Below are 140401 nucleotides of genomic sequence, written 5' to 3'. Positions count from 1 at the left end.
ACATATATATGTCAAATATATAACACAAAGTGATTTCAATGGGCTATCGGTTCTGTACTGTAGTTTAGGAACACACTAGCCATTAAGCAAGCAAGGTATATGAAAAGTAACAAATTCATGATAAACGAAAATGTGAGTCCACTGTATGCGAATCAATTTGTATATTATCTGAAAGCAGTTGGACAACTAGATCGAATGGAATAAGCAATTTTAATTAAAACAGAAAAGTCTAAAAAGAGTAACAACCGATCAGTTTCAAAAAAAATGTGAACAGTCAAAAGACTAAATATTTACTTCATCGCATAGTATAACCAGGAAATAATTAAATCCAAATCTGAATAAAAACACAAATTTAATCCGAGATTCATCAAAGGAATAAGAAAACAACGAAAATTAACAACCCTACACTATCCACATGATTACACAACCCTAATGGTGAATAGAGACTCTCCCTTACAAACTCATCCTAAAGCATGTTAGATGCAATCTAATGATTCACATACCTAATATTAGTGAAAGATAGTCTCACCCTTACCTTAGATTGTTTTTCTGAAATCAAAAGCAGCGTTCTTCGTTCCTAGGATTCTCTCTCTCTGAGTTCTCCTCTTTCTTCTCTTTCTCCAAAAAGCGGTTTAAGGTAAAAACTCTTTCTAACCTAAGCTTCCTTATTTATAATACTAATCACTCTTCCTAAATCTATTTAGGCCCAATAACTTATTCTTATTTCTATTCTAACCTCCAATTCTACTTACACTAATAATTCTCATATTCTAATAAATAATAGAATAAAGCCACATAATAAAATACTAACACCTCATATATATAAATAAATCACATAAATAAATTCTAACTTAATAAAAATAATTAAATAAAAGGAGGGCGTTACAGGCGGCATAAGATGAAGGTATCTGTCATTCAGACCCATCTTGATACCTCACATATCTAAAAACAAAAGGTACTCAACAATCATGTTCTTTTCTTTCTTAAAAACCATGTTCTTAAAAGAAAGAAAAGAACATTTCAAAAAAATCATGTTCTTTTCTTTCTTTTTTCACTTTCTTTTCTTTTCCCCATCAACCAAACAAAGTATAAAAAAATATAGAGGTTATGTTGTCTCAATTTATTTTGATTAAAGACTAAATAATATATAATTGGGTAAAACAAATGTATAAAGTTGCACCATAATGGAGAATGATATGGTAGGCAGGGACTCACACTTTGATTTAAATTAATATTTTTCCACTTATTTATAAAAAAAAATTGTAAATTTAGATAGAATTTTTTTAATAGAGTATTGTTTGTTTTGTTCTTTTCAGAAAGTAGATCTAAGAGCATGATTATCGGTGCATAAGCACCGTGGTATAACTGCAACAAATGAAAATGTGTCAGGAAACCTCTGATATTTGGCAACAAAGCAAGTAGTAAAACCAACCATAGTGGCAATGCATTACCACCGTTCCATTCCAGAATTTGTCAGAACTTTTGTGTTGCTTTTGAGTTCTTTTTCTTTTAATTAATATTTTATATTATTAAAGTATATTGTAGTTGTAAGATAAGTGGGACCCATTTTAGAGTTTTAGAGGAGTGGTATGGATATTGAGAAGTGTAAAGTAATATAATATATTATGTGGGTCTTGGGTGGCATGGATGTGGGTGCTCTAAGGCATCGTTTTCGTTTCCTCTTGTACGTTACGTTGCCTTTAATGTTCACTTTAGATTCCATTTCTGGTTTGCTCTAGATCTTGCTCTAATCATGAACAAAACACTGAATCTCATTGTTCGTGTTGTCTTCTCACTTTCAGTCACTTCATCTACTTCTGTTTGTTGTGTCTTATTTAGTTTACGGTGAATAAAAAATCGGATGTTGATTTTGTCGTTTCTTCCACCAATCAGTGTAGTCCCAATATGTTTAAAGACAATGCATAATATATGCAAAGTCCGGGGTTTTAATCCCGGACACCACAAAAAAAAAAAACTTGAATAAACTTCTATTGTAAGTTTTTTTATTTTTTATTTTAAATATATTACACAAGGTTTAATGAAAATAAAAGAGTGAATTACATTCATCTTCTTTCAAAGATGCTTGAATTACACTTCACTCCCTTCTTATGTTAAAATATACACTCTCCTCCCCTCTTATTTACAACATATTAGAAAACTTTTCACTTCCCTCCCCTAAGAGAAACTTGAATTACATTCTCATCCCCTCTTATGTTAAAATCTACACTTTACTCTTCAATATATATTTTTTTATTTTTAATAATCTAGCAAAAAATAATAATTTAACACACTTCAAACAAAATAGTATTGCAGGTCTATTTTAATATAATAAAAAATTGAATATATATTTTTCGCTATTTTTTATTCACAATTTCATTAACGTGTAGTTTTAAACTCTATTATAAAATATGAAACAACCTAAAATAAAATTAAAATATGTGAAAAATTACTAAAGATAATAAATCATGGTTATTTAAAAGTTAATTTTATACTCTAAATTATAAAATCAATAGCAAAATATTTAAATTTAATTATCATTGACATTTAAATTATAAAGAAATGAATTAATTTTTCTTAAATGGTTGTTCAAAATTAATATATATCATAAAAATATTTATTTATGTTAAAATAAATTAAAGTGTAGTGCATATTTAATTATTAAGGGAGGGAGTTGTAATTCAAGCATTTTATAAGGGAGGGGAGTATAAATTTTACTTTTCAAAGGAGAGGGGTGTATATTTTAACATAAAAAGAGAAAGGAGTGTAATTCAAGCATCTTTAAAGGGAGAGAGTGTAATTTACTCAAATAAAAATCTACATTTTGCAAAGGCCATGAGCTCTTCACTTTTACCAATTTAACCAGCAAAACATAGGTAATTAAGTTGTCATGTTATATATTTATAATCAAATACAAAATAAGAAAAGTTAAGGTGAAAACAAATTTGCTCAAAAAAAGGTGAAAACAAATAAAAAGTATAAACCAATTCAAACCTCAAATTTTACGAGGAAGTCTTGGGTTATCACAACCATTTGATGCTTTTTTTTAATATCGTATATATACACGAATAAAATACTTATAACTCAAGCGATTGCGTTTAAGTGGTTAATTAGCTCCTCTAAGAAGTAATGGTTTGAGTCGATACAAGTTTAATTAATTCTTGAATGGAACTTTTTTTAGTAACAAAAAATAAATGGAACAATTTTTAGTCAGACTTTATTAATCTCTCGACCAAACTCCTAATTATTAGAACTCTTTCCTGAAAAACAGAGGGTTAAAAAAATATAACTGCATTAGTTATAACTACGAATCAGAAACACTATATCATATCATGTTACAATAGTGAAACTATATATAGGAATTAGGAATATATTTTCCAAAGAGAAACAAAATGACGAGCCATGGGTAGTGTATGTGATTTTAATTTGTTTTCATTGTAGATAAAGTCACAAACACTATTTAAAACTTTCTCGCACTTTTACGCACAACTGTTAGATTTTGGATTTGAACTCATGCGAAAGTGGCTGACCTAGCAATGTCGGCATTGTAGATTGAACTAAGCAACACAAACTGTCAAAAATTGTGAGAACGAAAATACTCTTTCCGTCCCAAAATAATTGATCTTGTTTGATCATGTACTATTCACATAACATATTTTGATCAATTTTTTTGTACTATTAAAGAAATAGAAATGATAGCATACATGATTGTCGATTTGTCTCAATAAATATTTTTAACAATAATTTTTTTTTATTTTATAATTTTTGTTATCAGATAATTAAAGGCATTAAATGTCAAAAGTTTCTTAGTTGTTTAACATGTGTAAAAGTAAAATAGTCAATGAGTAAAATAGTCAATTATGTCAATTATATGAGTACATGGGAGTAGACTTTTTGACCAAGAGTTATCTTTTCTTCCTATATACAAATAGTATTCAATTATTAGTAAATAATCTAATTTATTATTCCAGTAAAAAATGTTAAATGCATTAACTAGCCTTGATTTTAATTGATTGAGATCTACTAGTATATAAAAAAACGGTAATTGACGTAACCTAATATCATTGTAGGAGAAGAAGTTTGAGAAAGATGAATAAGATGAGTCAATTCTCTTACATTGTGGTGATGGTGTTGTTTTTATGTGTTACATCCCTCTATGCAGCCAAAGTTGTGGACGTGGGTACCATTTGTAAGAAGGTGAAAAATCCTTCATTTTGTGTTACACTTCTCAACAAAATGCCTGGTCCAAATCGAGATCTCCTTAGCCTTGCACAATACACCATTGATGTGGCTCGTGTCAATGTTACCAACACAATCAATCTAATAAACACACTAATTTCAAATAGTGGTAGTAATGCTGATGCAAGAAATCATTACAAAACTTGTTTAGGTCATTTCAAAGAATACAGTGGCAGTGCCATTGTAATGGTTGATGAAATTCAACAATACTTAAAGGTGGGTGATTACATATCTGCAGGTCAACGTGCATATGCTGTTGGAGTAGATGTTGATTCATGCATTTTGGGTGAGTCGCCAAGTGACCCTCCTTATCACGATACCTCATTGCTCCCTAAATATGCCGATATTGTTGATCAAGTGGCTGAGGTTATATTCAATATATTAAACTTTTTGAAATAGGTCTAATTAGTTTTTATCACATGCCTTGTAGTTTTTTGGTTTTACCGTTTGTGATTCTCAAATAATGAATGTATTGCAATCGCTACCAATGGCATAATCTGAAAAATATAAATCTATAACATTAGCAAATAAGACATTTTGTGATTTTAATCTTGTCCATGATATTCTGTCAATGTTCCTTCTTTATGGTCGATTTTAATGCAAGTATTCCTGCAACAAAGATAGTGAATGTTATTTTTCTCATGCAATCACATGTGCCATGCTTCCATGGATGCCTCTTTTCAAATTTATATCTAAATCTAAATCTAAACTATAAACAAACTATATAAACAATTGAGAGTTTTTTTTTGAGGGAAAACAATTGAGAGTTTTCTAAAGTTAAATAATAATTAATACATTTTCTCTCAACTTTCAATCTCATTCACACCTATCCCATGTGACACACTCTCCTTAATCCTTTATTTACAAATCAGCAACGCTATGTAGTACGGGTAAAAAAACCACGAAAATCCACGATAGAGATAAGCTATCAGTTATAGTTTTTTATTTTATAAATTAAAATTACATAATTTTAGTTTTTTGGTGGAAATCATGGGTGGTGGTAGTGTAATTCGTTGCTTTTCGTTGACCCCTCTGGTACTAAACAATATTTTCCTTAACAAATTATGATTTTTTTTTTTTTTGAAATTATGATTTTTTTATCAACTAATCTAATGACTATAGATGAATAAGTTGGATTTCCAAGGTTTGACCTTCGACTGCTGCATAATATATTATTCAATGTTCCTACCTACCAACTGAGATACTATTTTCTAAAATTTGAATATTCAAATTCAAATGACATACTTCACTCATGTAATGTATTGATGTAATATAATATAATAATTGACCTATTTATTTTCTTTCCATTACTGTTTTGCATCAATTAAGCCATCAATAAATAATCATAATTAACAAATACGTTACGCGTTATGTTGAAAAAATTGATCGCAGGAAAAAAAACCTGTTGTTCTCCCGAAATGTACTACAAAAAATATGCTGAAAAACTTAATCCATATATGGGATTTGGTCATTTAAAGTGCCTCCTATTACTAATACAGAACCGGTTCTAATGCTGAACATGTCATCCCTATTGTAGATCTTGATGTTTCACTCATCACGCCTACATAACCATCAATGCAACAAGGTACACAAGGTCATACTGTATGAATGAAGACTCTCGGACAGCTCGTATTGAGCAGCCTCCAAAGTCAAGCACATCTTTTCATTTTCCATTATCAAATGTCACCGATGAAATTGTCGATACTTCTGGCTTGGTTCCATAGAATGGTAATGAGCAACATCATTTTATTTTGAAATTGGTGGCGAACATTGAAATGGTTAAGTCTCTGGTACAAATGCAATTGCACCTTTGGATTCAATGCTTTTATCCTCTAGTTCTCCCAAACATGCAAAGGCAGCTGCACAAATAGATTCAAATGTACATGTGCCTCCAAATTCAGTTCCAACAGACGTTGGCGGTTCAAGAAATAGGTACGATTGAAAATGTCCCAAATGCTAGCGCAGAAGCCAGTGTTGAATCTCTTTTTGGTTGTTCTTCATCATTTGCAAGTATACCTCCTTATTTTGCGCAACTTCAGAATACAATTGATCTTGTTAACGAATATCTTATTCAAGTTAAAGATGCTGACATCCCTTTTAAGCCTTATCTGACGAAGAAACAAAAGAAACAACTAAGTAAACTCATTTCCTACAACATTCGATCCAATGGTGGTTGAGCAACACCTTTTCTTCAAGTGCCGTTCTTTTATGTCTTTCTTATTATTATTTTTTCATTTTTTTGGTGCTTTTTGCTGGTTTTGGTTTGCCCCTGTTGTATATATATTTATTTTCCTTTTTTAATAACACAATATAAATAGGTGGAATAAGATGAGGATATCGGTCATTCAGACCCACCTTAATGCCTCACATATCTAAAAAAAAGTACTCAACAATCATATTCTTTTCTTTTCCCCATCAACCAAACAAAGAATAAAGAATATAGAGGTTATGTTGTCTCAATTTATTTTGATTAAAGACTAAAATGTGCTTTAAATATTCTTAGAGACTAATTTGGGTCTTATGGTTTATTTTATTTTATTTACTCTTGAAAAATAATATATAATTGGTAAAACAAATGTATAAAGTTGCACCTCCTTCAAAAAAAAAAAAATGTATAAAGTTACACCATAATGGAGAGAATGATATGGTATGGTAGGCAGGCATCACTCACACTTTATATTTAAATTAATATTTTTACACTTATTTTTATAAAAAAATGTAAATTTAGATAGAATTTTTTAATTGATATAAAATAAATTATTAATAGAATATTGTTTGTTGGTTTTTTCTAATCACACCCCAAGTATTTTTTGTTACACCCCAAATTGACAAAAACACCCTAACATATTTTTTATTTTTTTTATTTTCATTACCTTTTGTCTTCCTCTTCCACCATCTCCTTCCTCTCATATTTAATTCAAAATACAATCTTTTCTATCCAATTTTCACATTTCATGTTCTTTTACAATCATTTGCTACACTTTTCTCGACCATGAGATTTGCTACACATTTTTTCCGATAGAGATATTAATTTATGTGATTTTTAAAATAATAAAGAAAAAGAAAGTAGTTTAGGGTTGCAGTTTTTTTTCATCCCAAAATCGTAGAACCCCACATATTGAACAATAGAGAAGAAAGGAGGAGGAGAATTGTGATTGTCAAGTAGACAACAATTGGCTTAATTGATTCCGGTCATTTTACCCATATATTTACAATTTTTTTTAAAGCTTCCCCCCAAAGTTTTATGTTGCTCTAAAATTGAATTTAGGTTTAATTTTGCCTAAGTAACCTACGTTAATTAAATTTACATGTATAGACACAAATTGATTTCACTTTTACATACGTGAATTAAGTTCAGTTACAAACTACAAAAATATTAATACGTGAATTGATTTTACTTGAGAGGCTAAGGGCTGTTTGTTTAATATCATAAAATATTAATAGAATTTTAGGTGTAACATAATTTCAGGGTGTAAACTAGAAAAAGTCTTGTTTGTTTTGTCTTTTTCAGAAAGTAGATCTAAGGCATCGTTTTCGTTTCCTCTTGTATCCGTTACGTTGCCTTTAATGTTCACTTTAGATTCCATTTCTGGTTTGCTCTAGATTTTGCATTATCATTGCAGCTTCAATCCATTTCCATTTCTAATTCTAATTCTAACTACCAGGTTCAAGTGAGAAAATTGAAATTTAGATTTATAAGGTCAACTGTAGAAGCATATAATTTTTGAGATTGAGATTGAGATTGTTGTTTTGTTTGCTTTTTTAATTTTTGTTGACCACTTGCTCTGTTTTTTTTTTTTTTTTTTTGCAGGAAAGAAAGATTTCACGAATGAATTGATACAATTAGTTGGAGACAAGTTGCTGATTTTAGAGAGCCAAGGTACAACTAATTTCTGGCATTTATTCTTTGTTTATAATGGTTCGAAGTTCATTCTTGAGGAATTTTATATGCCTCCAAAGGGATTTTTCCATCAAAGGAGTTGTGTTGAGATGACACAGCAGAACAGACATGTTGAGCATCATCAATACTGTCAAATCAAAACGGGCTAGCCCATGATAGACTCCGGCTTTTTCGGCCCGGATGATGAACGGGCTAAAATATATTTGTCTAAGCCCGGCCCTTTGCAGGCCACAGGTTTTCGTTTACAAAAATTTATATTTTTAAAAATAAAAAATGAATCTTAAAATTATTCACACCATATAGAGTTATTAAAATTATGACATTATGACACTTGAAAATATTCATACCTTAAACTATTTAGACTAAATAGTAAATTCAATCCAAATCGCAAACCCAGTGTTCCATTAGCGTACGAAGTATCTAGATATTGATTGTCACATACATTGTGCGTGAGAAGTTATAAGAAGGTCTCATGCATCTTCTTCTAATCCCTTCTCATGGCCAGTTAGCTGATGTATTCACCAAGAGTTCTCTCCCTGTTCTGTTTCACAATCATCTTTCCAAGTTGGGTTTGATCAACATTTTTCAACCTCCAACTTGAGGGGGAGGGGGTAAAAGTCTCCAATAGCTCTCCATAAGCTGAGTCACTACTATTGTCATGTAGGACAATTCTGTTATAACTGTTATAATTGTAACTGCATTAGGGAGCTATATAAACTGTGAGTACTCACTTTATTCATTCATACAATTGAATCGGTATTTCATTTCTTCAATATGTATCATTCTTCTTTCGATACTCTGAAAATCCAAGTGAATAAAATTATAAAAGTCTTGTGTTATTTTGTCAAAACAAAAAGGCATGCATTCTACCGTCTAAACTAACAAACCATTTTATATTACTCTGTACCTTCTTTTAGCAATAACATACACATATTTTAGTGGAAGGCCTTTTTTATGTTGAGTAGAATAAAATAGGTTTTACAAAGTCACGTGACATAAATCTTTACATATAACATTATTTGGTTCAGGATGATAAAATAGATGATTAGGAAGGAAATTTAATAACAGAAATTGGAAGAAAGTGGAGATGAAGATTTTAAAACACTTGTATTTAAAGTGGAAATTTTGGTCTAAAACCAATATTGTACAGATTTTAAAACACTTGTATTTAAAGCGGAAATTTTGGTCTAAAACCAACATTGTGCATTAGTGAGCAACTCCATAGCTATACAATTTAAATCAGATTTAAGTTGTCATGCATAGTTAACATCAAATTAATCTTTATGTATCTACATTATAATAATAGTAATTATTATCTTCAAGTATGATCCCCAAGTCCAGGAGTGAACGGTACATGTGTTGAAAGTAGCCATAGGTTCCCCATAATGAATTCGGCCACTGTAAACTTAACTGCCTGGCTAGAATCATTCAGGACATGGTAGTTTTGCCATTTTACTCTGTTTTGTGTCCCTGCTCCTGGCCCATAGTTTTTATACTCAGCATAGTATAATGTGTCCAAGTTTTGGGATCCGCTCCACTCTAACCATCCTTTTGAGTTTACCACATCGCCTATGTAAGATTCCATGAAAACCGTTGTTGAATATGGCTTCCATGGTCTTCCTAGGAACGTTGAGGTAGATTTTAAAGAAGGTAACAAGTCAAAATCTGCAGATATGTTGCAAAACTGAAAGGAGAAGCCAGTTGAAGCTCCGTTGAATTTTCCTCCTTGAGCTGTGATGGTGTTGCTTTGTTCTGGCAACCCTTTCTTCACCAATATTGTGCAGTTTTGGAATACAGCAGTGGCAGATCCGAAGATAAAGTCCACCGTGCCACTGATTTGGCATTCCCTATAGAATTGGCGGAATGCATAGGCATACAAGCTGTCCTGATAGCCAAAAATCCCACACCGGTAGAATACAGACCGGTCAGATTGGGATCTCAGAGCGACTGCTTGGTGACCTATAGGCCCAGCAGTGTTCCTAAAGGAAATGTCACGCGCGATGAATCCTGGGCCTTTGACACCTAACATAAGAGGTAAAAATTATTAAAAAATGGGTCGAAGGTTTTACTATGAAATAAGCTTAGAAGTCCAGGCATTGAAAGATTCTATAAACAAAAAGTACAGCAGATATTGATCTTCTTTTTACTATCTTGCATACGTGAATCCTAAGACTTGATTGCTTACCATAAATAATCTATTCATGGGATTTCTTCCATTCCTTCAATGTATACATCTAAGATAATGCTCTTGGTTAAAGTTTCCTAAGATCACTGCACTGATTTTTTTTTTTTTTTAATGAGCTTCATTGGTTTAAATGATAATTTAGTAACCTTTAGGGTCTTCAACTACCAAACATCTTTTCTTCATCTACCAAAATTTAGTACTTTATATAATGTAATTAAATGAGAAAATATCTAAAAAAGTTATATGCAAAAACTTCAGTAATTGTGTTTGGTTATTGTTGCATCTTCGGAAACCTACATGATATTTTTATTTTGCTATTTGTGTTGTTTGTTTTGTGGTTTTTTTTCTTTCTTGAATTAGTTGGATTCACCCATATGCTTTGATTTTGGTTAATCGAAGTGAAATTGTGATTTGCTTTTCCGATTGCATCATATCATGCATCATTGCATCACAAATTCATGTCTACGATTGCATGTACCTTGAAGTTCTGAATTATGAAATTCTGATACTGGACTGTGTCATCTGTCTTTATTATTATGAAATAAATTCTGTTACAGGAATTTCATTCAGCTGACAGTTTCTAGGGATGATACTGGCAAGGTTTTGAAATGCAACCATGTCACTATGGAAACCATTGTTCTTGTGAGGAACATTCAATTCCCAAATGGCATTTCCCAGGGATGGTTCTATCGGTCTTTTTGTGAAGGTGCTATTGGCAGGTCAGTAAACCTTACCTTTTTATCTAATCTTAATTTTTTTTTTTTTGAAAGATCTAAGCTTAATGTTAGAAAGTCCTATATTACGTTCCTATGTCTGAACTGATGTTAATATAAGTGTCACCTCTTTTATCAAAGCATTGTCAAAAAAGTGCTGATAGTTTTGAAGGTTTCTTTCTGCATAATAGGGAGTAAAGAGGATGAAACTGTGATTCATAATTGGACGTGTGTGGAGGAGGAGGAAGTAAATTGTCCACCACAATGTGGTGGTTTAGGTTGAGTGTGAACTCGGAAAGGGACCAGAACTGTGGGAATTAGTCGTATACCATAGAGTCATTTTATCTTACATTGGACAGTGTCGTACATTTTATCATTCTCTTATTTTATAGTGTTGCAATATGCAGTATCTGATTCGAGTCTTTTTTACTAACTGAACAGTTGTGACTTTGCCCTCATATTCTTTCCATATTCTGCTATGTTTTTTCTTTCCTTTTTTCTTGTTTTCCTCTTCTCTGTTAAAGAAATTATAGTGTGCTTTGTAATTTCACTAACTTGTCTTTAGGGATTATTTATGTTCATAATGTCCTTCAATGCTAAATTCACGGTTTCTGGGGTTTCTAATACAATAATAGATATTTTTACACTGGAATGCATGCATTCTACTGAGTATGAATGCATGTGCCATCTTTGTTCATGTTTTCCTGGCGAATGATTATCACATGTATGTATATAGCTGTTGTTGGTTTTATATATCTTACATTGGACAGTGTCGTACATTTTATCATTCTCTTATTTTATAGTGTTGCAATATGCAGTATCTGATTCGAGTCTTTTTTACTAACTGAACAGTTGTGACTTTGCCCTCATATTCTTTCCATATTCTGCTATGTTTTTTCTTTCCTTTTTTCTTGTTTTCCTCTTCTCTGTTAAAGAAATTATAGTGTGCTTTGTAATTTCACTAACTTGTCTTTAGGGATTATTTATGTTCATAATGTCCTTCAATGCTAAATTCACGGTTTCTGGGGTTTCTAATACAATAATAGATATTTTTACACTGGAATGCATGCATTCTACTGAGTATGAATGCATGTGCCATCTTTGTTCATGTTTTCCTGGCGAATGATTATCACATGTATGTATATAGCTGTTGTTGGTTTTATAAATCTATAGTTGTTCTAGTTTGATAGAGCACCTTCGATTTTTATTTATTTTCTATTGGTGTTTTGTTATCATAGTTTATAGGCTATGTACAGAGTAACAATTAATATAAAATATCTACATACAGTGACTGAAGCTTGTTACAACTTACAGAGCACGTTCTATTTATTTTATTTTTTTGCTGTTCCTTTTTGGTTGGTTTCCGTATTTGATCACTATTTGAGTAGTTTGTTTGTTCTCTTGTGTGGTTCAATACTTAATTTGTGTTTAAGTGATTTAATATCATTTGTGAAAGCCTTATATATGAGAAGATCCTTGTGAAAAGTGAAAACACTTCCATATTGGTACTCTATGATCTCTGATTTGGTGGAAGACCACCATAGGCATTCTCTCTTTTTCTCTTGATTAAAAGAAACAATCAATTTGTTATCATCTTTTGTTCTAGTTTCACATAATCTTTGTAAAAATTGGTAAGTTTTAGTAGCGATTCAATACTCAATAACTTTAAATCTTTGAACTATATAGCGAAAGATAGGAAAAAAGTGTAAATTAAGCCATAACTCTTGTCTGATACAATGACTGTTATAGTTCAAAAGAGATGTTTTTGTTATATTGCTTTCAGGAAGACGAGGAACATGGATGTTGCTATGAGATTAAGTATAGTTCCCTTCTGTAACTGATATGCATATGTAATTGAATGATTGTAAGCGCTTTTTTTATTAATATAACATCCAAAGTCAAGATTGTTGTAAAGGTGGGCTGTGTGTGTGTGTTTGGTGCTGATATGAAGGTGAATCCTTCTCTGGTGTATATACGTGGCTGATCTGTATAGGGTACTGTTTCTATATTAATATAACACCAAAGTAAAGATTGTCGTAAACACGGGCTGTGAGTGTTTGGGGAAGGTATGAAGGTGAATCCTTCTCTGGGGTATACATGTGGCTGGTACTATGGTTTTTTCTGGTATAGGGTACTGTTTTTCATGAGGTTGCAATTTTGGTGGGTACTCTTTTCATTATTTCATTCACTACATCATCTTGATTCATTATAATATATAGTTTCATGGAGTAAAACACTATAAGCTAAAGGTAGACCTATTATATTAGCCTTATAGGTTCAATTGTTCACTCATCTTCTGACTAATTATATGTTTGTTATGATGTTAATTTTTGATGTTATCTTTTGTTCTAGTTTCACATAATCTCTGTAAAAATAGGTCAGTTTTAGTAGTGATGTTCATTAAATGTACCTATCTGATTCAAGATTGCTGGGGGAAGGTTTATAAGTTGAAGAAGTTAATTTTGTTTTGGCTAAAGTGCACTTCTCACCCCTTAAGTTTTAAAAAGTTGCTATTTTGGCCCCCTATTAAAAAAAAAATGACAAAAGTGACCCCTTATGTTTAGGGAAATATGCTCTTTTGACCCCATAACATAAGGGAAATCTGATCTTTTGACCACTTATCTTCTCAAAAAGTTGCGATTATGGCCCCTTTTTTGGGACACGTGGCGTCTTCTCAGCAATTTTAGGACGAAAGGGGCCAAAATTGCAACTTTTTGAAACTTAGGGGTCGAAAAGTGCAGTTTAGCCTTTTGTTTTTCATACCAATCTGATTTAGTTTATAATGCTATAACTGATCCTAGAATATGGCTCCTTAGGAAGGTTGAAGGTAATGTTTTAGTAAATTGTAACCTTTTATTAAATTGGATTGGCTGGTTGTTTGCTCTTGATCTATAGTTTCTGCAAGAAAAAAAATAGGCCCATGCTGTTTTAATAATTTCTTTACCACACATCAAACTTATTGTTTGTGCTATTTTATGCATGCAAATTAGTATTTCATTCGAGTTGTATGGAGAAATTCAGAATGCCAGTGGCTCGTGTCTATTTTAGGGATTATTTATGTTCATAATGTCCTTCAATGCTAAATTCACGGTTTCTGGGGTTTCTAATACAATAATAGATATTTTTACACTGGAATGCATGCATTCTACTGAGTATGAATGCATGTGCCATCTTCGTTCATGTTTTCCTGGTGAATGCTTATCACATGTATGTATATAGCTGTTGTTGGTTTCATAAATCTATAGTTGTTCTAGTTTGATAGAGCACCGTCTATTTTTATTTTTTTTTTCTATCGGTGTTTTGTTATCATAGTTTATAGGCTATGTACAGAGTAACATTTAATATAAAATATCTACATACAGTGACTGAAGCTTGTTATAACTTACAGAGCATGTTCTTTTTTTTTTTTTTTTTTTTTTTTTTGCTGTTCCTTTTTGGTTGGTTTCCATATTTGATCACTATTTGAGTAGTTTGTTTGTTCTCTTGTGTGGTTTAATACTTAATTTGTGTTTAAGTGATTTAATATCATTTGTGAAAGCCTTATATATGAGAAGATCCTTGTGAAAAGTGAAAACACTTCCATATTGGTACTCTATGATCTCTGATTTGGTGGAAGGCCACCATAGGCATGCTCTCTTTTTCTCATGATTAAATGAAACAATCAATTTGTTATCATCTTTTGTTCTAGTTTCACATAATCTCTGTAAAAATTGGTAAGTTTTAGTAGCGATTCAATACTCAATAACTTTTAATCTTTGAACTATATAGCAAAAGATAGGAAAAAAGTGTAAATTAAGCCATAACTCTTGTCTGATACAATGACTGTTATAGTTCAAAAGAGATGTTTTTGTTATATTGCTTTCTGGAAGATGAGGAACATGGATGTTGCTATGAGATTAAGTATAGTTCCCTTCTGTAACTGATATGCATATGTAATTTAATGATTGTAAGCGCTTTTTTTATTAATACAACATCCAAAGTCAAGATTGTTGTAAAGGCTGGCTGTGTGAGTGTTTGGTGCCGATGTGAAGGTGAATCCTTCTCTGGTGTATACACGTGGCTGATCTGTATAGGGTACTGTTTCTATATTAATATAACACCAAAGTAAAGATTGTCGTAAACACGGGCTGTGAGTGTTTGGGGAAGGTATGAAGGTGAATCCTTCTCTGGGGTATACATGTGGCTGGTACTATGGTTTTCTCTGGTATAGGGTACTGTTTTTCATGAGGTTGTAATTTTGGTGGGTACTCTTTTCATTATTTCATTCACCACATCATCTTGATTCATTATAATATAGTTTCATGGAGTAAAACCCTATAAGCTAAAGGTAGACCTATTATATTAGCCTTATAGGTTCAATTGTTCACTCATCTTCTGACTAATTATATGTTTGTTATGATGTTAATTTTTGATGTTATCTTTTGTTCTAGTTTCACATAATCTCTGTAAAAATAGGTCAGTTTTAGTAGTGATGTTCATTAAATGTACCTATCTGATTCAAGATTGCTGGGGGAAGGTTTATAAGTTGAAGAAGTTAATTTTGTTTTTCATACCAATCTGATTTAGTTTATAATGCTATAACTGATCCTAGAATATGGCTCCTTAGGAAGGTTGAAGGTAATGTTTTAGTAAATTGTAACCTTCTATTAAATTGGATTGGCTGGTTGTTTGCTCTTGATCTATAGTTTCTGCAAGAAAAAAAAATAGGCCCATGCTGTTTTAATAATTTCTTTACCACACATCAAACTTATTGTTTGTGCTATTTTATGCATGCAAATTAGTATTTCATTCGAGTTGTATGGAGAAATGCAGAATGCCAGTGGCTCGTGGATGATGTATGGTTTCAAGCTGAATTTTCAGCATCTCATTTAATATATGCTTGATGTTTTTCTTTATTTTGTTATGTCTCTGAATTCACATCTTCATGGAGCCCTTGTTCATAGGAAATTAGGAATTTCAGGCAGTAACTTGGAGACAGCATTTGGGATGGAGTATATTGGTTCAAATGATGAAAGTAAAGAAGAGGGACATTTTTTTCGTTCATGTTCATTCTGTTTTTCCTTTTTGTTTTCAAGTTTGTTTTGCTTTGAATGTATTTCAGTCCTTACTCGTGATTTCAAGCCGGCTCTTGAATTTTGAAAGTTTGGGAGTGAAAAAGCATAGCTAATTTAGCTCAGAATTCAAGCACATTTATCCCTATGCACTACCTCAAAGGTTCTAGACACAATGTGTATAAGTTAATTTTTATCTGAAGTTTGTTTATGGAAGTTTCCATTAGGTAGCTAGTTTTTTGTCTTAGGAAACCAAGTAAAATGAATAGAAATGAATTGTTATTGATGAATGAGTGATTACAACTGATATATATACTAATATCGATTCAAATCATCATCATCAGGCATAGGAATAGTACCATTGATGAATCCAAGCTTGTTCTTTGTTCCCAAAGAACGTTCAACGGTGCGACTCCAAGAAATGTAATTGGAACCGTTGAGTTTGGGAGTGATAGAAAGCGAATTGGGACTCTCACTGGGATGAACGAAATACACTGATTCAGTGTCTGGTGAAGAACTTCTTGGCGCCATGAAAAAGACTCAAGATGAACAAGAGCAATGCGCAATGATTTCACAAGATTGAAGATGAAGAAAATAAGCCAAAAACAATGATTGAACAAGAAATTCAATCAAACAGAGGTAGAAATGAACAAGAATTAAGAATCAAGATGTGAAATCAAGAAGATTGCACAAGAAAACAGAGAAGAATGATCAATGATGATCAATGAAGAAAGCACAGCGGAAGAAAAACGGTTACAACCGTTATGGATCGTAACAAACTCTCCCTCTTTGGAAAGAGCTTGTGATACCATATTTTAGGAAACCAAGTAAAATGAATAGAAATGAATTGTTATTGATGAATGAGTGATTACAACTGATATATATACTAATATCTAAGTGTAGGATAAGCTATCATGTACAAACATTAGAGAATAAGAACCCTAATCTCAGTTACTTGCGCAGCAAGTAATAGCTATCCAAGTGATTTGATTATCAACAATATCACTGTGTAATATTTTGCTTGTATAGTACTTCTGTATCATGTTGCATTCTGCTCTTGTAGAGTTTTATTTGTAGTTAGTTATAAATTCTGTTCTCTATACTTTATAATTACATAGTATAATGTACTTGTTCTCAAATTTATCTATATGAGATACCATTGCTATGTAGCTAGGGGAACTAAAAGTTCTTAAATGTTACAAAATCCAATTTCTCATCATGGGCATTCATACTACTGTCATTAATCCCCAGAAGACATGAAAATAAATGCATACATATATTTGCAAAGAAAAAGGGGGAAAATAAAGAGAATTTGGAGGGTCTGTGTGCTCTTACCAAAAGTTGCTGTTTGGAATGTGGCCAAGTGATTAGTTCCATTACTCAAATTACCAGTGATAATTGTTGCATACATACCCTCCCCAATCATCATGATATTCATCTTATTGACCTCAACAATTTCCTTGTAAACTCCCTTTTTTATGAGTATGACATATTGCTTCATGCCGGAATCAGGCGCCGCATTCACCGCATCCATAACCTTGGTGAAATTCCCTGTACCATCAGCTGCAACAACCACATCAAAACTTTGTTCTGCATTTTTCAATAGAAGCTTTTGGACACTTGGTTTAACCCAAGATGGGAATGAGCCCTTGTTGGCAGAGCGACCTGAAATGGTCTGCACCTTAACATTGGTGAGGAGATCATTAACCAATGAGTCAACTTCATCAATTTTCATGAACACTTTATCTTTGATTTGGTCATTGGTTTCTTCAAGTCCATTCACACATGTACCCGTATTGACATGAATGGCACTTAACCACGTCCTTAAATCAGAACTTAGGTTACCCGTGCCATAGTATTTTCCTACCACAAACAAAAACAATTTTCATTAATAATGTGTGCTACCAAACAGATTATAAAAAGGTTTGTTCCAATTTTTAAGCAACATTGTGAACCATATAACTGTGAATACCCAAACATATGCTAGAACTCAAAAGAAAGAAATACACATGTTAAAATAACAAAAAACGTTTTTTACAAGAAAGTGAACATGCATGCATATTCTTTCTAGAAGAAAATAAAATTAGTGCAAACTTTTAAATATTGATACCTTTGGGATTCTTCAAGGCAGATGCACACCAGTGAAGCTCTTCAATGGACACTTCTAGAAGCTCCAAACATGTATTGATGGTGTTTGAGAGGCCAATGTCATCATCAGTCTTCAGCTCAAATTGGAGAATTGAAGTAAGGTCATGCACCTTGTCTTTGATCATTTTTAGTGAATGAAGAAATTGTGATGGTGGTATATTTAGTGTATTGAGACTTGAACATGATGTTAAATGAAGGAAAACTAAAAAAATTAGAAGGCATGTTCTTATGGTTCCTCGTATGTTTGGCATTTTGATCTTCATTTTGTAAAAATGCTTGTTCTTGTTTTTGTTCTTTCACATGACTACCTAAGTAGATATAAACTAGAAAGTATTAATGACATTGAAAATAGAAAGTTCTCATCTCATAGTATCAACACCAAATCACACCATATTAAGTATAAATACAAAGTAAAATCACACCAAATATTGAAGTATAACCCCTCTTTCTCTTTCTCTTTCTCTTTCACTTAATTCTTAACAATTTATTTTATGTCTCTTTCCTCAATTCCATTTTAGAAGAAAAATAATCGAAAAAAGTTATGAAATGATCCAAAATAAAATAAATACTTGGGCATCTTCAATGTTTTGAAATGGTTGATTTTTTATCCTAAAATTGTAAACTTTTCAACTTAATATGTATTAATATGTAGGTCTGTCAAAAAAAAAAAAGTATTAATATGTAGGTTATATTTTAAGTGCACACATATACTGTTATGAATAAAAGTAGTTTCTTTAAAAAATAAAATAAATAATACCAATTTAACTAGTTCTTACGAATCCAAAGTAGTTTTAATTGTAGATAATTAGACATAATATATTTTTTTGAACCACGATACTAAAAGGCTTCATTTAATACACATGGTTCAAATATAAAAGGAAAAAGAAAAATACTACGTGAACAAATTTCAATTTTCAAATGACCATATTACATGCATAATAACAAGCTTATCAAAAAGCTATTTCCAAGCCTACTTCATACATCCCCCTAAACATTCTCCCCCTTTTATCATTAGGAACAAGTGCAGGGATGAGAATCACGTGGTTAGAGAATAGACAATTAATTGTTGTAGAATGATCATGACATCAAAAATCCTTTTCAGGTCCTTCCTTTATTTCTGAGTTCTGACGAGTGACGATCCCTTCTTCCTTTGTTTGTCTTAGTACGAGATATACTCACTTTCTTAGGTTGGTCCATTTCTAAATATATCTCCTTTAACTTAGGTAGATCAGTCTGTTGCTGTTTTTGTCTTTTCTCTTCATAATCATGAACACGATGGATTAGCCAACTAGACGTCTAGATCAGTCGGTACCAATATTCCATCTCTAAATAATACTTATTTTGTGACAGACTAAATGGTTTAGTTAGCCTTTTATTATCCATATTTCTATTATATTTTGAGATATATATTATCATTTAATTTAATTTATTTAATTTATTTTTATTGTATAATATCTTCCTTATCTAAATTTGAAAAAAAATAATAACAAAAAAAAAGTTCAACTAAAATAGATAATTATAAGAGTTAGTTTTATTACAAAGCTACAAAATCTTTTTTTTCTCGCTAAATTACAAAATTAAGTCTTGTTAATTTATTAATTTATTGTGTAAAGCTCACTTATCTCTTAAAATTTATCACGTTAATTAAGTCTACGGTTCATACTTTAAGAATCTATAACCACAAAAAAGGCACAAACTAGGTCAATTCAATGGCATAAGAGATAGGATCGTCACAATGCCAAAAACTATCAATCCATCGTAATCACTAGCTGCCAATATTATTAGTGTCTTAAATTGTACCTTTATACCCAATAATGTATAGTTCAATACTCAATAATGTATAGTTCAACGTTTACCATATTTTTGGTTGTGGGAGGGTGTGGTAATATTTCAACCAATTTGTGCTTATTGTTGAAATTTGGGGCCTAACTCATCCTTACAAAACCGGCTTGTAAGTGTTGAAATTTGGGGCCTAACTCATCCTTACAAAACCGGCTTGTAAGGTGAGGATTGCCTCCTCTTTATATACTCTTCTCTACTCAATCAAGAGTCTTATTCTCTACTCAAGACTCTTATGGTGCCGTGCCCAGTGTATACTCTTCTCTACTCAAGAGTCTTATGGTGCCGTGCCCAGTGAATAGGCAGCCCTGTGCCGTGCCCAGTGAATAGGCAGCCCTTGAATTCGACAATCGACAAGGAAGGAATTCGACAAGCTTTGATATTCGACAAGCTTTGATACCATGTTGAAATTTGGGGCCTAACTCATCCTTACAAAACTGGCTTGTAAGGTGAGGATTGCCTCCTCTTTATATACTCTTCTCAAGAGTCTTATCTATCCGATGTGGGACTTGGGTTTTTTCCAATACTTATCTTAACGATTAAACTGGATAACTAGATAAGAATAGATAGATGGAAAAAGAAATGCTACCGTTGCAAATTTCAAATATAAACATAAACTTCAAAACTATAGAGAAAACACATACATTTATAGTTTTGTTACTTTCATCATGATCAATTTTATCACCCAAAATCGATTTGGCCTCTAGCATATACTAGTATCATATTATGAAATATACAAATTTCTTAACGGCTCAAGTTCTCAAAGCTAAAAAAATTTCATATGGTGATTTTCTTGGAGATAGAATTGATAATAATCCAAGAGAAGTATTTGCACTTCCAGAATGCTCTTAAAGGAGAGGCTGATGTGGAATATAGCAATGGTTCTCACATAAGGGTGTGGAATGATTGTTGGGGCAGCCCATCCAATGATAATTATAAGTCGATCTCCACCTACCTTTTCAATTCATGACGGAATATTATGGTTAATGAATTAGCGCTATTGTGCCTCCATGTTCAATTCATGACGGAATATTATGGTTAATGAATTAGCGCTATTGTGCCTCCATGAAATGAGAATGGGAAAGACTTGAGATTGTGGCCAGGATCTAGAAGTGGTAAATATACGGTGGCAGCTACTTATGATTTATTGTGTGATTTTGACAGTTTAGATGTGGATAGTGATTGGAGGAAAGTTTGGTCTTTGGAGGTTCAGGAAAGAATTAGACATTTTATGTGGATAGTTAAGCATAATCGTCTATTAACTAATTACATGAAACATAAAATGCATCTTGGTAATGCTTATTGTAGACATTGTGGAGATACTATTGAGACTACCATGCATGTTCTTCGTGATTGCCCTATGGCGATGATGGTTTTGGTTCGTATTGTTGATGTGGATATTAGAAATCAATTTTTTAATGTTAATCTTGATAATTGGCTGCACCTAAATCTGAATTTTGCAGGAAGTGTGAACACAGGGAAGTGGTCGGAGCTTTGGTCTATAACGTGTCACTCTCTTTGGATGTGGAGGAATAAAGAGGAGCATTGTACGAGCTTTGACAGACCCCAACAACCGTGGAAGCAAGTTATAAATTATGCTATGAGATATGTTATGGAAATGTGAAAAACTGAAATTCATTTCTCTTGAATGTAATAACAGAGTACAAGAAGTATTTATAGGAGTACAAAGCTTCTATGTACATGCTAAAGTAACTTGCTTATCAAGTTATTATTAACTTCACTATTATTACTTGCAATGCAAGCTATGTCTCTAGCTATATTACTATCATCTTCCTTATTCTCTAACAGTCCCCCACAAGCTGGGACATGGTATATGTCAAGCATTCCCAGCTTGGACATTAATGTATGAAATGGTTGAGGAAGTAGAGGCTTTGTGAAGAAATCTGCAAGTTGTTCCTTAGAAGATACTGGCAGAAGCTTCATGATACCAGCTTGCATCTTCTCTCTAACCAAATGACAGTCAATCTCTAAATGTTTTGTCCGTTCTTGGAAGACAGGGTTGGCAGCTATGTGAATGGCGCTTTGATTGTCACAATAGAGGACAAGAGGCTTGATAAGAGTCACATGCAAATCTTTGAGCAAGTAAAGGATCCATTGAAGCTCACAAGTAGCAGCTCCCAATGCTCTGTACTCTGCTTCAGAAGAAGACCTGGAAACAGTCAATTGTTTCTTGGTTCTCCATGAGATGAGAGATTTTCCAAGATAAAAGCATTGGCCAGAGATTGATCTCCTAGAGTCTAGGCACCCTGCCCAATCAGCATCTGAGAAGCCTGAAAGCATCAGAGAAGAATCTCTAGGAAAGAAAAGGCCTTGACCAGGGCATTTCTTCAAGTATCTTAACACTCTAGTAGCTGCTTGAAAGTGCTTCTCAGTTGGTGAAGAAAGAAACTGGCTGAGCTGCTGAGTGGAAAAAGTGATATTTGGCCTGGTATTGGTGAGATAGATCAATCTCCCTATTAATCTTCTGAATGAGGGAACATCATGACAGGGAGGACTGGAATCCTGATGAACTTTGCATGATGGGTCAGAAGGAGTTGAAACAGGTTTGGATCCCAAATAACCAGTATCAGAAAGAAGATCCAAACAATATTTCCTCTGACATAAGGAAATTCCTTGAGAGGAATGAGCAACTTATAAACCAAGAAAATATTTAAGCTGGCCTAGATCTTTGATTTTGAATGCTACATGTAAAATATTCTTGATGGATTGAAACTCATACAGAGAAGTACCAGCTATAATCACATCATCAACATACACTAAGAGGACAGTGAAGGAACTGGCATTTTGTTTGATAAACAATGAATGATCAGAGTTTGATTGAGTGTATTGATGTTGAACAAGAAGAGAGGTGAGTTTTTCATACCACTTTCTGCTTGCCTGTTTAAGTCCATAGAGTGACTTCATGAGCTTGCACACCTGGTTTGGTTTAGAAGTTGTGACACCTGGAGGTACAATCATGTAGACATCTTCCTGTAAATCACCATGAAGGAAAGCATTGTTTACATCTAATTGATGAATGTACCAATTATTGATGGATGCTAGGGCAATAACAGTTCTCACTGTGGTAAGCTTTGCAACTGGTGAATAGGTGTCAAAGTAGTCAAGTCCTTCAATTTGATTATATCCCTTAGCAACCAATCTTGCTTTGTACCTTTCAATAGTGCCATCTGCATGATGCTTAATTTTGTATATCCACCTGCACCCTATAGGTTTAACATCAGGTGGTAAATCCACCAGTTTCCAAGTACCAGTATTTTCAATAGCTTTCAGTTCAGCTTGCATGGCCTGCTGCCAACAAATGTGCTTGCTTGCTTCATCATATGTAGTTGGTTCAGATTGAGAGTCAATTGACAAAGTAAAGACACGTTGAGATGGAGACAAACTGTTATAAGAAACTGACTCAGAAATGGGATACTTGACAGACAAATCAGAAGAGACATTAATGCAGACATAGTCTTGCAAATGGGATTGAGGATTTGATATTCTAGAGGAGTGTCTGAGAATGGGAGGTGGTGTAGGAGATGATGGTTCATCATGGGAAGGTGCAGAGTCAATGAAGGTGGCAGGAAGGGAAGGTGAAGTATGAACATGTGGGTTACTTGTGGTGCAAGAATCTGAGGCAAAATAGTCCCAAGAGGTGGTAATGGAAGAGGAATTTGAAGGATATGGTAAAATGTGTTCATGATAAACAACATTTCTGGAAACATAAATTTCTCTAGAGTTGAGATCTAAAAGGGTTGATCCTTTGAATCCAACAGATTAACCTAAAAATATGGATTTTCTGGCTCTTGGAGACAGTTTAGTTCTATGTGCTTGAAGAGTGGTAGAGTAACAAAGAGATCCAAAAACTTTGAAGGATTCAAGATCAGGTAACTTGTTATGAAGTAATTGGTATGATGATTTATTGTGTAGGTTAGGAGAAGGAACTCTATTAATGATGAAAGTTGCATGCAGGAGAGCATAAGACCAGTAACATGAAGGAAGTTTGGATTGGTAAAGTAAGGCTCTGCCTACATTAAGAATGTGTTGGTGTTTCCTCTCAACCCTACCATTTTGTTGTGGTGTTTCAACACATGACCTATGATGAACAATTCCTTTGGAAGCATAAAAGGAAGAGAGCAAAAATTCAGGTCCATTGTCAGTTCTGATGGTTTTAGGAGTGATTTGAAACTGGTTTTCAATGAGACAAATGAAATTTTTGACATGTTGAGAGACTTCAGACTTGGATTTTAAAAGGACAATCCAAACAAATCTACTATAATCATCTAAAATGGTGAGAAAGTATCTATGGTTATTAACAGAAGTGATGGACAAAGGTCCCCAAATATCAAAGTGTAAAAGTTGAAATTTGCTAGTTGCAGCAGATAAACTTGAGGAAAAAGGCAGTTTTATTTGTTTGGCAAATTGACATATATCACAAGTTGCATGAGAATCAAAGGTAAGACCAGGATAAAGGTGAGACATAGATGAAAGCCTCTTATTTGAAACATGACCTAATTTGAAGTGCCATAAGGCAGAAGTAGGAATAGTATGATTGACATCAACATTATTGACATTGACTTTATTGGTTAAAAATGAATCAAAAAATCCTAAGTCTAATCTATAGAGACCTTCAAATTGATTACCCAAACCAATCATCCTCTGGGATTGAAGATCCTGTAAGAAACATTTCTTGTCATGAAAGTTGACATAACAATTCAGGGACTCACAAACTTTAGAGATGGAAATCAAGTTCAAATTGAACAAAGGAGAAAACAAGACATTACCAAGATAAAATTGATGTGAAAAATGAATGGTACCAGCATGTTCAACTAACACTGATGTGCCATTAGGTAAATTCACAGGTTAATTTAGGCAAGATTTTGTGATATGAAGTGAACCAGTGTGTGGAAGAAACAATGTGTTCATTGGCTCCTGAATCTAAGAGCCATATATCAGACTTTGAAGTTATGGAACATGAGAATATAGAGGATATACCTGAAACAGAGGTGGAAATGACATTATTAGCACTAGAAGGAGAAACAGATGATGAAGGAAGCAAGTTCACTTGTTGAAGCAGGCTAAGAAGCTGATCATATTTCTCTTGAGAAATACTAGCATTGGATGAAGTAGCACCATTACTATTTCCTGGTGGTGCTTCAACATTTTCATTGCTACATGAAGCATTAACAGAAGGTGCTGGCTTCTGAAAATCGGGAGGATATCCATGCTTGGCATAGCAGTAATCAACTGTGTGATTACTTCTTCCACAGAAATTGCAATGTCTGGGAGGTTTTGAACTATTAGAGATACCTTTACCCCTCCCTTGAGACTTGTTGCGTGAATCAAAAGCATTAACCAAGGAGAGTGATTCAGTTGCAGAAGAAGCTATATAGTGATTGTTGCTTTCTTCCTGAACCACCAAAGAATACACCTTGTTAATTGATGGAAGAGGATCCATCATCAAGACTTGAGTCTTAACAACAGCAAACTGATCATTAAGTCCAGTAAGAAACTGAATGACTTGATCTTCAAGTCTGAAATTACGAGCTTCTCTCATAGCAGCACAACGGCAAGGATGTGGACAAGTGCAATGTGGCATAGGTCTGTGAGAATTCAATTCTTCCCACAAAGCACGCATTTCAGTGAAATACTCCAATATAGACTTAAATCCTTGCTTCAAGTTGTTGATTGTTGTGCGAAGAGTAGCTATGCGTATTCTATCAGCTTTAGAGAAACGTTCTTTGAGGTCAAGCCAAGCATCAATGGCGGTTTCATGAAAAACCAAGGTTTGCGCAATTTGAGGCAAAACAGAGTTGATAATCCATGATTGAATAAGATGATTGCATCATTCCCAGGCACTACGATTCAAATCATCCTCATCAGGAACTTCCATAGAACCATCAACAAACTTCAATTTGTTCTTCGCGCCAAAAGCTCGAATCATGGAACGGCTCCATGCGAGGTAGTTGGATCCATCCAAGAGCGGTGTAACGATAACGGAATTCGGTCCTTCACTTGGATGTACATAGAAAACGGATTCAGTATCAGTTTGATTATTGTTACGGGGCATGGCGAAGAACAGAGCAACAAGACGAGACGAGATGAAGAGGAAACGAGTCGATTCAAGTACGAATCAGTAAGAATTCAAGAAGAAAAACGAAGAATCTGAAGAAAATCAAGGAAGATTCATGAAGAATCCATGGCGGATCGAAGAAGATGATGAAGAAAGTTGTTGTAACTAACTTTGTAACAAACTTTCTTCATGGATATGAGAGAGAATGAAAGGCTATAGATACCATGTTATGGAAATGTGAAAAACTGAAATTCATTTCTCTTGAATGTAATAACAGAGTACAAGAAGTATTTATAGGAGTACAAAGCTTCTATGTACATGCTAAAGTAACTTGCTTATCAAGTTATTATTAACTTCACTATTATTACTTGCAATGCAAGCTATGTCTCTAGCTATATTACTATCATCTTCCTTATTCTCTAACAAGATACAAGGCAGCGAGTTATGTTAATCATGATGATGTGAATCCAAAGCAACAAATTAAGGTTAGTTGGACTTTACGGCTCTCAGGTTGGGTTAAAATCAACTTAGATGGAGCGTGTCAAGGTGGCTTGCGAGCGGGGGTGTGGTGGTTTGATTAGAGGAGATGCAGGAGAGTGGCTATACGGTTTTTCTAAATTTTTGGGCAAATGTAGTGCATATGTTGCAGAGTTGTGGGGTGTTTTGGAGACTTTGAGGTTGACTCGGAGATATGGATTTAGCAAGGTAGAGGTGCATGTGGATTGCAAAGTGGTTGTAAAGAACTTAACTAGTAATGGTGATGTTGGAGCTATAGGGTTTCGGTTAGTTCAAAAAGTTCGTCAATTGTTGGATTTAGATTGTGAGGTTAAGGTGTGTCACACATACCGCGAAGCTAACTTTTGTGCGGATGCCTTAGCAGTGATGGGTTGTAGAAGTGGTTCCAAGATAATTATTTATGAGCAACCTCCAGCTCATATTAGTTCGCTACTTTTTGCTGATTCTATTGGGATATTACATTCTCATAGTGTTGACTTTTAGTTGTTTCTTTTGTGCCTAGGCCCTTTTTGTTTCCAAAATAAAAAAATTGAATGTGGTTGCGGCTAACTTAACTTATACCTCCCACTTACAAGATAATGCTGATCGGTCCTTAGCGTGGAATTTGGAAGTCCCTTCAACTGTTAAAACTTTTATTTGACGATTAGTAAGAGATTAGTTGTCAACCCCGAATGAAGCTTGATACTAAAAATTTACTTTTCTAACCAAACTATTCGTTGTGAAATGTATGTGGAAAATGTTTGGCACCTTTTGTCACTTTTCCGGTTACTATAAAACATGGAAATCTATTGGGTTATGGGAGTTGCTAGAATCGCATGTTTTAACTATGAAGTGTATGGAAAAGTAGAAACTAAAACTTTGGGATGATGAGGACGAGAACAACACAACAATATATCAACGTGTGGCCACTTTTCTCAACTAATGGCAATGTGTGAACTTGAATAAAGAGCCGATTATGTGACGGCAGCCGTGTCCATCCCATGTACATTAGAAGCCACTTTTCGATTGAAATGCAATATTGATGCGGCTTTTATGGACAATAAGGTTGGTGCGGCTTTTATGGACAATAAGGTTGGTATGTATGTGCATTAGGGATCATGAAGGTCAATTCATTAAGACCAAAATTATCATGTATTCATCACTATAAAGTGTTATAGAATTTTTTTTTTTTTTTTTTTGAGTAAGTGTTATAGAATTGTTTGTTTCAAGCCATTAAATGGATTGATGAATTGTGGGTCTCCAAACGAAATTGTTATATTTGAGGTAGATGCAAAAGTGGTAGTGGACAACTTCAACAAACCATAGCCTAATATATCTCCTTTTGGTTTTATTATGTTTCATTATTAGAGATTGTATTTTTCATTTTAACCAGTTATGTCATAACTCGTTGTTGAGTTTTCTAAGAGGCAATCTAATATGGCATCCCATAAATTAGCTAGGGCGGTTATATACAATTATACATGACTAATCCTCAAGTTTTTGATTTGATACCAAATTGTATTGCATCTCATTTGGGAGATCAACTAAACATGACACTGACATGGAAGAAGATGATCTCCATTGAATTTGTGGGGTGGCTAGACGAAAAGTTCATTGGTAGCTCGAAAATGCAAATAATCAAGCACATCATTGAGATGTTTTGCAATCACTTCAACCACATCTAGAGGAAGTGCAAATTCATCATGAGATTTACCCCGTGCATCCTTTTGTTGTTCTTTATGGTGATATAGATACGGCCTTCTTCAGTTTCTGGTTTGATTGATTGACAAGCAAAGGCTGAGTCAATACTTGATATAAAAAAACTCTCTATCCTTGATGCTTTCTACTTTTTCCCACACCCTTTGAGAACAATCAAATTTGTAAACATAAACTGCAGTAACCCTATCTTGTAAATGGAAAATCTCTATCCCTTCGTCAAAAAAAAAATCCTCTCTATCCTTTGTGTTCTCTTATTTATTTATTATACACATATTCTCTGTAATAAACTCTCAAGTAATTAAATAACTCTCCGATAACAACTAACTCAACTGGTTTAAACTAGGGATAAGAAATTGAAGGTCTTGGGTTAAAATCCGGATAAGGAGAAAAAACTAATAATAACAAATACCCTCTAACGTGTATAAATTATAAGAAATATTTTTTTATAAAATTTTGTTTTTGATTAAAATTATAGGAATAAAATGTTCGTGATTTTTAAATTGTAACAAATCATGTTTATTTTTTACCAACCATTTTACAAATATAATATAAATTTTTATATTTTTAAATACAATCAACAATACAACACTCTTATAGGCAACTTTGTTTAAGGGTATTTGAAATTATAAAAATTTCAGCGAAAATCCTCTATTTCCCTTCTATTTTGTTAAATATATATGAAAAATTCTCAATAAAAAATTATATTTCAATCATGTTTTGCTAAAAAATATATCTTTTTTTTGAGAAAATTTTATAATATTCTCTCTACAACCATGAAAATTTAAAAAACATGAATGCTACATAAGAGTTGACATAAATTAGATACCAATAGCGGTGCTTGAAATTTCCAGGGACTAAAAATCGAAGAATTTTTTCTAAGGGATTAAAACGAAAAGTTGGTATATTTATAGGGACCAAAAACATATTTAACCCAAAAATATAATACTCTCTTCGTACATCTTTAAGTATTGTTTAAGTACGTATTTTGTGTTTCTATTTAATTGTCGTTTTGATATTTTGAGGGTACAATTTGTAAAAATATTATAGCATTTCTCAATTACTCACACTCACTCATTTTATTAAAACTAATTAATGCTATATATTTGAAATTTCAAGGTTTTCTTTTTTAAACAAAGTTTTGTTCTTCGAAGGAAATTTTTTGTTACATTGTTAAGTTTTTTTTTTTCGAAGTTCAATGTAATAATGTTACATTGTAAGTTAAAATTGATTAACGGATCTGGTGTAAGATTATTCCTACACGTCATATAACTATGTACACGTGAGTATATATAGGATCGTTTCCACAGGGAGTTACGTTAATCATAAGCATTTACACAATCGTTCATATTAAGGGTTTGGATATAATTTGTTTGTTTGTAACACTATATCCATAAATTACACTAAAGTAAAAACGAGAGGGGATCGAACTATTTCGCTTGCGGTATAAGATAACGAGCAAGCATAACAGCAGCAATCTCTCGATCGATTAACAGACTCTAGCTTTATAACCAATATTATTACAATCATTTCTACAATATCCTTCGTGTCCAAAGCGACATCGTTATTTCCAAGTTAGCGTTTAAACATTCGTGTCCAAATTCCTTAAACGATAACAAAGTCGATCGGATAACTTAATCGACCGTGTCCAGCCTGATTAAGTATCCGAAAGCATTAAAATCTTGATTAAAAGTAATTATCAAAGGTTTACAAGCTTGTCAAGAGTGATATAACATAAGATAGATTGTTATTCTAGTTCTAGATTCAAGAGTTTGTGTCCAAATCATCTTGAATCTCTTTGAAAGCATTAAAACCAAGAATAACAACAATATTGAATCATTAAGCTAGAACCTTATATATTAAAAGATCAAAAGATTACATAATAGCTTGTTTGTTACCTCAATACTACATAGAAGGTGATAGTTACATATAGACATGTAAACTAATGCAAGGAATGAAGGAAAGATGAAGATTCCATGCCAAGATCCTTGATGTCTCAATGAATCTAGGGTTGAATCTACTCCTTAATCACTTGCTTTGTGTTTCTCTCTTTGAAATAGCTCTAACCTCTCTCTAGAAATGTGTAAAATGTTTTCAATGGAATAGTCAATACCTAAAAGAGAGGTAAAAATGCTATTTAAATGGCCTGTGTTTTTGCACCTGCGCTAATAGCGCAACTCACGCTAATAGCGTGGTAAGGCGGCCTATAATTTGGCCAATGGGAGCCTGCCACGTTGTTCTTGCCCTGCTGCTACGCTCCAGCCACGCTAATAGCGTGGCTCTCTGGAGCATTTACGCTAATAGCGTGAAATACGCTAATAGCGTAGCTCTTCAAACCCAGCTTCTGCTTCCACGCTCCAGGTACGCATATAGCGTAGCTCTCTGGACATTGTACGCTAATAGCTCAGAATACGCTATTAGCGTACTCTTCAAGAGTGCTCCAGATCCACGCCCCAGGTGCGCTAATGGCGTATCCCTCTGACCTTTGGCATTTTTTTCATCACGCCAATAGCGTAGGACACGCTAATGGCGTAGCTTCTTTGAACTTTGACATTTCTTGCTCCTTGCTTGTAATTTCCTGCACAAAAAGGGTAGACTAAGGCTCAAAAGCATAAATGACATATTAACACAATATTTGGAGTTTTCCATAGAGAATCTTGCAAAACAAGTCACTAAAACGCCTAAACTCCTATGCGAAATATATCACTTTTAAACACTTATCAAACTCTCCCCAACTTGGCTTTTTGTTTGTCCTCAAACAAATCAATTGAAAAGGAAACTAACAAGGCTTTGGACAAGGTTTTCAACATGATGTCAAACAATTCAAAACAAAAATAAACAAATGGTGATTCAAAAATGATCGCGTGGACAAGCATGAAGTCCTCCGCTACTCTAGGTTCAAACTAAGAATGCGAAAAATGTCCTAAGCACAAACTATACATCACAAACTTCAAAACATAAACATATCTATCTATGAACCACACCTAACACACTTCTTTGAAAGTAAATGCAATATAATGTTAACAATGAATGAGGTAATGAACACACATCCAACAATCATGCTAACATCCTATTTAAGTTAGGTGTCCATCCAAATATCGTCTCAAAAAGCATAAAAGCATGGATCAAAAGGTCTAGCAAGGGTTATAACTTGGCCGGGCTACAAAAGAAATGTCATATGTGGGGCAATTGATCAGAAAGCCTATCAAAGAGGAACATTTTTTTGTATCACAACTTGAAATCCATATACTTCCCTACCAAGAATTAAAACCTTTGGTGATTAACAATCAAACTTATAACCTTGACAACTTATTCTATTTTTGATTTTTCTCTTTCTTTTTCTTTTCTTTTCTATTCTTTTTCAAATGTACAATTTTTTTCTTTGATTCAATGTTGTCAGGTTATTTTACAACTTCACCAGAACTTAACATATAATGCCTCCTTTTTCTCCCCAACTTGAATACAACAAAAACTCTAATTGAATGTTCCCCTATCCTAAGGCAAGGGACAAAGTACAAAAAGGTTAAGGGTTCAACAAAGTAAAAATATCAAAGTCCTATAAGATTCAACCATGAACTGGATTTTTGAAAAATTTCAGGCAAATTCAACAAGCATTGTGCTTATGAATATTGACAGTTCATGTTTGAGGACTTGATTCATTAGGCTCGGATTGGGGTATCAGATACTCGCTCTTCTCACAGGTAGGCTTTATGTGGTCAAGTAGGTTACTCTCAATTCAAAAAGTGCCTTGATCCTTTCCATGCTTTCAAACAATTCAAAATAATTATCAGATTTAACATAACTAAAACAAGTTAGACGGTGATTATTGGTCTCCAGCATATATACAACAGATTAAAGCTACCTCACATTTATGTTAAGTACTAAGTGGTTCAAAAATATTTATGTCTATGAAAAGAATTAAATGATATATATTTTGTGCAAAGTACAAGTTTCAAATTCTTATTAAAAACCTAGAATAAAAGAAAACCAATACCTTGGCCTTACGCTTTATCACAAGTAATATCACTATCACTCACCTGCTTTTGCTCAAACATGGCTCCATGGAGCACTTTAAGATTTATTGTTCATGAGCAATTTTCTTTTGAGAGACACAAGCAAGATGTAACAAAAATTTCATCCAAAGCATAAGTTATTAAACTAAAAAGCTAAGTTATTAAACCAAATATAAAGTAACAAAGTAACAAAGTAACAAATCAAGCACTAAAAACCACAGTGCTTGAAGAGTACAAAATACAACCAAAATAAACAGATGTTCCAACATGAAATAAAAACGAAGAGTTATAAAGCAAAAAGAAAAACATCACTAAAAACTCAAGTTCACTGATCATCCTCTCCAGCATCATCCATATCAAGATCCTGGTACACATCATCATCATCACCCACGACTCCAGCATCATCAGGTGTCGCCTCATCATCAACAGCATCAGCCACCCCCACATAAGGATTTGGCCTGCCCTCAGGCCAATGAACATAAGCCTGGTACTGCTCAGGAGTCATAACCGGGTACTCAGCATTTCCCGGATGCATGTGAGCATTGTAGAGGTCCTGGTGTATGCCCATGTTGCTCCTCCAAATTGCCTCATTCTGGTCCATTAAGAAGCTGTTCTGGTCCCTCACGTACTGGTTATGCATCTGCTGCTCCAGCATAAAGGTCTGCAAACCTGAAAAGTCAAAAGAACCAGCAGCCTCAGATGGGCCACCTTCATCATCAGAGAAATGGTATTGGGCTGCCCTTTGCTCTGTTTTCTCCCAGGTGCGAATATGAGTGTCAGTAATGACCCCTTCAATATCTTCATCATAGGGTCCAGAAATAGGCACTCCATAAGCCTTCAGCAATCCCATAATCAAACCCGGGTAGAACAAAGCCACCTTCTTAGCACCAGTGGCTACTTTCAAAGCCACAGCCTTCATCTCATTAGCAATGATGCGAGCAATATCAACAGGCACTTCTTTCATAATGCACCAGATGAGTGGTAGAACGGCTTTTGGGGCATCGGAAGTATGGGCTCTTGGAAGGGCATTGTGGACAAGGAATTGGAAAATTAAGCGGGCAGTAGCTGTCATCTCCTTGGTAAGTGCATGCCTAATCTCTCCCTTGTCATTTTTGACAAATAGCCTACCCTTGTTCATTATATCACGCTCAATTTGCTGATATTTCCAATTTCCTTGAGCGTTTCTCTTAGCATAGGTACACAAGGTGGGCATTGTGGGGTCCTCAGATGGCTCAAGGTTTAAAGCATTTTCAAGGAAATCATTGATTGCATCCCTATCAAAAGGGATTTGCTTTCCTCGGACGTAAGAAGTCCAAGAGAAAGTCTCAGCAAAGGTAGCGGGTGAGGCATCAGGGACAGCATTACAATAGAACTCCCTGATTAGGTCGGTGTTAATCTCGGTTGCGGGCACGAGGAGTTTGGTCCATTTGCGACCAGTGAAAATGTGGAGCATATCAGAATGCTCACCACTAGGATGAATGTCAAAAGTTTTCTCGTGCCAGGTTTTGTACTGTGCCATCTTCTTAAACCTGGCAGAGTGGGCAGGGGTGGGGAAACGGTTTGGGATTGCAGGTGCAGCAGAGGAAGAGGCACCTTTGCCTCTAGGACGCTTAGTCCCGGTAGTTTTTTCAACATTTTTCGGTGCCATCTGCAACAAAACCAGGAAACACCAACATATTGCATAGAAAATATTAGCACAAACTACAATTGGTCATTTAAAAATATCAAAAATTTTGAAAATCTGGACAAGTACGAAGAACTACGCTAATAGCGCCAGTCACGCTAATAGCGAAATTTTTCTGGGAAACTTTCGCTATTAGCGTAGGATACGCTATTAGCGAAATTTTTCTGGAAAAGTTTCGCTATTAGCGTATATTTCGCTAATAGCGTACTTCTTCGTTCCTGCAATTTTCAAATTTTCAAAATCTTTGTTCCTGCAATTTCTCAGCACAACCCAGCATATTTCAACCCTAGGTTTCATCCTATGTCTCTAAAACACAATAAAATCATGAAAAGGAATCAGAATCACAACATTGACACCAAAACATTCAAAACCCTTGTTTTTCAAATTTACAAAATGGGTCAAAATCAAAAGATGAATGTTTGTTGCATGTGGGTTATGATTATTGTTCCTTTTCCAACTATTATCATTAAAGAACAATCTCTATTCACAAATCAAAACTCTAACCCTAACCTAACCATCTCTAATCATGTCAAAAACATGGTTTTTTTTTTCAAATTTAAGAACAAAGATAGGAAGAGAATCAAACCTGTTAGTGCAGTGATTGGATGCAAGCAATAGAATGAATGATGCAAAGATGAATGCTTGGAACCAATTGACCCAAAAGAAAAGGGTTTTGATTTTTAGGGTTAGTGTGTGAGTGAGAGAAGTTTTTGTGTGTGAGAGTGAGAAAGGGAAGAATGAAACCGTAAAAGGAATAAGAGGAGTGGGTTGTGGGAAGTTATGGGGAGTTAATCCCCTGGGCCCACAAAAAAATTTTCTCCCACGCCAAACTCACGCTAATAGCGTGGCTCTCTGGAGCTCTCACGCTATTAGCGCAAATTTCGCTATTGGCGTGAGGCTTCAGGATCAGTTTTTCAAAGTCTTTCATTTCTGCTGTAAATGTATATGTACTACTACTATATGCAATAACCATAAAAATACTTACAAAACTGGGTGTGCCTCCCAGCAAGAGCTTGTTTTACGTCCTTAGCTTGACGCATTTTGAAGAAATCATGGCTCGATTAGTGAAATCGTCGTCAAACACCGATCAATTTCACCACCGAAGTAGGGCTTAAGCCTTTGCCCATTAACAGTCCAGTTGGCTTTGGTGACTGGGTCCTCAAGTTCCACAGCTCCGTACGGTTTGACCTCTTTAACCATGAAAGGTCCGGACCACTTAGACTTCAATTTGCCCGGAAACAACCTCAGTCTTGAATTGAAAAGTAATACCATTTGTCCCGGCATGAATTGTCTCAGAGTGATCTTCTTGTCATGATACTTCTTGGTCCTTTCTTTGTAGAGCTTTGAAGATTCATAAGCTTGATTTCTCAATTCTTCAAGCTCATGCATTTGAACTTTTCTTCTTTCACCGGCTTTCTCTTGATCGAAGTTTAGGAACTTCAATGCCCAAAAGGCTTTATGTTCGAGCTCGACCGGTAAATGACAAGATTTGCCATAAACCATTTGGAAAGGGGTGAGGCCTATAGGAGACTTGTATGCAGTCCTATATGCCCACAAAGCTTCATCAAGTTTAGCCGACCAATCCTTCCGAGATGTAGAGACCGTCTTCTCAAGTATGCGTTTGACCTCCCGGTTAGAAACTTCGGCTTGTCCATTCGTTTGCGGATGATACGGTGATGCTACTTTGTGCTTGACTCCATAATGATCTAGGGCCTTGGCAAGTTGTGCGTTGCAAAAGTGTGATCCTCCATCACTAATAAGCACTCTTGGTGTACCAAACCGGGTGAAAATATTCTTCTTTAAGAACTTCACCACCGTCTTGCTATCGGCTTTAGGCGATGCTACGGCTTCCACCCACTTTGACACATAATCAACAGCGACCAAGATGTACTCATTTGAATATGATGAAGGGAAAGGGCCAACAAAATCTATACCCCAACAATCGAACACTTCCACTTCAAGGATGAGTTGTAGAGGCATCTCATTTCTTTTTGACATTGATCCGGTTCTTTGGCATTCATCACAATGCTTGCAATGTAAGTTGGCATCTTTGAATAGAGTTGGCCAATAGAACCCGGATTGAAGTACCTTTGCGGCTGTTCTCTCCCCGTTGAAGTGACCTCCATAGGGCGAATTATGACATTGCCATAGGATCTTCTTTGCCTCTTCATCATCCACACACCTACGCAAGAGATTGTCCGCTCCAATTTTGAACAAATAAGGCTCATCCCACACAAAGTGGTTAGCATCATGAAGGAACTTCTTGCGTTGTTGCCATTCAAAATCTTCCGGAATGAACCCGGTTGCTTTGTAGTTCACCATGTTGGCAAACCACGGTCTCACATTGATTGCTAGCAACCGTTCATCTGGAAATTCTTCACGAACCTCCGGTTCATTCTTGGTTACCTCATTGTTTGTCAACCTTGAAAGGTGATCAGCTACAAGATTCTCCGTGCCTTTCTTATCCTTGATCTCTAAGTCAAACTCTTGAAGCAACAACATCCACCGGATGAGTCTAGGCTTTGAGTCAGACTTAGTAAGGAGATACTTGATAGCTGCATGGTCAGTATAAACAACAATTTTGGAACCTACAAAGTAAGAACGAAATTTCTCCATTGCATAAACTATTGCAAGTAACTCTTTTTCAGTTGTGGCATAATTGATTTGTGCCTCATTTAAAACCTTACTTGCATAGTGAATAGCATGAAAAATTTTGTCCTTACGTTGACCCAAGACCGCACCAACAGCATAATCACTTGCATCACACATTAATTCAAAATTTAAATCCCAATTAGGAGCAATGATTATTGGTGCGGTGGTCAACTTTTCTTTTAAAGATTCAAATGCATCAAGACATTCATTATCAAAAACAAAAGACTTATCTTTGTTGAGCAAGTTGCTCATAGGCTTTGCAATCTTTGAGAAGTCTTTGATGAACCTCCGGTAGAAACCGGCATGACCAAGAAAACTCCGCACACCTTTGACATTTACCGGTGGAGGAAGCTTTCCTATGACATCGACCTTTGCTTGGTCTACCTCGATACCCTTAGCAGAAATCTTATGACCAAGGACAATACCCTCGGTAACCATGAAGTGACATTTCTCCCAATTGAGCACCAAGCTAGTTTCAATACACCGCTTCAGCACGGTATCCAAGCTATTCAAACACGTATCAAATGACGAACCGAAAACTGAGAAATCATCCATGAACACCTCCATGCATTTTCCAATAAGTTTGGAGAAGATTGCTTGAACACACCGTTGAAAAGTTGCGGGTGCATTACACAAGCCAAATGGCATTCTTCGATAAGCAAAAATACCAAAGGGGCAAGTGAAAGCCGTCTTCTCGTGATCATCTGGGTTCATGGCGATTTGATTGTAACCGGAGTAACCATCTAGGAAGCAATAAAAGGATTGACCGGAGAGTCTTTCAAGCATTTGGTCCATAAAGGGCAAGGGAAAGTGATCCTTCCTTGTTGCTTGATTGAGTCTTCTATAATCTATACACATCCTCCATCCGGTGACGGTTCTAGTTGGGATCAACTCATCTTTATCATTAGTGATCACCGTCATTCCTCCTTTCTTGGGAACTACTTGAACCGGGCTTACCCAAGCACTATCCGAGATAGGATAGATCATGCCGGCTTCAAGCAACTTCACTACTTCCTTTCGCACCACCTCTTTCATGTTTGGATTCAAGCGGCGTTGCGGTTGTGCTACCGGTTTAAAGTTTTCTTCCATCATGATCTTGTGCATACAATAAGATGGACTTATCCCTTTCAAGTCGGATAGCTTCCACCCTATTGCTTCCTTGTTGGCCTTGAGAACCTCTACCAACTTTGTTTCTTCATCGATGGACAAGGAGCTACTAATGATCACCGGTTTTGTACCATCTTTCTCAAGAAAAACATATTTCAAATTAGATGGTAAAACTTTTAATTCTACCTTGGTGTCATCAACTTTGGCTTCTTCCTTGGATTCTTCTTTCAAATCTTCAAGTATGGCTTGATTAGGAAGAACCTCCTTCAAGGAATCTAGCTCCTTTAAACACTCTTCAATGGCACTTGCTTCGTCTTCATCAATAGCATTGAGTGCGTCCACCAAAGCACTCTCAAGGGGTGTTCTATTGTGCATTTGCTTCCGAGTAGTCAAGATGACTTCTTCGGTTGCATCCATTTTGAAACATGCACCCTTGTCTTTCGAGTACTTCAAAGCTTCTCGGATGTTGAAGGTAACCTCTTCATCATTTACCTTGACCTTCATGATATTATCATCAAGATCAATCATCATCCGAGCCGTTTGCATGAAATTCCTTCCCATTAAGATAGGCACATCCTCATCTTCTTCGACATCCATAACCACAAAATCAGCCGGAAAAATAAATTTGTCCACTTTTACAAGAACATCTTCGGCCATACCTAGTGGTTTTGCAAAGGATTTGTCGGCCAATTGCAACATCATCCTAGTCCGCTTTATACAAAGGTCACCAACTCTTTTGGCAACGGACAGAGGCATGAGATTGATGCTTGATCCAAGATCAAGTAGTGCTTTACCTACATGTGTTGTGCCAATAGCTACCGGTAGAGTGACTCTTCCCGGATCTTGCTCTTTCTTTGGCATTGTTCTTTGAATAATAGATCTACAATTGGCATCGATTTGGATCGTCTCTTCATCGTTGATTCTTCTTTTCTTGGAAAGGATATCTTTCATGAACTTTGCATAGACCGGCATTTGCTCCAAGGCTTCCGAGAATGGTATATCAATTTGCAACTTCTTGAAGAGTTCAAGAAACCTTGCGTATTGCCGCTCTTTGTCTTTCTTCGATGGAGCATGTGGGTATGGTAAGCGTTGAGCCACCACTTGCTTCTCAACTACTTGTTTCTTCCCTTTATCTCTCCCCACATCTTTATTCTTCCTCTCCATCTCCTCTTGTAACTCTAGATCTCTTTTTTGATTTTTTTCTTTTTCAACTAATGCTTCTTTATTCTTTATATACACTTCCTCCTCTATCTCTACACTATCCTCCTCGAACTCCTCTTTGTCCTCTTCATTGACAACTTCATCATCCTTTTCTTCAACAACAATATCATCACCTACCCCTATACCTACTACTCTCCCACTCCTTGTAGCTATAGCTTTTGACTGCTATGCCTTGTTGTGCTCCTTAGGATTTGGTTGAGTGTTAGCGGTGAAAGCTCCACCTTGAGGAGGACCTTGAGCCATTTGTTGAGCTAACTGACCAACTTGCGTTTCAAGGCCTTTGATGGACGCGTCGGTGTTTTTCTGGTTAGCCATGGACACTTGCATGAATTGTTTCAATACCTCCTCGGTGCTTTGGGAATTATTCGGTTGTTGGGGGTTATTTGGTGGTGGATTTTGGTATTGATTATTGAATGGTTGTTGGTAAGGTTGTTGGTAGTAGTTTGATGGTGGATATTGATAGTTATTGTTGTACGGTGTTCTCCAAGGTCTTTGTTGGTTTTGGTTGGCCGGATACCTTCCTTGGAAGTTGGAAGTACCCAGATTTTGTTGTGAGGTTCCGGCTTGTTGTGGTTGGTTAGGCCTTTGTTGGTTTCCCACATAGTTGACCTCTTCCCCTTCAAAAGAACCGGGCTCGGGACAATAGCCGGTGGGATGATCCCCCGTACAAAGTCCACAAGTATAGACTTGAGCGGTTCCTCCTTCTTGCTTGAGAGATTCAAGAATTTGTTTAGGCATAGCTTTCATCTCCTTTTGCATAGCTTCTAATTGTTGAGTGAGAAGCTTATTTTGAGCTAAGACCGCATCATTTGATTCAAGCTCAAGAATACCGGCTTTCCTTTGATTAGGATTCCGATTGTGAGAAGATTTTCTTGTGTTGAGCGCCATTTGGTTAATGATTTTGACAGCTTCAGCTGGGTTTTTCAAAGCAATAGAACCTCCAGCACTTGCATCTAGCATCGTCTTGGACATGTCTTGAAGCCCTTGACGAAAAAGATATAGTTGCATTTGGCTATCAAAACCATGCTTTGGACAATTCCTTAGCAATGATTTATAGCGCTCCCAAGCTTCACAAAGAGTCTCACTTTGGCCTTGAGCAAAAGTTGTAATTGAAGTTTTAGCCTCAAGATGCCTATCCTCCGGAAAGAACCTTTCTTGAAATGCTTTCTCTAGCTCACCCCAATTTTCCATCAAAGAAGTTGGTTGATCAAGATACCACTCCTTAGCCTTCCCGATCAAAGAATGAGGAAACAATTGCACAAACACACCCTCTTCCTCATCTTCCTTCATACCAAGTGTACCGGCGGTAACATAGAAGTTGGTAAGATGTCTATATGGATCCTCATGATCCATACCGGTAAACTGGTTATGAGTAATCAAGTTAATCAACCCCGACTTCAGCTCAAAAGATTTGGCATTACGGTTGCCAAGATTAGCTAGCCTCCTCGGACTAACCCACATAGGTAGAGCATTCTCATCTTCATTAGCCATGACTACTTCTGGATCACTCCTCGGAGATGAATGTGCAGAAGAATGTGATGAAGAATCACCTAGTGATATAGTATGCACCGAACCTGACGGAGAAGGAATAAAAAGTAAAGATTCCGGCTGAGCCAGCCTGGCTAATCTCCTAGCTTCCTTTGCTTGCTTTCTAAGTAACCTAGCAGTTTTCTCAATTTCAGGATCAAATTGTAGGTCTTCTTTATCAACGGTACCTCGCATAAACAAAGTTCACCAAGACTATACCAGGTGGTTAGCATAAAAAATAATGAATGACATAAGTGTATAGGTATATGCATGAAAGAATTTTGTGCAAAATTGACTTAACATGACAAAATTGTTTCGATACTTATGATAAAAATTTCCGTTACTCCCCGGCAACGGCGCCATTTTGGTGTAAGATTATTCCTACACGTCATATAACTATGTACACGTGAGTATATATAGGATCGTTTCCACAGGGAGTTACGTTAATCATAAGCATTTACACAATCGTTCATATTAAGGGTTTGGATATAATTTGTTTGTTTGTAACACTATATCCATAAATTACACTAAAGTAAAAACGAGAGGGGATCGAACTATTTCGCTTGCGGTATAAGATAACGAGCAAGCATAACAGCAGCAATCTCTCGATCGATTAACAGACTCTAGCTTTATAACCAATATTATTACAATCATTTCTACAATATCCTTCGTGTCCAAAGCGACATCGTTATTTCCAAGTTAGCGTTTAAACATTCGTGTCCAAATTCCTTAAACGATAACAAAGTCGATCGGATAACTTAATCGACCGTGTCCAGCCTGATTAAGTATCCGAAAGCATTAAAATCTTGATTAAAAGTAATTATCAAAGGTTTACAAGCTTGTCAAGAGTGATATAACATAAGATAGATTGTTATTCTAGTTCTAGATTCAAGAGTTTGTGTCCAAATCATCTTGAATCTCTTTGAAAGCATTAAAACCAAGAATAACAACAATATTGAATCATTAAGCTAGAACCTTATATATTAAAAGATCAAAAGATTACATAATAGCTTGTTTGTTACCTCAATACTACATAGAAGGTGATAGTTACATATAGACATGTAAACTAATGCAAGGAATGAAGGAAAGATGAAGATTCCATGCCAAGATCCTTGATGTCTCAATGAATCTAGGGTTGAATCTACTCCTTAATCACTTGCTTTGTGTTTCTCTCTTTGAAATAGCTCTAACCTCTCTCTAGAAATGTGTAAAATGTTTTCAATGGAATAGTCAATACCTAAAAGAGAGGTAAAAATGCTATTTAAATGGCCTGTGTTTTTGCACCTGCGCTAATAGCGCAACTCACGCTAATAGCGTGGTAAGGCGGCCTATAATTTGGCCAATGGGAGCCTGCCACGTTGTTCTTGCCCTGCTGCTACGCTCCAGCCACGCTAATAGCGTGGCTCTCTGGAGCATTTACGCTAATAGCGTGAAATACGCTAATAGCGTAGCTCTTCAAACCCAGCTTCTGCTTCCACGCTCCAGGTACGCATATAGCGTAGCTCTCTGGACATTGTACGCTAATAGCTCAGAATACGCTATTAGCGTACTCTTCAAGAGTGCTCCAGATCCACGCCCCAGGTGCGCTAATGGCGTATCCCTCTGACCTTTGGCATTTTTTTCATCACGCCAATAGCGTAGGACACGCTAATGGCGTAGCTTCTTTGAACTTTGACATTTCTTGCTCCTTGCTTGTAATTTCCTGCACAAAAAGGGTAGACTAAGGCTCAAAAGCATAAATGACATATTAACACAATATTTGGAGTTTTCCATAGAGAATCTTGCAAAACAAGTCACTAAAACGCCTAAACTCCTATGCGAAATATATCACTTTTAAACACTTATCAGGATCCATATCATAACAATATTAACAAAATTTTGAAGTCATGGTGGAAGTATAAATTTTATCTTTTTTAATATTAACAATGTTAAAGAAGTTAGAGGGAAGTTAAATTTTGCTTAAATGAAGAAGGGAGTTAAATTTTGATTAACGTGAAGTTGGAATAAGTTTTACTTTTCTCTACAATTATTAAAAAATAACCGCGTACAACATTTAGACTATTGACCATTGTTTGTTGTGGGAGAGAGATAGAATGTGTAAGAAAAAAAATAGGAATTTGTTGGAGAGATGGTGTGTATAGCTTATTTGTTATGGGAGAAAGATAGAACATCAAACTTATTGGAAATAGAGAGCGTGTGTAAAAAGAATGAATTTCTTGATGGATTAAAATGAAGGTATAATTAAAAAAAGCCTAACATCTTCGTGAGTTTAGCTCAGTTGGTAACATTGCATAATATTTGCACATGGAACGAGGTTTGAACCCCGGACATCCTACTTATTTGCATAATATAGCCACTAGGTTTACTTGACCAAATTGACAAAAACAAAAATGCTCAAAAAATATGCTTGCTTAATTTGAGCATATTGTTCAAAAACGACACTTAAAAAGGAACATATAGAGTATATATAACATTGTATTCATGTGAATTGTTATTAATTTAATACCGGAATATCATACCGAGTGATCCTTGAATTACAACAATTCTTCTTCAAAAATTAAATATTTATTATACTTTTTTTCATAAAAAAAATATGTATTGCACTTTTTCTCGGACTTTGTAGACAAAGTGACAGACGCTACTAAAACTCACACATAACTATAAGGTTTGAGAGTCGAACCCGAGTAAATGTGTCTAACCTAACAATATTGACATTTGTTAGATGAGCTATATTTATGCACATGTATTGAACTTTAATCCATGCTTTTTTTTAGAGATAGATTTTAAGTTGAACCCGAATCAATGTGTCTGTCTAGTCTAACAATATCAACATTTGTTAGTTGAACTATGTTTTGTGGAAATGTATTGGTCTTATGTTTTTTTTAGAGATAAACTTTAATATATGTTAACATAAATAAATTTTGCAACACCTCAAAATAAAATTCTAAAAGACATAAATACATGTATTACACTTTTCTTTCGTATTTACATATTGATAATTGATATATCTATCTAACTTGTTTTCCAAGAAAAATATATATATCTACTATGCCAAAAGAAAGAAAAAAAAATCCTTGATTCTCTTGGAACCGCTTGAAAAAACAAAATATATTCATATCTGATTCTTTTCCCTAAAAAAAATAATCATATCTGATTCTTTGAACTGAATTCACGCTATAAATATATCTATCTGATTCTCAACTTATTTGCTGAAAATAGGGTTTTGTTCTTTTTTGATAGAAAATAGGGCTTTGCTATGTTCACTAAGCTAGCGTAGAGTGAAAAAATGCACAAAGGAATTGATCGATCAGTTTCTTTGTTACAAGAGCAGAGGGATTCAACGTTTTAAAGGTATTGCCAACACTCACTCTCTTGTAAATTTCTTAGTTTTTTTTTGTTGCTAAACCATATTTCTTAGCTCGTACTAACCATGGAGTATATATTGTAAATTTTTTGCTTATAAATTAAATTACATATATTAATTTACACTTTATTTTTCTATATTTGGCCCCCTTATACACAATTTGCAAGCTTTGTCGTTGCATAATCAGTTATCAATTTTTGTCTCCGCATAACCAAACAAATCCTCATTCTCTTTTAGCTTGTTGTATGATGCAGGAAGAGAGAGTTGCCCACATGGAAGGAGAAAGAAAACCTCGGCTTCTGTATTTCACTGGTGAAAACTTAGATACTCAAACCTTTTGCAGCATATCAGATCCAACCAAATGCGACTCTACAGAGATTCCAGAATGGGGGACATCAAGGATACGTACCGTACAACATGGTTGGTATCTTTGGGAAAAAAAGTTATCAAAATATGTTAGTAGCTTTATTCTTTGGGATCCTCATAACCTTAAGAAAATCATGCTTCCACCCCTTAAACACAATGACACTTCTTTTGGTAAATGCATTTTGTCCCCTCCAACTACAAATGATGAAATATGTTCTGTATATGTATTTTGGTATCATAGACCTTCAATATTCTACTACCAACTTGGAGATAAGCAATGGACCAAAGTGTGCTTTAATGACGAGATCGTTAGGGTTGCAGCCATGGAGGGTGAACACATTCCACAGGAATATATGATCGGTTGTTTTAAAGACCCTGATTACTGTAATGGTTGCTTGTATGCAAGAATGATGACTTGGTTTCACGTTTATATAGTAGTAATTGAAAAACTTCAACCTAATGGCTTTACACTAAACGTCGCACCTAATCTCGTGGGTAGACTTCCAGCTACAAGTGGTTTTGAGCAACATATAAGTCACTTGATTGGATTCAACAACACACTATTTCCAATAGAAATTTTGCATTCGCTGGATAGGGTTACTGCAGTTTTTGTTTACAAATTTTATTGTACTCAAAGAGTGTGGGAAAAGGTTGAAAGCATAAAGGATAAAATGTTCTTTATATCTAGTAGTGACTCAGCCTTTGCTTGCCACGCAACCAATTCAGAAACCGAAGGAGGCCGCGTCTATATTGCCTTAAAGAACTATGATTTTTTCTATATTTACAACATCGAAGACAAAAGTCTTGTAACTTCTCAACATTTCTCCAATTTATCAAAAAGACGGTCTTGTTCAAGATGGTTCATGCCAGATACAGGGTACTTTAACTTTTTAGTCACATTTGTTACAAATATACGTTAGTCTTATTAATTTGATTATGTTTATATAGTAAAATGATGTATTATATATATGTTTTGTAGGATAATTGGTACACTCAAAGAAGAAATAGGAAAATCTCATCAAATTACAGAAAAAGAAAGTACATGTGATGAAGAAATAGGAAAATCTTGTGAAATTGGAGAAAAAGAAAGTACATGTAATGTAGTCTATTTAAAGGATGCAGAGGATAAAGCTCATAATCAATTTTCCCTTCCTCTAGATATGTTTGAAGTAATTGCAAAACATATTAATGATGTTCTTGCTTATTTGCATTTTCGAGCTAGCAATAAACTCCTTCGTCTGGCCGCACCACCGATTCAATGGAGATCATCGTCTTCCATGTCAATGTCAAGGTTTGACGATCTTTCAATGTGTCCTTTATTTGTGTTCTCAGTGAATGACAATGTTTTCACTTTTTTGCATCCGAAGCATGGTCTCGAGTACAAATACATCATAAACTATCCACAAGTTAAACGTTCGTACATGAATTATGAAATTTGTTGTTCAAAAGATGGTTGGCTATTACTAGTGGGAGTTAATAAAAGTTTTCAATTTTTCTTCAACCCCTTTACAGAAGAAGATCTACCACTTCCATTTGAGCATAAACGAATCAAGAATATCAGGTGTTTTGGCATGTCACATTCTCCAACATCTTCTGACTCTGTGACTGTTGAGTTGGATTATGGATCATCTGCCATTACAACAGCAGCACATGTACATTTCCTTTCGGAAGGAGTTGGTGACCGTATCAGTTTTAAAGACTGAACATTTCCTCGCTACTACACAACTCCTGCTTTTCATAATGGATTATTTTATTTTCTCATCGTAACAGGAAAGTTAGCAGTTATAAATCCAACAAGAGGAGCCTCAAGCTCCATGTTGCAGCTGCTTCAACAACTTTCTAGTTGAATGTGATGGCAATCTATTGGCAGTACTAGAGAGTTCTCTTGGAAAGGGGGTTAGAGTTTTCAAGTTGGATGAGTCTACAATGACATGGATGAAAGTTGAAAGCCTGAAAAATCATATGCTTTTTGTTGGCAACACATCTTTTTCTGCTGTGGCAAACATTCCAGGAATGGAAAACAAAATCTATTTTCCTAGATTTTATAGGCAAAGGGTTGTGTTTTATTCATTAGAAACAAACAACTACCACACATTCGAAAATGATGAAGCCGTGAATTTTCATCATGTGAGAGAACACTTGAATGGTACCTGGATTCAGCCAAGATGGCACTGAGTTTAGGATGTTATCAAGCTATGAAAGATTAAATTAGTTACAGTTTTTCTTCTATATTTTAGATTTCGTTGTTTGGAGAAACTTCAGTCTTCTATTTTAATTTATTACTCATTAAAATCTTTTGCTGTTAGCGTTTTTCTGATAAACTATTTTAAGTAACCTTGCTTATAGGGATGGGAATAGGTTAGGCCGAGCTAGGCTTTGCAAGGCCAAGTCTGGCTTGCCATATTTTTTTAAAGCCTAAGTCTGGTCTGCGGCCTGTCATAGGCCTGCTTTTTAGGCCTGAGTCTAGCCTTCTGAAAGTCTGGTACGGCCTACTAGCCTGTTTAGAAGTCTATATCTTATGTACATATTTAAATAAGCAATGTGATCTAAGTTTAAATGGACTAGCGAACTAATAGTTTAATTATATTAAACTCTCTTTTGATAATCAACACGAGGTTTTAGAGAATTCGACTATATATTGTATCATATTTCTATTCTCGTTTATAATAATACAATTATATATGCAAAAAATTAACGTATACTAACAAAGCTTAAATTATTGAAAAAGTTTACAAATTTATATTTTAATTCAAAGTACAAAATATAATATAATAATAAATAATATTATTCATATTACTTAAATAGGTCGGCCTAATAGACTTAAGAGGCTTTTTGAGAGGCCTATGGCCTGACCTTTTAAGCTAAATAGACTTTAAAAAAAGCCTAGGCCTTCTCTATTTAAGAAAAAAGCTTATTCATATTACTTAAATAGGTCGGCCTAATAGACTTAAGAGGCTTTTTGAGAGGCCTATAGCCTGACCTTTTAAGCTAAATAGACTTTAAAAAAAGCCTAGGCCTTCTCTATTTAAGAAAAAAGCTTATTCATATTACTTAAATAGGTCGGCCTAATAGACTTAAGAGGCTTTTTGAGAGGCCTATGGCCTGACCTTTTAAGCTAAATAGACTTTAAAAAAAGTCTAGGCCTTCTCTATTTAAGAAAAAAAGCCTGGCCTAGCCTGACCTGTCGTAGGCTAGGCCATAGGCCCCTGTAGGCCGGCCTGACCTATTCCCATCCCTACTTGCTTATCACTTTTTATCTGAATTTTACCCCTAGACTCAAACACTAATTTTATCAAACACTATTAAATTCAATCAACTAGATTATCCGCTATCAGGTATAAGTTAGCTTATAAGTCATCTATTTTTTTTTTTTATAAGTTAGCTTATAAGTCATCTATTTTTTATTTTTTTTTTGAAGAAGCTAAACTAACCCCCTCAAATTGGCACCAGAGAGAATCAAACCTGAGACCTTGAGGAGGAGCACACTCCCAGGTTTCAAGCTAATACCACTAGGCCAACCTAAGTGGGTTCCTTATAAGTCATCTATTATAAGTTCAACTGCTAATATAAGCTATAAGTTACCTTATCAGTTATCTGCCATTTTTTACCAAACCAAGCCTAAGTCTCGCCGTTGGATCAAATGAGATATGATGTGACTTGTTGATAAAAGTTCATCCGCTAATATAAGTTATAAGTTAGCTTGTCAGTTACTCACTAGTTTTTACCAAACAAAGCCTAAGTCTCATCGTTGGATTAAATGAGATATGATGCGACTTGTTGATCCAATGTTGGAAAATCAAATTTGTGTATGATACAAAATTAATTTACTTGTGCACATTAGTCAAAGCTTCAAATTTAATTGTGATATCCATTTTTATAATGACTGGTTTCACAATGTAAAAGTTATAAATGCACATTTTACATCATCTTGCTTAATTATAGCTCTAAATCTCTTATCTTTTCTCACCACCAATAACAGAAGATTACTTTGGTTTGCTATTAGTTGTTTGAAGTAATGGAGGCTCAGAGTACTAAAGACTTGAAGGAAATTGAGCAATAAACAAAAACAGATCACTGAAGTTTCAATAAACAACAAAAGCTAAAATATAACGATAACAAAAATGATATTAACTAAATCTTTTCACAACTTCGTAACAGCTTAAACTTACTGCCACCTTGGCTGAATCCAGCAACCATTCAAGTGTTCTTTCACATGACGAAAATTAACCACGTCATTTTTGAATGTGTGGTAGTTGTTTGTGCCCACAGAATAAAACACAACACTTTGCCTATAAAATCTAGGAAAATAGATTTTGTTTTCCATTCCAGGAATGTTTGCCACAACTGAAAAGGATGTTTTGCCAACAAAAAGCATATGATTTTTCAGGCTTTCAACTTTCATCCATGTCGTTGTAGACTCATCCAACTTGAAAACTCTAACCCCCTTTCCAAGAGAACTCTCTAGTACAGCCAATAGATTGCCATCACATTCAACTAGAAAGTTGTTGAAGTACTTGTTGTATGGAGCTTGAGGCCCCTCAATCTCTTTCCAATTTATTTTTTCTCGTGTTGCTCCTATAACTCCTACCTTTCCGTTTATGCCAAGACAATAAAATAATCCATTATGAAAGACAAGACTTATGTTGTAGACAGGAAATTCCCTACAATCATACAAGATATTTGCACCATTCAACGGCCAATGGACTTTTATTATCGCCATATGTTGAAATCTTTCATCGGTAACCAACGCAATGACCATATATTCAGAAGAGGTTGGGGAATGTGAGATGCCAAAACACCGATTATTCATGATTTCTTTACTTGCAAATGGATATGTTAGCAGTTCTTTTGTAAAAGGGTTGAAGAAAACTTGAAAACGTTTGTTAGGAGCCACGAGGAACGACCAACCATCTTTTGAACAACAAATTTCTGAATTCAAGTTCCAAGGTTTACTTTGAGGAAAATTTATGATGTATTTGTACTCGAGGCCGTGCTAGGGGTTGCCTTCAAAAATGTTTCAAACATACACAAACTCTCTTTTATATGTACATGAATATATTCAAACACAACTTATTTCAACTAAAATTAATTTTACAACATCAAAACATTTGAAAACAGTGTTTATCACCGCAAACCAAACACACACATGATTAAGATTTAACTGCTCTTCAAAATAACTGAAGATAATATTTATATGAAAGTAGTTAATAATTCAGCAAAAAACTAAGAAATTTACAAAATAGTGAATATTGGCAATCGAATCCCTATGATCTGGCAAATCTGTATATCTGTTTAAGAAAATAGAGAACTTAATCAGTCACAAAAAAACACTAAGTTACACAATAATTCATCGGCATGTGGTGAGAATACAAAAGTTATGCAAACATACATACCAAGAATATTGTCACGTAACAACAAAGGTTATGCTGGTTTGAGAACAGAACCCTATTTTGTTCTACCCATCAAGAATAAGTTGTTATGTGATGAGCATGAATTCAGTTTAGAGAATCAGAGAAACTCGGTCTAAATTGCATGATGATAAATAAGCGGATTTTTTTAACAACCTAACAGATTAATGAGGGAAACAATATTTTATTTTATTTTTTCGAAGGAAAAGAGGGATAAAGCTCCCGGCGAAAAAAACTACTTAATTACAAGAATATCCCTTGCATAAAATCCCTGGAAATATCATGAAAAGGAGATTCGAAACCTCACTAGTAATAACAAACGAAGTAGTTGAATTAGCTAGTCAATCGGCCCTTTCATTTTCCTCCCGCCATGTACGGTTGAATTGCACCTACCAATTTAACTTTAAAAGATCATGAATACGGCGCACTAAGGTGGGCGTGCCATTAATTTTAATGTTCCTTTCGATCATGTCAACCAAAGTTTTTGAGTCATTTTCCACTGGAAGATGGTGAAACCTTGTCTCCAAACTGCATTCTCAAGTACATTCCCTACATTTAAGTGGTGAGAGCATCACAAGTTCCAATTTTGCATGAGTACCCTTTAAGCTATCTGTTATCTGAATTCCTCAAGAGATAGTTGCAACTTGCTAGACCCCAAGTATCTTTGTAGGCTCCGTCGCAGTTAAGTTTAACCCACCCCTCCCTAGGCCCTTTCCAGCCAATGAAAATAGTGTCGCATTGGTGAAGGTTCAAGCCGGTGTGTGTAGTTGTTTATGTCTTTCGCGCGCCATCTTGAGAATATTATAGTTTGGATCCTTCGAACACTGAAAATGAACTTCAAAAATAGATTTTTGCTCCTCCACATCCACATGTGCAAGCACGCAGCCATAAAAATTGGTGTCCATTTCTTATTATGAGCGTCAAACATTGATGATTGATACTTTTGAAGATCCACTCCCTGCAATTAAAAAAAGTTAGGATTTTGATTTGAAGGGACTAACCTTATCCATGTTTAAGTTGCAATGAAGCAATCCTTTTTTTTTATATATAGCAATGAAGCAATCCTGTAAAACATGAATAGTTTCTTTTTCTTCTTCGATAATTAGTGAGCACACGCGCATGGTCTGCCATCCACGTAAAACTTTGAATTCTACGAGGACCTTTTCAGCTCCACAAGGCCTTTCAATCACCCTTGATGAGTTGAGCTTTAATACTTTATTCCATGTAGGCACTTTGAATCGTGAAGTCCCCCTTATTTATTCTCCCTATTGCTATAGAGCCAACAATATATTTGGCATAAACACTACAAACTTTAATCCAACCCACATGCCTATTAACTTTTCAGATGCGGCACCACCAGCTGTCTGCATGTTTCTTGTTCTGAAGTTGTTATCCCCAAATATAAGAGCAATGTTATATCTCTAGAAAAAAAAAACATCAAGAATTCTTCAAGAATAAAAAGCAACCAATCATAATGCACTATTTGCCACAATTCAAGGAGGTGTGGCTGAAAAATAGGAAGTGGACAAATAAATCATGCAATTTCCTTCAAAAAAAAATAAATAAATCATGCAATTAAAACTTGCCACATGTGTCTTGAAAAATTCTTGATGCTATTTTTCTAGATAAATAGCATTTTCCCAAATATAATGCACATAATCATGCTAAACAATTTATCTTAACTCAAATTACGGATCAACGTACTCTCGAAATAACTCAATCCATCCATCGTTAATTTTCTTAATAACTTGTTATAAATATTAGTTTTTATTAATCCAATCATTGATTACTGATATATTATATAAATGATTAAGCACTCAATTTTAAATAAATCCAAAAAATTTAGCTATTGATCCGATAGTCAACATTCACTAATATTTTTTGAAAAAAAAAAACTTATTATAAATATGAAATTATTTGGAGAGGCATCAAATTGTTTAAACATTTTATGAAAATTTGTAAAGTTAATCTGCTTACTATTGCATAGCAAGAATTGAACTTTGAGGGAGCATATTGAAAAGGTGTGAGCAGACACAAAAGAGTTTGAGTTCCCTATACGCTAAGTTATATGGTTTGGACTAATTAATACTCCCTCCGTTTCAAAATACATGTCCAATTTTTGCAATGTGCATTATTCACTTGACTTACTTGTATAAATAGAAATATTAGCATGTAAGATCTTGTTTGATTTGTCTCGATAAATATTTTCAAAAATTAAATTTTTATAATTTTTTACTGTAGATTATTAAAGATATTAACGGTCAAAATTGTGCATTGACACATGTAAGTTTGTGATAATAACATGCATTGTAGGTTTGAAGAATGGTCCTAACTAACATTCTACTCTCTCACACACTTTTGAACACACTTTTTTATTGGTAGAAATTTATATGGGTTTCACTAATTTTTGTGAGGCATACATGATTCAGTGGGACTGTATGAATTTGAACATTGAGATGAGTCTGTTAGGAAGTGTGTTTCTAATTAATTTTGAATATTACTATAAAATTTAGCTCAAAGTATCTCGAGTTGTCAGCCAAATAAATTCATCTTAATTATTGGATTATCATTTGTTTGATTGATAGTGGATTATGATAGCAATTTGGCAAATATACCATATCACACCGAGTAATAATAGTATGTAAGATTTTTGTCAAAAAAAATAATAGTATGTAAGATTTGTACAAAAAAATAATAGTATGCACTTGATAAAAACAAAATATAATAGTATGTAACGTCTTTTTTTTTTTTTTTTGAGGAATAATAGTATGGAACGTCGTCATCGCATGAATTGTTATTAATTTAATAGCGGAATAAAGTTTGGCGTACTAAGTGATGCTTGAATTATCATATTTTTCTTCAACAATTAAATATGTAATATACTTTTTTTAATAGAAAAGATGTATTTACATAACTGACAATTTGACTCCAAGTGGTTAACGAGCACCATCAAGAACGGATTGTTTAGCCGAACTTAAGTTCGATTTTTGTGTGGAACAATTTTTCGCAACGTTTTACTTACCTAATAAAAATATAGTAGAAAAAGTAATATTAATGTTTTATTAATATTACAAAATGACTTATAATTTGGGAGTCTTAATACTTGTGAAATGAGCAAAAGCAACATTCGTTGTAAAATGGCATGAGAATCAATTATTGCATAAGATGCTATGTTTATATATAGAGTTTAATTTATACTCCCTCCATTTCAAAATGAGTGTCGCTTTAACCCATTGCACACAGATTAAGGAATGAAATGAAATAATCATTAGACATAACACTTTTACTAAACTGCCCTTACTTTATAAGAAAAAGACAAACTTAAAGTTGCATTGAAAATTGTGAGAGAAAAGTTGAAGAGGGTAAAGTTGGAAGAAAAAAATTAAAGTTGTATTGGAAATGTAAAGCGACATTCATTTTGAAACAAATTTTTTTGGCTAAAGCGACACTCATTTTGAAACGGAGGGAGTAAGAAAATGAAAATAAGTGCACTTAGGATATTTGATAAGATGTATAAAGTGGAAATTGTATCTTGGGAGTTGTGTATTCAACACATTGAAACATTAAAAAGTAAATTTTTAAAAATAAAATTTATTAATTGTTTCTTGTTTTGAATCATTAACATGTGCCCTTAGCAAGACCATTATTTATATACTCCCTCCGTTTCAAAATGAGTGTCGCTTTAGCCAAAAAAAAAATTTCAAAATAAATGTCGCTTTCAGTTTCCAATGCAATAATAACTTTTTCTTTTCAATTGTACCCTCAAATTAATACTCTGCACACTACTTCCAAAGTATTACTTTTAAAACTAACCAATAGTTAATAAGGATAATTTGGTAAAATAACCATTCTCTTGCTTTTAATCATTGCATTTCTTAATATATGTGTAAACACCTAAAACGACACTCATTTTGAAACGGAGGGAGTACATTGTATGTGTAACAAAGTTTTAAATGTGCATCCAATGAAGTTTTGCTACATCAATTAACAAGGTATGATAAGTCATGTATTTTTAATTTATTAAATGATGTAGCAACACATCATTAGATACATGTGTAAAACTTTGTTGGACCGGCGATGTATATAAATTAAACTTTGATGGGCTTGACAATGTAGGTGACACTTTTAAACTAAAAAATTGAAGTTATAAATGCACACGTTACATCTTGCTGGTTCCTCCATCATTTTAATCACATTTCTACACCAATGCCTCTTATGTTCATCTTTTATCACCAACAAAAAACTTCCAGCTACTAACCGTTTTTAGATATGTTGTTCCATATCTTAAATTTCATTCAACATAAATAAGTGGTTCATCGCGGAACACCCTAGCAATTATTGACAAGATCTTTTAATTTGTTACCCAACCATTTTTGGTATCAACACTATTTATTTAGATAGATTTTCCTTTTGCAAAACAATCTTCATTTACTCACCATCTGATATATTCAGAAGAGTACTTTTGTTTACTATTTTTAGGAAGTAATGGAGGTTCAAAGTAGTAAAGAGTTGAAGGAAATTGTGGTGGTAAAGTCTTCACTAGAAGGAACTTGTAGTTTGGTTCTAAGGCTTTGTGCCTTGGTTCTAACACTTACGGCTGCTATAGTACTTGTTGCAGATAAACAAACCACAGTTGTTCCAGTTAAGATTTCAGATTCTTTACCACCTTTGGATGTTCCTGTTACTGCTAAGTGGCAATACATGTCTGCCTATGTGTAAGTTATATTTCCCTTAAATAGATTGTTCCCTCTTTCTATCATGTTCTTAATTTTTACTATTAATCTTTCACTTTTTTTTATTAATCTTTCACTTTGATCAGAACTAATTGTATTAGAAAATCATCCCATTAATTATATGCATTGAGAAACATGTTCAAATTACTTTTGTTTGGTTTTCCTTTATTGTCTCAATTTTCTTATCTATTACTACATCTGTCCTTAATTATAAGATTTTTTTTTAGAAAGAAAAAAAAATTGTCTCTTTTTATAAGACTTTTTTGGTATTTCCAATTACATTAAGTATTTCTTTATCAACATACCCTTATTTATTTTACATCATTTTCTTCAATCAATTATAAATACTATGTTGAAAACATATAAACTAAACTAACTCTTGCTCTTAAGGATAAAATTGTAAAAACAATAATAACTATATACAAAAAAAAATTGGTGGTGGCCGGGATTTGAACGTCGGACCCTACATATATTATATGCATTGTCCCTACCAACTAAGTTAAGTTCGCGATGACAATTATATACAAATTTAATGTTACTACCAACAACTGTGAAATGATATTTGAACAACCATTTTTTAACAACTTTTGTGACAACTTTCTCTCTCCTACTCACATTATGTTTTAACTTTTTCTCTCTATTGATTTGGGTTTTTATGTCAATACCCCATTTTCTTTGTAAAATTTTGCTTGTCACAAAGGTTGTCATATAAATAGATGTTCAAATAACACAACTCTTTAGCAAAATGGTTCTATATTAACAAGGTTCGGCTCTAGTATTTATAGGTAAATTCAAAATCGATCATATATGCCCCACGGGCTAGGCTAGGACTCCAATTATTTAATTATTTTGTTAATGTAAGCTTTCTTTTTTGTTATTTAAACCTAACAAGAAAATATATTAAAATCTCAAACTATAAATAAAAATAAATAAAAAAACTAAAACTAGCTTTAAATCTTATATGGAGTTGCATGTACACACAACAAAAATAACGTAGACACCAAAAATGCAACAAAATTGTCCATTCATTTTATTATGCTATTTATGAATTTACTAATATATTTAACCATAGCATAAATTTTAAATACAGCACTTATATTTAGACACTCTTATTTCTCAAACATATATTCAACATCTTAGTTTCTATTTATCTCTCTTCCAATCACATCAATTATTTATTATATTTATATCACTTTTTCTATCTTTCTCGTGATGTTAATTACTTAATGGTTGTAAACAAATAATTTTCTTGTAAGATAAATATGTCAGAACTAAAACTTGTATCTGAAATGAAATGTTATAGAAGCATGGATGAATCTTATAATTAAAGTAGTCAGAGAGTGTTAGAAAAAAATAATGAGTAAATAGGCAATTCCCCCCCCCCCCCCCCCCCCCCCCCCCCCGAAATTGCAAGGTTTGTCAAATACCCCCCTGTAGTTAACGAAACATCAATTACCCTCCTGAAATTGCATAACGTTAATCAATTTACCCCCTCCGTCAATTTTTCTGTTAACTGTTTACGGTTATGATCAATTACCCCCCTGAAATTTTACACTTATATGCAAAATGCTCACTGAACTTGAAAAATGAAAAAAAATAAAAAAATTTTGGAAAAATGAAAAATCAATAAAAAAAAAATTGAAAAAAAATATTAAAAAATTCTGGAAAATTGAAAAATTAATAAAAATGAAAAAAATCTGGAAAAATTAATAAAAATAAAATAATCTAATAAAATGAAAAATAATGAAAAAATTCTGAAAAAAATAAAAAAGATTAAAAAATTCTGGAAAAAAATAAAATTTCTAAATTTCTAAAAAAATTAAAATTCTGGAAAAATGAAATTTTTGAAATTTTAAATTTTAATGAAATTCTGGAAAATAAAAATTCTGGAAATTCTCGAAAATAAAAATTCTGGAAAATAAATTTTAATGAAATTTTAAATTTTCGAAAATAAAAATGAAATTCTGGAAAAAAGAAATTTTATTGAAAAATTTTCAAAATTTTTGAAATTTTCATTAGTATTTCGCAAAAAAATTTCGAGAATTTTTGTGTATTTATAAACCAAGAATAAGGGAAAAAATATGTGTATTTATAAACCGAGCTTAGGTTTTTTATGTATTTTTCGAAATTTTCATTAGTATTTTTTCCGGGAATTTTTGTGTATTTATAAACCGAGAACTTTTTGTGTATTTATAAACCGAGAATAAGGGAAAAAATACACTGAAAAAACCTAAGTTCGATATATATACTAATCAAAATTTCGGAATTTCGAAAAATACATTTTTTCCAGAATTTCGAAATTTCGACATATATACTAATCAGAATATTTTTTATTTTCCAGAATTTTTTCATTATTTTTCATTTTATTAGACTATTTTATTTTTTTAATCATTTTTTATTTTTATTAATTTTTTCAGAATTTTTAAATTTTTTCAGATTTTTTTGTAATTTTTCCAGAATTTTTAAATTTTTTCAGATTTTTTTATTTTTATTAATTTTTCCAGATTTTTTTAATTTTTTTCATTTTTATTAATTTTTCAATTTTCCATAATTTTTTAATCTTTTTTTTCAATTTTTTTTATTGATTTTTCATTTTTCAAGAATTTTTTAATTTTTTTTAATATTTTTCCAGAATTTTTTCAATTTTTTTTAATTTTTCAAGTTCAGGGGGCATTTTGCACATAAGTGTAAAATTTCAGGGGGGTAATTGATCATAACCGTAAACAGTTAACAGAAAAATTGACGGAGGGGGTAAATTGATTAACGTTATGCAATTTCAGGGGGGTAATTGATGTTTCGTTAACTACAAGGGGGTATTTGACAAACATTGCAATTTCGGGGGGGAATTGCCTATTTACTCAAAAAATAATGTTGTTAACATTTTTCTTATTCAAATTGTTCAAAAATCAAACCATTCCTTCTCCATAGATACACAGTATTTTGTTTCTAAGAAGTTCCCCATTTTCAACGCATTTATATTTACGGTTACCGGTCAATTCGAGCCAACCATGCATTTCTATTGTGTTGGCTGAAGGACTAGAAATCCCCATAAAACTCAACCATACTTGTTGCCATTAATAAGATCGCGACTCACTTCTATTATTCTATAATGTTGTTATACAACTTTAAAGGTAACTACTTTTTGATGGGACCTCTTTTGTAAACTAATTATCATTACTGAATTATTATTTTTAAATATAAGAAATCGGAAATTAATTAACTTTTCTTTGAATATTTTTCCGCTACAAAATTTTCTTTAATAATTTGATCTTATTTTCAAATTTAAATTTAAAAACACATAAATTAAAGGGTTAATTATGTTTTTGGTCCCTACAAAATTGCGACCTTGTAAGTTTAGTCTTTACTTAATTTTAATAGCATTTTTAATCCCTACAAAAAAAATTTGCACTCAATATTAGTCCTTATTCAATCCAAATTTGTTTAATTTATGCTTAAACTCTTAAGTTTTTCAACAATTTTTTACAGACGTGTTAAGAACGTTATTAAAAGGTCCTCTGAAAAAAATATCGCAAAAATTTGATTTCTACGTCCATATTTTTGTTACTTATATCTTAAACTTTTGTCGTTTTAAAAAATTCATATTTAATTTATTTCATGTTAAAAAATTATAGATTTTAGTAAATGAACCTGTCATAGTGTTCTAAACTTGTATAAAAAGAATCGTTAAAAAATTTAAGAGTTTAAGGATAATTAAACAAAATTTATTTTAGCAGGGACTAAAATTATAAGTAATTTTTTTTTTGTAGGGATTAAAAAAGCTATTAAAATTAAGTAAGGACTAAAATTAGAAGGTCGCAATTTTATATGGACCAAAAACATATTTAACCCTAAATTAAATTAAACTAGAATAAATATTTAATAATAAAGTATATATACAACGAAATAAAAATCGGATCGACGGACACTTGTGGCGGTTATTTCTAAAGTGGGTGGTTTGTAGTAATGAAAATATTTGAAATAATTTTATTGTTTCTTGATTATTATTTAGTATATCTTGAGTTTTTTTTTTTGTTAGAGCTATATCTTGAGTTTCTTACTAACTGTATATTAAAAAACTGCAAGTAACTAAACACCATTTTACTTTCTTTTTTTTTCTAAATCAGAAATCAATTTAAGTATTTACTAGCAAATTTGATTGTGCATACATAGGCTTGACAAATGGCCAAGGGGCTGGTATGTCCCATTTAGGCCCGTCCCTCTTTTTAGTGGGTTAAATGAGGCGGATAGACTTAAGAGACCAGGTTCAAAACCTCAAATTCAATCAGCCTAAAATAGTTGATTAAACGAGCTAGGGCGGCCCGTTTTTCCACCTCTAACTTTGGCTAAAGTAGTCATATTTGGGATTAGTCACCATGTTTTTGACATCTTACTACATGTATCGCTTCATGTTATTTATAAAACGCAATGACTTTGTTTCCGTAAAAAAAAAAAAAAATCAATAATTTTTCTTTCGTTTATTAGGTATTTTGTGGTGGCAAATGTTATAGCATTTGCATATGCAACCTTGTCTTTCATTATTGCTCTTGCAAATGGGCATAAAAGCAAATGGTTAGTGACATTGGTGACTCTACTTGACGCAATAATGGTAGCTTTGCTCTTCTCTGGCAATGGAGCTGCCTGGGCTATTGGTGTCCTTGCTGAGAAAGGAAACTCACATGTGCTATGGAACAAAGTGTGTCATGTCTTTGACAAATTTTGCAACCAAGCTGCTGCTGCATGTTTGATTTCACTTCTTGGATCAGTATTTTTCCTCTCTCTTGTGATGCTTCCTGCTTTGAGACTTCATCGAAGAAGAACCTAGATGCATGCTTTTGGAGACCTTGTTTAATCCAAAAAAAATTATGTGATTGATTTTTTCTTATGAGTATGTGATTGACTATTTGTTGTGCACAACTTTGTTATCATATCATATGTGTGACATAATAATGTTGATGTTGGTTTATTTCTTTGTAACATTTGTGGAAAAGTTATTTGATTAGAAATGTGTGATGTGTTCGACTTGCAAACATATAAATGCATTTTGTTTCTACTTTTTGTATTTCTGGTAGATTTAATCATTTAACAACACAATCTCTAAGACTCTCTTTGATACACATATATTTTTGAATTTTGTGTGAATCTTACCACCTCATGTTGTATGTATTTCCGAATTTGTGAGAGCTATGTAAATTTCATCCAGTAAAAGGATGTTAGAAAGGGATTTTTTTCTGTAGGATCTGTTGTTAGAAAGAGTGTAGATGGTGTGTTTTTAGTAAGTATAAAAATGACGAGTACTAAACAAAACATCCCTGTTGGTGTGTTTTTGTATGCTCCAGCAATGAAATTTTTATATGCTCCAGCATCTTTATACTCGTCATTTTTATATGCTCCAGCAATGAAGAGTAAGTATAAAAATGACGAGTATAAAGAGTGTAGATGGTGTGTTTTTTGCTGGAGCATATGATCCTTGTTGACCGATTTGCAATCTCTGAAAGGTGCAATTGCAACAAAACATCTTTATTATGTGCCGTCAATAATCACACATCTTATCTTAAGTAAATAAATCTTACGATTTGTTCTATGTGCTCTATTTGTAAGAAGAAGGGTTAAATATGTTTTTCGTTCCTATAAATATGTCAACTTTTTGTTTTAGTTCCTCTAAAATTTTCCTTCAACTTTTGGTCCCTATAAAATTTTCAATCACTACTTTTGGTCCCTATTTTCAACTTAATTTATGTATTTTTTAATGAAATTGTGCAAAAATGTGTAAAATATTCTAAAACAGTTTCCTGAAAAAAAATTAGAATTTTTTAACAAAACACAAATTAAATATGAATTTTTAACCGTAAAAAATATAAAAATTCATATTAAATTCATGTTTTGTTAAAAAATTCTAAATTTTTTTTGGAGTGATTCTTATAATATTTTGAATTTTTCTGAAAAATTTTATTAAAAAATATGAATTCTACATATGAGTTTACTTTAAAAGAGAGACCAAAAGTGAAGATTGAAAATTTTATAGGGATTAAAAATTGAAGGAAAATTTTAGAGGGACTAAAACGAAAAGTTGACATATTTATAGGGACCAAAAACATATTTAACCCTAAGAAGAAAAACCTAAAAATTACATGCACAAAAAGAGTCGAATCCCATCCCTTAGAATCATGTTTTGGTTTTAAATCTTTTTCCCTTCCTTTCAACCACAAGGAGCAATTTTCACATCGATTGTTCGAAAAAATTAAGCTTCAAACATTTTGGTGGTTAAAAGCGACATATGCTACCTTCTCTTTTGATTATCATTTTTGGTGGTCAAAAAAGAAAAAAACCAACAATAAAAGAAAAATACAAATAAAGTTATTAACCTCACAAATTATGCTACTTGGAAGCTATAACTTTATTTGTATTTTTCTTTCATTGTTGGTTTTTTTCTTTTTTGACTTTGTAAACTCTTGATTTAGTTATTGCATATGTTGAATCGTCTCAGTTTGTGCTCTATATTATTCATACCGTACAGCTAAACAGATTGAATTTCGTACAAAATATACGAACAACTTGCCATATGATTTGATATTTTGTGAGGTTAATTTTCAAAAGCATGTTCGCTTCCAATCACCCGTTACCACAACTAACTCTCAAAAAAACCAAAACCAATAACCTACTACATCTTCTACCCGTGCTACCGCACGGGCCATATAAAGTTAACAACATATTTCAGTCATCTATATAATATACACCTTCCGGTCACTAATATAAGCAAAAATTCATTTTTTAGATGCATTCAATTAATGATGTATGTGGTTTTTATTATATGTCACATACATCATTAATTGAATGTATCTAAAAAGTACATTTTTGCTTATATTAGTGACCGGTGGGTGTACGTAAATTAAGGTAAATTTAATCTGCTATAAGCGATGTATGGTTGTGACTACGTTGACGTCGCGTATATGCATCAGCATAGATACGGAAACACTAATGAATGTTGTTTTCAAAACGGTGGGGTGATTATGCTGCATAGGAAAAGGTATAAACAAAAACAACCTTTGGCTGCTTTATGTGTCTATCGAGTATACCAAATATTAAGTGGGTATTGGTTTAACAAATAGGCTGTCACAGAAGTAACTCCGTATGTGGTTGTGAAGTGTGCAAATTACTACCTGCCTTTTTTAATAAATCCTAGACGTTTGGCATGTTTTGCAGCAACCTTATAAAAACCACATGATGTTAAAAAACTTTGAGGAAAATACAATTAAAATAATTGTCCTTATGATGCCACATTTATACGTACAATCCTCTGCCATAAAATATATTTCAGTTATAATTTTTTGCTTAATTTCCAAAAAAAAAAACAATTTTGCAGGGATTAAAACCAAAACTGGACATATTTGCAGGGACCAAAAACTATAAAAAAAAATTGCAGGGACTAAAACCAAAACTGGGCATATTTGCAGGGACCAAAAACTATAAAAAAAAATTTGCAGGGACTAAAACCAAAATTTGGCATATTTGCAGGGACCAATACCATATTTTAGCCTAAATAATTATATCTTAAACGTCATGATCAGTTTGTAAACATTTTTAAAAAATATAAGCATCTTAAAAATATATAAGGGAATAAATTGATAATACACTTCATTGTTACTTTATAAATTGATAATACCTCATCTTAAATGATACTCCATCCGGTCCTATTTACAAGAGAAAGTTGACATTTTAGATACATTGAATAATTTATGTATCTAGTCAAGAATATAAACCAAATACAAAAATTATTTAATGTGTCTAAAAAATTAATTGTCTCTTGTAAATAGGACCGGAGGGAGTACATTATATATCCAACTAACCAAAGCCTCATTAATTTTTTTGGAAACAGCTGACCCACATTTAATTAAATGGAAACTAATTGGGAATTCAAACGAAAAGTAACATTTGAGTTACTTGGTACTGTAATATTAGTACTTTTTTTTTATTTCTTTATAGGAATAACAACAGACGTTTATGATAGTATAATTTTAAAAAATACATGATATGTGTATGACTGCTGAACTTATCATATTATTGAGTTTTATTAGAGTAAGGTCATATTATAAAACCATTTCTTGTCACTTGTAATTAACAAACTTATCTCAAAACGTATAATAAAAATCATACACATAGAGAAAACAATATAATAAAAATCATAATTTATAATACTGAAGTAATAAACTGAAATCATTTTCAACTTAGATAAGAAACTGAAATAACCTTAATAAGATTCTCTGGTTTATAATACAACCATTAAACAAAATAACTTATCTTAAATGAGAAACAATAATAACCCAACATAGTTGCTAAACAAACAGAGCCCTAACAACCAAACATAAACTCGCATAGTCAATCTTGCGATGAACCCAAAAGTACCAAACAAATGGTGCCTAAAGAACTAATAAAAACCCAATAAAAACAAAAAGGGGCTGAAACAAATGGTGCCTAACAAATTCAGTTTGAGTGTTGTATCATGGAATGAAAAAACGAAAACCCACATATTCAACGTTAAACTCCACAACATAAGTTCTATACTTAATACGCAGCTCATTAACAATCCTGTCGATCTCTGTCCTTGGGTTAGGATCCAAAGGGGACTGAAACAAAAAGGAAACATAAATAAGCCAGAAAACTTACCAAAAAACGAAAGTAAATATAGGTTATTATAAAGTAGTACTTACCAATCAAGCAATGGTATGCCAAAAGCTCCTTTACGTTATCATTGTCCATTGAGAGATGCGTAAGGTTAAGTTTGAGTTCATGAGAAATGGCATGAAGTTGTGTATATATATAGGCAGAAATGTGGCAGTCACACGGTCACCAAAGGCATGGGTACTATACACAACATTAAATGCGTTTTTGCAAGAGGAATAGGTTAAACTCTGCATAAAATCAGGAGGGAAAACTACATTACAAATTTAAAATTTAAAATTTCTTTGTGACTTGTGCATATATTTACCACTCCATAGTAAACCAAATTAAGTGGGCCCAATTGGATTAGTGTTTGGCGCCTTTGAAATTAGGGTTAAGGGTTTGCAATTAAGCTAACAATGTATGTTAGGATTAGATATAAGTAAGATATAGTCCTATACTCTGCTATATGTTAAGAAGGCGACCGCAGCGAATTGTCATACATATGTTATGCAGATCTGCCCAAGGACTAAGAGAATGTTTTTCTCCCTCTTGTTTTTGATCATTCCCGTCCTACGTGAATTAACTTACGCTGAAAAATGCATCTACACGAGTTAACTCACGTTGAAAATACACCTACGTGAGTTAACTCACGTTCAACTTTTTTATAGGAATGAGCAATTCTCAAGGACTAAACAAAACTAAAATGCATGAGTCTCATGAATCAATGGAAATTCGTTTTTAAATAAATGATAGGATCAACAAAAACTTCAACCAACAATATAAAGAGCATTGACAAGAGAGTGATAGAGTGTTGATAGCACTTCTCTATATGCAATCAACATTCCCCACCTTCAAGATGGGACAGTTGAAGATTTAAGCTCAATATTTTGAATTATAAAATTATAATTAAAATCTTTGGACCGGACGGTCACCGATGTCCCTGAATGCATTTATGAGGGAAATGTTGACTTCAGGGAATCCAAATTCAAAATCAAGTTTCCTTCCAATCACCCATTACCACAACTATCAACTAACTCTCAAGAAAAGCAAAACCAAAAACCTATACAATGATACTTAGCATTGTTGTATGTTATGAAGGCGAGCACAACGACTTGTCATACATATGTTATGCAGATCAGCCCAAGGACTAAAGGTGAAATGCATGAGTCTCATGAATCAATGTTAGATTCATTTTTAAATAAATGGTAGGACCAACATTAACTTCAACCAATAATATAGTGTTGAAAAGAGTGTCAGAGATCCTGCAATCAACATTCCCTGCATTCAAGATCGGACGGTCCAACATTCGAGCTCAGTATCTTGAATAATAAACTAATAATTAAAATCTACATTTCTTTGAACCATCTGGTCAAGATCGGATGGTCGGTCACTGATGTCCCTGAATGCATTTATGAGGGAAATGTTGACTGCACTGAATCCAAATTCCTTTTCTATATGCTAGTAAAAATGCAACATGACAAATCAATCACAAAGGATTTCTATGAAGGCCTACAATATCAATCCGCATATGGCCTCCAATATCAAATACAACAGTAGATGACACGACACGATTATCAGCAGCTCATGCAGGCTAAAACTTTTTCCCCCATGTTGTATTTAGTATACAGATGTTTATAATAGTCTAATGACTCAAATACCAGCTCCAACTTGTCCACTCCATACGTTGGAGGAAGAATAACCTATGAAAAGTTTCAGGGAATACACAATACACCACTAATCTTGAGGATGAATTAAATGAGGCTCTACAACAATTGGGTCATAGGGCAAAGACATGCTTCGTGAACTGCAAGAATTCGATTATTGCGGAAGAACAGGAGGAGCAATAGCACGAGTGTTATATGAACTGCAGTGACCGCATTTATGCCCAATAATGTGGAAGGAAACTTCGGTTGTATCGTTGCAGTCGTTACAAAGTATCCAAACCTGCAACACGGTGCTGTTTTAGTTCTCAGAAATTTGCTAATATAACCATGATATATGCATGTGAAAGAAAGGACAAAAGGTCCATTCATGCTTAGTATTGTCAAATAACAGTTATAGCAAAACAGAATTTGAACAAATCACTATCGTTTGCAATACGCTATTTAGTACAAAGTGAAGTCAAATAGTGGGCTATAGCGACGCTATAGCACTGTAGCGTATCGAAATTTTAACGAATCTCTATTTTCTGCAACGCACAATTGACAACATTGGTCATGCCCATAAGCATGTTTGATGTCAAATATGAAGGTTCTTGCGGCTGTGAATGAAATGTAGACAATTAGAGATAGCATGTATTAAACTAGTATTACTAGGACTATAGTTTTACCTTTCTATTCCGATAATCATCAGGCATGACAGTTGCTTCGATCTAATATAGCAAAAATAAATTAGTTAGAAATCACAATTGTAGTAAAGAACATATATATTCAATGTTCTTGACCAGATAATTGTGGAGCATAAAAACTTAAAATCAAGTGAAAACAGATGCATGTAATTTAACCAGCTACCTCTTCATCAATTCTCTTCCATGCCGTAGACATGTCAATCACCGACTTGGAACATATGGGACAACAGTACCTGAGCCATACACCTAGTCGAGTTAATATTACATAAGAGATAATGCTTTATAAACGAAATAACTGTCAAATAGTAAGCAATATACTCACTTGTCACGCTTTATCATCTCATGGTAACATTCACAATGCATTGTGTGGCCACATTTCATAACGGTTGTATCTTTCAATGAGTCAAAAAGGTACTGTAGAAACACAATAAAGTCACATCAGAATACTCTCCTGCTTCCAGGGACATGTAGAAATTCCTTGTTTAAATGAAAACATGGTATAAGGGAAAGGGAGGAAGAGCATGGACCTCGTAACAAATTGGACAATGATGCCTCATGGAGTTCTCCACACATAAATGGTTATCACGCAGAGCAACTGAATAGCAAGACCCTGTCGAAATGGAGCAATTTATTTTAAAACAGAAGAAAAAAATAGTTCCACTAACCAAGTCGATAAATTTATTAGATATGACTCCAAAGTCCAATGGAAACAAAACAATCCATAATAGATGAATTCAGAGAAAACTATTTCTAACTGAGGCTAACCTTTCAAAAAAACGCAAAACGCCATGGATCAAGGTTTTTTTGGGTAACTACCATAGATCACAAGGGTTTGAACTATACTATTTGAATTGATACACTAGATTCTGAATTCTTTGTTTTTTGAGAACCACTTTTAGGTCCCTAAAATGGATTCTGATTTCAGAGGATAACAAGAACAAGGGAAAAAGGAGGTGGCAAAGCCCAATACATTATCAAACAGAAATGCGTCTCATTGCATCAGCAAGCAGGTAAAATAAGAAATCACTTGAGAACAAGTTGGAATAAGGTTAGAAGTTCTATGGAATATATGTAGTATTAAATTCACACACTGCTTTAGAAAACAAGGTTTCATTCCATCCATCTATAGAAAAATGATTTTGGAAGCTAAAATGATAAGACAAAAGCTAATATGTTAGAATGAAAATGATTAGTACTCAACTGTAACAGAAAAAAGAAAACAGCTGATAGAATCATCAATAGGTAATAGTGATTTTGAACTTCTAGTGTCACTAAAGATGATAACATGTTTGGCAATTCTTTCATACTATCAAAGGAAGTAGATAATTGAAACATCTATTAATATGAAAATTAACAATTTGCAGCATAAGCTAATTTGAAAAAAATAAATATATGTTTCATCGAAAACGAGAAAAAATGGCAGCCTTGTGATGAATAAATACATACCACACTTCTTGCAATGGAAATAATTCTCACTCCCACCAACTCTGTTTACAAATTACATAACCAAAATTAGTTGCATCTCATAAATTTGGGAAACCTCAGAAACTATTTACTCAAATACAGTTGTACCTGCAGATCCCACAATCGTCACAGTGAAACTGTTGTTTCCCCGTCTGCATATCGAACGAACAACAATCAGCACCAAATCAAAAACAATGAGATTAATCAATAATAACAATATTCTCAAATTCAATCATATCGAGAAACGAAGAAACTTAAATCAAATACTGCAGATTTATTCAGTAAATCATTACATCATCATCAAAGAATTTGCAGAGGTCACAGTAATATTCTCCCATTCTGACACCACAGTTAGTGCAAACTTGAGCAACCTTCAAAAGAAACATTAAAGAGAAAACATCATAAATCCATCCAAAAAACAAAAACACAACAGATTCAAATCAAATTATGAATAGATACATACTGGTTGCTCTGTGTCACAAACTGAACAAACAACCTGAAACAACAAGATGCAAACAAAAACCACAATCATCAACATCTCATGTAAAATTGCACAGTAATTGAAAAACACAAATCAAAGGTGCCCTTAATCTTACTTGTTCAACATCATTACGAACAAGTTCGTGGTGATCAAAAGGGTTTTTCAGCATGCTCTAAAAATGAAAAAAAATAACACAAACCCAGATCAGAAAAAAGCAATAAGACAAGATTTTTAACATGAAAACAAGGAAAAAAGAACAAAAAAAAAAAATACCGTTGCCTCGTTATGACAATGACGGCAAGAGTAAACCTCATTGCAACAAGGAGCACGAATCCTGCATCTTCTCCTATAATGCTTACACCTATCAATCAAAAATCAAATAAATACCCACAAAATTAAAAAGCTTAAAAACAACGAAAATTGAATAAAAATGAAAACTTTATGGAAAATGAAAAAGGTACCCATATCCCATCTTCCCAAAATCAAGACGTTCAATGGCAGAGGCTTCCATGAGTTTTGGATGGGAGAGGGAAGGAAGGGTGAGAGAGGGGATTTTGTTTTGGTGTTGAGAATCGTTTTGGCTTGATCCACAACACAACAATGATAAAGATTGAACCCATCATGCTTTATATCTTATTATACTCCCTCCGTCTTAAATATAAGCAAATTTAACTTTTTAGCTTCATTCAATTAATGATGTATGTGGTCCATAGTATGGATATGGACCACATACATCATTAATTGAATGAACCTAAAAAGTCAAATTTGCTTATATTTAGGACCGGAGGGAGTACTACTTTTCTTTTTTGAGAAATGATATTGTACAACCACTTTTTGTCAACTTTTAAATCAATCCTCTCTTTCATACTCACATGTATTTTTATTCTCTCTCTTCTTCTTTCTTTCTCCATTGTTTTTGTCCAATCACAAGAGGAGAAAAATGGTAGTCATCAAAGTTGTCTAATACTCCCTCCGATCCTTATTATAAGAGAAGAAAACAAAAAACATCAAAACCAATGAGGTTATTAATTGTTGTTATCTTTTTATTGTTTTGGCAAATATGCCCTCATAAAAAGTTGTGCTAGATTAAATGCATCCACAAATATTAAAAAGACAAAATTTAAAGTAAGGGTAAAAAGGTCTTTTAAGCAATAAATACATCTTAAAACTTGTGACTTTTTCTTATAAACTAGTAACATACCCGTGCTGACGCACGGGTACAGTAAACGCATGTTGTTTGAAAAAGTCAATAATTGTGATATATTAATATTACCTAAAAAAAAAAGTGATATAATTTTACAAATTGAAAGCATTGCATAGTAATCTCCATAATAGACAGCCTATAAACTTGAGAAATGATGATAATACATTGTTAATGATGATAATACATTGTGTATCATTGATAGCAACAGAGATGTGTGATCTATCCCATCTTGGTTTACAATAGCAACAGAGATGTGTATCATTGATCAATCCCATCTTGTCCTTATATTGATTTTGATTTTATAAATATATATAGCAGGAATTTGTGACCAGACGAGGCATTAGTTTTGTAGAAACACATAGAAAGATGCAAAAAAAAGATAAATTTGGTCAATTAACATGGAATGGTGATAATTAGTAATGGATTTATTTATATAAATTTTACATGAAATTTTGTTACAAATATTACAATACTTAAAACAGGTGTCTTGAACTTTCATCATACTTGATTACAATGACAATATTTGTTGCCATAATTGAGTCACACTTAAACTCTAAAATATCATTTGGATAAATATTATTTTTTAGCATAAAGGTAGTCCAGCTACGTCCTATCTTAACAATAGTTTGTGTTTGTTGTTGATTATCTTCAAAGTACAACTTGCAAGTTGTGATAGAATTTGACGATCCACACAATCGTAAATGAGAATGTTTTTTTCCTTTCAAAAAAGATCCAAAGTCATTTGGTAAGATCTGCAAGAAGGAAAAAATGGAATTGATTGTATTGTAAGAAAAATAAAGACCAGAAAAATATAAGACAGTTGTGAATACTAACCAATTTTTTTGAAAATTCTTTTATAATAAAGACCGGAGGGAGTATTAGTTTACAAATATCAGTCCTCTTCCTTTTTAATTTAGAGAAATGAATGTAGAACAACTTTATACCCCGATATATTGATCTAATAAGAAGGTTTACACCGATATATTTGAGGGGAAAAAGTTTACACCAATATTTAATAAAAAAATTATGTTGTCACACTATATATTTCGTAATAATATCTTGAAATTGGCAGTGTAACATGAGAATGGCTGTCCATTTGATGTGTAAAATTCTTTCAAGATGCGTGCTCATTAACTCCTTAAATAATGTGTCAATTCTGCATTTTCTTTATAAATCGGATTGATTAAACAGAGTTTAGGTTCGTTCAATTTACTTTCTTCTATTTAGTGTCGAGATAAACACATATGTAGATTAATAATTAAGTGAATTACACTAATAGATCCCACAAAACTATCATATGTGTCTATCTCTCTCATTAATAGATACTAAATCGAGAAATGTAAATGGAGGAAAGCCAAACTCGATTAAACAGTTCAATTTTAAGAGCAAATTACTAGTATTTCTTACACCCTCCGGTCACTATTATAAACAAAAATCAACATTTTAGATTCATTCATTAAATGATGTATGTGGTCTATAATAAAGACTATAAACATCATTAATTGAATGAATCTAAAATATTGATTTTTGCTTATAATAGTGACCGGAGGGTGTATATACTAGGACCAAACTATCAAAATTTTCTAGTATAATTTTGAGGATGAAAAGGTTGGTGAAAAAATGAATAAAAAATATGGGTAGAAGTACAAGATCTAATAATGGATAATAGTATATGCCCACTTGGTTGGAGATGGAGAGTAGAGAGAGAAAGAGAAGATAAGGGGTGGCATGGTATGGCAGAAGAGAATGACTTCAGAATAAAATAAAGGGATATGGCCGCTAGATCAACGAATGGTATTTCAGAAATGGGAAAAGCCAACTAACCGTAACAAAAAATCTTTGTGTTGCAATCATGCTTCATTTCACGGTTTTACTTGTGGAAACATCAATCTCCTCAAAAAAAAAAAAAAAAAAAAAAAAATTGGAGGAAATTTAAGAGAGTTGTTCCAGTATCATGATAGGTTCTCAACTGTGATATTATTTTTTTGTTACAAAAGAAAATTAAAGAAAAGGAAAAAAAAACTAAAAGAGGAGTTTTAAATACACCTAAGCATCATTCACTAAGTAGATGATCAACATGGACCGGAATTCGTTGAACATAACAAATGATTTGAACTAATAGTTTTCAACTTAACGAGAATGTTTGCATACGAGTTTCATTCCACAAATTACCCTTCATGGAGTGCCCTTCGTCTGTCCTCATCTTCATGCTACCAGCTCACCATTGTTGGAGTAAGAATACGAGAGGCTGAAATCGTTGAGTGCTTAGTTGATTGGACATTGTCAAAACCTAGCTTATTTCTTGTGCACCAAATATTCCACATAGCAAGAATTTCAATATTACTCTCACTAGTGTATGAATTACCTTAGCTATGTTATCCGGATCCAAAAGCTCTCATCAATTGTGAAAATTACAAGAAGGGTGAAGCAAATTTTTAGTGAACTATAAATAACTTGATCTTTTAAATATTTATATACTAATTATTACTATTAATTTATTTTATCACATCACATACAAAATAAAGTCACAAAATCTGCTATATATATTGGATGCACAGCCTAACAAAACACCCAAATGTTCATGTAAAGTTTTTTTAATATTCCTTATAAGACAAACAAGTGTCTGAACTGTTTTGGTGGACAACTAATAACTGGATCTCGACATATGGATCCCACGAGGTGATCTGGATATTTCTCAAGGACCGTTTCATTATTTTTCTAATTTTAGTATTTTATTTGGCTTGGAGATTCATGCACCTCCTTGCTGTTCTTATCAAGTGGTACTGCATGAAATTATGAATCCTCCTTGGTGGATTAGATGCAATCTGACCAGAAAATGTTATTCCATGATAACTGACAATATCATAAAAACAAGGTTTAGGTATGATTTTGATATACCTACAAATATCTTTTATTTGTTTTTAATTTCTTAAAAAAAATTAATTTTTATAAATATATCACTTTTTGTTTTTGGTATTTGGTGTTCTGGTGTAGTTATGTAAAATTTATTTATATTGAATTTTCTCCATATAATATATATTTATTTATAATTAATTTGTTATTATTTTAACTTATTAAAATCAAATATTTCACATAATGTTGAGACCAATTCTAATATGAAAAAGTTTTATAAAGAATGAAATAAAACAATAAGGATTAAAGCAAAAAGTGGTATATTTACAAGGATTAAAAATAATACAAAAAGATTTTACAAGAAGAAAAATCAAAACTTTTTATATTTGAAGATATCATTTTCATATTTACTCGTTTTGTCTTAAAATATAAGTCATTTTACTCATGATACATGAGTAAGGAAATGTAGTTATAAAATTGTATTTGATTAAAAGATAGATTACTATAGTTGGGAAAAGAGAGTAAAAAACTCTAGTATAATAGATTAATAAGAAAAACAAAACTAATACATTGTTGACAAAAAAAAAATAAATGAAGAAGCTACGTTGTTGATATTTTAAAATGACATGAAATGAGACAGTTTTTTTTTAGTTAAAATGACTTATGGTTCTTTTGCCAAGTTATAACTTAAATGTATATTTGCAAAATGTTACACTATTGTTTTGTGTTTGAAGAAGTTATTTATGTATGAAATGGTTATCTAATGAAAAATTACTCATTTTGAGGTTCAACAAATTCTTTATCGCCAATTTCTTTCTTTCAATTGTAAGATGAGTTTGTGTGGGGTATTTCATGGTTTGCTATTTATGTGAAGAGTTCATGTTGTGTTTTAGAGGCAAGGCGTGAAGCATTTGACATTGACCGACTAATGTAGAAAAAACTACGAAAAATAAAAAGTATTTCAACACATGTCCATTTTGTTTGGGGAATTTTATTTGCAAAACTACAAATCAAAAATTATCTTTTTAAAAAGATGAATCAAATGTGATCCATTGTATATTTTTTGTGGGTAATATAATGAGACAATTTCACACATCTTTATGGAGTATCATTGGTCAAAGCATGTATATCTTGTTTCCTCTTTAGTTGTGGTATTTAATTCACATGACTCTAGGTATGTATCTTTTCGAGAATGGTTGGAAAGAAATATTAGTGATACAAATGAGGATATTATAGTCCATGCGTTGGCCTTGTGTTATGAAATATGATGTGTTAAAAACAAAAAATGTTTTAACGGGACTAATGTTCAGCTGATTGTCATTGTTCAAAAGGCACAAAGATATGTTGTTAATTATAATAGTGTTAGTAGAGTGTTGTTGGAGACGCTAACTGGAGGTCCAATTTTACCCTATTCGAGATTCACTAGAACCCCCTTTTGTGGTTGTTATAAGTTTAATGTTGATACAACAAGTGTAATAGAGGATGGGTAAGTGGAGTATTGGTGTTGTGGAAACAGATACTGAAGGTGTTGTCATTGCTACTAGTCAGTTGTTGAGAAGTCTTTTCATTATCAGATTCATAGGTAGCAGAAGTTTTAGCTATGCGGAATGGTTTAGACTATGCAAAAGATATGTCTTTTATAAATCTTATAACGGAATCATATGCTTCTAATGTGGTCATCGCGTTGAATGTTCATCAACAATATCTCAACTAAGTTAGTTATTAGGGATTATATTAATTTAATGTCTATTTTCCTAGTTTAAATTTTGTTTATGTTTGGTGTGAGGTCAACCAAGTTGACTATTATATTTAGCTAAACATGATCTTCATAATTTAAGTTGTATATGGATTGAAGAGACTCCATCTTATATTTCTGTGGTCATAGCCTTTGATTTACGGTCAGATTTTCGTTCATGAAATTTCATAAATTATTAGATGAATTAGTTAGCTAATTTTTTATTATTAGATGGAACAAACTACTGTAACATAACGATGTTTTAAGCATTGTCGACTGACCCCACAAATCAACACGAGTCTTTTCAGCGTGTTTTGTTTTCACTCGCACGTTTTTCAAAAATCTTTCATAAGATCTTCCATCCCAAAATAGGTCCAAGTCAAGTATGCTAAATTGTGGAGTTTTTATAGAATGAGTTAACAAAAAGAAGATGCATTTGGTTGATATAGATAGGATCAAATAATTTTGATAAGTCTTCCTTCGACCGTGTAATCTCATACATGCAAGATCTCAAGATCCCTCTCATTTCGATGTGAGTTTAATTCTTCTAAAAACTATCAAATGTCGTTCATTATATCATGTTTTGTGCACCACCGACCACTCCTCATCCTCGTCAATCTCTGACATTACGTTTACCATCTTCAACTTTATGAACACGTCCCATAAAAAAAGTTGGTAGGAACAATGCATAATATATGCAAGGTCCGGGGTTCAAACCCTGACCACCAAAAAAAAAATTATGGACCAATTTTTTAATTTGAGGAACCAAATTGTTTGAAAACTACAATTTCAAGTACAAGAATAATGATCCACTCAAAAAATAAACATAAAACCTCATCAATATTACCATTCTTGGAAGAAGGTTAAAACAGAAAACCAAATTATGTTGCCAAAGCAGCTTCCTATAACCAATTACTTAATTTATCTTTTTTCATCAATGTGGCCAAACTAAGTTACCAATATACAAAACAGCAATTATATATAGCACACACAAAAAATATAAAATCTCCAATTATAGCACACACAGGACAACAGAAAAAAACAGCTATAGTTCAATAACACCTAGGCACACCCATGCAAACCTTAATTTGATACAACGCTAGCAGAACACATAACAAAATAAATCATCATGTCTTCAAATGTTCCTATTATATAAGAGAGACTAATTCCACATTTCAATATTCATTCTCTCCTTATTTCTCTCTCAAAATCAATTAATTCACACAAAAGTATAATATTTATATTTAACTAAATAAATCAACAAAATGGGTTGTGGAAAATCTAAACATGATGTTGCTTCAGATAACACCACCATCCTCCAACGCAAGAAATCTAGCGTCGCCTTCAAAGAAAATGAGACAGAAACCAAAGACATAAACAACAATGTTGACAATGTAAGTTCAGCAGTTGAGGTGGAACAAAAGAAAAGTGAAAGTATCATAGACAATGAGACAGAAACCAAAGACATAAACAATAATGTTGACAATGCAAGTTCAGCTGCTGAGGAACAAAAGGAAAGTGAAAGTGTCAAAGAGGCTGGTGTTGAAGAAAATAAGGATGGTGCAGCTAAGGATGTTAAAGACGGCGAAGCTATGGAGAAAATAAATGATGAAGAAAAGAAGGAGGAGGTTGTGGAGGAACCTTCTAAAGAAATTGAGAAAAATGATGAAGAGAAGGAGGATAATGTTGTGGAGGAACCTTCTTCTGAAGTTGAGAAAAAAGATGATGATGCATTGATAGAGAATGATAAGAAAATCAATGCTGATGATGCTGCTGGTACTGAAGAAGAGAAAAATTTGGCTGAAGAAAATAAAAAAGGTGTGCAATGTGCATAGCATAAACCAATAGAGGTTTCTTTGAGATATAAAACTTAATATTTTTGTATTCCCTTAAACCCTTTTTTTGTGCATCATGCATGGAACTTTTTTCAAAGATGTCATGTATCATATGAATTTTCATTATGAATTATTTTATTTTGGTTTTGTATGTGTACAGAGGATGTTGTTGCACAGGAAGAGACTTCGGCTAAGGAAGAAGAAGTTGTCGAAGACACAAATGTTTCAGCCTCTGAAGTTGAAGCTGGAGGTGAAAATCATTAAGGAGATTTGAAAACTGGGGAGAGGAGATTTATATAGGCATGTTTGTGCTGCATTGACAATAAAGAATTCAACAATTAGAGAGGATGTGAAGACAAAATAAATAAGAATTTTTTTTGTTGGGAAATATATGAGATTGTGGAATTAATACAGGGACTAGAGGTTCAAATGTATTCGATTTGAAAATATATTGTAATATATATTATTAAAGGATCATTACTATCTTGGAGAAGAAAGTATGATATGTACACCATTAGAGTTTCTTCTATTTAGTGATATACTTTGATTTGATGTATAATCTTTCAATTGTCTATAATATAAGCTCGTGAATCTGGTGAATAGACTATACTTTACTATATAGTGGCGGAGCCGGACAAAAAAATTTGGGGTGGCCGCCATCAAAATAAACTAAAATATATAAATCATATTGCATATAACACATTTAAGTTGTAATAAATTAAAAATCGATCATTTAAAATTTAAACTACATAATATATAAAGTCGATCATTAAATACTTAAAGAGACACTTTACGCTTTCCGAGTGACTTGAAATCATCAATAATTGACTCGAAACTAATACATGCACTAATTTCCCTTTCAATATAAACTGACATGCTATCGGCTAGAAACTCAGGTTCCATCTTGTTTCTCATTTTAACAATATGTAATGAATAAGAATGATTGAAATTGGCAAAGGAGACAAAGTTAAGTGTACTAGACAAGAAAAATAGGTTTATTAAAGTATCATTTACAATTCTGCCAAATTAATTATGCAAATTCTAGGGTATAAAAAAATTTATTTTTTTTAAGATCGGGTGGCCAAGGCTCCCCCTTGCCACCCCCTGGTTCCGCCAGTAAATATGACGTGAATGAATATGGCTTTTAAGAGAATTGATTCATCAAAAATATGATTAGCACTGGTATTGATGGCAATATGTTGCATGCGGTATATCCATTTCCAAATGAACATAAGAGACCTTTTATCGAAGAACAATGTATTTGAACAATCATTTTATAGGATAATTTATGCGACAATCAAAATAAAAAAGAGGAATGTAGGTTTTGGCACATAAACCAAAATAATTGAGAGTGAAAATGAAAATATAATGTAAGTATGAGAGAGAAAGTTGTCACAAAATTAGGGGTGTAAGTGGTTCGGATAAAACCAACAAAACCGAAAGTCCAAACCGAACCGAACCGAAAAAATATCCGACCTTGTTTGGTTCGGTTTGAAACCGATCCGAACCAATCAAAACCGATCTAGTTTGGTTTGGTTCATGGTTTTTCATTTTGAAATCCGTGAAACCGATGAACCAATCCGATGATAACCGCACTCCTTATTTTACTAATATTATCCTACCTCACACAAACTTATGGTTAGCCCCAAAATTAAATTTCAGGATGTTTTAATTTCAGTTTGCCTGGATTTGTTATTTTGACTATGTTTTAATTTTAGGATGTTCTTTTTGGAATGTTTGTGTTTGTTGATGAATGATGCATGTATGGATCATGAATGATTGAAATATTTGAGTTTGATGAAGTTGTTTTTGAAGAATGATGGATGAATGAATCTTGGATCATATGTATGAAATATTGAGAAAGGTTAGTTATAAAAAATTGTTTGAAAAATAGAAAACATGAAAAAACAAAATATGAAATACAATTATACAAAGATCTATGGAATATTTTTGTGAGAATATGAATTTTTTTTAATTGTATTTTTAAATAAACCGATCAACCGAACCAATCCAAACCGAACCAAACCGATTAGTTTGGTTTGGTTTCTTTTTTGAAAAACAGTAAAAACCGAACCAATCCAAACCGATGAAGGTTTCATCGGTTCGGACATTTTTTTGACTGAAAACCAATCCAAACCGAACCGTTACACCCCTACACAAAATTGTTGTTCAAATGTCATTTCTCTTTCTCGAAAGACAAATATTTTAATAAAAAAAAAAAGTTATGTTGCCAAATACTAATGACGAATCTTGAATTGTGAGCACAATTTCAAAGAAAGGTTTGCGACTTTGAATCACGAGTGTTGAGTACATCATGCAGCCGTTTTTTTCTATCAAAATATCGCAATGTAACTAGAACCACAAATCAAAATCGCAGCCATAGGTTTTTCTTACAATGAAGAGAGAAAGCATAGTCAATGAAAAGAAAATTGAAGAGTGACTCTCACAACATTATTATTACGTGTATGTTTGGACCAACCATGAGTCCGGCAAAATCACGGTGACATCGTGATTTTTTTAATCTCCAAAGTGTAGCTTTTGCCGAATCACACTACATGTCTTTTTTTTTTTTTTGAATCACACTACATGTCTATTTACTTGATCTTTTCAAAAATGTTAAGTTACATATTAAATCTCTTACGCTTAAAGAGTTGTCATGGTTAAGTGATTTACTTACTCTATTATATTCATATCATATGCTCCGCCTATTGTTGAAGCTATGATACCACACTTGTCGAGAACCTCACATATTATTATATTAGTCTTAATTGGATTGTCAAAAAGACACCAAACAGCCGCAAACAAAAGCATCAAGCACAAACTAACTATTAAAATTAGGGTTAATTATGTTTCTAGTCCCTATAAAATAGCGACCTTGTAAGTTTAGTCCTTACTTAATTTTAATAGCATTTTTAGTCCCTAATTTTGTTTTTTTTTGCCCCGAGTATTAGTCCCTACTCAATTCAAATTTGTTTAATTTATGCTTAAACTCTTAAATTTTTGAACAATTTTTTGCAGACATGTTTAGAACATTACTAAAAGTTCCTCCGCAAAAAATTATCGCAAAATTTGATTTCTACATCCAGATTTTATTACTTTTTATCTTTAACTTTTGTCGTTTTAAAAAAATCATATTTAATTCATTTCATGTCTGAAAATTCTAAATTTTAGTAAACGAACCTTTCATAGTGTTCTAATCTTGTCTCAAAAAAATCGTTCAAAAATTTAAGAGTTTAAGGATAATTAATCAAACTTTGTTTTAGCAGGGACTAAAATTATAAGTATTTTTTTTTATAGGGACTAAAAAAAATTTGCGATAATTATCATCTTATAATAGAGAGGAGTGTGGCATGGATCAATAGTCAAATGTTTTTTTATACACATAGATCCTTGTTTGAGACAAGTGTAGAACATATTCCCTCCATCTTACAATATTAGTCGTTTAAGGGTTGTGCACGATTATTAAGGAAATGATTAATTGTGTTGATTTCAATGATAAAATTAATAGCATTTACTAAAACACCCTTATTAATTGTAGTTAGTGGAATGGTTAATTTGGATGAAATTCAATAAATAAGGATATAATAAATAAGGGCAACCCGGTGCACTGAACCTCCCGCATATACAGGATCCGGGAAGGGGTCCCACCATTTGGTGTATTGTACGCAGCCTTACCCTGTTTTTACACAAGAGGCTGTTTCCAGGACTTGAACCCGTGACCTTACGGTCACATGACAACAACTTTACCAGTTGCGCCAAGGTTACCAAATAAGGGTATAATAGTGGAAAAAAATAATAAATGTTGCATTGGTATTGTAAAGTGACAATTATTTTGAAAAAAAGAAAAAAATGCTAGAGACAATAATTGTGAGATGGATGGAATATTTGCATCTCTATAGAGGAATTAATGACAAGAACATGATAACTAGAGCTTTCAGAAAGAAGTGAAAAACTTAGAAAGACATGTTTTTATTTAAACACAATGAATTTTTATTTGTTTTTCCTCGTCCAATATGTTGCAAGACTTTGTCTTTAATAGCCAATGAGGTATACGAAAAATAAAAAATACAACTATTCATGTTTGTGGCATTATTTCAAATATTATTGTCACGTTTTACAATTATGCACGACATACTTTCATAGTATACTAAAAAAACTGACTATCATACCTACCTATACCATTATTTCAAGACATGCTTTATCTGAACACACTCGTAACACCTCTTCTATAAACTAGTCTTTTGACTAAATGGTTTTAGAATTTCTTATTGCTGTGAGCATAAGTTTGTCCTTTCAATGAAATTTAAGTTAACTTTATCTAAAACGCGATAGCCCAATAATTAACCATGTGTGTATCTCTATCAGCCATGTGGTTGTTTTAGATGAAAATTTGAATAAAAACACTAATTTTTATTAACTTAAACTTAAAACTTTTTGAACATTGAAGATCAGTCTAAAAGTTAAAATAAACATAAGAGACGTGCAATTTAACCTTTCAAAAACTTACCAAACCTATTCAATTTTGTACAACTTATAGCTACACTTGTGGTGTGGGGCTATGGGTAAGTTGGGGGTCCAATTCATCCACTTTTGACCTGTTTTGTGTATGTTGCGTCACGCTTGTAACTACTATTTGCCTGCCTACACACTAATTGATAAGCAAATATCATGGACAGAAGATGAAAGCAGACCAAAACAAAATTTTAATGAATGGGAGAAACAGAAAATATATTTAATAAAATTTAACATCGGAAAGAAAGAAAAAAAAATGAGGAAATCAAATATTATTAGTCAAATGACTAGAATTTGTATGTGAAATTCTATACTTAACATCGGCACCAAGAATTGAGTCATATATACAACGACGAATATATACAAAGCCTATACACGCAATCTTCTTCCAGTTACGGCTGATGAAATTCTTCGGCCGCATTTGAAAGGACTGTGAAGAAAGAAAAGAATAAGTATAACGTCCCACAATTATGTAGCAAGAGATATCTCATGCCAATTCAATAGACATTAACGGCCTTTTCCTGATTGTCAAACTCTCTACTCAATTTGAGAAGGGAACTTGTAGGATCTCTAGATAAGATGAAGTTTCCTCTTGAATCTCTGGTGCTGCTAGTTCTCAGAACGTCGGAATTCATAACGATTCTGCATGTTTGTGGATCATCCGATCCCATGTCAACACCATAATAGACTAAGTGGTCTGTGATGCTATTCCCACTCACTGACCTGCAAAAAGCAATAATTCAAATTTCAGCAGCTATATGGAGGGTTGGAGATAGCATCAGCATAACACTAAAATTAAGTGATACTCTATAACTTAGTACTAGTAGAATCCACTGCAGTGGCAAAGTTTTCAGTAAGTCAACATTCGGTTGCATTTTAACAACAAATTGACTAACCTGCTGCAAGATGGATCCTCACCAGATCCATCACAAATCTTCTCAACCCTGTACACAAGACTACCTAATCCAATGTTATAAAGCCATACCTGCAATCCACAACAAAGATTCTTGAAAAACTATAAAACAAATTGAAAACAAATTTTGCAGGTATGTAAATTTCCTGCCATAAATAATCCAAGAGTTATAGATCATGACAAAGCAGAATGACCCACACAAAATTATTGCATGGTCCAAGCAACACACAAGCTGATAGAGAAGACACAAATAGGAACCTCTCACATTGCTGGGTGTGCAGAGAGTTGGCAAATCACATACTACTAAGTCACCCCAAAACAGACAAACAAGCATCAAACTTTAATGACACCAATAATAGCATGCAGTCATTGTTTGTAGTGCTCTAAAATTTTATTTTAAATTTATTAGAAGAGTGAGCCATGAGCAACAGGTAAAAACAAACTTTGAATGCATAGGAAACATGTCCATAATGAAAGAGATAAGATCATTATTTTGAATACAAGGAAACCAGGTTATCATTTTGTATTGCTACTAGGTGAAAATTGATATATTAATATATGCCAGAAAAAACAAAGTATAATCACCATCAAAGGGGATACAGCTTTCAACATACAAGCGCGATAATATAACTGGTTTTGAAGTACAGATTTCATCACTTTGTTATGCAACTTACCTCTCTCGGAAAGTGCTGGTATGTCTTCTGTGGTAAATAGTAATAGTATGGAGGCAAATGGGGAACAATATCATGGTCATTTGTAACTCGGATTGTATTTGGAACTAGTTTGCTGTAGAGAGATACAAAAACACCATTCCCAATACGTGGTTGTCCAAATGTCATAACCTGGACATTTTTTTCTTGTTTATTTACCTGTAATAAGAATGTAAAATCAAACAAGTAATTATGCATCCTCGTATAATAGGAATATCTTGAAATGAGAGTTTAAACAATGATATGTACAAAATAATAGCACTGATTTGTAGTTTGAATTTTGGACACTGTTCTGATTAGTTCTAGATATTAATCATGACTGACAAAAAATAGATATTTTTCATGAATCGAGTGTTCATGAGCTGATTGGTTGGATTTTAGTTTTAACCTTGGCATTTTAACTTATCTGACATCCAACACCACAAAAATATATAGACCAAATTTAACTAAAAGAACTAACAGAACAGACCAAACAAACCCTGTTCCAATTTACTTGTCCAGCGGTTAGGTTCATTTCTTGATCAATGTGTAATTTATAGATAAACCCTATTAGTAATATGCACTAAATTATACTTGTTCATATGATATATCCCAACACAAATAACAAATATAAAAACATAAAAACTACGGAACAAATTTATAGGTGCTTCTCCAGCTACATTGTTGATCCTTGTCAAAAAAGATTTGCCAAACTTTTCCATAGCTACATTGTTGATCCTTGTCAAAAAAGATTTGCCAAACTTTTCCATAGCTGCCAGGGTATAATACAGCCCTCCTCTTTTACCTAAGCTTGAGACCACCATCTATAAATTTGTACATACTCTTTCCGACACACTATATTGTTGAATTTCATGTAGGCCCCAGCAAATAATATGGGTCCACTCCAGTTAGTGAGACAAAATTTCACACAATAGTAGAAAGGGTGTTGAAGATAGCGTTTTGCCGACCTCTCTCAAATTTCTAATAATAAAAAAAATCATTTTTCCAAATACAATGTTTCCCTAAAATATTCAAAGCCCCTGCCTGAGGAAAAATAAAGACAATACATATGGAACAACAAAACCTGGGTGTACAATACCAAGAAAGCTAAACTATAGTTACCGTTAAATCAAGTCCACAAAACGCAGCCATTGCTCCGCCCATAGAATGTCCTAACGCTATAATTGGAATATCTCCATAAAACTTCTTTGCTCTTTCAACAGCCCCTAAAACTGCAGGACGTATTGTTGTATTATGGTATGCAGTATAAAAACCACGATGTACCTGTAGAGAATGATGATAATATTTCAGAATGGAAAATATTACAGACACAAAGTAAGGCTAAAGCGTTCGCTCACATACCATTGCATCGTCCATATCTGGATAATTTATTTCATGCTGTTTCCAATATAAATCTTCAATCCAGTTCTGTAAACTACATAAAAGCAGTTTTAAACAAATAAGCTCAGAATATAATAAAGTTATTTCAGAAGTGAACCAAAAATCTGAAAGACGTAAACTGTTTTCCTTTTAAACGTGTTTTATGGACAAATGTTTTCTTCATAGTAAAATGGTTCTCGTATAGGTCAATATAGGAGAAGAATGCTCTCTTAACAAACATAATAAACAATATGTTTTATTCGTATATAGATAATCTAGCTTCTGACCCTTTCAAAAAGAACAATCTATGATGTACAACCTACAACATCTCAAACATGATCTGAAAAATAGAGAGTCATCTAAAGAACCCTGCTGATCAATTTTGGATCACAGAAATGCATGCCTTGTGCAAAAAAACTGAAAACAATTCCGTATTACTTAGTCATTTGCTCACCGCCTCTATGCCAGTAATACATTGCATTCACAATAAATCAAATAAACTGCATTTATTAACTTACAATTGCATGTGCAAAAATGTGAATATATGTTCATACAAACTTCACATGCATAAGGAAGACATTTTTTTTTTCTTTTTTTCTAAAATATACAGGCATCTGTGTGTAGACATACACACATAACACTAAACTACAATCGATCCATTTTAATGGTGACTATGGAATTTGGGTGCAAATAACACACAAAACTTAAGCCAGAAATAAAATCCACCTGTGTTCATTAGTTCCTCTGAATGCAATGATAATAGCACGCGGATCATCGGCTACTCCAACAAATGCCTAGAATAGGATGTAATAATAATTACATAAGAAAAAATAGTACATCAATAGAAGTAATTAACGAGTAGACAAATAAAATAAATAGAATTCATTGTTTCTATAGGTAAAGGAATATTGATCTGTGATGAGAGTTTACCGACCTGTAAGCAATGCTCGACATCAACAACCAACTCTATAATTTCAAATCCCTGTTTAAATGTAAAATATCTTTAGACCAGCTATTTTGGAAGAAGAGTTAAATTAGTAGAATACTAGAATGTAAATAATTCGAAGCTCACTCACAACTTGAGTGAACAAGTTAAATTAATGTTCATATTATCAGCACCTTGGTCAAGTCGCCACATCTAGAGCACGTCCAAGTAAAAAGTTGAGTCAAATCTGACAAGTATACCTGCAAGAACCAGACCTATTTCAGTCCTTTTATTGTATATAATTCATACAGAATGCCCACATGATTTGCCTTGACCGAATGCATGTAACAAAACTTCAGATTCACTGCATCATGCAAGCAAGATGACTTAAACTCTAAAATCTAGGCCACACACCGATAAAATGCAATAACTGATAGTTTGGCTAGTTCTGGCTATGAGCTGGTCAGGATGAGGAATCTCTCAATCAATGTTAGCATGTGAGAAGGTCCCTCAATTATTAAATTATTTATGTTAGGCAAAAGCATAATTGAAGACAATGACTTCTTTGATCTGTAAAATAAAGAAGATATGGTTTGAAGTGGTGGCCTTAAAACCTACTTAAGCAAGGCCAGGTTGAAACTTGAAATTTTCATTACAATCATTAATTCCCGATCAACCCTCTGACAAGACTAGAATAAAAATAATACGTACAATAATTATAATTCCTCTATATGCATTGCTTAGGTTGAACATATATTAACTCACCGCAGAAGCATATTCCACTAATATGGTAGCCAGTGTATGATTATACTGCGCAAGATGACTCGTATGCCTGGTCTTGAGTTCTGCAAATGAAAAGTGTATCATTGGTGTGAAAGTGTGAAAGGTCCACAAGAGTAAAAGACTATGGTTCAAAATGTAATTTCTTTATATCACACAAGTTTATATTTGTTGATCTAAGCAATAGACATATCTGCATATCTGAATCGTTCATGACATCTTCAAAAGCATAAAAAGAAATATCTCATATATGGAGTTCTGTAGCATGCATCAGTCATAGATTACCCAAACAATGAAAAAATAATTAAAATAAAAGGACATAGTTCGAAGTTGAACGGCCCATAATATTGATCCTTGCCTTTTAAATTAGGTATTCTGATCGAACCATGCACAGATAAACCCATTTCACCCTGCCAATGGTTTTTGAGTCCAAGAGCAAGGGAACAGCTGTACTAAAAACTTAAAAAACAAATTCTATGATGTCTAACCTAAGTTTTCCCAGAATTGTCAAATAGCGGCAATGGCAACACAATAGTACTATAGTGTAGCAAAATTTGAACAAATTGCTATTGTTCCATGATACACTATCTAGTACAAAGTGTTGTTAGCAGCTATAACATGCTTGCATTGTATTTGTATGGTAGCAAAATTTGAAAAAACCAGTTTTTCGCAATACAGCGCTGAGTTTACCCATCAATAATCGTCCAACTATTTTAAAATGCAAATCAATACTAGCCTATGAAGCATTAACACATACACATCACCAGGGACCAGACACTACACAATCATGTCGTCACCCGTATAAATTTAAGAATGTGACATAATTGAATGTGATCACGTGTGTCTGTCACATCGGGCACAATTAGAAGTGTTGGTGCTACAGAGATGCTAGGCCACGTACGAGCAAAAGAATATTATACCCTAATTGTTGATATTATTTCCTTTGTCAAACTCTTTCAAAAGGGATTCTTCAATCTTTGATCCTTTAACTATTTGCCCCATTTTCCCACTCTCAAATAAAGCACAATTCCACCAACCAAACAAACATGAAACAATTCCAATTATACCCACACAAGACTAAACACACACAATGAATTAAAAAACATAAAGAAACATTGCTGCAAAAGTTACACACTTTACCTCTACCATCTGAAAACGCAAAAAGACATAAACAGGTAACAAAAATCAAGCACCACGAAGTTTTGCCCATACTATAATACTCTGCAATTGAAATTGAAATAAAAACAAATCAATTTTCCGTCAAGAATACGTTAATTGCTTCAGCAACACCCAAATTGCGTGTTCGTGCAATTCAATATCAATCAAATAAAATAAAATAACAATTAGGGAAAAATTAAATACATGTACAGAAAAAACGCCACCGAATGGGGAATATATTTTCTGCCGTCGCCGTCGCCGCCGCAGAGATTTCCCGGTGAGAAGGGAAGAGAAGTTGAAGAGTCGTGAAGGTTTTGGATTAAATAGGAAGAAAGTTAATAAATAACTGGATAACAACAAAAAAAGGAAAATACTAGCGTGATCACAACGTTGCTGAGGTTGATTTCGTCATTTCCGTCACGTATTTTAACTCTAATTTATTATTTTTTATTGTTACACGTTTTTTTTTTAAGGAATAATATGCGTGTGTTTGTTAAAAAAATTATTGCGTGTATATAATAAATATATTTTAACCAGATTTAAGAAACTAAATATCAATTCCTTTTTCTTTTTTTTTTTGTAGGAAAATACCAATTCTTTTAACCGGGTTAAGATCCTCTCCATTTGGTATTCTCTCCATTTCATCCATTTGGAGAGATATAGACACAAAAAAATCTTGAAAAACTAAAAAATAATTAATGATGATGGGACCCACTATCTATTTTATGTGTCTATCTCTCTCCAAATTGCATACTCCATTTATTATACAAAATGGAGAGGATCTTTACCCCTTTTAACCCATGAGTTTCACCTTTGTATTCATCATCTTCATCGCTAAACTCAAAAATAAATTAAAAATTACCTTCATCAAAACCAATAAACTAAAACAAATCAAGATTATCTTGAATAACATCCAACAAAAAATTGCATCATCCGTATTTTATTATAAGTCGTTTTAACATTTTTACACATATTAATAAGTATAGTTTATTTTGTATTAGAAAAATCGATTATGAGTGACTCCCTTGTTAATGATGTGGAAAGGAGAGATTAAAATAATGAAAAAGGATAGAGTAATAAATGGTAAAAGATGTGAGAGGAAGATATCATCAATAATGAATCGGTATCTTAAAACAACTTATAATAAAACCAAAACATTTTTTTAAAGCAACTTATGATAAAAATACCGAGTGTTTATCTATGGTTGCAATTTTACTCTTCACTCCCCCACCATCCCCGAATCCATCACACCTCATTGTAAAGTGTGATGGACACTAAACTCTTGGAAGCCTTTAGTTTGAAACCACAAATCGTCTTGGAAACGCATGCAACGGATCACGTCATTTCTAACTGTTATCCTTCCATATTTCATGATATTAATGTATGACTATTGTCTTTACCACATCTGGATGCAAATTTTGGGTTTCATTTCCCTCCTAAGTTTCCCTCTCATATTTCTCTCTCACTCTCGGTGTTCATAAACCATACAAAGCACACAAACTCAAACCGCAAACCATCATTGTACCTCTCCCTCTCTTCAAAGTTAGAAACAACATACCATATACAATCAAGAAATAAACTCATATTTTTCACTCTCTCCCTCTTCTCATTCTTTCTTTCCCACTCTCTCTATCTATCATATAACATTCTTTCTTCATTTTTTTCTCACGATCAATAAGAATGCTCTTTGCGATGTCTTTGAATTACTACCAAGAAGATAACAACATGGAGAAATGGTTGAATGATTGCGTTAGTGATGCAGAATAAGTCATTAAAGTGTTAAAAACGATTTTCAACTATAAAGAAGAAAACATTGAATTTATTCATGATAGAATTTTATTGTAACAGCCCGGTGGGCCCCTCGCAAGGCACTGCACCCACCGCACTGCACTGTTACTCACAAGCTTAATCACTATCCCCCTGATAGTGTTTTTGCCTCCCGTGGGAATCGAACCTAGTACCTGGGGATAAGTACTACTTCAATGCATTCCCACTACCAATTGAGCTAGTAGCTCAATTGGTAGTGGGAATGCATTGAAGTAGTACTTATCCCCAGGTACTAGGTTCGATTCCCACGGGAGGCAAAAACACTATCAGGGGGATAGTGATTAAGCTTGTGAGTAACAGTGCGGTGCGGTGGGTGCAGTGCCTTGCGAGGGGCCCACCGGGCTGTTACAATAAAAAGGCTCAATGATGTTAGTGCACAACACTTCCTTGAAAGGCTTGATAAAATGGTCATGAATTCCAAACTAGGATACGACCTATTCGTCTACTTAAGTGGTCACGGAACCAACCCCATCGGTCCAAATCATTTCGGAGACAACGGTGAAGACAACACCCTTCCAGAATCACAATCTTTAGTTTGCAGTTCAGCATACCAAAAGATGGAGAAGCCGCTAAAGGTAAATGTTTCTTCCACTCACTTTGATATCTAGTTTTCAAACATGTGTTGGATGTATTATTGAAATGAAATTAGAATGACTTGATAATTTGAAAATAACACGGAGATGCAATAGATGTTCTATTTTTGTTTGGTTAGAAAATGCGGTTGACCCTAGATAATTGAGACTGGTTTTTAATTATATGTTACTTATTTACTAATTATGTTATGTAGCCTATACTATTGTCTCACGAACGTTTGATTTATTTATCATTGCTAAGTCAGGATAAGGTTAGGTTCCCACAATTGTTGCTTGATTGGATATCTTATAAATTCTATTATAAATTACACTTTCATCTTACATCTTGATTTATAGATGTTGTCTTGATTATAAAGTATAGATATTAATTTCGAATGATTGAATTTGTGACAACCTTGTGCGTGACACGATTATTGATAAAATAACTTTGAGCAGGATGTTCTTCCTGTTTTTATTAATTGTCTAATTTTCTAATACTCTTTAGATTATGAGTTGCAACCCAAACAAATTGTTTTTTGGTTTGATCATATTCTTTGTTCATCTAAATTGGTTAAGATTAAAATGTTAAATTGTTGATGAAGAGGTGAACTGAATTCATTTTATTGTTCTTATATAAAGGATTAAAATTGAATATCAAGGAAAAATTGAGGATTTCATAAAGCAAACGTTTGATGTATGTATGCTTAACATGTTGAAATTGCAAATGTATGAGTGTTATCTCTTATTACTTCTCACATGAATACTATTAGTCTAATTAAGTTGGAATGTATTCATGGTTTATTCCTTTTTGTGCATACAACTTGGCAAATTAATCGGATATTAGATCGTTTGACAGTTGGAGTTTTATTAGTATTATTAATTGATGCATGTTATGCTGGAGGCATGGTTTTTCGCTTGAAAGAACAGTTTGATGAAACCATTAGTCGTAGTACGCCAGATGTATTGCACAGTACTCCAGGTTTTCGACGACATTGGGCAATGGCGGAGTTACCTTTTTTCCTCAAATTTCAACAATCTTTTGAGTATAATACCACTCTTACAAATGGGGAGACAAGGTATAGTGGTGTAACAAGTGTATTCATGTATGTCATGCAATATCCAAGTGCAAAGTAAAAGAACATATTTGAGAGAAGAAAGTTATTTTTTTTTCTTAGCTTTTGATTAATGTGAAGTTGAAATAATTTTTATACTGAGTTAAAATAATTAAAAAGATATGCGCAATATTTATAAAATTGACAATTGTCTGTCATGAGAGATCGCGCAAAAAAAAAGGAATTTGTTGGAGAAAAAGATAATAACTGACAATTGTTTGTTACTAGAGAAAAACAACATATTAAATTTATTGGAAAGATAAAATGTGCACAAAAAAGTTGGAATTTATTGGTGGATTAAAATGAGGGTATATTAGGAAGAAAATATGCAAAAATACACATCACTAATTTCGTGTTAATTTTCTAAAAAAACACTCAAAAAGAAACAAAGGGAGTATTTTAATTATTCAAATGTCTTTTTTCCTATGATTTTTGTTGCAATAAAATTAATGAAAATGAGTTAAAAGTAAATATATGCATATCCTACTAACTACTAAGTATAAATAATAATTTTGACGTGTCTAAAAACACGGTTCCTTGGACCGCCGCTCATGCTCAAAGTCACCCCTGCTTATTATATATCAAAGCATGATTGCCGAAGTGTGACGTAAACGTATATTGCCTTAAAAATTTAAAATTTCCGCTTTATAAATGAAAAGCATTAGAAATTGTATACACGAAAAAATAATTTATACGGCACTCGTGAAAAATGACATTTTATGTTTATTTAATTTTTTTTGAATGAGATGTAGTTGTGATTATAAGTAATGGATAATTGTCTAAGGATATATTTGAGAGTTTGAGGAGAGGGAAGTAGAGAGAAACCTTCAATCAATTTTAAAAGAGTAGATTGATATTTTTTTTATTTGATTTGAAAATTTCATCTAAGTCCCTTAACACAAATGTTTTGTTCCCTAAATTAGAGAAATTTATTATTATGACAAAATATAAATATATCAAATTTTATTCCACTAATTTAAACGAGAGTCACTGTAGGTATAAGTTGAATGTTCATGTAAACCATGTTTCACATATATCACATAAACTTCATTTTACATAATCATATTTCATTTCATATAAAATACATTTTACACAAACCACGTTTCACATAAATCATATTTTACACCAAGAACATTTCACATAAATCTTATTTCAAATAATCATATTTTAGAGAAGTCATGTTTCACATAAACAATATGATTATATCATTAAGATCTATTATAACCCATAATTAAGATTGAATTAAACATAATAATATAATCTGAACCAATGTTATTATACCATAGTATTTGGTTTTAGTTCCCGAAAGTTTTTGTTTGGCTTCAGTTTTCACAAATTCAAAATATGTTGTTTTTAGTCTCCGTCATCATAAAAGGTTCAACAAAATCACGTCATGTGGGCCAATAAGTCGATAACAACAACTAAATACAATATTTTTTTTTTATAATTTGCACTGATTAAAGCCAAACAAAAAAACACTAACATGACTAAAACTAAAAAACACCACAGTTGCAAGGGCAAAAATCGCATTTACACCTTTAAGATGAGTTCGATAATATCCTTTTTCATTTTATGTAGATGAAATATTTTAGAGATAGAAATTTTTAGGACCGAATCCAACCGATGCTAGACTCTAATATCTCTCCTCCCACTCTCTCTTCCATCTCTTTTGACTTTTTTGTCTCCTATTATATTCACCGGGCTTCATGACTTGGGCTTAAACCTCTATTATATTCGCTGGGCTTCATGACTTGAACTTAAACCAAGAAGTCCATTAAGAATGGGCCTAAGTGTAACATAAAAAGGTGGGAAAGAGTATTACTTTTCCCACCCTATGTTATTCTCGTGCGCCCTATTTTTTTTCCACTTTTACCCCTGGTCCGGATTTAGTTTTCCGATCTAATTGTTAATATTTTCAAGATTTATTCAGATTTTAAAATCTGGAACGACCTTTTTCCATAATTTTTTCATTTTAAGCTTTCAAATTTTTAAAATAACTGCAAATAGAAATATAAAACAAAAATAAAAATAACACAAAGATAAAAAGAAGTCATTTTATTAATATATGAATAATACATTACAAATGTTGAAGCTTTTTACAAAAGAACCTAAAACTATTTCTAAGGGGGAGGGGGTAAGTTATACCAGTGGCTCCAGCCACTGGTGGAGAGGAAAGAGGGGTGGATGAAAGAGGGGGGATGGGAAGAAGAAAACAACATTACTGATAGGACATATCAGTAGCTTTGCTATTGGAGGGGAAACAGAGGGGCCACAAGGGCCTCTAAGGAGCAAGAGACCATGCAGACCAACCTCAGACCCAAACTGACCCCTTCCTCGTTGACCGATTATATAACCCCTGATGGATTTCCAAAGAGGCCTCTTTCTATGAAAGGCGAGCGATGGAAACACGTCGTTGTAGAAAGAAGAAGAGAAGAGGAGAAAGAAGAGGGTGTGACATTTTTTGAGAAAATGAAGCATATTTATAGGGGATGGAGGGTAAAAAAAGGGTGGGAAAGCCATAATTACAGTAAAAAAAATGTGTAAAAACACGTTTTTCAACTTGACCACCGCCCAAAACGTTTGAAAAACGTTTTCTTTGTGGTGCAGACCACCGGCCAAAAGCTTCTGATGCAGTCCGGAATATGTAATCCGAAATTAACACGTGGATTCCGGATTATATTTTCCGGAAAAATATGATCTTGGTGAAACAAAGGGAAACTTGGCCTTTCTGTAGGGCGATGGATGGTTCGTATTTTGAAATTCAGAAAGCAGATCATCATTAGATTCTTTTGTGTGATCCACATTGCACCAAGAGTTTATGTGGTCCACAACGCCCAGATAACTCTATAAATAGGGGTCTCTGTTTTCATTACAAGTAAACTACACCTGAAAAAAAATATTATGGAATTCCCTGGCTTTGATCCGAACACAAACCTAGCGCCAGTCTACTACATCGGAGGAAAACAACCCCATCTGTTTAGGATTCGCAACGATGTCACCATTTTAGGGCTGAAGGATGAGCTGGATCAAATCAACCACAGTTTTAAAAACCGGCTCGGTAAGGTTGGTGGGTCAATGAGTTATTGGTCGAACCACTGGGTTACAGGTTGAACCGCATAACTGAACCGGATTAAATCGGATGACTCGTTTATATAACTCGATATTTATAAAAAAATATATCTTTGTTTTTTTTAAGGAAAAAAATATATCTTTGTTGAATTGTACTAAAAACAAATAATTTGGTATTCAGATTTATAAATAACTAGAATTTAGCTATATCTTAATGATAATGGCATTATTTATAAATATATTTTGTCTTCCTCAAAAAAAAAAATTTGTCTTACATATATTAACATAAGATGTGTTTGATACACCTAAAAAAATAATACGTGCCTTATCCTATTAAAAAATTATAGTCAATTATAATTTTTTTCAAAAAACTTAATAACGTGTTTTGGTAAGATAAAAATGTACATATAATATATTTATATATAAAATTTATTTCAGATATGGTCAGAAACAAGTACATGGTGCAGTGGCAAGATTTTCCTTTTTTTCATATCAGTGTTTATGGTTCGATCCTCATGGCCATCAAATAAAATAAAAATAAAAAGTAGAAGTCAATGCAATTAATACCTGGTGCACGACAACAGGAAAGCATTCAAGATTATTATTATTTTTTTTGTTCAATAGCCTAGTGGCTAGATCACACATTTTTAAAGTATTTTTAAAGTGTGGAGAAATTTTTTAATACCTGGTGCACGACAACAGGAAAGCATTAAAGATTATTATTATTTTTTTTGGTTCAATAGCCTAGTGGCTAGATCACACATTTTTAAAGTATTTTTAAAGTGTGGAGAAGTGGGGAGTCCGGGGTTCGAACCCCGGCCCCTGCAAACATTGTCCCTGGTAGCTACCAACTGAGCTAAACTTACGGGACTTAAAGATTATTATTTTCAAAAAAATAAAGGAAAGCATTAAAGATTAATAATCAAGCATTATGCGGTAATTAATCCATGATTCAAAAAAACAAAATTAATTAAACCGGGTTACTCTTTAAACCGACTGAGTCAACGTTGACCGGTTTTCAGCGAGTTTCACCAGTTCACACCGGTCTAATTACATGGCCGATCCTATGTGCGGCTCGACCCAGCTTACCCACCGGTTCCCGGTCGGACTGGTTCGACCGACCAGTCCGAGCCGGGTTTTAAAACTATGAACCACATAAACACGAGGAGGGTGGTAAGTGTTGAATATCAATGTACATTCTCCGACTCAGCCCGATCTCTTCGGTTCAGCCAGATGAAACTCACAAACGACGACGTGAGAACCATGTTCTCTGTCTTTGGTCAGCACAGTACGAGGACCGATCGATTTGGACGCTTTGTTGGTTAGATCTGCTGAACAAATTCTGAAAAGTTTGAACCGGCTCTGGAACTACGAAGAGATCAGGGCTCTGCTGGAGGCACCAGATGAAGAAATTAGTTTAGGTGATTCATGATAATGTGCCATGTTTTAATTAATCACGTGTTTTATGTTGTTTTAATTGCGTGTTAGTTATGTGTTGTTGAATTAAGTTGTTGCATTATGTTTTGAATAATATATATTATTTAAACTTTCATTATGTTTAATTTACGTCAAAGATATTGATAAAATAACCAATGACATGCAGTCCGGATTATGAACTCCGGATTCACATAGGGCGTAAGTGTATTCCGGATTACTAAATCTGGAATACTTCAACATAGGATCCTTTTGTATGGACCACATTGCACCAAGAGTTTGTGTGGTCCATAACATCCAAGAACCTATATAAATAAGTGCTCTCTGGATTTCAGCTTCAATACCATCAAAACACACAAACACACCAAAGAAAATCATGCAAAATTTTGTCATTAAGCTGAGGATCTTTCTCATGCAGTCGCAAATAGATAACTCTCTATTTGAAGATCCCCCGCATGCCGACAAAAATATGTAGATACAAAGAGGTTGCTTTATATTTGAATATCAAGAGGTTTCTATGAGTTAGATCTTGCTGCTTGCCAAATGAATATGTCATTTGACAAGACAACATGATCTAACTCAAATAAATCCTCTTGAAACACCCTGCCTTTCTTCATTATGTTTCATCATTTTTGTTATTATGGTTTTTTTTTAACTTTTTATTTGTCTTATGTTGCTTCTATTTATGTTACATACCTTTGTTCTATTTTTTTCCAAGCCATTCGCCACGAAAAACAAGGGCCTGATGCAGTCCGGATAATAAAATCCAGACAAACTGAATGCATTCCGGAATATAAAATCCGGAACACCTCAGTTTCAATTTGGCCGGTGACGTTTCTCCAAAGTTTTGGACGGTTGGTGGGGTGTTTAATGATTTTTGCACGGTTTAGGTTGTTTAACACGTTTTATTTGACTGTAATTAAGACCTATGACTGATTTACGGCTATAAAAAGACTTGTATCTTCACCAATTTTCTTCATTCTTCTTCACTCCCTTTCTTACATTTTCTTCAATTTTTTTTTTTAATTTTTTAGGTAGCTTTTAGGTGTGTCTGTGGTGTCATGGTCATTGCTGACCGTTCATACGACCCCTGCAATTGCATTACAGCTTATGCGGGGTTTGTATAACGGTCAACAGAGACCCTTGACATCAAAGAAAGACACAAAATATTCATATCGTATTTCTCCGGAGTTTAATTTCCGGAAACACTAACAATCTTGTTCGAATTTTATTTTCCGAACCAGGGATATTGTTGGAATTTTTGCAGGGCGCGCGAGAATGCAGCAAGATGGGGAAAGTAAAACTCGGTGGGAAAATCTACTACATTCCAAACCCACGGCGGGAAACAAAAAATTTCCTATCTCGTCATAGCCGTACATCTACTTCCTTAATCGAACGGCTATAAACACCGCAATCAGAACTTCTTATAAACCAAAGTGTGACTTCAAACATTAATTATTACAATCCTTTTTCATTCTTCACCGCTCACAACACAAACCCTTGAATTCGAGAATCCATGGCGAAGCTGTCCAAGCAACAACCTTCTTCCGACGAAGAACCGGTGAACTCTTCGTCGGAGGAAGAAGAGCAAGTTAATGAGCAGATCAACGAAGAAGAAGATCAAGAGGAGTTGGAAGCTGTTGCTCGTGCTGTTAGTTCCGATGATGATGAAGATGTCGTTGGAGATAATCCTCCGGATTCTGATGCAGATGTTGCTGGTGAAGATGGTGATGATGATGGGGAGGTTTGTTTTTTTGTTTTGCTCTGTTTTTTGAATAATTTTGCTGTTTAGGTTTTTTTTATAGTCTAGGGTTTGTAATTTTTTGGTGTGATTTAACTATGCATGTTTTGTTATGAGACTTGGAGATGAATTTGAAGTTGAATTTTGTTGACTTGAGTTGCAAATTTGGTGAAATTGCGCATTTGCTGAAGTGAGAGTGAGAGTGTGGGTGTGTGAGAGAGTGCATACTGAAGTGAGAGAAGATGTGTTTGTGAGAGAGAGAGGGAGAGGGATTTTTTTGTGTGAACCGGGTATTCTCTACTACTAATCCTTCGAGCCGAGTAGGACACACTGAAGTGAGTGAGAGTGATAAGAGAGTATGGTAAACAGCATGGTTACATGTTGCTTACTTTTTGTTATGTGGCTTCAGGGAGAAGGTGCTCCTGAAATAAGCAAACGTGAGAAGGCGAGATTGCGAGAAATGCAAAAAATGAAGAAACAGAAAGTTCAGGAGATATTAGATGCTCAAAATGCGGCCATTGAAGCTGACATGGTGAGTTTAGTTGTTATTTTACACTTCTAAACTACTTTGTTTTGGTATTATAATAATATACTAACATGATTTAGCCTAATATAATATAATTCAGAATAACAGAGGAAAGGGGCGGTTGAAGTATCTCTTACAGCAGACTGAGCTGTTTGCCCATTTTGCGAAAGGTGACCAATCATCTCAAAAGAAGTCAAAAGGAAGGTACATTTACATTCCCAAGATTACTACTATTATGCTATGTTGTAACATTGATATGTCCTTTTTCTGTTATTGCTCAGAGTTAATTAGATTTACCATCCACATTACATCGTAAATAATATACCTTCATTGTGTCAAAGTTTCATGTACTTTTAAGTTTTCAAGGGTGTGGCCAAATTTCGTTTATATGGCAAGGAAATTGTAGAAACATACCGGCATTAAATAATTGAACATCCAGGCGGAGTTCCTAGGCTATTTATTTAGTGATTCAGATTGTTATGCAGAGGCGTTTATCTTTTTATTTTAATATCATAAAATTGTCAAAAAATTTCCTGTTCAAATCCAATTTATGTAATTCAGTTATTATGTGTCATTAAGTCTGGTTGAATATTTAAGTGTTACTGGGTAGTAATTAAAAGAAATATTTTTATCTACCCATGCCCGTTGTCAATATTTTGATTTTCGGAGAAGCATCAAAGAGTTGTGATAATTGTAGTTAAAATCTCGATTTAAAACACACTTGCAAGAGTCTACAATTTCATGGGTGCTGGCCGATTTCGTGTGTATGCAGAATCGGGATTGGGTAAGATCATGTGAAATTGCCATGGAAAAACTTTTTGCAATCACGTGTTTTTTTCCTTCCGATTTCAGTAAACAGGTCAGGTCCTGACCCGTTTGTTTTTGGAAGTTTTTCTGGGTGAATTCTGACCTGGTCTGGCAATAAAACCTGTTTCCACTTTATCTATTGGGACCCATTGTGTCGTTTCACTTACTGAAAACACTGTTCCCTTTGTTTCATGGGTGAATCTGTGATGCTGCACACATCATCCTCTCTTGTGCTCTATTTTTGTGACCAAAACTCAGCCTTCCTGCGCTCTTATGAAATTATGAGTTATTCAAGAAATTATTTACTAACGTCCTTATAGTTGTGATTTTAATTAAGCATTTGAAACTAAAGGTTTACCTTCTCTCACTAATGTTTATTCATGTACGAGCATTAATTTATAAGGATATTATTTAAGTTTTATGAATTATGTAGAATCTTATGGTCCGTGTTAGGATTTTACTACGCTGTACTGAGTTTGAGTAAAATCTTGATTTTAACTACCTTGGTTGTGACTGATCCGGCATTAACTTTATCCTGTATAAACAAACTTATCTGGCATTTAATGTTGTCTATTTTAGTGGTCGCCATGCGTCAAAAGTGACTGAAGAAGAGGAAGATGAAGAGTACCTGAAAGGAGAAGAAGACGGTGTTTCAAACACTCGTCTGGTGACACAGCCATCATGTAAATGTTCTTTCTCTTTGCTTATGTTCCTGTTTGCATGGTTTACACCACATTATATTTGCCTTTCAAATTTCTTTTAATTTTCCTTTTTTACATATATGATGCATGTTTATTTTTCTCTCGCACTCGTCTTTATCTATTGGTGAAAATAGACATTTTTTTCATAACTCATGATGTTGGATAAGGGTGTGCATTAATAGAATAAATTCTCATGGAAATTTAGATCTGCTAAACTTTTACTTGATTCTTTTTCTGGTGGTAGACTTCAATGGATCACATGTGTTCTAGAAATGCATTCTGGAATTTTCCTAGTATTTTTTACACTCTGACCTCTGGACTGCTTTCTTGTTTATCTAAATGTGTATTCTTCATCACAGGTATTCAAGGGAAGATGAGGGATTACCAATTGGCTGGGCTGAACTGGCTCATTCGATTGTATGAAAATGGAATAAATGGAATTCTGGCCGATGAGATGGTATGTGTTTGATTTTGGGCTTGCAGATGTGTTTAATTGCATTAACTTCATGTGAATTAACTTTGTCGTTTGTAGTTTGATAAAATGAGTTGATTTATGTCTTAATCGGCGTCTATGTTATTGGTGAATTAGTTTTTATAAATCATGACAAATAAATGTGATTTGCAGGGGCTTGGTAAAACATTGCAAACTATATCTTTAATGGGCTACTTGCATGAGTTCAGAGGAATTAAAGGCCCTCATATGGTGGTTGCCCCAAAATCAACTCTTGGAAATTGGATGAATGAGATTCGTCGCTTTTGTCCTATTCTGCGTGCTGTAAAATTCCTTGGCAACCCTGAAGAAAGGGTATGACCTGCTTTTTCGGGTTTAATTATTTTGGCAATAGTAACAGTTGATGCATATTTATAACACTTGTTTGTAAACGATTTTAAATTACTGTAGAGACATATAAGAGAGGACTTATTAGTTGCTGGAAAGTTTGACGTTTGTGTTACAAGTTTTGAAATGGCTATCAAGGAGAAGTCTACTTTACGTCGATTTAGTTGGCGCTACATAATTATCGATGAAGCTCATAGAATCAAGAACGAGAATTCCTTGCTCTCTAAAACAATGAGGATTTACAATACAAACTATCGCCTCCTTATCACTGGTACACCGCTTCAGGTATGGTTTATTGTATTATAATGATGCGAAGAATTGTATTTTCATATATTTTTTTTTTTAATTCAATTCAGCGAACCATTCTAAATATGGAAGTAGTTCCATGCCAATTTTTTCAGTGCAATCATTATTTGTATGATGTCATCTATTCAATCTGATTAAATCTTCAAATGGAGAAACTGTTAGAAGTGTTGGAGGGTGTGGCTGCATTGCTAAATTTCTAATCGTGGCTATTTTTATACATCTTCATTGGGTTGCAGTAGACCTGACCAATTTTGATTATTTGTTTCTTCATTTTTGGGTAAAACAGATTTGAGTGAGCATTAGTGTATTAAGAACAGAAACTGTGATTACAGTAAGGGAAGAGTTTAAAAATTCCAGTAAATTTTTTTTTTTTAAAAATTATTGGCTATTCTTCCAGTCTCCAGGGAACCTTTTCTATATAATGATTTCATTAGAGGCAATGCATTTGCATTGAGTTGCTGCTGAGGATTTTGTTAACAGTCAAATGAGGTTGATTAGCATGATCTAAGAGTTAGCTGATATATAACTTTGCATTGGTTAAAGTTTTAGTATTGTTATTTAGTGTTCTTGTTGGATTTTACTTCTGTCTTGCAGCTCAATTGCTGAATTATGTTTTTTTGGGATTATTCATAATTGCGGATTATGACTCCCTTCCCTTCTAGTATTATTTTTTTGTTTGTATATGCTCACTCAAGTATTTACTGCTGTTCATGACCTTTTTTATTGGTACAGAATAATCTTCATGAACTTTGGTCTCTTCTCAACTTTCTTCTGCCTGAAATTTTTAGTTCTGCTGAAACCTTCGATGAGTGGTTTCAAATCTCTGGTGAAAATGACCAACAGGAGGTTGTGCAGCAATTACACAAGGTAACTTATACAACTCTGTTTGATTCCCGTCTTTACTTTTAGTCTGATGCATATTTGACATTTTCATTTCCTTTGTATATCAAGGTCCTCCGGCCATTTCTTCTTCGAAGGTTGAAGTCAGATGTTGAGAAAGGGTTGCCACCGAAAAAAGAAACCATTCTTAAAGTGGGCATGTCACAATTGCAGAAACAATATTATAAAGCATTACTGCAGAAGGATCTTGAGGTTGTCAATGCTGGCGGAGAACGGAAGCGCCTCCTGAATATAGCTATGCAACTGCGCAAATGTTGTAATCATCCATATCTTTTCCAAGGTGCTGAACCTGGTCCTCCTTATACAACAGGAGATCATCTCATTACCAGTGCTGGTAAGTTCTGCTCACTTGAAGAGATACTTCAGAGGTTCTTTCTGCATTGATTAATATAATATGTGCATTGTTGTAATAATTTCATCTGCAGGTAAAATGGTTCTTTTGGATAAGTTGCTTCCTAAATTAAAAGAGCGTGATTCTAGGGTCCTTATATTTTCACAGGTGTGTTCTGTTGGAATATGACTCTTATCACTGATGATTGTGAAGTTCTTGTATGCTGCAACCCATTTGCAATAGTTCTCATTTATTTTTTTCCTTTTTCCCCCAGATGACTAGGCTGCTAGACATACTTGAAGATTATTTGATGTTCCGTGGATATCAATATTGTCGCATAGATGGCAATACTGGTGGGGATGATCGTGATGCCTCCATTGATGCTTTCAACAAACCGGGAAGTGAGAAATTTGTCTTCTTGTTATCAACTCGAGCTGGAGGTCTTGGTATTAATCTTGCTACTGCTGACGTCGTCATTCTGTATGATAGTGACTGGTCAGTATTTCAAACGGTTGTGGATGCAGCCATCTGATTTGTACCTGTGCCATAATCATTACGGCTTGTTAATGGTTTGTGGTTTCACAACAGGAACCCACAAGTTGACTTGCAGGCTCAAGATCGTGCCCATAGGATAGGTCAGAAGAAAGAAGTTCAAGTTTTCCGTTTTTGCACCGAGGTTTGCAATTTTAAACTTCATCTGGTCATTCATTTTATTAACTGAGTCAGTATCTCACCACATCGGGGTTATGGTACAGTATACGATTGAGGAGAAAGTCATTGAAAGAGCTTACAAAAAGCTTGCACTTGATGCTTTGGTGATTCAACAGGGGCGATTGGCTGAGCAGAAGAGTAAGGACTTGCTGGGCAGTCTTTCTTGTTTCTTTTCTACATGGTGTACTGTATGGTTCATCTAATATGGGTCCAATTGTTTTATATATGCAGCGGTAAATAAAGATGAGTTACTTCAAATGGTTAGATTTGGAGCTGAAATGGTTTTCAGTTCCAAGGATAGTACAATTACTGATGAGGATATTGATAGAATTATTGCCAAAGGAGAAGAGGCAACTGCAGAGCTTGATGCCAAGATGAAGAAATTTACAGAAGATGCAATCAAATTTAAGATGGATGACAGTATGCAATTTATAATTATATTTTAGCTTTGAAACAATAATGGCTTGATGCTTCCAAGTTTTATTTTATGCTTTCAGCTGTTTATTAGTTTGGAGTTAATAATGACCTCTACTTTCTTTTTGTAGCTGCTGAGTTATACGATTTTGATGATAAGGTAAAGTTACATTTTATTATGTCTTTGACAACTATTTTAATTAGCTTTATATCAACCTTCTCACTCTCCCTGCCCCCTTATCTATTAAACTAACAATTATTTTTCTTTCTTGAAATAAAGGATGAGAACAAGTTTGATTTCAAAAAAATTGTGAGTGAAAACTGGGTTGAACCAACAAGAAGGGAGCGGAAGCGCAAGTAAGGATTTTCCTTTAAATTTTATGCATCCAGTTTTATTAAGCATATTTTATGACATGATATGCGGATTTTTTGGGGTCTATAGTTACTCGGAGTCTGAATACTTCAAGCAAACCATGCGGCAAGGTGGTCCTTCTAAACCAAAGGAGCCCCGCATTCCTAGGATGCCACAGTTGTAAGTTTATGCACTTCATTTTTTCCTTTTAACGTAAAGCTTCTGTCATTTTGATAGTTTTTTTTGTTCTTCCCCCAGGCATGATTTCCAGTTTTTCAACACACCGAGATTGAGTGAGTTGTATGAAAAGGAAGTACGCTATCTCATGGTAGGTATATGTAAAATGAAAGTTAATTTATGATTTTTAGGTTTAGCGTTAGTATATCCTGTTCAGTACTTAATTATTTTATAAAATTTCAGCAAACCCATCAGAAGAATCAGGTAAAGGACTCGATAGATGTTGATGAACCAGAAGGTACACACTATTTGACAGACTAATGTTTTGGCTCCTTTTTGTCTTTTATACTGTTAATTTTAATTATGATGTATTGAATGTTCAGAGGTAGGAGATCAATTGACCGCTGAAGAGATGGAAGAAAAGGAGCGCCTTCTAGAAGAGGTGAAGAATTCCCTCCTTTTTGCAAACTAGACTTTCATATGGATTTATTTTTGAGTTTTGTCATTTGGTCAATGTAGGGATTTTCATCATGGAGCCGAAAAGATTTTAACACCTTCCTCAGGGCCTGTGAGAAATATGGTCGAAATGATATACAAAGTATTGCCTCTGAGATGGAAGGAAAAACTGAGGAGGAAGTTGAAAGATATGCAAAGGTCTTCAAAGAAAGATACAAGGAATTAAATGGTATGTTACAACCAATTTGAGTGTGACTGTGAAACAAGCTTTTGTTGTATATTTGAACATGGAATTAAAACACTTTGCTAAATCTAGATCAGTGTGCATCTATTAATTTGCAGTTATATTTTTCAAAACTCAATTTGCTTGTTTCATATATCCAACAGCTTGCGTGGTTTTTATTATCAATTGTAGCTTGAAATTAGTTTCTCACTAGAATGTCAAGGTTCTGCCTAATTTGTTCAATTTGAATCGCTTTCTGAAGATTATGATAGAATTATCAAAAACATCGAGAGGGGGGAGGCTAGAATTTCTCGGAAGGATGAGATCATGAAAGCTATCGGAAAGAAATTGGACCGCTACAAGAATCCTTGGCTAGAGTTGAAGGTACAGTATGGGCAAAACAAAGGGAAGCTATACAATGAAGAATGTGACCGATTCATGGTAGGAATTTGATTTATTTCTTCATGCCCACCACGGTCCTTCCATGGTTTTGTAAATCTTATATTTCCCTACTATAAATTTGCAGATATGCATGGTTCACAAACTTGGCTATGGGAACTGGGATGAGTTGAAGGCAGCGTTTCGAACATCACCCTTGTTTAGATTTGATTGGTTTGTCAAGTCTCGCACAACACAAGAACTTGCAAGGAGGTGCGACACCCTCATTCGGTTGGTAGAAAAGGAAAACCAAGAATACGATGAGAGGGAGAGACAAGCTCGCAAAGAGAAGAAACTTGCCAAGGTTAGTTTCTCTGTTTATCCACAACAACTGGTTGCTAATATTGTATTCATTGTGTATTGTTCTTGTACTCAAGTTTTACAATATTTCAGAACATGACTCCGACAAAGCGGGCTTTGGCAAGACAAACTGAGAGTCCATCTTCTGCTAAGAAGCGGAAGCAGTCAACCACAGATGATTATGCTAGCACGGTATGCATACGTACTAAAATATATGCAATGTATTCTTTCTTTCTTGTTCATGTTTCTTTCTGCTCTCTTACTGAAGCAGCTTATGCTATTGTTGTAGGGGAAGAGGAGAAAATAAGGACGTATGACCTAAATTGCAAAGGGGAGGTTGGGTTTTAAAAGCCTTGGCAATTTTGACGTGTCCTAGACATAAAGATTGATGACCAGTCTTGCCTTCCATAGTCCTAGGAGCCACTATTAATTGTGTTGGCTTTAAATATCAGTTTGAGTAGGGTTTAAGACATTGATCTTATGTTCAATGTTTGTAAATCCACTAACAAATCTTTTAGATTTTTAGGGCTAGATCAATGAATGCGTACCTTTATCACTATTCTGTAGTAATTATGCACTAGGCTAATGTTTTGTAAGTAAGGTTGGCAGTCGAAATTGTAAGGGGGAAAAAGCGTCAAGGTTTTGACGTCATATGGAGATTATGTACTTGTGTAAGTAAAACTCTTGGAGAAAATTATTGTAAGATATGTCTATAACATGTTTATTGCCGGTAAGACCATGTCATTTACCAAATAATTCCACTTTGATAATAAAAACATTGTAAACTACTAAAATCCGTAGTAAGCAAGTCAGAATAGATTTCCCAGGATCCTAACACAACCTTAATCTCGACCACAAGTTATTGTTTTTGAGGTGTGTTATTTGAACAATTATTTGTGTGACAACTTTTAGGAGAATCATACATTTTCAAAGAAAAGTAGGTATTAGCATGGAAACCAAAACAATAGAGAAAGTGAAAACATAATGTGAGCATGAGAGAGAAAGTTGTTACAAAAATTGTCACAAAATGCTTGTACAAATATCATTTCTCTTGTTTTTTAGACGATAATGATGTGCCCAAAGGTCGTATTATTGGTGTCACATGTTCACTTTTAGATAGTATGTCATTTTGTCTTGGTCTTCCATTTTTACCAGGCTTTGACCAAAAAGCATATTTGAACTTTTTAAATATTTGGTTCGTATGACGAAAACAATGTAAAACAAAAAGCACCAACTGGTCTCTTTGTTCTCAAAGTTGTTTTTATAATTCTTAGAAATCGATGCATTTAAAAGTGATGTAGTATATCGTAAATGTGTGGTTGTGTGGTTTCTCTAAATGTTTGGGTCGTTGTAATGCCTATGTTGCCAAACTATGGAGAGTGTATGAAGGTTTGAAGATTGCGCCAAATAGAGGTTACTCTATATTTGAACTTATTGTGGATTCTAAAATTATTGCAGTAACTCTCAAGAGTGAGGGGATGGCAAGTGTGTATGCTTAGAGGTTGATTTAGAAGATAAGGAGTTTGCTAGGTATGGATTGGGAAATCAAAGTTTGTCACTCCTACCGCGAAGCTAACACGTACGTAGATGCGTTGGCTATTTTGATGTTTTATAAACGTTGTCTTGCTCAAACTAAATTATTGTATTTGATTGATTTGTTGGGAGTATTCGTCCTTATATTGATTTCCGTCTATTTATATTTTTTTTTAAATAGACGGAAATCGTTTTCTTTTTTCCGTTAGACGATTTTTTAAATAGACGGAAATCGTTATCTTTTTTCCGTCTATTTATCTTTTAAAATTCTAACGGAAATCGTTATCTTTTTTCAAAACCAGCTTACTTCAATCTCCGTAGTCTTAATTTTTGGGTTTATCTTGACTGGGACCAAAAGGAAGGGTCATTGTTCCCACACTCTCCAACATTATTAAATATTAATATGTACACATTTAAAAAAAAAAAAACATTATGTTGTTCAGATATATACTTTCAGACAAATTATGAAACCACAATTATGCATGGTTTGTTAGAAATGTGGCACAGGAAAGTTTCCCCCTCTTACCATGTCTCAGCTTTTGAAGGTGAGTCATCCATCTAAAGCAACTTGCGTTTTTACCCCCAATGTCCCACTCTCAAGTGCTCCATGATGGGGCAATTTCCAGCAAAGCAACAAAAAAACAACATGATCTTCCCATGACGTGACAATGATCATCACAAGGCCATATATATAGACAACACAAAAACTAGAATAAACACAAAACAAACATGTGATTACTTAGACTACAAACAAAGAGACTCTTATAAGCTAAGGCAAATTTATTCTTGTATTGGAATGTCTAGGCTTGGTGTCTGTTTTTTGTGAAACAACGATCTCATGTTAAAAATTGATAAGACCCAAAAGAATTTTATAAATTAGAGATGTCCCTCATTAAAAGTCAATTTCGTAAAGATGAATTAAATTCAATCCAAAAACCAAAGTGTGATCCATAGTTGAACTTAAGATTATGTATTGAGGCCGAGTAGACAACAAAGATTACCGTGACAACTCATTATAAACTGAAGATGTTCATCTGTTTCGTTACCATATAAGCCATCTACATAAATCATCATGAACCATATTTAGTTAATACGACTCGCCATCATCAGAACCTAACACAAGTGGTTGGTGTACAAAATATGCAAGAGTTGTAAATCTTGATGTACCGACTTTGATTCATGATGGTATAAAAAAAGTTAATACTAATCAACTTATGTGTACACACAAACATTCGGCATTGTGCATGTGCAATAGAATTTAGTAATGTGGAATATAATAATATAATATGATACAATGAACATTTTTTTTTGTTGTATATATATAAGCCGAAAACATAGAGACTCAGACATTCGATATATAATAGATATAACTGTACGAGATAATAACATGTGACAGCAATGAGACCCACAACCAAATCCACTAAGCCAAAAAATTAGACGCCTTTGACGATGCTCTATGCAACATGAACATGAACCTAGAAATCTTCAGTAAATAGACAAGGATGTTGAATTCACATAATGCAGCATGATTACATTTTTAATACCCCAAATCCACACTAACTTAAACTTCTCCCCCAACCCTTTTTCTGTTTTGTTTTTAAACTGTGAACTGTTTCCTTCACATGACTAACTACTAAAATGATGTGGGAGAAAAACCAACACAAATTCTCCTGACTCAAAGATGAATAAGCAAAAGCTAGTTTGGTGATGTGATGTTTTTTTCTCACTCATTTGTACCATCAAAGCTACCCACTGCATTTCCCCTTTTCTTCTCTCTCCAATTCTCTCCCCATACTCTTGCTTCCGCAACTGCACGTTCTCTATCCAGGTCGCGGTTCCTTGGAGTCTCTCTAGCTCTTCCGGTATTTACAGGGCTCTCTCTCTGAGAATCATGCCTCTCCAAATCATCCACTCCCCATTTTCTTCCAGAGCCGCCGCCAGTGTCAATTCTGCTCAACTCACTTGGATCCCTACCGTCTCTCTTCCTGAGGTCAGGTGAGTTCCTACGGGTAGAAGGGGAACCGAGCCGTGCGCGGTCAGGGCTATCCACACTATCTGCCATGCTCCTTCTGTCGTCCCTCATTCTAGGGGTTGATGGACCGACCCTGTTCGACTGATTGGCTGCATTTGGGTCAAATGCCTGGGAGGCTAGATATGTGAGAGCAGTCACAACATCTCCAATAAGAGGCCTTGTAGCAGCTTGTTCCTGCAAACACATTGCTGCAACTGCAAGTGCTTGGTACAGTCCCCGCATTGGATATCGACCTTGAAGAAGTGGATCAGCCATTTTGGGAAACTTCCTGCGGTCTTTAAAAAGAGGTCGTGCCTGCACCATTTAAAAAGAGGTCAAATGGTGGTAATTTTTTTATTACGGGTCCGTTTGTGTTGCAGCTTTTTTCTTAAAAAATCATAATTTTTTATAATAACTTTTTAAGAGTTTTCATCTGTTTATTACAGACTTCTCTTGAAAATAAATTTTGATAGGTGACTTTTTTATAAAAAAAAAAAAAAAGATTTTCATTTACAATAAACAAACACAAAATAACTTCTGGTTTTCTTAAAAATATCTAAAAATAATCTATTCACTTCTGTAACAAACTAATTTTTTAAAATAACTTTTTAAGAGTTTTCATCTGTTTATTACAGACTTCTCTTGAAAATAAATTTTGATAGGTGATTTTTTTATAAAAAAATAAGAGTTTTCATCTGTTTATTACAGACTTCTCTTGAAAATAAATTTTGATAGGTGATTTTTTTATAAAAAAAAAAAAAAAGATTTTCATTTACAATAAACAAACACAAAATAACTTCTGGTTTTCTTAAAAATATCTAAAAATAATCTATTCACTTCTGTAACAAACAGACCCGTAGATGTTAACTTAGAAATTGGTCAAAATATTAACATAAACCATTTACGTGTGATGTATGACCTAGAAAAAATACACAAGGATGAGCAGGTAAGGTACTCACCCATGCCACAAGATTATGCTCTCCATGCCCACGCGTATTATCAATAGCTTTGCGCCCGGTAATGAGTTCAAGGAAGACAACACCGAAACTATAGACGTCGGATTTCAGAGTTAGTTGACCAGTCATAGCATACTCCGGAGCACAATAGCCATATGTTCCCATTACACGTGTGGATACATGAGTCTTATCACCAACTGGACCAAGTTTTGCCAGCCCAAAATCTGATAACTTGGGATGAAAACCTTCGTCTAGGAGGATGTTAGATGATTTTAAGTCTCTATATATCACAGGAGGATTTGCCTTGTCATGCAAGTATTCCAATCCCTTTGCCGCCCCAGCTGCTATTTTCATCCTTGTGTTCCAGTCTAGAGGTTCCTTTTCTGGAGGAAGATCTGGAAAGATATTCAGAGTCAGAATGGTGATAAAGCTGGATATCATGTTAAAGTTACTATTACATAATGTGTTCGCTACAGAGTCATCTTGTTAATGATTTGTTTTCAGAAATTCGAAACATCTTGTTTAAGACATGTGAAGGATTTTATTTTTCATTTTTAAATTCCTTGAAATCGCAATAGTAGTTCAAATTTAAATTTCAGACGGCAAACCTAACATGACCTGTACATTTAAAATAATGAAAATCAAAAGTTAGCCATAGATGTAGCTAGCAATAATTTCTAGCACCATTCACAGAAATGCCTGTCAATTATACATAAAATTGTATCTATGTGAATGGAGGGAAATGAATATATGAGCATAGCTATTCATAATAATATTAATTTACCAGAAATGTAAAATCTAAATAATCTTTTGTTCTTCTCCTTAACCAGCTGAGGACTAATTTAAGTCAAGAAAATGACACTAAATTACTATGACCATGCACAATATTTAAGGCTTATCTAATCAATCCAAAGAAGATTGATTGAACGATTAATAAAATTGACACACGGAAAAGAACTTCCATCCTTGTTAATCTAATGTGCTAGTCAAGCATAAGCATATTCTATTTAGAAAGTTCACTACTACTACTACTACCACCACCACTGAAACCAAATTTAGCTAAAAACATTGATTAATCCTGCAGTTCTATGTCGCAGTTTAATATTTTGCTTCTAACTACTACACTAGCATCGTCGCTATATGAATTCCACGTCAATAATCAGACTCTAGAAAGAGTACCATTGAAACAACATTTTTGCTTGGCAATGCGAAAAGCATTAAAGAGTCATATAGATTTCTCATTTCAATACAAGATTTTGCTGAACAGAAATATAGACTACATGTATTTAACTGAAAGCATGATTGGTAATGCCCAAAAGCAAATTACTCAGACACCCAAACCTGCATGTCTCATGAATCTATAAAGCCTAACAAGTTATTTAGGAACCCTAACAAATGCTTTTGTATTATATAGGACAGCAAACAACAACAACATCAATGATAATGGAGTGTTTTACTTTTACCACTGCATGGAGCCAACTAGATGGATGATGCCATTAAGTTATGTAAGCACAATTAACCCAACATGAAATAACTAGCTACAATGCTTATTGTCTTAGTTTAATTGTACAAACGAAAAATGTACTTTTCTGAATCTGGTACAAAAATATCTTCCTCCCCTTTTATAATAATTAATTAGATCAGCAAACAAGTAATAGTTTCCTTGTTTGAGGTAAACCGTGTTAATCTACCGCCTAGCAAGGTTAGACAATTATTTTTCATAATCACCAAATGAATACTCCAATCTACACAAGAATAATCTAGGTTTTCCGTAATCAAAAAATGACTACTCCATTGTGAGGATCTAAAAAATATTCATGTTACTCGTTGAATCCTAAGCAAAAACAATCGGGTGCCATTTGAAGTTTTGAACAACGCCAAATCAATATAAACAAGCTAAATTTTTTGAACAGTCTAAAGCATAAACAATTAAATAGAAAGACATACTATCATCCAATAGCTCAAAGCAACCACGGATAATCTGTGATATATTTTCAACGGAACTTTTATTATTTAATAATAAGAACCTGCAATTTTTATCCGAAGTCCGTATGATTTTGTATGATGTATTCTCATAATTTGACACCTCTGGAACAATATATTTCAGTATTTTAAATTCGAAAAACATGAAATTTAATATTTTATAGCCTCATTATATGAAAATGCATTTATTCATGAAGCATTCAAGAGGTTTCAATTAAAAGGGAATGCAATCTGACCATGTAAATGATCCTCCAGAGATCCCAGTGGCATAAATTCATAAACGAGCAGCCTCTGATCGCCGTCTGCACAATAACCAATCAAATTCACAAGATTTGGGTGATGTAAGAGGCTGAGCATGAGAACTTCCACCAAAAACTCTCGATTTCCTTGAAGTCCATTCCGGTCAAGCTGTTTTACAGCAACTACCTGCAAAGAAAATGATTCATCCACAAAAGATAAAAAGGGAGATGTAGAGTTACATTACCTCCGTCCCTGTATTACCCTTTTGTACAATTTTATCGTCCCTTCTTATAAAACTTTTTTCAATTACAAGATGCATTAATTATTTTTTAACAAAATATCCCTAATTAAATGAAGAGAATTAAAGACCAACCAATTCTACCTCTTAATAATAAAAGGATAATTTTGAAAAGAGAATGTACATTCCTGGCAAATTTAATATAGACTTTTCTTAATTCGCGTGCTTTGGTCAATGACGTCTTACGGGACGGAGGAAATGGTAATAAATTAATAATCAAATTGAAAACTCATTTTTGAGCAATAAATTTTCCAACCCAAAATGTTAACTATAAAGTGAAAACTGAAAAACCATTCATCAACCACAACTTACCTGTTTCGTGCTCTCAAGGCAACCTTTGTAAACACGTCCAAAACCTCCTTCACCTAATAAGCACTCTGGCCTAAAATTCTTAGTAGCAGCTGCGAGCTCTCGGAATGTAAATGTTTGAGCAGCAATATGTGCCGTTGCGCCATCCTTTGGAACTGGTGCTTCCTTTTCCTTCTTAGAATCTGAGACACTTTTTGATTTTGATTTATCTACATGAGAAATTAAAGATAAGTAGGAGTGGAAGCAATAACAGAACATATTGGATAAATTAGATAATATAAAAAACAGAAATAAGGTGATGCCATGATGTTGATGCTCCTAATCACTATGTGCAGTCGCATAAGGTGTAATTACACATTACAAACAGCCTTAGGACCATATGCGGGTTTTCATCCTTAAATCATATATCACAATAATGTTGTTCAACTAGTTTTAATGAACCTAAATACTCCCAGCAGCACAACTACCTAATAACCTAAATGCTACATTGCTATAGTGCCGCTATTTGACATCACTTTGTACTAAATAGCAATTTGCTCAGATTCCACTAAACTATAGCGCTATAGCACCACTGTAGCCACTATTTGACAACACCAAAATAATCTAGGTTAATATTACATAGCTATCTACTACATTGAAGAACACTTCGCTGAAAATGCAGCTATCTTACCCTGAATCTGTTTTGCATCCTAGAATTGTCAACAAAAATTTGGAAAACATTCGGAATCAATGTGATATGATTGGTCATATCATATGCATATTTTATCAAGTAGCAGATCATCAACAATGTTACTAGAAGCACTTATTAGACCAAAATTCAATTATAGAATTCAGTGAAACCAAAACCTACCACCACTACCATCAAATCAACGGAACCAACACTTCAAATGAACCAGATCAAACCAACAAACAACAGGGGCACACAAATTAGGTCACATAAACAAACAAAAACACAAAATTGAACAGAATTCAACACAAAACAACAATCAACAAAAGAGGGCAAAATAAAAAAAAAAAAACCAAAAAAAGATACAAAATTTAGCATCAAACCTGAGCTAACCCTAGTGGGGTGATGAGATTGAGGAAGAGAAGCTTCCTTAAAAGACTCTTTCTTAGAAACCTCCTTCACAGCATTAGTGTCCTCCTTGTTGGATGATCCAAAACAAGGAAAACAACCACCCATATCAAAATCAATATCAAAATCAAAACTTTTTACAAAACCCAACAAAAATTAACACTCATAAACAAACCCTAATCACTATTCAGCTTCAAAACACAGTCAAAACCACAAACCCATATCAAAATTTTCACTAAAAATCAAAACTTTATTTTCTCACACTAAAAAAATCTCTCTCTCTCAAAAGTTACAGTTGAAGGTGATCTTCATCGGCCATTAAAGGGGAAGATCGAGAGTAGGGTGGTGGAGAAGCAGATCAACCAATTGAAGAAAACTGAAAGACAAAGAAGGTAAAGGAAGAAAAAATAATAAATAAATAATGTAGAAGAAGAATAATGAAAAAGGTAAGAATAAAATTAAATAAATAAAACGTGGTAAGAATTTTGAAATATGATTTTTTTTTGTTTTTTTGGTAGAATCAAATTAAAAAGAGGATAATTTTTTAAGTGGAAAAATCAATGGGATTAATGTTTATAAAGAAAAATTTGCTTTGCACAATCTTTATATTTATGAGGTTTTCATTTGTAATTAGAAAGTTGGTATGAAGTTCAAACTTTCATCTTTTCTTTAAGTAATTATTTCTTTTGGTTGATTTCTTTAAGTAAATTTACTTTTAAGTCATTGCAATTGTAATTGCAAACATATATATATACAAAAACATATACAAAAGAGTAAAATTGATAAAATGGTCGGCATGATTGACTCACATTTTGGCATGGTTGGATCGTGAAAATATAAGCCTACAATAATCATTTTTTTTTTTTTGAAAGAATAATCATATCTTTGTAGTCCAATTAGACCAAATAAATATTCTTGCCAGCAGTTTCATTTTATTTTTGAAAAATTAATATTATTAAAATCTTTAACAATTATTATTACCCAGGTAAAAATTATTAATTTTTTTTAAAAGGATTAAAAAATAAATTTAAATATTAGTTTGAAAAGCTAGAAATTCATTATGAGAAAAGTAAAAAGAATTAACTGGGGACATAAACCTAAATAAGATTTAATAAGTATATATAAACTTAGATATATTTAACTAAACCTTGGAGTTTAATTTTTATAAATTATAAATATTAACTTGGTTCATTTGAAGAAATAAAACTTGAATTTAATTCCCCTAAATTAACGAGTATAATTTTAAGATGAAGATCTGGGTTGACAAACGACAATTAATTTTTTAAAGAAAAAACTACTTTACACAATCCTTATATGTATGAGGTTTTCATTGTAAATATGAAGTTGTCGTTAAGTTTACACTTACCATGTAAGTCAGATAAGAATTTATTACGATTGCTAAAATCATGCATTTTCACCGGGGAAAATGATTAATCCAACGAAAATATATATCTTACAACAGATTCACAAATGACAATAGAAAATAGTCGCAACATGAATTTGGGTGGCTACTCTTTTTACGGTCACCCGAATCTATCGGTTCAATTCATCCAAAACTCTACATCATCTAAAAAACAACCAACACTTTAATATACAAACTTTTTTTTTCCTCACACAATAGTATACCCTCTCTAATTTTTCAAAGTTTGTTTTTTATTTTCTTTTCAAAAATAACTTATCTATTTTCATTCTATTATATGCTCTATGTAAATCTTTGCATCTTATTTGTCTACTTAATGTCATTGTTGCATTTTTATCAAAATGAAATTCTCAAGGGGTCAAACTAGTTCCCACTACCATCAATGCATGTTACCGTAGTTCTTTTGAGATGGAAATTGAATATTATAAGGGTCACGATAATCTGTGCTCTTATGACACGCGTTAAACTACTTAAAAGTATAAACTTTTTCTTAAATTTTGTGTATTTAATTAATTTTGTTTTGATTTTGGTGTGGTTTTCGATTTTAATTCACGAAGAAGATGAAGGTCGAACAGAGAAAGCGACGGTTGGCGGAGAAGATGAACGTTTGGCCACAAAGTTGAGACATAGGCAAATCGAAAAGGTGTTGTTTACAACAAAAGAGTATAACTAAGTGTTTTAAAAGTCTGGGTTTGGATCGTTGACCGGTTTTCATGAACAATTAGCTAGCCCATTTTTTTTTTATGGAGTGGTTCAGTTATCACCAAAAATAGTTTAGATTTTTTTAATTTGGTGCACCATAATTATGGGTATAGGCCAAGTGAGCCGGTATTAATGCACACCCCCCTAGTTGTATCTCTGTATGTAAACACAATTCTCCCATTAATCTATGTATAGTGGCGAAATTCACACATATTAAATGCAAAGTAAGACACTGCTGGCTAACTGCTACGCGTGAAATAAATCACAAAGAGGTCAATTTTTTATTTTTATTTTTAATTTGGAGTTATGCATTTTGATTTTTCAAAATATTCAAAAGAGTAAAATAGTGTGTATTTATTTAAAAGAATTTCTTGGATAGGGGGTTTAAGTAAGGGGTATAAGGTAGAAAAGTCTTTTATAAAGGAGCCAGCATTGAAAGCTAACTTATAAGTTACACTTTTATGAAGGAATTTGTTTTGAAAATTACTAATTGTAGTCCCCGATAATCAGTATTGCACCCCGATTATTTTTTTTTCTTTCAAAATCCCCAAAATACTTTTTTTTATTTTTTATTTTACACAAATTCACAACCTCAACATACCTTTTCACTTTTTCAACTGTACGATTTTTTTTTAGAAAATATTCAAATTTACAGTTATAAAAAAACTCAAACAATAAGACTTTTAATTACATTCTGTCAAAAAAAAAAAAGACTTTTAAGTTACACTTTTATGATCATATCAACGTCTCTTTTTTCGCTAAATTAATAAAAAAGAAGGTACTGATTTAATCTGTAGTAGGTATAAAAATCTTGTACGATATCAATCAATCGTTAAACATGTTTAATTTTAATCATAATTATTTCTAATGTCTCACATATAACTGATTGCGATTTATTGACAATGTATTTTTTTTTTTTTTTATGAAATGATATCTATATCTATATATATATATATATATATATATATATATATATATATATATATATTGTGTAACATTTTAAGAAAATAGAAGATAGACTGTCGGTGTAAAATAGTTTTACATTATGATCTAATGGACACACATATATGATTTCTTATTACATAAATGTGTAAAACCATTTTACACTGTCGACGTTTGTCCATTCAACTCTAACATTTTGCGTAATGTTTGATAGACACCTCATTAATCCTACACCTTGAATATGCCGTCATTTCCCACCCTTTTCCTTAGAGCAGAGATATATGTATCTATTTCAAGACAACTTTCATGACAACCTTGTTTTCTCTTTTTTTATTGGTTAAAAACAATGGAGAGAGAAAAATGAAGAGAGAGAAAAAGAACATCATGTGAGTATGAGAGAGAAAGTTGTCCAAAAAAGTTGTCACAAATGGTTGTAAAAATATCATTTCTCTTTCCTTATTATGCTTATGCTTCTTGGGTGTAAATGTAGACCCCACTCGAGATGTAGAATGGATGGAAGAGTGCCCACCAAATATCTTTCAACTTTTTTTGAATAATAAACCGAGAAAACATGCAAATGAAACTACAATGAAATTAGCTTAAGAGTAGAAACTCTCATAACTTGAGCAAGAAACAAATAAATGAAAAAGGGTTTTGCTATCTTCTTTTATCAAATAATTCAATAAAAACAGAATCCAAATAATTGGCTGAACTTTTATTGGGTTTTGCTATCTTCTTTTACCATATATATATGCTCAACAAAAAAGAAAAAATTGTGCTTGAAAGAGATGGCAATAACTTATAAGGGATTTATGGAGAAGTAACAATCAAAGCACGTAAGACAGAGTCAACCCTCTACGTATGTTTATTGCTACATGGAATGGAATAATATTATTTTTGACAAAATATTATAGTTGGTTTTGAAGAATCATTTCCTTGATAACTACTTGACCAATCATGCAAAATTGCAAATAGGTTAGTTTTCGTTAGATATAATGAATTATTTTTCTCTAATTAAAGTAGTGGAAAAATGATTCACATGAATTTATCATGTATTCTGTTATAAGTCATCATCATATAATGAAATTTTTTTCTTTAATTAAAATAGTGGGAAAATAAATCACATCTGTACTAATAAAATGTATGTATATAATTTTTTTTAATGATAAAATAATATTAAGAAACCAGAGATAAAGAATACTCAAACTTAGTAATCGAAAAGATGGTAAAAGCTAGAAGAAAAACAGCCAACTTCTAACAACAAAACAACTAAACCAATGCCAAAGGAAAAGGACAAAGATCAGAAAGTTCAAACTACTTGATGCTATAGGAAAATAAACCTATAGCCGAATGGGATACCATATTCATCGTTGCAAACACAAGTAGGGTTTCATTACCCACTTATATAAAGTACAAAAATATTAACGTGTCAATTGTAAGTTAGAAGTTTCATATGGAATGAAATAGTTGAGGACTCAAGCTTGAACAACGGATCAGTAAAGACCTATACACCAAATGCTTTCAAATTTTGGGTAAAGATGTCGTGATCTTTCAGACTTCTGATGGGTTTAATATCAATTTCACCAAGGATTATTGGAGCTATATCATAGAGGATATCATGATGAGAGTTTTGTAACATAATTTCATAATAAATTGTTGCAAATTCAAAAAAAGATTTCTATGGTATGGGGTGGTGGCTTGAAAAATAGAAAGGTTTTCAAACATTTGGATAAGGTATATCTTGCAAAGGAGGATAAAGACTTTGGTGTAAAAAAAAAATACATCTGTTCAATTTCTCAATTTAAAAGGATTTAATTGTGGAAGGTTAGACTCTTCATGTAATAATTTTGGAACTGCGACAAAAACTTGCACATGCTATGGAAAATCGATGTTATGTAAAAAACCAACGTGTTTGAATGATGTTTGTTTACAAGGCATGTGCATCAAAGTTGCGTTTGTTGTTTTAATAATGACGAATCTGCTAGCCATTTATTTGCTTCATGCACAAAGACTTTGGAGATTTGGAATTTCATTTTTAAATGGCTGGACTTGCAAGTCATAGGGTGAGGTTGTAAAGTGGTGAATTATTTTCTACTCTTTATTAACTCAAAATGTAAGAAAGGAAAAAAAAGTGTCTCGTCTTTTATGGTTAACAACAGTTTGTTGTATTCACCATTCACCATGGTTAATTTGGACCTTTTTTTTAAAACTGAATTTAAGGGTTAATTTGTAAAAATAGTTTAAGTCTTTACGATTTGTGAAATTTATCATAACAATCATTAAACAATTATTATGTTTTTTCTCCATATACTCTCAAATAGAGACAATCTTATTTAAAGTACACGTCAAATAGACAACAATCATCTCAAATGTATATATCAAATCTAATCTTATCGGAGGAGTAATAATATTTATACAATTATTTGATAACAACTTTTGTGACATTTTTTTTATTAGTCAAAAATAAAAAAATAAATTCAAAAATTATCATAAAATGATTCTACTACTATCATTTCTCACAATGATAAGCACAATCACCAAATTACCATTCCTAAAAGTTGCACTAATACCTGTGCTGCCAAATTTTGTTTGTCTAATTACAGTAACCCAAAAGCATAATGAAAGGCCACACTACATGTTGATGGAACAGCTCTAAAATAAGAATATTTTTTTCCTTTCTGTTGTTGATATAATAAGAATATCTCTATTAGGGAATTTTATCTACTTCTGTATATATGCATGTATCAAATAATCAAAGAATATATCCATCTTAATTTTGGAACGATAGAGACTGCAAACATACATTACATGTCATCCAGCTTGATGCAGGTCTGCCTAACAAATATGGAGACCTGAATGAGGTCCTATACAAACTAACAACAATAAAATTAGTCTTTTTTAAGTCTAATTTTCTTTAAGGATTTTTAAGTCTAATTAATATTTACCATAGTAAACAACACAAAATATAAATATTAAATAAATTCACAATATTCATTAGTTTTTTAGTAACTCAATTAACAACAAATTGTTCAAGAGGTGTCAGATTTGTGGCGGTAATAACTTAACTTTATAATTTCAATAGACGTGGTTTAAATTTTATCAAAGATATTTCAAAAATAATGATTAATCCGACTCTTACGTACTACAGTAATCTTCCTTCCCAATTTTATTTTAAATAAAAAAGTTAGCATTAAAATTAATGAGTAAAATATATAATGTGTGTCCTAAAATATTAGTAAGAGTAAAATTAATATGGGTTTTTTTATCATGTGCAAATTTGCAAATGTTAAGAAATTTAAAATAGACTTGTCAAAAAAAAAAGAAATTTAAAATAGAAATTTTGTATTGGAACTTGTACATTTAATATTAAATATAATTTTTTTGAATAAATAATTGTTGTTTTCCAAGAAAAAGTTACTACTATTAGTTATTTTAACATGTGCAATGTTGCACATGTTAGACAAACCCAATTAATATTACTAGTTAAAATTAAAATAATAAATTTAAGGTAAAAAAATGTGAGTCCCAAGAAAAATGTCTCACATCCTACCCTGTTGGTTTGGAAATTGGATTTATGGTAGTCATTAGGATCACACATTCACCCATTTGAAATATCGGTGATTGTTCAATCTAGATCAAACAGTTAAAAAAATATATTTTAATTTTATATATAATTAATATTGAGCTTAAACCTAAATCACTTGATCTTAATCAAAGAAAAATGATATTCCTCCAACTATTTTGTGACATTTTTGGTGATAATTTTTCTTCTCATACTCAAACTGTATTCTTACTCTTCTTATTCTTTTATTTTATATGTCGATATCTAAATTTCTTTGAATATTTTGGTTGTACCAAAATATTAATTTTTCAAATAACATTCCTCTAATCAAATGGCCAACAATGTCATTGGCTTGTTGCCACGTACAGACGTACTCCCCCCCATAAAATTGAGTATCAAATTTTATTCCAAAATTAATGGGTATGCATGGGATGCTCATCTACGTAACTCCGAATTTTCAAATAATCTACAATATCATTGTGGTTAACTGACTCAAAACCTATTTTATTTTCTCTCGGTCCCGCTTTAATTTGTAATCGAAAAAGTGATACCATTAATTAACTATAGTTTTTCAGTAAATTATTTATAGTTTTTTTATAAGATCAAAATATATTTTGGCTAAGATTAAAACAAAGCTAGTTTTTTATAATGTAATAAGCACACAACACTTTCGTTGTTTTAATATATTCTCTTTGAACAATTATACAATACTCTCCTTGAATTGTTTTTATAATAATTGATCATGCATGGCGGAACCTGAGATGTTTCAATGGTGGTGTTGAATGATTTTTGAGTGGAGGATCTTCGTCAATAAGGACGCAAGATGAGCTAAATCCCAAAAAAATTCTTTTGCATCGGGTAAGGGAAAAAAATTAACATTTACTTAAAGAAAACATCAAAACCAAAGTTGTTAAAAACACAAGTCTCAAAATCATTAATTTTTAATTTACTCGACCGTAAAATTAAATTAGTAATCTCAGAAATGAAATCGAGTTTATTCAACTGAACACGTGTTAAACTCAAGTAAACTCGCATAAGAGTTTTAAAAGATTTTTTCAACTTTGTTTTCATCTCAATTTTCGCACTCGGTTTCCTTTCTTCTTTGTTAGCTTGATTTTGTTCATATTAGATTTATTCCTTGCAAGTTCAAATTTTGAATTATTAGTTTTATCCTTTATTTTGTAAAGGAAAATGCTAAAGAGTGCCCCTAGGACATTGATTAAGAAGATAAAATTAGAATTATTGCATTGGAAATGGTGAAAAGTGATGAGTTTGACTTTTTAAAAGTTAAAATATTGTTAAATTCAATGCAAACTTACTACTTTATGACACTTGTTAGCATAACCCTTTTGCAAATTATACGCACACACAAAATCAAACTAAAAATATAAAGTCTAAGTTAACAAGTGTGCACCTTTTTATTTGGACAAAGAAGTTCACTTTCTCCATTCAAACCAATTTAAAATAAGGGGTAATTTAGTAAATTGCATTCAATTTCTATTTTTCAATAAAACATTCCAAAAACTATTTTCTTAAATTAACAGAACAACTTTCTGTTTTAATTTGTTTGAATAGTAATAAGTGGGTGTTTTAATTTGTCCAAATAAATAAGTGCACATTTGTTAACTTAAACTTTAACCTTTTTATGTTGGTTTAAGTTATGACAAATTTTATGGTACATTTAAAAATTCGAGTGTAGCGGTACATCAAATCTTTTGTTATGAATAATAATATTAGCATTCCTAAGCTTTCTATATTCCCTAACTCCTATGAGTAAATGGCTTTAGTCATTATCATTTACATTTAGTCCTATGACTCTTCATACACTTGTAACTTACAATATTTGTGTCTTATAAATAGGACCTATATGCAATGTAAAGGACACACTTGTGAAGAGAATAATACAAAAGCTTTCATAATCTTCTTCTTCTTCTTCTTTGATCTTGTTCTTTATGTTTATTTTATAACATCTTTAAATTAATAGTCAAATAAGTTGTAAATTTAATTTTTCTAAATTTTTATTACTCATAACAGAGAATATTGATTATTTTTTACAATAAAGCATAAAAATTCAGTATGATTTTTATAAACAAGAAAGTAATATTTCTCTTATGAAATGACATTTTTTACAATATAAAACTCGATAAATAGTTCTTTATTTTATAAAAATGATTGTTAATTTATATATTTAAAAAGTGGGTAGAAGTAGAAGTAGAAGTTCATGTTTTATATACACACAGTCGAGCTTTACTTGCATAGAAAAATGAGTTTGCTTAAACCATTGATTTTGACATTTCGATAGAATTATATTGTTTTACGATCATACCCAACCGGAGAGATGAATTTATATAGTTGCAAAATACTCAATTCGTGAAAAAAAGAAAGAAACAATGCACACAAAGTTTCAGAAGTACAACTCAAAATTATATTGGAGGTAACAAAGATTATTCTAATACAATGCATATTCTTAAAGCCGCGAGGTCTCACAAAAATAAGAGGGCTTGGTTAGGATATTATATAAAAAAGGCCATTTTTGGCTGTTTGCATTTGCACCAGAATACGAGTTTCCATATTTGAAGTTTTTCTAAAGCCAAAGAGCACCAGCTTCTCTAAGCATTTTCTTGAGTGAGCCATTGAGATGAAGGGTCATGATTATGTTGGCTGAACCCACAAACTTGCCACCAATGAACACTGCTGGAACGCTGGGGTTGCATCCTAATCTTATAAGAGCCCATTCCATTTCCTTCCCCCTCTTATCTTCATCTAGCTCATAGATTGCTGGACCAACACCTTGCTCATAAAATAGCCTCTTAATTGCATGGCTCATCCCACATGAACTCTTGCTAAAGATCACTACCGCCTTTTGCGATGCCAATTTCGATATGCGATCCATCTTAATGTTTGTATATATATGTATTTAATTTGGCACACTTTTTGTAATGTACGTATACGAATATGTTGATTATATGACTTGTTTTTTGCGTTGTCGATAGAAGTTGTCTAAGTGATCTAGGGTTTATGTATAGTTTAGATATCAGGAAATCACCCAAGTCCAAAAGGACTGAGTTAGTGCAATTGTGAGATGAGAATATATAGAAGAGAAAAGATGAAGAAAAATGAGTGAATGGAAGTAATAGAAATGAAAGGTATAGGTTTAATATTTGTGATGTCACATAAATTAAGTTGAAGGGTTTGTGTATTTATATAGATGGAGGAGTGATGACATATATAGAGATATAGTCACGAGAATGTTATGCAATGGATGCATTATTTGGAATCATCCTATAGGGAAGAGAGTGATGAAAAGATGAAAGTTCTAATTCCATGAGTAGATGGGGTTAATATCCTTGATTTGATAGGGACTTGTGTGGTGCTTTACTTCATTATATACACATGGCTACTTCTACTTGTGTGACAAAGAATCCACCATAGGCCCATACAGATAAGCCGATCAGTGCCAAAAGTGGGACCACGAGAATTAGAGGGGGAAAATGGGGGAGGAATGTGAGGTATAGTTCTTTTGGTGGATGAAAGTGCCATTGATTACGTGGGTTTCATGGTGCGTAAAGAATGTCAACTTAGGGAGAAATTCTAATTATTAAATTACTTAGATTAGATTAGATATAGTAATGGATATGTAATAATCATTAAGTTGTATGGTTGGGCTTGATATAGTTTGGAGTTACGGTTTATCTTATTTGATTGTTGAGTTTTATTAAATGTGTTTATTGACATGATTGTTAACAATTACAAGATCAATGAAACCATTTTTCCTTCGGTTCGACTTATTAAGAGATCCTTCGACGAGTTTGACATACCCATATTATTCACACTTGGCGTGAATACCACAAATGTGCCGATTGACTAGTAAATTTTAGCCTATGTGCAGATTCTTGAAATCTGGTTGTTTTGGAGTCTCCTCCTCATGAGTTTTAAAGTCTCAAGTTTGATGATATTTTTGAAACGTGCATGCCTAAAAATATGTGTATAGCTTCTTAGTTTTTTTCCCCTCTTTTTTGGGCATTTGACACTCTTTCGTACAAAAAAAATTAACTTATACTACATATTAATTGACACGAGTGTTATAATTTTTGATTTAATTTGTATGCATGTTATCTATTTATCATCAATCATTTAATATTAGCGGTTTAAACGAGCTCGGCCTATTTAACCCGCTATTTTAAGCGGGTTGAGTTGAGGTTTTGACCTCGGTCTCTTAAGTTGATCTAGCTCGTTTATCCGGGTGAGACGGAGTAGGCCAGCTATAGAGCACTTGAGCAAGTTTAATGGAAAAAAAATATAGAGTACTATATTTTTTAATGTTTGTAATGAGAAATCATGTAGAAATATAACAACAAATCATTAGTAGTCCACTTGGTCTGCTTACCAAAGTGCGATGTACAGTGAAAATTCGAATTACAAATAGGGTGAGCCTAAATTGAGCGAGTCGGCAACGGCATGCTATGCCACCCCTGTTTATTATCCTAATTGAAAAATAAAATATTTATTTTGAGTTAATTTCGTTTATATGACATCAGTGTTATCCAACTAAACTACCGAACAATCTTTCTTTAACAGTATAAGTTTTGTCATTTCTAGAAAAGATATAGAGTATATCTATTTGATTTTGGATAACATGAAAATACACAACACGTGGAATGTGCGTGGCAAGTTGACATGTGGCCACATGACCGATCGAATACTTGCATTCATATTTTTGAGGTCAATATACATCCATGATCATAATTTGACTAAACCAAACAGAATGCGGTGCTCGATAGTGATTAAGAGATTTATTGATAGATGAGAACTTAAATAAGAAAAGCAATATGATTTTGATTACCATAATTTTATATATTTGTGTGCTAGAGTCTAGAGATAATTATGCAAGAATATGAAAACTATAGGATGTTTCAGAATTACTGCCATGCAAACACTACAAACATGAGCGTGGTCGAAAAAGAAGATATAAGAAGATAAAGTCTTTTTAATCGATACTAGCTTCCGTACCCGTCTGTCCGCTTTTTCTACTGCGCTAACGCATGTAACTCATAAACAGTGTGTTTTTCAACATCAATGTTGGTTTAGTTTTCCTTGATATATATATCTTGCAGAAAATTATTAGAATTAAAAGAATGATCAAGCTTGATTAAAAAGAGAAGGATCAAACTTGATAAAAAAATGTAAGATATGTAATACATGCACTTCTTTAACATGGAGTTACTTAAATATACTTAATTTTGTGATGCATACTCATGTATCTATGGAGGATGAATATGCATAAAACATGAGTGACAGTTATGGGGGTGGGTAATTTGATGAAGACATTAATTCTTTCCCAGCGCTAACACAATTTACAAAAACCAATACACATCTATATTATTTTTCGAGCCATTTGAGTCTGTCACAAAATATAAAATTAGTAAAATCTAAGGCAAACTAATAGAAGAAAACAAAACTTTGATAACACATCCAAGTCTTGCAAAGGACGAAGACATTTCAAAAAGAGTGAAAAAATATTTACACATTAGTCATATCACTTATTCATACTTTGCGATATTTTTGATTGAAAAAGTCAATGTAACATAGCAAGTGGAATTTTAATTAAACTGGGGCATATAAGTGGTGTTCTTGTTTGACAAATCTTGCAGAAATAAAAGGCAAGAGCCCTTGCATACAACCACAGCTTCCCTTTTTTCCATTCACGTACCCTCCTTTCCTATCCAAGGATTCAAATCTCTCTCTCTCTCTCTCTCTCTCTCTCTCTCTCTCTCTCTCTCTCTCTCACTCATGGCCACACATGACACGACCATATAACGTAACTGTCCTATTGACCATACAACCAAGCAGTTTCTCGATTCATCAATTATTCAGTCAAGTTTTTAGAGACATTTTTTTCATATAAAAACATTTGATTCTAATTAAGTTTCGGTTCTATGTTCAGTTTGGATTTTTATATTATATTGTTGCAATTAGATGGATTATGTGAAAATTAGTGTTTGCATGTTAGGGTAATCTTCGGGTGATGTTTAGAAACAAATTGAGTGAGTTTGAGGTTGAATACAGAACTTGGAAGGCTCCCATGAGTGAAATGCTTCAAGTTGCCTATATTTCCTTTTATCTATGAGTTTTATCAAATTGTATGGTTAGATTTACAATTTCATACGCTCAACTAAAAATCTCAAGTATTTTGATAAAAACTCATAAAACTCATATACACACACAACTTTCTGCTTGCTATATAGATTTAAGAATCTGTATAAATACTCTTCTATTTCTATCAAAGAATATCCTGAAGCAAATAATTAAAGCACTCCATTAGTAAAAAATTAACTTAACGCATCAATGATAATCAATTATTGGCTGCCCATTTCTACTATAATCAATTCACTTTACAAACTGGAGTACATCATTTCAATGCATCAAAATGATGGACATGTTCAGGATTTAAATTGACATCACAATATTGTTGTCAACAAAGAATTAATTTGGTTCATTAGCAACTTCATTAATATTTTTTGTTTGCTGCAGTCAATGCAAAAAATGAGTGCAATTTATTAAAGAAACAATAACAAACTGAAGTAATGATGTATTTTCTAGCTAGTTAAAACCATAACAGCTTTTTTAATTTAAATAGGTTTATAATTATCAGCAAAGGCAAAACTAATGGAAAATATACCAAACCTCTTGAATTCTAAAAAATCAAGGAATTTTCTAAAAAAAATCAGGGAGTTATTAACAACCCTTAAACTCTTCCTTAAAAAAAACCTTTAAACTCTATTCACATCTATCGTTCTCTTTTATTTCTATCTTACACGTGGTGCATGTCTAACCGCTCTTTTTGCGCATGTCTTTATTGTTGCTGCATGCTGTTATACCCTAATTTTGGACCTAAAAATACTAACTCAATTCTTCTTTTCTTATATTTCAAGTCATTTGAACTATCTATGATCAATTACATTTTTCTCTGCATTTTATTTCAATATTACTTGCAAAATCCACATAAAAGGGTATTTTAGTCATTTCCTGTATCTAAACTCTTTTTTGTCCTTAAAAATGGTTTGAGTCCTTTCAAGAAGTTTGAATAAGTCTTCATTTCAATTCTATGCTAAAATCCATTTCAAAAAAATTGCATTTGAAGTCATCTTGAGTCAGTTTTGCCCCTAGGGGCATTTTAGTCTTTTCATGTGCTAAAACTCTGTTTAAGTTCTAAAATTTGTCCCTGAGTCTTTTCAATTGGTTTAAATAGACTCTTGCTTTAATTTCATGATAATTTTGGCAGAGAGAAGTTACTTTGAAGTACCTCATTTAAGTAGTTGGTTCATTTTAGTCCGTTTTGTCAATTTTAATCGTTTCACTTTACGTTTATTTCAAATTACATTTTTTAATTCAATTTTATTATTTTTTTGTCCTAAAGTTTCCAAATTTGCATTCAAGTCCTTTTTTAATAATCTTCCTTTTTGCAGAATAGGCCTTTTAATTTCACATTTTTGCATAATAGTTCTTTTGGTTTCGAATTTTTTTTAAGTCTTTTTGTTAAAATTGCAAAGCAGTCCACATTTTGTCCAGGATTATTTTCTAGTCCTTGTTTAAAATTTGCAGGTTAGTCCTTTTAAAGTGCCAGAATTGCAGAAGGGCCCTTGAGTCCAAAATTGATCCAAGGACGAATTAGTTACAAAGTCCAGACAGGTGGCAAGCACACATTGGCTATCATGAACACATGTCACCTATATAAAGGCCCAATCATCACAGTCCCAAAACAGAACGAAACAACTCAGCAAAAATTCAGTGCCACATCACAAACAAATTTCACATTCTCTCTCCATTCAGTTACGATCCAAAATCAGGATCAATCAAGAACACAGAAGAACAATCACAAACCCTAGGTCCTCAGAATCAAAATTCAACACAATTCCAATGAATTGGTGAGAGTTCTCAGAGATTCGAAGCTGAATCATCATCACTGAACTCAAACCACTGCAATTCAAGCACAAATTCGGAGAATTTGTACGATCACAGTGGAGAAGAAGAGGAATTGAAGAAAGATTCGAATCAGTGAAGAAGAAGAAGATCAAGCACCGATTTATTTTCGGTTTCGAAGCTTACCAGAAGAGCCAAAAGCTTGCAAGGATCTATCTCGTTCGAATCTCCAAATCAAACTCAGGTAAACACACAAATCCTTCTCGTTTTAACCTTAAATCATCATCGAAGGTTCGTAGTAAAAGATAAACGGTGAATCGAAGTGAAGATCCTGAAAAGCTTTTGAAAAATTTCAAAGTCGAAACCCTAATTTCAAAAATCATGAAGATTCACCGTTTATTTTCCAAATCAAAGTGTATAATCATCATCAGTGAAGAAAATAGGACGAATTAGGGTTTAGTTTCGAAAAGATTAGGAAAATTTCTTGAAACCCTAGAACGTAGATTCAAGTGTAGATCTGTTCAAATCCATGCCTTATTTCAAAAAACAAGTTTAAGAATCATGAAGAGGGGCCAAAGACGAACACAACGACATAAGTTTTTTCAGAAAAGAGTTCAGGTGCGGCGGCGCCACCGGCGAGCCACCGCACCTCCTCCGTTGTGTTCGTCGGAGAAGATGACCAGGAGAGAAGAGAGAAGTGAGAGTTTCTCTCACTAGGATGAGAGAAGAGAGAGAAGTGAACGTAGGAAATGGACTGGACCGGCAGGTTTGGGGTTTTATAAGCCCCTGCACCGGTCTGGTTCAATCCTAGTTCACTTGGCTTTCGTTCGTGGCCACAGGATTTAGGGTTTGATCCGTTCGGATCAATCCAACGCTCCCCAGTCTCCCTTGAGACCCAGATTCGTTTAGGTTTGGGCTTGGGCCTGCTTCTTTGTTTTTTTTCTTGTTTTTTTTGCTATACGCACCAGCTGTGTTGATTCCTGCACCTCTTGCATATTAAAATTTTCATTAAACCTTTAGTTAATTTTCTACATGATTTTGGTACTTTTTTCTTGTTATTTTCATGATATTTCCATGTGTAAAAAAGGGATGGAAAATATATGTGAATTTTTTGTGATATTTTGTTACTTTTGTGCAATTTGTGTTTTCTTTGGTGTGTTTTGATCTTAGTATTTGTGTTTTCTTTGGTGTGTTTTGATCTTAGTAATTTGATGCATGAAGTTGATCATTGACATGTGATTTTGTGATGCTCCTTTTCACATGGTGATATGTTTATGTCACTGCTTGTGTTAATACCCTTTGCTTTCTTGCATTACAAGTCACATTATATTTTGTAAATATGTAAATAAATGTGTGGAGGATGTCTATGTGTTTTCATATCTTTTAGTGTGATCTTGACCTATAATTGTTCATATTGCTACAATACCTAAAGCTATTTGAAAACAAGCATGACTTGAACAATCATAGGTCATGGTCTTGGTTCTAGTATTATTAGCATTTTAGGTCCTTTTTGTGCTATGTTTTGCCTCTAACTTTCACTATCTTTCTATCCCTTTTTTCTTTTCTACTATTCAATGCCTATTATTACTAACCATTTTGTTCATTATTTCATAAGCATCTCCATCTCATCTCATATTCATCTTTATCTTCTTGCAATTTAATTTCATGCAAAAATTAGAATGTAAAACTTAGGAAATTTTGTAATATTTCTCCTATGCTTTAAAATTCTTGCAAGACCATAGAATGTATCTAGGCCAATGATGTAATAAGGACTATGGACTCTAATAATGTACACCGACACAAGCACCGACACATGCACACACATCACATAGATATTTTTAGATGTATGCTTAGGTTATGCATGTTTAGATGTATGTTTAGGATTGTATGTTTAGATGAATGCTTAGGCTTCATACTTAGAAAAACCAACTTTCCAAAAAACTTGAATAACATCACTCAAATAATTTTCCAAAGAAACCTTGGGATCAAAATCCCATTGAATTTTCCCTTTATTTTCCTAATAAAAATCTCAATGAACTTTAATCAAACTTTGACTTCCTTTCTCAAAATAACTAATCAAACCCCACTTTTTCTTAAAACTCATGCCTTTGAGGCCTCTCTCTCTCATTCTTCAAAATTCCATTTTCAAACTTAAAATCAACCAACAAAAACAAAAATATTTTTGGAAGAGAACTACGGTGGATTTGATCCCTTGAACGGGTACGTAGGCAAGGAACAAAATTCCTTCAATTCAAATAAAATAAAAATTCAAACACATTCTTCTCCCTCCAATTCTTCACTTAGAATACTCTTAGGCCTAATATCACTTTCAAATAGCATTTAAAAACAAAGCGCGCGCGTAGAAATTAAAGACGGTTCCTATAGGATACTATAGTCGTTATGGGTGCCTAACACCTTCCCGTAGCAAAAACAACTCCCGGACCTCGATTCTCAAGGGTTTTGCTTATTTTTTTTCCCTTCCCAAGAAAAAATAAGATATCACCGGTTAAAAAGGTTCAAACGTAATCAATGTTTGACACCCGAAAACCAAGATAAAACACATGCTAGTAATAATTAGAAGGAAATAAATTGGTCCCCCTATTTTACTTAACATAGGGTCACCATTCATGGAACGTTGTTTTTTTACAAAAAAAAAACACGCTCTCTGTTCTGCCTATACAATCAGAGATTTACTCTAATCATAGGTAGTTACCATTTTTATATTGGAATGAAAAGAGAAATTATTCAGATACTAATAAGAACATGCTGAATTCGACCTTTTTTGAAAGAAGAGAGACCAAACAATGTAAAAAGAAAAAGAACTTGTAGTCATATCATATGCAATGAAGTTATGAAATATAAGTTGTCATTCGTTGTTCCGCCGCATCCCTCCAAATGTAATTGCCAAAGAACTGATCAATGCACTGAATCTGAATCAAACAAAAAAAAAAAAAAAAAAAGAGGAAAATGAAAGCGTACAACAGGGACCGTTCAACAACACCTGTTATTGTTGGGTTTTTTTCTTCTTGATCGTTGAATGAAATTAATACGTAACATAATCACATCATTAACATGAAATAAATAGAAGAAGGGAACAAATGTGAAATAAATCAATTGAATCAAAGAAAATAGTTTGAGAAATTCAAAAAAAGAATGAGAGAATCGGGGTCATACCCTCCACGATGCCACTACCAAAATTGATGTCATTGCATGATAGTGGGATGTTGGTGTCACCGTCACATATCCATGTCTTTATCGTCGCCTCCCTGTTGTGGTCGTTAAAGGCAGGAAGTCGTTCTAACTCTCTCATTAGCACAAATTTCCATCAAGTTATGACTGTTATGTCTATGAACTTCTTTTTGTTTTGGTGTACTGTGATTGGAAATTAGAATTTGAAAAAGAAACTACATTTGACAAAATTTATATAACCGTGTATCTAATCTATTAGGTGTGGTGGTTAAATTTTGTAACCCATTATCCTAAACCGGTATTCCTATAATGCTTCCCCTTTTCAAAATTTTCACATGAATGTACGCTTATTAATGTATCGTTGATTAAATGTGGTTTTTTCTAGATTACCCTCTCTTATTTAGAGGGTATTTACCCCCTCATGATATCAACCAATCAAAATGTAGTATACATTGGCAACATTAAATGTCAAATAAATGAGTAACTTTTTTCTATAAAAAAAAAAAATCAATTTTAGGTAACTTTTCATACTTTTAATTTTTATTTAATTATAGACAAGATTACATTATAGGTCCTTTATCTTATTTATTTGTAACACTTTGGTCCTTTATCTTTATTTTTTTCCGTTAAGGTCTTTTATCTCTCATAAAAGCACATATACATCATTTTTCTCATTTTTATATTAAAAAAATATATAATTTTATTTTTTAAAATATATTTTTATTAAAAATGAAAAAAAATCCAGAAATATGATGAAGATGTTCATCGTCTTCATCTTCTTTCTTTGAATCTTCATCATCTTCATCGAATCAGAAAAAATTCTACACAAATATATCTCAAAATATCATGAATTAATGTTATGTTCACCTCAAATCTTCTTTTAAACACAAAAATCAAAACTCTATAGAAAAGAGATTTAGTTTCATCACAAAAAAAAAAAAAATTAGTTATATAAATTGTCACACCGTATATTATTATTATTTTCTAACTCAATATTCAAACCCTGCATAAAAATAAACCCAAAGTTTAGAGCAGCTTTGCACATCAATTTTGTTGTTTCCGGAACAATCTTAACTTTTGTAAAACCTAACCCTTCCGCCAGTGACTAAGCCTCCACCATCCGCCTTGCAACATTTGTGAAATTAAGGTTTTGATTTTTGTGTTTAAAAGAATATTTGAGGTGAATATAACATTAATTCATGATATTTGGAGATATATTTTAGTAGAATTTTTTTTATTTAAAGAAGATGATGAAGAGTCAAAGGAAGAAGATGAAGATGATGAACATCTTCATCATATTTCTGAATTTTTTTTTTCATTTTTAATAAAAATATATTTTTAGAAATAAAATTATGTATTTTTAAAAATGAGAAAAAAGATGTATATGTGCTTTTAAGAGAGATAAAGGACCTAAACGGGAAAAAATAAAGATAAATGACCAAATTGTTACAAAAAAATAAGATAAAGGACCCCAAATGTAATCTTGCCTTAATTATATTTAGTTGTTCAATCTTAATTAGTTTACACGACAAGACTGGCTTAGAACAATTAAAATTTCACATCAAATTTCTTTCATCTGAATGTCCTTAAATTTATCCGTTACATTCATAAAATTTCTTCTTCCCATTTTGATTGTTCAATTTTGTCGTTCTAAACTGCCGCATTTTTCAATTTTCGTGAAAATCGTCGTCGTTCGTTTGATTTCAAATATCGTGAGAATTATCGTTATTTCCAGAACCACGTCAGATATGGTGAGTTGATTTTTCTTTTTGATTTGATTTTTCTTGGTTGTGAGGTAGTTAATTATAACAATTGAGCAAGTCATATGTTATACTTTAAGGATTGCTAGCAGGTGTTGCTGCTGTGATGTTTTGGGAGTTTGCTAGCATTTTTTTCGGTTGCTGCTGATATGGTTATGTCACGAGGCTTTTGTTCTTTTGTTTGGACTTAAAGGCTTTGGCTGATAGTGGGGTAGGTCTATGCGTGTTAGCAGATTTTATTAGGTTGGCTACTTAAATAAAAAAAAAGTCACGATACCTGACACGGTTCTAGAAACAACGACAATTCTCACTATAATTTGAAACTGCAGCAGTTTGGAATGACAAAATTGAACAATCAAAATGGGAAGAAAACGAAAAAGAAACAAGAATTGATCAATAGGGAAGAATAAAGAAGAAATTTGAATGAGGGAGATGTTTTTGTTCTCACGTTCGGGGTTGTGGAATGGAAGAAATTTTATGAATGTAAGTGATGAATGTAAGGACATCCAGATGAAAGAAATTTGATGTAAAAATTTTATTTGTTATAAGTCTTGTAGTGTAAATTAATTAAGATTGAACACCTTAATATAATTAAATAAAAGAGTAAATTACACTCTTCTCCCCTCAAAGATTCTTGAATTACATTCCCCTCCCCTGTTATGTTAAAATATACACTCCCCTCCCCTCTTATTCCAAACATATTAGAAAACATTTCATTCCCCTCCCTTAAGAGAAGCTTGAATTACATTCTTCTCTCTTCTTATGTTAAAATCTACACTTTACTTCCTCAATAATCTAGCAAAAATAAAATAAAATAATCTAACACACTTAAAAAAAAAGTACCACGGGTCTATTTTAACATAATCAAAATTTGAATACATATTTTTCGCTATTTTTTAATCACAATTACATTAACATATAATTTTAAACCCTATTATAAAATATGAAACAACCAAAAAATAAAATTACAATAATTACTAAATACAATAAAATATGGTTATATAAAAATTAGTTTTATACTATAAATTATAAACTTAATAGCAAAATATTTAAGTTTAATTACCATTGATATTTAAATTATAAAGAAATGAATTTATTTTTCTTAAATGGTGGTTCAAAATTAGTATATATCATAAAAATATTTATTTATGTTAAAATAGATTAAAGTGTAGTACATATTTAATTATTAAGGAAGAGGGTTGTAATTCAAGCATCTTAGAAGGAAAGGAGTGTAGATTTTATTTTTAAAGGGAGGGAAGTGTATATTTTAACATAAGAGGGGAGGGGAGTGTAATTTACTCTAAATAAAAATTAAAAGTATTAAAAGTTACCTTATGATTAAGATGAACTTTTTTATTTTTAGAAAAAATTGATTCATATATTTGACATTTAATGTTGTCTATGCATATTACATTTTGATTGGTTAATATCATGAGAGGGTAAATTACCCCCTAAACAAGAGAGGGTAATGTAGTTCTCACCATTAAATGTTGTGTAAATGTTTTGCAATTGCATCATCTGGCAAGTTATTAGAGGAGTTTGTGCATTGTGAACCTTTGGCAAATACACCCTCCAATCACTATTATAAGCAAACGTCTACATTTTATTATAAATCACATAGTAGAAAATTGAACATAATGAAATAGAGTAGAAAAGCAAACAAAATGAGAAATCATGTGAGCAGCTATAAATTAACTGAACCATAAAATGATGGAATATTTGTTAAAATGTATCAGAAAAAAATTAGTGAGATTAAAAAAAATATAATAGACCAGCAACTCCAATTCAAAATCTCAAAATAGAAATCTGTTAAATTTCCCCCATAGAAACATAAATTTCATTGCTATAATGCTATGTACAAATCAGCATCCCTCGATACCCTTTATGTTTATTATATTGGAAAATGCTACATATCAAGAATGGATTTTCTTGATGAATTCAAGAATGACATGGCAGAATAATCACCCTTAGATTTTAATCTTATTTATTAAAGTTTCATAAAAAAAAATATATAACACCAACCACCCCATGATTTCCGGCCAAGCTGAGATTTTATTAGCTAACATTAATTTCGGGACAATTTCTTGATAAAATCTTTCTTGATAAATAGCATTGCTCTTTTTCAAATCAGCGTTGCTATTTCAAGGGAAGAAAATCTTCCCGAAAGCATCCCGAAAGCCTTTCAACCGTTGGATAGCTGATTTGTTTGGAATTCAGGTGCTAAAAAAAAGGAAAGGAATTGATGACATGCAAAATTTACATGGTCGTGAATTTGTCGGCATAAAAGCTGTCGGGAGACATATCATTTCCCTTTTCAAATTTGGTAAACCTACAGCCGGTTCCACCTGTATATATTTTTTGGAATATTTGCAATTAGTGAGGGTAGAATAGGAAAGAAAAAAGGCTACACCAAAAGAAAAGTATTGCCTTTATTAATAGGTATAATATAATAAGAAAGAACAGTTACGTTTTTCAAATTTGGTAAACCTACAGTCGGTTCCACCTGTATATTTTTTTTGGAATATTTGCAATTAGTGAGGGTAGAATAGGAAAGAAAAAAGGCTACACCAAAAGAAAAGTATTGCCTTTATTAATAGAAGTGAGGGTAGAATAGGAAAGAAAAAAGGCTACACCAAAAGAAAAGTATTGCCTTTATTAATAGAAGATAGATGAGTTGAATTCGCTAGTTTTGAATTGAGGAAATGTTTTTTTTTTAACACATTCTCTTTGATTGATTAAAATTCACACGAGACACACAAAAATTATATGGGATTCACATGTGAATTTTAACTAATTAAAAAGAATATATTGAAAAATGTGTGCAAAAACATGTATCGTTAACATTTTTCTTTAGAATTTAAAACTCTCAAACATCATGCGTGTTAATCAATTGCGCTAAACCCCTCTGGTAAAAGAAGATAGGGATATGATAAGAAGAGAGACGTAAATTATCGGAGCTTTAGAGACATTTGAGATGTGGTATAGAATATAGAGAAATTTAAATTAATGGAAGTGATCCAAGTCTGTGACCAGTGACGGACCCCACGTTGGCCATTATGTAGGTCAAGACCCTCACTTCATTTCTCATTTACTTGTTTATATAGTTTATATATGTCTCATGCATAAATTTGGCACCACCTTGAGAAGAGAAAAAACACCATCTCTTGCCTTTTTGTTGTGTTTTTAATTAATATTTTAACTATTGGTAAGAGCACTCTAACATTTGATGAGATATGATATGATAATGTCTTTATAAGTGTGGACAATCCTCACTTTAGAAGTGATCATTTTGTAAGGGAGTATTACTTTTTCCACCATATGCCTTTCCTCGCGCACCCTTTTTTTTTTTTCAATTTTACCCTCGGTACATTCCGGATTATATAATCTGAAACGAACCAGTGCACAGAACTGAAACAGATTTGCATGTCATTGTGGTTATTATAATTTTTTTCCAATAAATCAGTATATATGTTTGTATAAAAGACAATTAACTTAAATATTATATCAAAAAATGATTATATATATATATCATTATACCAAAAAAAGTTGAATTTATATCATTACACATTTCACCTAATGATATACATTTCAACTAAACTAATGATATATATCTAATCTATGGCGCCGAAAGATCAATGGGACTATGATCCACTTCAACCTTCACACCAGGAGCAGGACCAGCACCAACCCTCTCATCGGGATCAAGATTTTCAACAATATACAATTCTTCATCATCTTCTATGACCGCTACACCCGTCGCCCGACTTAGCTCATTATAATCTGCCATCCGACTGACATATCTATCAGGCCAAGTGTTTGCATCCTCTCGATGGTATTGTCTCCATAGAGCGGAAGTGGGAGGAATCGGACAACCATCCTTCAATTTCAAGGCCATAAAATGGTTGTCATTCACATATGCCAGACAACACAACAAGATCGATAGTTGGAGGCGGCGGTGGACCACATAGAGGGAAAAAGGTTTTTGATTTCCCAATGGACAACACATATCCGGCATTGTCATCCATTTATCTCGTGGTGCATTGCCAATACCGGAGTAGGATAGAGCGTCTGAGACCTCGTTATATCGCCTATCATCATTAATCATCCTCCGATAGCGGTCATTTTCTACACCGATAAGCTCTTTGTAAAGGTTGTACTGGACTAATACGTGATCATCAACAGTCAAGTTCCGTAGGACTGCAACTGCTCGGAACCCACAATGGCAATCACTGGGTACATCCGTAACCTTTTCAATAAAGCCATGCATCCAAATTGGGATTTGGTATTTGTGTGGTATGTGGACTTCAACGGGTGTTGACTTCTTTGGATTTTTTGGAATTGGCTTAGGAGGAGTAGGAGACATGTTGCTTTTCCGTGCACTCTTTCTACTCGTCCCTGTTGACCGTGTCTGTGAACCCTGTGTTTCTTGCTCCTGGGAGTCAACAATCTCCCATAGGGAAGGGGACTGCCTTGTCGATCGAATGCTTTGCTTATCTTTCTTTGGAGCTCCTTTGGTGGTGACCTTATTTGGCGGTGGACGCATAGAGGTGGTTTCCGGTAAAACAAATTGTCGGAATTGTTCTTTCAAATGCACCTTCATGTTGTAATCGGCGTCCTTGAATCGGGCCTACAATGTGTAAAAAACTGTCATTATTGTTGCTGATGGAAAACAGTCAGAAACATGCATTCTGTTACCACTACTGATACAGTCCGGATTTTATTTTCCGAACCACATAAGGTACTCCGGATTATAAAATCTGAAACCTCCCGATACACCCCATGCATGAGCCTTAAATGCACTTGCATGGGGCGTAAATGCTACCTCTCCGAATTATATTTTCCGGAACCCATCAATTATGTCCGGAATATATAATCCGGATTGCACCAGTGCAGAATACAGAAACAGAAATCCTGGGCAGAACATAAACAGAGACAGTTTTGAAAAAAAATACCTGGAGAATATCCCATTCTGGCAATAGAGAGATGTCTTCTTCTTTTTGAAGCTTCGTGTCAACCTCGTACTCGAACCTCAACCTCTTCCAGTGGGTGTGAATTTCTTCCAAACGGATGGCAGTGCCGTTCTTGATCTTCAAAGCTATCATACACGCACATGGTAATCCGTAAGTGATCAAACTCAAACAACCACATCTAGATTTATCCGTACCAATTTCAAGTGCTTTATTGTACTCCACAACGAGATGATACAAAGCTTCCCTTGAAATGTTCCGGATCAACCTAGACCACAACACCTTGTCTTTGAACCGATGTTCAAGCATGATAATGCTCGTCTGAAACGAAGCATGTATTGCGGTATGTTGCAACTCTAGCATGTCATGAACGGATTTCCAGTTTGTGCTCAAATCACCCATAATACTACTCAGATACTTTTTCAACCGAGCGTGTGCAGATTCAGCTCTGTTTGTTGTAATATTCCCCATATGAAGGTTTTTGTCAACCCAAAACCTCACAAACTTCTCCTTATCCAGATCCAAAATTGTTTTTTCAACATATTCCAAAAACTTGGGAAATTTTGCGCATACAACTTTGAACCGGGTCCAATTATCAATATATGCTTCCTCCGTTTCGGAGTCCACAATATACATCCATGCAGCCATCACAGTCTTCACCACCGAAGCCGGCTTGATCGCTTCCCCATTCTTGCCTTTGACATCCTTCACTTTGCAATCCAATTTACACTTTGCTCTCACATTTTGTCCAATGTGATATGAGCACAACAGAGTAGTAGCTTTAGGGAAAACCTTTCCCACAACATTGATCAAAACATTATCCCGATCAGTGACAACTACTTTGGGATAAAGATCTTTGGAGTGCAACATCTCACGACACCTCTCAAGAGCCCAATAAACATTGTCTTGCCTCTCAGACAGCATATAGGCAAAAGCAATAGAGTATGTTTTCATGATAGAGGTATTACCGACAAACTCAAGCAATGGAAGACGATACTTGTTTGTCTTGTATGTTGAATCCAACACAAGCACCGTGGAGAACATGTTAAACAACTTGATAGAATCTGGATGTGCCCAAAAAACATCACTGACTTCATCAGAATCATGATACTTCCTACAATGATAAACGTAACCATTATCAACCAAAGACTTCAAGAGATGTTGCATGTCATTCCTCGTACCCCTAATGGACCGCCTATACTTGTAAGTAGCGTTATAAACGTGTTTGATGGTAGTTGAAGTGGTACGGTTCCTCTTCTTTAAGTTGGTAAGCATTTGCCTCGGAGGAACGTTTGATTCCACCATCTCTTCAAGGTGAACACGTTCATTTGGGTTTAGACGAACGACGGTTTTATGACCTTTCAACACATCTGTCATGCCATGGTTGTGTTTACCATCACCAACTTTGAGGCTCCAAACACCACCAGTCAACAAATAACCTCTCAGCCTAAACGAACACCCGCATTTAACCGAACCAGCTATCTCACGCCGACTTTTTCTCTTGTACTCGGTGTATGAACCTCCCCTTTCACATATCAAAGTAACAAATGCATTTCTTCCGTTGCCACCATTATCGGATTTACCAATAACAGTGGAAAAACCAAGCTTCCTAGCTTTCTCCCGAACCCACTCCAACAAATCATTGCGTGTTGCAAACATGTGTTTGGTGGTAAAATGTTCTCGCTGGTCAATACAAACAGCAACAACTGGAGGAATAGGAGGAGGAGCATCCTCTACTTTCAGGGGTGGTGGTGGGGGATTCTCGGATTTGGCATTTCCGGAATCATGCGCATCTTGAAGTAAAAGAAGCGGCAACACAACAAGAGGTTCATTCTGAGGTAGATCATCATTTGGGGGATCAACAGGAACAACCATGACTGAAAACAGTGTGAAGCAGAGTCAGAAAATGAACACAGTTTCTGCACTGGTACAGTCCGGAACACGTAATCTGGATCACATGAATGCAGTCCGGATTACATATTCCGAAAAAGTACTGCAAAGATCATACAACGTGATCAAATGTGAATCGCCTAAAAATCGACTAGGGAAAGGTTTATATACACATTACCTTTGCATTCAGTCGAAAATGATGATGTTAACCCCCCTTGATGGTCAGATTGCTGCTCCAAACCATCTTTTCGCCCAAATGGAGTGTTTTTTAGAGGTGTGGGGAGTGTTTTTGATAAAGGTGGTCTGCTTCAGCTAGGTTCTGGAGAACTATATATACCCTATCTGTCCGGATTACGTTTTCCGGAAAGAAACGACTACTTTTCCCGCCTGGTTTAAATACAGGGGTGCAGATTTCCTTCTCCGGAATACAACCATTTTGTCCGGATTATGTTTACCGGATTGTATTTCACCCTGACCAAAGCCATCTTTCACAAGTCCCATGGGGCAGGGTGATTTCCAAATCATTTCGGATTATATGATCCGAATATTGTCCGGATTACATAGTCCGGATGAAGGGTATTTTGGTCAAAAAAATAGGGCGCGCGAGAAGGCCATATGGTGGGAAAAGTAATACTCTTAGTAAGGTTGAGTTAGGTCCAACCCAAATTTTAAGATGATATTAGAGTCTATCTAAGATTCATTGGGCCGCTTGCTTCCACTATCGAGTCACTTAGGTTATGCTTCAAATGTTCAGTTATAAGGGATGTATTAAAAGTTTCAATGATATTTTAGGATTGAGTTAGGCTAATTCAAATTCTAAAAATGATATGTAAGTACATTTTACCTTCACTATACAAAAGTTCTGGGTCCGTCCCTGTTTGTGACGATCAATTGTGAATTTTATGCATTTGCTTTCTACACATGTTACTTTGTGGCGGAATATAATTTTTGGACTCATTTATGTGTTGGTGGATGTAAATTACATGAAACATCTCAACAATTAGTTGCAAAGTGATTTTTTTTGTTGGTAATATTTAGAATTTATAGTGTTAGATTGGTTAGACATTAGTTGTGTATACCAGCTAGCTAGTGTTATCACTTATCAGTTATGGAACATCTCAACAGAAGAAACAGACTATTTGATGAGTGTCTAAGTAAAAAAATAGACTAATAAGAAAGAACAAAAAATCACGAGAGTGTTCGTTGCCGTCTCTCTCATTGTATTTCAAGATTAGCATAATGAGAGATTATTAATCAGGGATTCATATTTGGAAAGGGCATTGCTATTTTTAGCGAGAAGCAATTTCACGAGCCTTCGTGAATTCAAGGCCATTGTTAGATTTTGTTTGGCATTAATCAAGGATGGTTGGAAAAAAAGATGACATCATGCTACATTATCAAGATACACAATACAAAGGTGGTCGTGATAACTTTGCTTTAAATTTTGTCGTGATCTCCAGCATTTTCCATTTGGAAAAAGCTATATATCGCGACAAAATGTAATGCGAATTATCCACGACCGTTGTGCATGTACCCCACCACTTCCCATGTATTCATGTTTTTTTTAATTTTTTTTTTTTATAAAAAAACTAAGCGAATATATGATAAACCTACCTAAAGCTCCTTTAGTACAAGATGTACCAAAGGAAGCTAAAATGTTCAGATGATACAATAATACAAACAAATGTTCAGATGATACAATAATATAAACAAACTACTATACAATAGCTGAAAGAAAATAAAAAAATTATGTTACAGCTTGAAAACATAACAAATGATTCAATCTCCAAATCATGTACTCAAAATCGAAAGGGGCATAGTACAATTTTAGCCACCGATAAGCTTGAAATTTAACATTTTCCAATAAAGAGGAAAGTTGTTCCGTCTTATTATGAAAATGCCTCCTATTGCGATCCTTCCAAATAATAAAAAGAACTGAAATCCAAACTATGTTAAAAGTCAAACGAGACTTGTTGGAAAAGCCCCCAAGACCCCCAGACTGAATAAAATACTCAATTAACGGGCCATTAATAGCCGTGGAAAAACCTAGTCAATCCGATATCAATAGCCAAAGTTGACTGTAGAAAACACAAGTAAAAAACAAATGGTCTTGATCCTCCACCATGTCACAAGTAAACGTGCAGAAAGAATCGTTGTAATCCAAAATGTTTCTCTTAAATAGATTCATTTTTGTTGCCAATACATTAAGGTACAAACGCCAAATAAAAAAATTAACCTTAAGTGATATTTGCTTAAGCCACAAAACATGATTAAAACGATCATCAACACCAATTTCATAAGTTGTCAAAAGATTATAAGCACTTTTGACTATGTATCGATGGGAAGAATGAAGCTTCCAAATCCACCTATCAGTCACACCAACCTGCAAAACAACAAGTGACAGCTGCTTCGCACACTCCCTCACCAACCCTTCCTCCCAAGCAAACAATCTCTCACGCTACTCCCAAGCCTCACCATGTGATTCCCAATCATCTCTGCATCTATGGATAATTTATTAACAACAACATCATACAACCTAGCATATCTAACATCAAAAGATACACCATCTAACCAAGGGTCCTTCCAAAACAAAGTAGAAGCTCCATCACCCACTGTCTAATAATATTATCCGACAACCACCTGTCATCTAACAAAGCACCCCCAATTCGAATATGATGCAAGTGTTGCCACCACACTGAACCCACTCCTCGACCAACACATAACCACCCCCTGTTTTATCTTGTTTTCGGGTGTCAAACATTGATTACGTTTGAACCTTTCTAACCGGTGATATCTTATTTTTTCTTGGGAAGGGAGAAAGTAAGCAAAACCCTTGAGAATCGAGGTCCGGGAGTTGTTTTCGCTACGGGAAGGTGTTAGGCACCCATAACGACTATAGTATCCTATAGGAACCGTCTTTAATTTCTACGCGCGCGCTTTATTTTTAAATGCTATTTGAAAATGTTTATTAAACCTAAAAGGATTCTAAGTGAAGAATTGGAGGGAGAAGAATGTTTTTGGATTTTCATTTTTAGTTGAA

The 140401-nt window shown here is 33.3% G+C and overlaps 9 protein-coding genes, 2 long non-coding RNA genes and 1 pseudogene across 13 annotated transcripts; 5 read left to right on the top strand and 7 right to left on the bottom strand.

Moving 5' to 3' along the window:
• Positions 1–8394: 8394 nt before the first annotated feature.
• On the bottom strand, positions 8395–18359 carry LOC146944361 (pectinesterase/pectinesterase inhibitor PPE8B-like). Its single transcript, XM_085747943.1, has 3 exons — positions 18197–18359; positions 17422–17949; positions 8395–10159 (listed from the first exon to the last, which is right to left on the bottom strand). The coding sequence occupies exons 1-3, from the start codon at positions 18357–18359 to the stop codon at positions 9456–9458; spliced, it is 1395 nt and encodes a 464-aa protein (XP_085604069.1). The 3' UTR covers positions 8395–9455.
• Positions 14060–17185, top strand: LOC146944362 (uncharacterized). The gene is made up of 2 exons (XR_015025906.1): positions 14060–16249; positions 16431–17185. It is a non-coding gene; the product is annotated as an uncharacterized LOC146944362 (long non-coding RNA).
• A 25841-nt stretch (positions 18360–44200) lies between the features above and the next one.
• LOC146944360 (uncharacterized) lies at positions 44201–46487 on the top strand (annotated as a pseudogene).
• A 1838-nt stretch (positions 46488–48325) lies between these two features.
• LOC146944359 (F-box/kelch-repeat protein At1g57790-like) lies at positions 48326–49553 on the bottom strand. Its single transcript, XM_085742754.1, has one exon. It carries the CDS (start codon positions 49102–49104, stop codon positions 48460–48462), a length of 645 nt encoding a protein of 214 aa, XP_085598880.1. The 5' UTR covers positions 49105–49553; the 3' UTR covers positions 48326–48459.
• A 4263-nt stretch (positions 49554–53816) lies between these two features.
• LOC146944358 (CASP-like protein 1E2) lies at positions 53817–59494 on the top strand. Its single transcript, XM_085742752.1, has 2 exons — positions 53817–54417; positions 58918–59494. The coding sequence occupies exons 1-2, from the start codon at positions 54188–54190 to the stop codon at positions 59255–59257; spliced, it is 570 nt and encodes a 189-aa protein (XP_085598878.1). The 5' UTR covers positions 53817–54187; the 3' UTR covers positions 59258–59494.
• Positions 59495–64568: 5074 nt separating this feature from the next.
• On the bottom strand, positions 64569–67987 carry LOC146944357 (CHY-type/CTCHY-type/RING-type Zinc finger protein). The gene is made up of 12 exons (XM_085742751.1): positions 67847–67987; positions 67659–67746; positions 67501–67557; positions 67368–67400; positions 67198–67275; positions 67013–67056; positions 66887–66927; positions 65968–66050; positions 65763–65854; positions 65604–65673; positions 65423–65464; positions 64569–65037 (listed from the first exon to the last, which is right to left on the bottom strand). Exons 1-12 carry the CDS (start codon positions 67894–67896, stop codon positions 64912–64914), a joined length of 804 nt encoding a protein of 267 aa, XP_085598877.1. The 5' UTR covers positions 67897–67987; the 3' UTR covers positions 64569–64911.
• Positions 67988–79781: 11794 nt separating this feature from the next.
• LOC146944356 (lipase-like) lies at positions 79782–85676 on the bottom strand. 3 transcript variants are annotated; one of them, XM_085742750.1, is made up of 11 exons: positions 85574–85676; positions 85132–85432; positions 84197–84276; positions 83583–83691; positions 83441–83507; positions 83233–83300; positions 82489–82561; positions 82249–82410; positions 81112–81306; positions 80421–80509; positions 79782–80247 (listed from the first exon to the last, which is right to left on the bottom strand). In XM_085742750.1, the coding sequence occupies exons 4-11, from the start codon at positions 83642–83644 to the stop codon at positions 80022–80024; spliced, it is 942 nt and encodes a 313-aa protein (XP_085598876.1). In that variant the 5' UTR covers positions 83645–83691; positions 84197–84276; positions 85132–85432; positions 85574–85676; the 3' UTR covers positions 79782–80021. The 3 variants fall into 3 exon arrangements, with proteins under 3 accessions (XP_085598876.1, XP_085598875.1, XP_085598874.1); XM_085742749.1 differs by having other exon boundaries at positions 85352–85432; XM_085742748.1 differs by having other exon boundaries at positions 83441–83488; positions 83626–83691; positions 85352–85432.
• Positions 85677–94840: 9164 nt separating this feature from the next.
• On the top strand, positions 94841–103338 carry LOC146944355 (ISWI chromatin-remodeling complex ATPase CHR11-like). The gene is made up of 25 exons (XM_085742747.1): positions 94841–95127; positions 95534–95656; positions 95751–95854; positions 97037–97140; positions 97518–97615; positions 97784–97963; positions 98060–98281; positions 99035–99169; positions 99254–99536; positions 99628–99701; positions 99808–100028; positions 100122–100209; positions 100289–100382; positions 100476–100664; positions 100790–100818; positions 100939–101015; positions 101101–101190; positions 101269–101338; positions 101431–101485; positions 101571–101629; positions 101707–101872; positions 102129–102307; positions 102393–102608; positions 102698–102796; positions 102894–103338. Exons 1-25 carry the CDS (start codon positions 94900–94902, stop codon positions 102909–102911), a joined length of 3201 nt encoding a protein of 1066 aa, XP_085598873.1. The 5' UTR covers positions 94841–94899; the 3' UTR covers positions 102912–103338.
• Positions 103339–105718: 2380 nt separating this feature from the next.
• On the bottom strand, positions 105719–111403 carry LOC146944354 (Protein kinase superfamily protein). The gene is made up of 5 exons (XM_085742746.1): positions 110985–111403; positions 109938–110143; positions 109324–109513; positions 107108–107499; positions 105719–106463 (listed from the first exon to the last, which is right to left on the bottom strand). The coding sequence occupies exons 1-5, from the start codon at positions 111115–111117 to the stop codon at positions 105861–105863; spliced, it is 1524 nt and encodes a 507-aa protein (XP_085598872.1). The 5' UTR covers positions 111118–111403; the 3' UTR covers positions 105719–105860.
• An 8634-nt stretch (positions 111404–120037) lies between these two features.
• LOC146944353 (Glutaredoxin family protein) lies at positions 120038–120967 on the bottom strand. The gene has a single exon (XM_085742745.1). The coding sequence runs from the start codon at positions 120526–120528 to the stop codon at positions 120220–120222; it is 309 nt and encodes a 102-aa protein (XP_085598871.1). The 5' UTR covers positions 120529–120967; the 3' UTR covers positions 120038–120219.
• Positions 120968–129519: 8552 nt separating this feature from the next.
• Positions 129520–131133, top strand: LOC146944352 (uncharacterized). The gene is made up of 2 exons (XR_015028135.1): positions 129520–130495; positions 130597–131133. It is a non-coding gene; the product is annotated as an uncharacterized LOC146944352 (long non-coding RNA).
• A 2987-nt stretch (positions 131134–134120) lies between these two features.
• Positions 134121–137886, bottom strand: LOC146944351 (PKS-NRPS hybrid synthetase cheA-like). The gene is made up of 3 exons (XM_085747941.1): positions 137817–137886; positions 135457–137348; positions 134121–135131 (listed from the first exon to the last, which is right to left on the bottom strand). Exons 1-3 carry the CDS (start codon positions 137884–137886, stop codon positions 134121–134123), a joined length of 2973 nt encoding a protein of 990 aa, XP_085604067.1.
• Positions 137887–140401: the final 2515 nt, after the last annotated feature.

Source organism: Medicago sativa, chromosome 2 (assembly GCF_051527215.1).
Source record: "Medicago sativa cultivar Bolivia chromosome 2, Bolivia_mono, whole genome shotgun sequence".
In the NCBI taxonomy this organism is placed as follows: domain Eukaryota; kingdom Viridiplantae; phylum Streptophyta; class Magnoliopsida; order Fabales; family Fabaceae; genus Medicago; species Medicago sativa.
The sequence above is the reverse complement of the archived record's forward strand: the minus strand, read 5'-3'. Positions and strand labels throughout refer to the sequence as shown.

Excerpts from the sequence above, each read along its gene's own strand:
- LOC146944361 (XM_085747943.1), bottom strand. The coding sequence starts at position 18,359 with ATGATCAAAGACAAGGTGCATGACCTTACTTCAATTCTCCAATTTGAG. Across the intron at positions 17,950-18,196 it reads TGCCTTGAAGAATCCCAAAG|GAAAATACTATGGCACGGGT; the intron begins GTATCAATATTT and ends TGTTTGTGGTAG. Across the intron at positions 10,160-17,421 it reads ATTCCAAACAGCAACTTTTG|GTGTCAAAGGCCCAGGATTC; the intron begins GTAAGAGCACAC and ends CTCTTATGTTAG.
- LOC146944359 (XM_085742754.1), bottom strand. The coding sequence starts at position 49,104 with ATGAATAATCGGTGTTTTGGCATCTCACATTCCCCAACCTCTTCTGAA.
- LOC146944358 (XM_085742752.1), top strand. The coding sequence starts at position 54,188 with ATGGAGGTTCAAAGTAGTAAAGAGTTGAAGGAAATTGTGGTGGTAAAG. Across the intron at positions 54,418-58,917 it reads CAATACATGTCTGCCTATGT|GTATTTTGTGGTGGCAAATG; the intron begins GTAAGTTATATT and ends TTCGTTTATTAG.
- LOC146944357 (XM_085742751.1), bottom strand. The coding sequence starts at position 67,896 with ATGGAAGCCTCTGCCATTGAACGTCTTGATTTTGGGAAGATGGGATAT. Across the intron at positions 67,747-67,846 it reads TTTGGGAAGATGGGATATGG|GTGTAAGCATTATAGGAGAA; the intron begins GTACCTTTTTCA and ends TTTGATTGATAG. Across the intron at positions 67,401-67,500 it reads TTCGTAATGATGTTGAACAA|GTTGTTTGTTCAGTTTGTGA; the intron begins GTAAGATTAAGG and ends TTGTTGTTTCAG.
- LOC146944356 (XM_085742748.1), bottom strand. The coding sequence starts at position 85,421 with ATGGGCAAAACTTCGTGGTGCTTGATTTTTGTTACCTGTTTATGTCTT. Across the intron at positions 84,277-85,351 it reads TGCGTTTTCAGATGGTAGAG|AACTCAAGACCAGGCATACG; the intron begins GTAAAGTGTGTA and ends TTTCATTTGCAG. Across the intron at positions 82,562-83,232 it reads AGAGGAACTAATGAACACAG|TTTACAGAACTGGATTGAAG; the intron begins GTGGATTTTATT and ends GCTTTTATGTAG.
- LOC146944355 (XM_085742747.1), top strand. The coding sequence starts at position 94,900 with ATGGCGAAGCTGTCCAAGCAACAACCTTCTTCCGACGAAGAACCGGTG. Across the intron at positions 99,537-99,627 it reads TCATCTCATTACCAGTGCTG|GTAAAATGGTTCTTTTGGAT; the intron begins GTAAGTTCTGCT and ends TTTCATCTGCAG. Across the intron at positions 102,308-102,392 it reads AAGAATGTGACCGATTCATG|ATATGCATGGTTCACAAACT; the intron begins GTAGGAATTTGA and ends ATAAATTTGCAG.
- LOC146944354 (XM_085742746.1), bottom strand. The coding sequence starts at position 111,117 with ATGGGTGGTTGTTTTCCTTGTTTTGGATCATCCAACAAGGAGGACACT. Across the intron at positions 110,144-110,984 it reads CCCCACTAGGGTTAGCTCAG|ATAAATCAAAATCAAAAAGT; the intron begins GTTTGATGCTAA and ends TTTCTCATGTAG. Across the intron at positions 109,514-109,937 it reads GCCTTGAGAGCACGAAACAG|GTAGTTGCTGTAAAACAGCT; the intron begins GTAAGTTGTGGT and ends TTTTCTTTGCAG.
- LOC146944353 (XM_085742745.1), bottom strand. The coding sequence starts at position 120,528 with ATGGATCGCATATCGAAATTGGCATCGCAAAAGGCGGTAGTGATCTTT.
- LOC146944351 (XM_085747941.1), bottom strand. The coding sequence starts at position 137,886 with ATGATTTGGAAATCACCCTGCCCCATGGGACTTGTGAAAGATGGCTTT. Across the intron at positions 137,349-137,816 it reads TCAGGGTGAAATACAATCCG|TCATGGTTGTTCCTGTTGAT; the intron begins GTAAACATAATC and ends CACTGTTTTCAG. Across the intron at positions 135,132-135,456 it reads CAGAATGGGATATTCTCCAG|GCCCGATTCAAGGACGCCGA; the intron begins GTATTTTTTTTC and ends TACACATTGTAG.